Raw genomic sequence first — 123,381 nt, forward strand, 5'->3', positions numbered from 1 at the left:
CACATAATAATTAAATGACAGAAATTAAAAATAGAGAATCTTAAAAAGCATCAAAATAAAAGCAACTAGTTACACACAGGGAAAATCCCATAAGTCAACTGAATTTTCAGCAGAAACTTTATACGCCAAAGAGGGTGGCATGATATATTCCAAGTGCTAAAAGGGAAAAACCTAAAACCAAGAATACTCTACCTGGCAAGGTTATCATTCAGAATTGAAGGAGAAAAGAGTCTCCCAGACAAATAAAAGTGAAAAGAGTTTTTCACCACTAAACTAGCCTCACAACAAATTGTCAAGGAATTTCTTTAAGTGGAAAAGAAAAGGATATAACTAGAAGAAAATTATGAAATGAAATAAAAGCTCATTGGTAAAAGCAGACATATAGTAAAAGTAGATCAATCATTTACAAAACAATATGAAGATTAAAAAATAAAAATAGTAAAATCAATTTCAGTTGACCCTTGAACAATATAGGGGTTAGGGATAATAAATTACTGTGCAGCTGAAGATCTGCATACAACACTTCAGTCTCCAAAACTCAACTACTAATAGCTCATTGTGAACCAGAAACCTTACCAATAACACAAATAGTTGAGTAACACATTTGGTATATTGTATGTATATATATACTGTATTCTTACAATAAGGTAAGCTAGAGAAAAGAAATGTTATTAAGACCATAAGAAAGAGGGAGAGGAGTTAAGATGGTAGAGTAGGAGGACCTTGACACAGCATTAAATAGTTATCAAATTATTCTGCCCACCCAGAAGTCAATCAGAGGTCTGAGAGAACAAAAACCGAAGTCTACAAGTAGAAAAGCCACTAATTTTTTTAATTTTTCATTGTTATGTTAATCACCATATATTACATCATTTGTTTTGGTGTACTGCTCCATGATTCATTGTTTGTTCATAACACCCAGTGCTCCATGCAGAATGTGCCCTCTTTAATATCCATCACCAGGCTAACCCATCCCCCTACCCTCCTTCCCTCTAGAACCCTCAGTTTGTTTTTCAGAGTCCATCATCTCTCCTGGTTCGTCTTCCCCTCTGACTTACTCCCCTTCATTCTTCCTCTCCTGCTATCTTCTTTTCTTTTTTCTTAAAATACGTTGCATTATTTGTTTCAGAAGTACAGATCTGTGATTCAACAGTCTTGCACAATTCACAGCGCTCACCGTAGCACATACCCTCCCCAATGTCTATCACCCAGCCACCCCATCCCTCCCACCCCCAACCACTCCAGTAACACTCAGTTTGTTCCTGAGATTAAGAATTCCTCATATCAGTGAGGTCATATGATACATGTCTTCCTCTGATTGACTTATTTCACTAAGCATAACACCCTCCAGTTCCATCCACGTCATTGCAAATGGCAAGATCTCATTCCTTTTGATGGCTGCATAATATTCCATTGTGTATATATACCACCTCTTCTTTATCCATTCATCTGTCGATGGACATCTTGGCTCTTTCCACAGTTTGGCTATTGTGGACATTGCTGCTATAAACATTGGGGTGCACGTACCCCTTCGGGTCCCTACATTTGTATCTTTGGGGCAAATACCCAGTAGTGCAATTGCTGGATCGAATGGTAGCTCTAATTTCAACTGTTTGAGGAACCTCCATACTGTTTTCCAGAGTGGTTGCACCAGCTTGCATTTCCACCAACAGTGTAGGAGGGTTCCCCTTTCTCCACATCCCCGCCAACATCTGTCGTTCCCTGACTTGTTAATTTTAGCCATTCTGACGGGTGTGAGGTGGTATCTCATTGAGGTTTTGATTTGGATTTCCCTGATGCCGAGCGATGTTGAGCACTTTTTCATGTGCCTGTTGGCCATTTGGATGTCTTCTCTGGAAAAATGTCTGTTCATGTCTTCTGCCCATTTCTTGATTGGATTATATGTTCTTTGGGTGTTGAGTTTGATAAGTTCTTTATAGATTTTGGATACTAGCCCTTTATCTGATATGTCATTTGCAAATATTTTCTCCCATTCTGTCGGTTGTCTTTTGGTTTTGTGGACTGTTTCTTTTGCTGTGCAAAAGCTTTTTATCTTCATGAAATCCCAATAGTTCATTTTTGCCCTGGCTTCCCGTGCCTTTGGTGATGTTTCTAGGAAGAAGTTGCTGCGGCTGAGGTCGAGGAGGTTGCTACCTGTGTTCTCCTTTAGGATTTTGATGGACTCCTGTCTCACGTTTAGGTCTTTCAACCATTTGGAGTCTATTTTTGTGTGTGGTGTAAGGAAATGGTCCAGTTTCATTCTTCTGCATGTGGCTGTCCAATTTTCCCAATGCCATTTGTTGAAAAGACTGTCTTTTTTCCATTGGACATTCTTTCCTGCTTTGTCAAAGATAAGTTGACCATAGAGTTGAGGGTCCATTTCTGGGCTCTCGATTCTGTTCCATTGATCTATGTGTCTGTTTTTGTGCCAGTACCATACTGTCTTGATGATGACAGCTTTGTCATAGAGCTGGAAGTCCGGAATTGTGATGCCGCTAGCTTTGCTTTTCTTTTTCAATATTCCTCTGGCTATTCGGGGTCTCTTCTGGTTCCATACAAATTTTAGGATTATTTGTTCCATTTCTTTGAAAAAAGTGGATGGTATTTTGATGGGGATTGCATTGAATGTGTAGATTGCTCTAGGTAGCATTGACATCTTCACAATGTTGGTTCTCCCAATCCATGAGCATGGAACGTTTTTCCATTTCTTTGTGTCTTCTTCAATTTCTTTCCTGAGTATTTTATAGTTTTCTGAGTACAGATCCTTTGCCTCTTTGGTTAAATTTATTCCTAGGTATCTTATGGTTTTGGGTGCAATTGTGAATGGGATCGACTCCTTGATTTGTCTCTCTTCTGTCTTGTTGTTGGTGTATAGGAATGCCACTGATTTCTGTGCATTGATTTTATAGCCTGCCACTTGACTGAATTTCTGTATGAGTTCTAGCAGTTTTGGGGTGGAGTCTTTTGGGTTTTCCACATAAATTATCATATCATCTGCAAAGAGTGAGAGTTTGACTTCCTCTTTGCCGATTTGGATGCCTTTGATTTCTTTTTGTTGTCTGATTGCGGTGGCTAGGACTTCCAATACTATGTTGAATAGCAGTGGTGAGAGTGGACATCCCTGCCGCGTTCCTGACCTTAGGGGAAAAGCTCTCAGCTTTTCCCCATTGAGAATGATATTCGCTGTAGGTTTTTCGTAGATGGCTTTTATGATATTGAGGTATGTGCCCTCTATCCCTATACTCTGAAGAGTTTTGATCAAGAAAGGAGGCTGTACTTTGTCTAATGCTTTTTCTGCATCTATTGAGAGGATCATATGATTCTTGTTCTTTCTCTTGTTAATGTATTGTATCACGTTGATTGATTTGCAGATGTTGAACCAGCCTTGCAGCCCAGGGATAAATCCCACTTGGTCGTGGTGAATAATCCTTTTAATGTACTGTTGGATCCTACTGGCTAGTATTTTGGTGAGAATTTTTGCATCCATGTTCATCAAGGATATTGGTCTGTAATTCTCCTTTTTGATGGGGTCTTTGTCTGGTTTTGGGATCAAGGTAATGGTGGCCTCATAAAATGAATTTGGAAGTTTTCCTTCCATTTCTATTTTTTGGAACAGTTTCAGGAGAATAGGTATTAATTCTTCTTTAAATGTCTGATAGAATTCCCCTGGGAAGCCATCTGGCCCTGGGCTTTTGTTTCTTGGGAGGTTTTTGATGACTGCTTCAATTTCCTTAGTGGTTATAGGTCTGTTCAGGTTTTCTATTTCTTCCTGGTTCAGCTTTGGTAGTTGATACATCTCTAGGAATGCACCCATTTCTTCCAGGTTATCTAATTTGCTGGCATAGAGTTGCTCATAATATGTTCTTATAATTGTTTGTATTTCTTTGGTGTTGGTTGTGATCTCTCCTCTTTCATTCACGATTTTGTTGATTTGGGTCATTTCTCTTTTCTTTTTGATCAGTCTGGCCAGGGGTTTATCAATCTTGTTAATTCTTTCAAAGAACCAGCTCCTAGTTTCGTTGATCTGTTCTACTGCTCTTTTGGTTTCTAGTTCATTGATTTCTGCTCTGATCTTTATTATTTCTCTTCTCCTGCTGGGTTTAGGCTTTATTTGCTGTTCTTTCTCCAGCTCCTTTAGGTGTAGGGTTAGGTTGTGTATTTGAGAACTTTCTTGTTTCTTGAGAAAGGCTTGTATTGCTATATACTTTCCTCTCAGGACTGCCTTTGCTGTATCCCAAAGATTTTGGACAGTTGTGTTTTCATTTTCATTGGTTTCCATGAATTTTTTTAATTCTTCTTTAATTTCCTGGTTGACCCATTCATTCTTTAGTAGGATGCTCTTTAGCCTCCATGTATTTGAGTTCTTTCCGACTTTCCTCTTGTGATTGAGTTCTAGTTTCAAAGCATTGTGGTCTGAAAATATGCAGGGAATGACCCCAATCTTTTGGTACCGGTTGAGACCTGATTTGTGACCTAGGATGTGATCAATTCTGGAGAATGTTCCATGGGCACTAGAGAAGAATGTGTATTCCATTGCTTTGGGATGGAATGTTCTGAATATGTCTGTGAAGTCCATTTGGTCCAGTGTGTCATTTAAAGTCTTTATTTCCTTGTTGATCTTTTGCTTAGATGATCTGTCCATTTCAGTCAGGGGGGTGTTAAAGTCCCCCACTATTATTGTATTGTTGTCAATGTGTTTCTTTGCTTTTGTTATTAATTGCCTTATATAATTGGCTGCTCCCATGTTCGGGGCATAGATATTTACAATTGTTAGATCTTCTTGTTGGATAGACCCTTTAAGTAGGATATAGTGTCCTTCTTCATCTCTTATTACAGTCTTTGTTTTAAAATCTAGTTTGTCTGATATAAGGATTGCCACCCCAGCTTTCTTTTGGTGTCCATTAGCATGGTAAATGGTTTTCCACCCCCTCACTTTCAATCTGGGGGTGTCTTTGGGTCTAAAATGAGTCTCTTGCAGACAGCATATTGATGGGTCTTGTTTTTTAATCCAATCTGATAGCCTGTGTCTTTTGATTGGGGCGTTTAGCCCATTTACATTCAGGGTAACTATTGAAAGGTAGGAATTTAGTGCCATTGTATTGCCTGCAAGGTGACTGTTACTGTACGTTGTCTGTGTTCCTTTCTGATCTTTGCTGCTTTTAGGCTCTCTCTTTGCTTAGAGGACCCCTTTCAATATTTCTTGGAGGGCTGGTTTCGTGTTTGCCAATTCCTTTAGTTTTTGTTTGTTCTGGAAGCTTTTTATCTCTCCTATTTTCAATGACAGCCTAGCTGGATATAGTATTCTTGGCTGCATATTTTTCTCGTTTAGTGCTCTGAAGATATCTTGCCAGCCCTTTCTGGCCTGCCAGGTCTCTGTGGATAGGTCTGTTGCCAATCTAATATTTTTACCATTGTAGGTTACATATCTCTTCTCCCGAGCTGCTTTCAGGATTTTCTCTTTGTCTCTGAGACTCGTAAGTTTTACTATTAGATGTCAGGGTGTTGACCTATTATTATTGATTTTGAGAGGGGTTCTCTGTGCCTCCTGGATTTTGATGCCTGTTTCCTTCCTCACATTAGGGAAGTTCTCTGCTATTATTTGCTCCAATATACCTTCTGCCCCTCTCTCTCTTTCTTCTTCTTCTGGGATCCCAATTATTCTAATGTTGTTTCGTCTTATCGTATCACTTATCTCTCGAATTCTGCCCTCGTGATCCTGTAGTTGTTTCTCCCTCTTTTTCTCAGCCTCTTTATTTTCCATCATTTGGTCTTCTATATCGCTGATTCTCTCTTCTGCCTCATTTATCCTAGCAGTTAGTGCCCCTATTTTTGATTGCACCTCATCAATAGCCTTTTTGATTTCGACTTGGTTAGATTTTAGTTCTTTTATTTCTCCAGAAAGGGTTTCTCTAATAACTTCCACGCTTTTTTCAAGCCCAGCTAGTATCTTTAAAGTCATGATTCTGAACTCTAGGTCCAACATCGTACTAATGTCCGTATTGAGTAGGTCCCTGGCTGACGGTACTACCTCTTGTTCTTTTTGCTGAGGTGATTTTTTTCGTTTTGTCATTTTGTCCAGAGGAGAATAGATGAATGAGAGAACAAAATGCTAACAGGTTTACAACGTCCCCAGCAAATATACTGTATACAAATCAGAAAAGACCTGAAACCAGGGGAAAAGAAAGGGAAAGAAAGAAAAAAGAAAGAGAAAAAAAAAAATAATAAAAAAAAAAAAACAGAACAATACAAAAAAGCAGAATGTGATCAAATATGATCAGGCTAGTGCATAGATCAGTGCCACACACTAGATTTTGGGCGTATTTTGGTCTATTAGAAAAAAGTGCCTCCTAAAATTTTAAAGGAAGAAAGACATATATGTACAAAATAAGGGTTGATACAATGAAGGGATAGAAGATGACTGTAAAGATGAAAATTATAAAAGATTTTATAAAAGGACTTGATAAGTTGTTTGAAAAAAGAAAGAAGATTAAAAAAAAGAAAAAAGGGAGAGAATGTGATCACATTCTCACATTTAGGGTATATTTTGATCTGTTAGAAGAAACTGTATCTCAAAATTTTAAAGAGAGAACAACTTATATATATATATATATATATGCCAAAAATAAGGGTAACTACTATAAAGGGGTAAAATATGACTCTAAAAATGAAAAATAAAAAATGTTTTTTTTTTAAAAGAGATTGATAAGATGGTTGAAAAAGGGAAAAAGAAAAAAAAACAGTTAACAAAAATTAACTTTGATGAACTAATGAATCATGGTAAAAAAAAGCCATGAATTCTATGTGCAGTATTCCCCTAGCACTGGAGTTCTCCCGTTCTCCTTGATCGGTAAACTTGGTCTTGGCTTGCTGGCTGTTCGGGCTGATCTTCTGAGGGAGGGGCCTGTTGCTGTGGTTTCCAAATGTCTTTGCCGGAGGCTGAATTGCCCCGCCCTTGTCGGTCCGGGCTAAGCAAGCTGCTCCGGTTTGATCTCAGGAGCTTTTGTTCCCTGCAAGCTCTCCGTACAGCCTGGGAGGACCAGGGCAAAAATGGTGGCCTCCCAGTCTCCACCCGGAGGAGCTGAGAACTCGGGGCCCCGCTCCTCAGTGCGCCCCCAGAGAAAAGCAGTCACTCCCTTGTCCCCGGTCTCCGGCCGCACTCCGTGCTCACCCGGCCTGTGACCGAGCGTTGCTATCTGTGGCACCCGACCCCGTGTGGAGTCTCCAAACCCAGCAGATCCCTGCGGTGCGTTCCCGCGCCGCTCCTCCCCGGGAAGGAAGGGGAGTCTCCCCGGCTCTGCCGCTTGTTGGGTCCCTGCTGGAGGAGCCGTGCCCCGACTGGGCCGCGGATCACAGTTTATGGCAACCCGGAGCTGAGAGCCCTCGCCTCGGCTCCGTCTCTGCAGCCGGGTTCCCTGCTCTGATACCCGGGAGCTCTGCTGTACTCAGGCACCCCCGGTCTTTCTGTGACCCCAAGGGTCCTGATACCACACTGTCCGGCGAGGGTTCCACCCCCCGCTTAGCCACTGGAGCGACGTCCCTCAGCAGAGCCGACTTCTAAAAGGTCCGATTTTGTGCTCCGCGGCTCTAGCACTTGCCAGAAGCGGCCGGCGGAGGCCCCTCCCCCGCCGTCTATCCTCCCGAATATCGCCTCGGATTCACTTCTCCGCACGTCCTACCTTCCAGTAAGTGGTCGCTTCTCTGTTCAGAGAGTTGTTGCTACTCTTTGATCTCCTGTTGAGTCCGTAGGTGTTCAGAATGGTTTGATCCCTATTCAGCTGAATTCCTGAGACCAGACGAAATCTAGGTCTCCTACTCCTCCGCCATCTTGCCGAAAAGCCACTAACTTTTGAAAGGTAGAAAGTCTGGAAGTTCACTTGGGCGAGACCCAGCTGTGGAGGTGGTGTGGAGAGAGCCTGCTTACAAAGGCTACCACAAAGTATTAGAATTAGTGGACTGCAAAATTTCAACTTTTAAGTTCACTACTGTGGGGGACATGTTTGAATTAAAAGTACTCAGGTGGAGAAGAGGGGCAGAATCCCAGGAGTGACAGGGTACTCTGAGGATCCCCTGCTTGCAGGAAGAATGGATGGTGCCAACGTGCAGTGCTGCTCCCAGGCATAAGACAAGGAAGCCGGCCCAGAGCGGTGGGTCTTGGTACCAGCTTTCTGCTATAAACTGCAAAAGAACATGTGGTCGTGGGACCACATTTCTGGGATGGGACAGCAAGCATTGGGAGACCCTCCCCGGGAGGAACGGTGCAGGTCTGCACGGTTGGGCACCCCGGAAATTTGGAGTTTTGAAATTCGGTCATAGACCTGAAATAAAAAGGCTTAGACAAGGGCAGGGTGAATGCAGGGTCAGATGGAAACCAGGGAAAAAACAGGGTGATTGATTGCTTGCTCCACCTAATGGAGGCCAGGGGGCTGACCCCAAGCCCCACCCCCCTGAGCCCTGGAGAGCATTTCCACTGAAACAAGTCCACCTGAGAATCAGTGCAGCAGGCCCCTCCCCAAGAAGACCAGCACAAACAACTAGATCGCACCAAGTTTACTGATCATAGAGTTCTGCAAAGCTTCACCTCTAGGGGAAATAGGATTGAGCTTCCGTTTTTCTTTTATTCTTTATTTTTATTGTTTTTTTCACTTATTTTCTTGTATTTTTCAATTCCTTTTAAAATTTTTTATTATTTTAATTTTTATATGTATACTTTTCATATATTTTTTGTCTACTTTCATTTTATTTTATTTTTATTTTGGGATCTAAATTCTTTTAACAACAGACCAAAACACACTCAGAATCTATTTGTTGTTTTTGGTTTTTGGTTTTCTTGTCTTGTGTTTTTGTTTTTCTTGTTTTTTTTTCTTTTCTTTGTTTTTTTGCTTTGTGTATGTTTTTTGTTGGGTTTTGTTGTGTTGTTCTTTTTTCTCTTCCTTTTCTTTTATGGGTGAAACAATGAGATGGAGAAATTCACCCCAAAAGAAAGAACACATGTAGAACTCATGGCCAGGGATTTAATCAATAACACACAAAATGTCTGAACTAGAATTTTAAACAATGATTTTAAGGATACTAGCTGGGCTTGAAAAAAGCATGGAAGACCTTAGAGAATCCCTTACTACAGATATAAAAGAACTAAAATCTAGTCAGGTCAAAATTAAAAATGTTATAACTGAGATGCCAACACAAATGGAGACCATAAGAACGAAGATGGACAAAGGAGAGGAGCGAATCTGTGATATAGAAGATAAAATTATGGAAAATAATGAAGCCAAAAAAGAAGTAAAGATGGGGATGCCTGAGTGGCTCAGCTGGTTAAGCATCTGTCTTCAGCTCAGGTCATAATCCCAAGGTTCTGAGATCAAGTCCCATATCGGGCTCCTTGCTCAGCAGGAAACCTGCTTCTCCCTCTGCCTGCCCCTCCCCTGCTTGTGTGCGCATGCACTCTCTCTCTCTCTCAAATAAATAAAATCTTAAAAGATAAAAAAAAGGAGGTGGAAGAAGAGGGAAGGAAAGGTAATGGACCAGGAAGGTAGACTTAGAGAACTCAGCAACTTAGTAAAATGTAGTAACATTTGTATCTTAGGAGTCCCAGAAGATGAAGAGATAGATAAAGGGGCAGAAGGTTTATTCAAAAAAATTATAGCTGAGGGGGCGCCTGGGTGGCTCAGTTGGTTAAGCAACTGCCTTCGGCTCAGGTCATAATCCTGGAGTCCCAGGATCGAGTCCCAAATCGGGCTCCCTGCTCAGCAGGGAGTCTGCTTCTCCCTCTGACCCTCTTCCCTCTCGTGCTGTCTCTCGTTCTCTCTCTCAAATAAATAATCTTTAAAAAAAATTATAGCTGAAAACTTCCTAATTTGGGGATGGACACAGACATCAAAATCCAAGAAGCACAGAGAACTCCCATGAAATTCAACAAAAGCCAGCCTTCACAAAGGCATATCATAGCCAAATTCACAAAATACACAGACAAGGAAAGAATTCTGAAAGCAGCAAGGTAAAAAAATGTCCTAACGTACAAGGAAAGACGAATTAGTTTCACAGCAGATCTGTCCACAGAGACCTGGCAGGCCAGAAAGGACTAGAAGAAAATATTCAATGTACAGAATGAGAAAAATATGCAGCCAAGAAATCTTTATCCAGCAAGGCTGTCATTCAAAATAGAAGGACAGGAGCACCTGGGTGGCTCAGTCAGTTAAGCATCTGCCTTCAGCTCAGGTGATGATCCCAGGGTCCTGGTATTGAGCCCCACATCAGGCTCCCTGCTCAGGGGGAAGCCTGCTTCTCCCTCTCCCACTCCCCCTGCTTGGGTTCTCTCTCTTGCTGTGTCTCTCTCTGTCAAACAAATAAATAAAATCTTTAAAAATAATAATAATAATAATAATAAAATAAAAGGACAGATAAAGAGTTACCAAGACATGCAAAAACTAAAGGATTTCATGACCACTAAACGAGCCCTGCAGGAAATTTTAAGGAGGACTCTTTGAGGGGAGAAAAAAAGACCAAAAGCAACAAAGACTAGAAAGGACCAGAGAACATCACTGGAAACACCAAATTATAGGTAACACAATGACACTAAATTCATACCTTTCACTCTGAATGTAAATGGACTAAATGCACCAATCAAAAGATACAGGGTATCAGAATGAATTAAAAACAAGATCCATCTATGTGCTGCCTCCTAAAAACACCTGCAGATTGAAAGTGAGGGGATGAAGAACCATCTGTCATGCCAATCGACGTCAAAAGAAAGCCAGAGTAGCCATACTTATACCAGACAAACTAGATTTCAAACCAAAGTCTGTAACAACAGATGAAGAAAGGCATTATATCATAACTAAGGGGTCTATCCATCCAGAAGATCTAACAATTATAAATATTCATGCCCCCAACTTGAGAGCACCCTAATGTATAAATTAATAACAAACATAAACTCATTGATGATAATATAATAATAGTAGGCAATTTTAGCACCCCATTTATAAGAATGGACAGATCATCTAAGCAGAAAATCAACAAGAAAACAGTGGCTTTGAGTGACACACTGGACTGGATGGACTTAAGAGATATATTCAGAACATTTCATCCTAAAGTAGAATACACATTTTTCTCAAGTGTACATGGAACATTCTCCAGAATAGATCACATACTGGGTCACAAATCAGCCCTCAACAAGTAAAAAATGACTGAGATCATACCATGCATATTTTCAGACCACAATGCTATGAAACTTGAAGTCAACCACAAGAAAAAATTGGGAAAGACCTCAAATATCAGGAGGTTAAAGAACATCCCACTAAGGAATGAATGAGTTAACCAGGAAATTTAAGAAGAATTTAAAAAATACATGGAAGCAATGAAAATAAAAGCATGACAGCCCAAAATCTTTGGAAGGCAGTAAAAGCAGTCCTAAGAAGGAAGTATATTGCAATACAGGCCTACCTCAAGAAGCAAGAAAAGTCTCAAATACACAACCTAACCTTACACCTAAAGGAGCTAGAAAAAGAACAGCAAATAAAACCTAAAGCCAGCAGAAGAAGGGAAATAATAAAGATATGAGCATAAATAAATGATATAGAAACAAACAAACAAACAACAACAACAAAAAAAAACGGTGCACCTGGGTGGCTCAGTTCGTTAAGCATCTGCCTTCACCTCAGGTCATGATCCCGGAGTCCCAGAATTGAGCCCCACATCAGGCTCCCTCCTCAGCAGGGAGTCTGTTTCTCCCTCTGCCCCTCACCCTGTTCATGCTTTCGCTCTTTCTCTCTCTCTCTCACAGAAATAAATAAAATCTTTTTTAAAAAATGAAAAAAAAACAGAAGAGATTAATGAAACTAAGAGCTAGTTTCTCAAAAAAAATTAATAAAATTGATAAACCCCTAGCTAGACTTATCAAAAAGAAAAAAGACTCAAATAGATAAAATCATGAATGATAGAGGAGAGATCACAACCAATATCACAGAAACACAAACAATTATAAGAGAATACTATGAAAAAATGATATGCCAATGAACTGGGCAACCTAGAAGAAATGGACAAATTCCTACAAACTTACAAACTACCAAAATCGAAACAGGAAGAAATAGAAAACTTGAACAGACCCATAACCAGTAAAGAAAGTGGATCAGTAATCAAAAATCAAAAGTCTCCCAACAAACAAAAGTCCTGGGCCAGATGACTGGTGTCCCAGGGAAATTCTACCAGACATTTAGAATAAGAGTTAATACCTATTCTTCTCAAACTGTTCCCAAAAATAGAAATGGAAGGAAAACTTCCAAACTTATTCTACAAAGCCAACATTACCTTGACTCCAAAACCAGACTAAGACCCCACTAAAAAGGAGAAATACAGGCCAATAGGCCCTATGAACATGGATGCAACAATTCTCAGTAAAATACTAACAAATCTAATTCAACAGTACATTAAAAGAATTATTCACCATGATCAAGTGGTACTTATTCCTGGGCTGCAGAGGTGGTTCAATATCCACAAACAAAACATGACATACCACACTAATAAAAGGAAGGATAAGAACCATATGATCCTATCAATAGATACAGAAAAAGCATTTCACAAAATACAGCATTCTTTCCTGATAAAAACCCTCAACAAAGTAGGGATAGATGGAACATACCTCAACATCATAAAGGCTGTACACAAAAGACCCACAGCTAATATCATCCTCAATGGGGAAAACCAGAGCCTTTCCCCTACAGTGAAGAACAAGACAAGGATGTCCACTCTCATCATTATTATTTAACAGAGTACTGTAAGTCTGAGCCTCAGCAATTAGACAACAAAAAGATATAAAAGGCATCCAAATTGGCAAGAAGAAAACCAAACTTTCACTCCTTGCAGACAACATGATGCTCTATGTAGAAAACAAAGAATCTACCAAAAAATTACTAAAACTCACACATGAATTCAGCAAAGTCACAGTATATAAAATCATTGTGCAGAAATCTGTTGCATTTCTATACACTAATAACGAAGAAGCAGAAAAAGAAATCAAGGAATTAATCCCATTTGCAATTGTACCAAAAACCAATAAGATACTGGGATAAATCTAACTAAAGAAGTAAAAGATTTATACTCTGAAAACTATAGAACACTTATGAAAGAAATTGAAGAGGAAACAAAGAAAGGGAAACACATTCCATGCTCATGGATTGGAGGAACAAACATTGTTAAAATGTCTATAGTACCCAAAGCAATCTACACATTTAATGCAATCTACAATTTAATGCAAAATACCACCAGCATTTTTCAGAGTTAGAACAATCCTAAAATTTGTATGGAACCACGAAAGACCCCGAATAGCCAAAGCAATTCCGAAAAGAAAAAACAAAACTGGAGACATCACAATTCCAGATTTCAAGCTACATTACAAAGCTGTAGTCATCAAGACAGTATGGTACTGGCACAAAAACAGACACATAGATCAATGGAACAGAATAGAGAACCCAGAAATGGACCCACAACTATATGGTCAATTAATCTTTGACAAAGCAGCAAAGAATATCCAATGGAAAAAAGACAGTCTCTTCAACAAATGGTGTTGGGAAACCTGGATAGCAACATGCAGAAAAATAAAACTGGACCACTTTCTTACACCATTCACAAAAATAAATTCAAAATGGATGTAAGACCTTAATGTGAGACAGGAAATCATCAAAATCCTAGAGGAGAACACAGGCAGAAACCTCTTGCACCTCAGCTGTAGCAACTTCTTACTAGACACATCACCACAAGCAAGGAAAACATAAGCAAAAATTCCCTATTGGTATTTCATCAAGATAAAAGTCTTCTGCACAGCAAAGGAAACAATCAACAAAACTAAAAGGCAGCCTACAGAATAGAATGGGAGAAGATATTTACAAATGACATATCTGATAAAGGGTTAGTATCCAAAATCTACAAAGAACTAATCAAACTCAACACCCCCCAAAAAAAATAACCCAGTTAAAAAATGGGCAGAAGATATGAATAGACACTTTTCCAAAAAAAGACATTCAGATGGCTAACAGACACATGAAAAGATGTTCAACATCACTCATCCTCAGGGAAATAAGGAGCAAAACCACGATAACATCTCACACCTGTCACAATGGCTAAAATAAACAACACAAGAAACAACAGGTGTTGGTGAGGATGCAGAGAAAGGGGACACTGTTGGTTGCACTGTTGGTGGGAATGCAAACTGGTGCAGCCACTCTGGAGAACAGTATGGCAGTTTCTCAAAAATCTAAAAATAGAAATACCCTATGATCCAGCAATTGCACGACTAGGTATTTACCCAAAGGATACAAAAATACAGATTCTCAGGGATATGTGCACCCTGAAGTTTATAGCAACATTATCAACAATGGCCAAACTATGGAGAGAGCCCAAATGTCCACCAAGTGACCGATGAATGGATAAAGAAGATGTGGTGTGTATGTGTGTGTGTGTACACACATATACATATACATAATGGAATATTACTCAGCCATCAAAAAGAATGAAATCTTACCATTTTCAATGACATGGATGGAGCTAGAGTGTATTATGCTAAGTGTATTATGCTAAGTGAAATAAGTCAGTCAGAGAAAGACAAATACCAAATGATATCACTCATATGTGGAATTTAAGAAAGAAAACAGATGAACATATGGGAAGGGGGTAAAGAAAAAAAGGAAAGAGGGAAACAAGCCATAAGAGACTCTTAATGGTTTTTGGGGTGGAGCAAGATGGCGGAGGAGTAGGAGACCTAGATTTCGTCTGGTCTCAGGAATTCAGCTGAATAGGGATCAAACCATTCTGAACACCTACAAACTCAACAGGAGATCAAAGAGGAGAGTAGCAACAACTCTCTGAACAGAGAAGCGACCACTTACTGGAAGGTTGGACGTGCGGAGAAGTGAATCCGAGGCGATATTCGGGAGGATAGACGGTGGGGGAGGGGGCCTCCGTCGGCCGCTTCTGGCAAGTGCTAGAGCCGCGGAGCACAAAATCGGACCTTTTAGAAGTCGGCTCTGCTGAGGGACGTCGCTCCAGTGGCTAAGCGGGGGGTGGAACCCTCGCCGGACAGTGTGGTATCAGGACCCTTGGGGTCACAGAAAGACCGGGGGTGCCTGAGTACAGCAGAGCTCCCGGGTATCAGAGCAGGGAACCCGGCTGCAGAGACGGAGCCGAGGCGAGGGCTCTCAGCTCGGGGTTGCCATAAACTGTGATCCGCGGCCCAGTCGGGGCACGGCTCCTCCAGCAGGGACCCAACAAGCGGCAGAGCCGGGGAGACTCCCCTTCCTTCCCGGGGAGGAGCGGCGCGGGAGCGCACCGCAGGGATCTGCTGGGTTTGGAGACTCCACACGGGGTCGGGTGCCACAGATAGCAACGCTCGGTCACAGGCCGGGTGAGCACGGAGTGCGGCCGGAGACCGGGGACAAGGGAGTGACTGCTTTTCTCTGGGGGCGCACTGAGGAGCGGGGCCCCGAGTTCTCAGCTCCTCCGGGTGGAGACTGGGAGGCCACCATTTTTGCCCTGGTCCTCCCAGGCTGTACGGAGAGCTTGCAGGGAACAAAAGCTCCTGAGATCAAACCGGAGCAGCTTGCTTAGCCCGGACCGACAAGGGCGGGGCAATTCAGCCTCCGGCAAAGACATTTGGAAACCACAGCAACAGGCCCCTCCCTCAGAAGATCAGCCCGAACAGCCAGCAAGCCAAGACCAAGTTTACCGATCAAGGAGAACGGGAGAACTCCAGTGCTAGGGGAATACTGCACATAGAATTCATGGCTTTTTTTTACCATGATTCATTAGTTCATCAAAGTTAATTTTTGTTAACTGTTTTTTTTTCTTTTTCCCTTTTTCAACCATCTTATCAATCTCTTTTAAAAAAAAAACATTTTTTATTTTTCATTTTTAGAGTCATATTTTACCCCTTTATAGTAGTTACCCTTATTTTTGGCATATATATATATATATATATAAGTTGTTCTCTCTTTAAAATTTTGAGATACAGTTTCTTCTAACAGATCAAAATATACCCTAAATGTGAGAATGTGATCACATTCTCTCCCTTTTTTCTTTTTTTTAATCTTCTTTCTTTTTTCAAACAACTTATCAAGTCCTTTTATAAAATCTTTTATAATTTTCATCTTTACAGTCATCTTCTATCCCTTCATTGTATCAACCCTTATTTTGTACATATATGTCTTTCTTCCTTTAAAATTTTAGGAGGCACTTTTTTCTAATAGACCAAAATACGCCCAAAATCTAGTGTGTGGCACTGATCTATGCACTAGCCTGATCATATTTGATCACATTCTGCTTTTTTGTATTGTTCTGTTTTTTTTTTTTTTATTATTTTTTTTTTCTCTTTCTTTTTTCTTTCTTTCCCTTTCTTTTCCCCTGGTTTCAGGTCTTTTCTGATTTGTATACAGTATATTTGCTGGGGACGTTGTAAACCTGTTAGCATTTTGTTCTCTCATTCATCTATTCTCCTCTGGACAAAATGACAAAACGAAAAAAATCACCTCAGCAAAAAGAACAAGAGGTAGTACCGTCAGCCAGGGACCTACTCAATACGGACATTAGTACGATGTTGGACCTAGAGTTCAGAATCATGACTTTAAAGATACTAGCTGGGCTTGAAAAAAGCGTGGAAGTTATTAGAGAAACCCTTTCTGGAGAAATAAAAGAACTAAAATCTAACCAAGTCGAAATCAAAAAGGCTATTGATGAGGTGCAATCAAAAATAGGGGCACTAACTGCTAGGATAAATGAGGCAGAAGAGAGAATCAGCGATATAGAAGACCAAATGATGGAAAATAAAGAGGCTGAGAAAAAGAGGGAGAAACAACTACAGGATCACGAGGGCAGAATTCGAGAGATAAGTGATACGATAAGACGAAACAACATTAGAATAATTGGGATCCCAGAAGAAGAAGAAAGAGAGAGAGGGGCAGAAGGTATATTGGAGCAAATAATAGCAGAGAACTTCCCTAATGTGAGGAAGGAAACAGGCATCAAAATCCAGGAGGCACAGAGAACCCCTCTCAAAATCAATAATAATAGGTCAACACCCTGACATCTAATAGTAAAACTTACGAGTCTCAGAGACAAAGAGAAAATCCTGAAAGCAGCTCGGGAGAAGAGATATGTAACCTACAATGGTAAAAATATTAGATTGGCAACAGACCTATCCACAGAGACCTGGCAGGCCAGAAAGGGCTGGCAAGATATCTTCAGAGCACTAAACGAGAAAAATATGCAGCCAAGAATACTATATCCAGCTAGGCTGTCATTGAAAATAGGAGAGATAAAAAGCTTCCAGAACAAACAAAAACTAAAGGAATTGGCAAACACGAAACCAGCCCTCCAAGAAATATTGAAAGGGGTCCTCTAAGCAAAGAGAGAGCCTAAAAGCAGCAAAGATCAGAAAGGAACACAGACAACGTACAGTAACAGTCACCTTGCAGGCAATACAATGGCACTAAATTCCTACCTTTCAATAGTTACCCTGAATGTAAATGGGCTAAACGCCCCAATCAAAAGACACAGGCTATCAGATTGGATTAAAAAACAAGACCCATCAATATGCTGTCTGCAAGAGACTCATTTTAGACCCAAAGACACCCCCAGATTGAAAGTGAGGGGGTGGAAAACCATTTACCATGCTAATGGACACCAAAAGAAAGCTGGGGTGGCAATCCTTATATCAGACAAACTAGATTTTAAAACAAAGACTGTAATAAGAGATGAAGAAGGACACTATATCCTACTTAAAGGGTCTATCCAACAAGAAGATCTAACAATTGTAAATATCTATGCCCCGAACATGGGAGCAGCCAATTATATAAGGCAATTAATAACAAAAGCAAAGAAACACATTGACAACAATACAATAATAGTGGGGGACTTTAACACCCCCCTGACTGAAATGGACAGATCATCTAAGCAAAAGATCAACAAGGAAATAAAGACTTTAAATGACACACTGGACCAAATGGACTTCACAGACATATTCAGAACATTCCATCCCAAAGCAATGGAATACACATTCTTCTCTAGTGCCCATGGAACATTCTCCAGAATTGATCACATCCTAGGTCACAAATCAGGTCTCAACCGGTACCAAAAGATTGGGGTCATTCCCTGCATATTTTCAGACCACAATGCTTTGAAACTAGAACTCAATCACAAGAGGAAAGTCGGAAAGAACTCAAATACATGGAGGCTAAAGAGCATCCTACTAAAGAATGAATGGGTCAACCAGGAAATTAAAGAAGAATTAAAAAAATTCATGGAAACCAATGAAAATGAAAACACAACTGTCCAAAATCTTTGGGATACAGCAAAGGCAGTCCTGAGAGGAAAGTATATAGCAATACAAGCCTTTCTCAAGAAACAAGAAAGTTCTCAAATACACAACCTAACCCTACACCTAAAGGAGCTGGAGAAAGAACAGCAAATAAAGCCTAAACCCAGCAGGAGAAGAGAAATAATAAAGATCAGAGCAGAAATCAATGAACTAGAAACCAAAAGAGCAGTAGAACAGATCAACGAAACTAGGAGCTGGTTCTTTGAAAGAATTAACAAGATTGATAAACCCCTGGCCAGACTGATCAAAAAGAAAAGAGAAATGACCCAAATCAACAAAATCGTGAATGAAAGAGGAGAGATCACAACCAACACCAAAGAAATACAAACAATTATAAGAACATATTATGAGCAACTCTATGCCAGCAAATTAGATAACCTGGAAGAAATGGGTGCATTCCTAGAGATGTATCAACTACCAAAGCTGAACCAGGAAGAAATAGAAAACCTGAACAGACCTATAACCACTAAGGAAATTGAAGCAGTCATCAAAAACCTCCCAAGAAACAAAAGCCCAGGGCCAGATGGCTTCCCAGGGGAATTCTATCAGACATTTAAAGAAGAATTAATACCTATTCTCCTGAAACTGTTCCAAAAAATAGAAATGGAAGGAAAACTTCCAAATTCATTTTATGAGGCCACCATTACCTTGATCCCAAAACCAGACAAAGACCCCATCAAAAAGGAGAATTACAGACCAATATCCTTGATGAACATGGATGCAAAAATTCTCACCAAAATACTAGCCAGTAGGATCCAACAGTACATTAAAAGGATTATTCACCACGACCAAGTGGGATTTATCCCTGGGCTGCAAGGCTGGTTCAACATCTGCAAATCAATCAACGTGATACAATACATTAACAAGAGAAAGAACAAGAATCATATGATCCTCTCAATAGATGCAGAAAAAGCATTAGACAAAGTACAGCCTCCTTTCTTGATCAAAACTCTTCAGAGTATAGGGATAGAGGGCACATACCTCAATATCATAAAAGCCATCTACGAAAAACCTACAGCGAATATCATTCTCAATGGGGAAAAGCTGAGAGCTTTTCCCCTAAGGTCAGGAACGCGGCAGGGATGTCCACTCTCACCACTGCTATTCAACATAGTATTGGAAGTCCTAGCCACCGCAATCAGACAACAAAAAGAAATCAAAGGCATCCAAATCGGCAAAGAGGAAGTCAAACTCTCACTCTTTGCAGATGATATGATAATTTATGTGGAAAACCCAAAAGACTCCACCCCAAAACTGCTAGAACTCATACAGAAATTCAGTCAAGTGGCAGGCTATAAAATCAATGCACAGAAATCAGTGGCATTCCTATACACCAACAACAAGACAGAAGAGAGACAAATCAAGGAGTCGATCCCATTCACAATTGCACCCAAAACCATAAGATACCTAGGAATAAATTTAACCAAAGAGGCAAAGGATCTGTACTCAGAAAACTATAAAATACTCAGGAAAGAAATTGAAGAAGACACAAAGAAATGGAAAAACGTTCCATGCTCATGGATTGGGAGAACCAACATTGTGAAGATGTCAATGCTACCTAGAGCAATCTACACATTCAATGCAATCCCCATCAAAATACCATCCACTTTTTTCAAAGAAATGGAACAAATAATCCTAAAATTTGTATGGAACCAGAAGAGACCCCGAATAGCCAGAGGAATATTGAAAAAGAAAAGCAAAGCTAGCGGCATCACAATTCCGGACTTCCAGCTCTATGACAAAGCTGTCATCATCAAGACAGTATGGTACTGGCACAAAAACAGACACATAGATCAATGGAACAGAATCGAGAGCCCAGAAATGGACCCTCAACTCTATGGTCAACTTATCTTTGACAAAGCAGGAAAGAATGTCCAATGGAAAAAAGACAGTCTTTTCAACAAATGGCATTGGGAAAATTGGACAGCCACATGCAGAAGAATGAAACTGGACCATTTCCTTACACCACACACAAAAATAGACTCCAAATGGTTGAAAGACCTAAACGTGAGACAGGAGTCCATCAAAATCCTAAAGGAGAACACAGGTAGCAACCTCCTCGACCTCAGCCGCAGCAACTTCTTCCTAGAAACATCACCAAAGGCACGGGAAGCCAGGGCAAAAATGAACTATTGGGATTTCATGAAGATAAAAAGCTTTTGCACAGCAAAAGAAACAGTCCACAAAACCAAAAGACAACCGACAGAATGGGAGAAAATATTTGCAAATGACATATCAGATAAAGGGCTAGTATCCAAAATCTATAAAGAACTTATCAAACTCAACACCCAAAGAACATATAATCCAATCAAGAAATGGGCAGAAGACATGAACAGACATTTTTCCAGAGAAGACATCCAAATGGCCAACAGGCACATGAAAAAGTGCTCAACATCGCTCGGCATCAGGGAAATCCAAATCAAAACCTCAATGAGATACCACCTCACACCCGTCAGAATGGCTAAAATTAACAAGTCAGGGAACGACAGATGTTGGCGGGGATGTGGAGAAAGGGGAACCCTCCTACACTGTTGGTGGAAATGCAAGCTGGTGCAACCACTCTGGAAAACAGTATGGAGGTTCCTCAAACAGTTGAAATTAGAGCTACCATTCGATCCAGCAATTGCACTACTGGGTATTTGCCCCAAAGATACAAATGTAGGGACCCGAAGGGGTACGTGCACCCCAATGTTTATAGCAGCAATGTCCACAATAGCCAAACTGTGGAAAGAGCCAAGATGTCCATCGACAGATGAATGGATAAAGAAGAGGTGGTATATATACACAATGGAATATTATGCAGCCATCAAAAGGAATGAGATCTTGCCATTTGCAATGACGTGGATGGAACTGGAGGGTGTTATGCTTAGTGAAATAAGTCAATCAGAGGAAGACATGTATCATATGACCTCACTGATATGAGGAATTCTTAATCTCAGGAACAAACTGAGTGTTACTGGAGTGGTTGGGGGTGGGAGGGATGGGGTGGCTGGGTGATAGACATTGGGGAGGGTATGTGCTACGGTGAGCGCTGTGAATTGTGCAAGACTGTTGAATCACAGATCTGTACTTCTGAAACAAATAATGCAACGTATTTTAAGAAAAAAGAAAAGAAGATAGCAGGAGAGGAAGAATGAAGGGGAGTAAGTCAGAGGGGAAGACGAACCAGGAGAGATGATGGACTCTGAAAAACAAACTGAGGGTTCTAGAGGGAAGGAGGGTAGGGGAATGGGTTAGCCTGGTAATGGGTATTAAGGAGGGCACATTCTGCATGGAGCACTGGGTGTTATGAACAAACAATGAATCATGGAACACTACACCAAAACAAATGATGTAATATATGGTGATTAACATAACAATAATAAATTTTAAAAAGAGAGACTCTTAATGATAGAGAACAAACTGAGGGTTGATGGAAAGGGGTGGGTAGGGGATAGGCTAGATGGGTGATGTGCATTAAGGAGAGCACTTGTTATGATGAGCACTGGATGCTGTATGTAAGAGATAAATCACTGAATTCTACTATAGAAACCAATATTGTGCTGTATGTTAACTACCTAAAATTTAAATTTAAAAAAAATCATAAGGAAGAGAAAACATGCTTACAGTCCTGTACTCTAAAACTTCCATATATGAGGGGAGTCATGCATTTCAAACCCATGTTGTTCAAGGGTCAATGCATCTGTGAAAAATGATTTAAGGGATGCACAAAATAAACAGATGTAAAATGTGACATCACATACATAAAACATGAAGGGGGAGAAGTAAAAATGTAGTGATTCAAGAATTTGTTTGAACTTAAATGACCATTAATTTAATATAGATTACTATATAATTAAAATGTTATATATGAACCTCACGGTAACCACAAACCAGAAACCTATAACAGATATACAAAAAAATAAAGAGAAAGGGATCCAAGCATAACACTAAAGAAAGCCATAAAACCATAGAGGAAGAGAGCAAGATAAAAATAAACAGAAAAGAACTCCAAAAAACAACTAGAAAGCAATCAACAAAATGGCAATATGAATAATTACTTTAAATGTAAGTGGCCTAATGCTCCAAGAGACATAGGTGACTGAATAGATTAAATAAAATCCATCTGTATTCTGCCTACAAGAAACTCACTTCAGCTTGAGAGTGAAGGGATAGAAAAACATATACCATAGAAATGGTTGCGTGCACGCGCGCACACACACACACACACACACACACACACACACACACGCACACAGAGCCAGGGTAACAATACTTATATTAGACAAAATAGACTTTAAAACAAAGGCTGTAACAAGAGACAAAGAAGGGCAGTACATAATGATAAAGGTATCAATCTAACAAAAGGATGACAATTGTAAATATCTATGCACCCAACATTGGAGCATTAATTATATAAATCAAATATTAAAAAACATAAAGGAAAAATTTGATAGTAATAGAGTAATAGTTGAGGACTTTAACACCCCACTTGTATCAATGGATAGATCATCCAGAAAGAAAATCAACAAGAGTGGCTTTGACAACACAATAGACCAGATAGTTTTAACATACATACAAAACATTCTATCAAAAACAGAATACACATTTTTTTCAAGGGCAAATGGAACATTCTCCAAGATAGATTATATGTTAGGCCACAAAATAATTTTCAAAATCTTTTAGAGGACTAAAACCATATCAAGCACCTTCTGACTGCATCAGTATGAAACTAGAAATCAGTAAAACAAAAACAAAAGGAAAAAAATACAAACACATGGAGGCTAAACAACATGATAGTAAACAACCAATGGATAAATGAAGACATCAAATAGAAATAAAAAAAATAACTGGAGACAAATGAAAATGGAAATACTACAATTCAAAATCTTTGGGAGGCAGCAAAAAACCTTCCTTCCTTCTAGGAAGGAAGTTAATAGCAATACAGGCCTACATCAAGAAACAAAAAAATATGAAACAAACAATCTTACCTTACACCTAAAGGAACTAGAAAAAGAAAGACAAAGTCCAAAGTTAAAAGAAAGGAAATAATAAAGATCAGAGCATAAATGAAATAGAGACTAAATAAAAAGAGAATGAAAAATAGAAAAGATCAGTGAAGCCAAGAACTTGTTCTTTGAAATAATAAACAACAATGATAAATCATTAGCGAGGCTCATAAAGAAAAAAAAAAGAAAACTCAAAATTGGTATGTAAGAGAAATTACAACTTACACCACAGAAATACAAAAGATTATAAGAGATTGCTAGGAAAAATTATATGCCAACAAACTGGAAAACCTAGAACACAGAGATAAATTTCTAGAAATATACAATCTTCTAAGACTGAATGAGGAAGAAATAGAAAATGTGAATAGACCAATCACTAGTAACAAAATTGAATCAGTAATCAAAAAACTCCCAATACAACAGGACCAGATGGCTCACAGGTGAAATATACCTAACATTTAAATACGAGTTAATACCTATCCTCAAACTACTCCAAAAAATAGAAGAGAAAGAAAAGCTTCCAAATACAGTCCATAAGGCCAGCATTACCTTGATACCAAAATCAGACAAAGACACTACAAAAATAAAAAAAATTAGAGGTCAATATCCCTGATGAGCATAGATGCAAAAATCTCCAACAAAATATTAGAAAACCAAATCCATTACCAAATACATTAAAATTTTATTATTCACCGTGATCAAGTGTGATTTATTCCAGGGATGCAAGGATGGTTCAATCTGAACAATTCACACATCCATCAACATGACACACTACATTAACAAAATGAAGGATAAAAATTATGATCATCTCAATAGATGCAGAAAAGGCATTTGACAAAATTCAAGATCCATGGTAAAAAACTGACAAAGAGAGTGCTGAAAAAGTATATATCAACATAATAAAGGTTATCTATGACAAGCCCACAACTAAAATTATACTCAATGGTGAAAGGCTGAAAGTTTTTTCTCTAAGATCAGGAACGAAACAAGGATGTCCATTCTTGCCACTTTTATTCAACACAGTATTGTAAGTCCTAGACACAACAGTCAGATAAGAAACAAAAGGCATCCAAATTGATAAGGAAGAAATAAACTGCCCTTATTAGCAGATCACATGCTATTTTATACAGAAAACCCTAAACACTCTCCAAAAAAACTTAGAATGCATTCCATAAAGTTGTGAGAAATGAAATTAATGTATAGAAATCTATTGTGTTTCTATATGCTTACAGCAAAGTTGCAGAAAGAGAAATTAAGAAAACAATCCCATTAAAATGCATCAAAGGGGCGCCTCAGTGGCTCAGTCAGTTGGGTGTCTGCCTTCGGCTCGGGTCATGATCCCAAAGTCCTGGGATCTTGGGATCGAGCCCCACATTGGGCTCCCTGCTCAGTGGGAAACCTGCTTCTCCCTCTCATATTCCCTCTGTTTGTGTTCCTTCTCCCGCTGTCTCTCTGTTGAATAAACAAAATCTTAAAAAAAAAATGCATCAAAAATAATAATATACCTAGAATAAATTTAACCAAGGAAGTGACACACCAGTAGTATGAAAATTAGAAGACACTGATTAAAGAAATTGAAGATGACAAAAATAAATGGAAAGATACTATCTTTTCCCCATTGTATATTCTTGTTTCCTTTATTATAGATTAATTGACCATATAAGCATTAATTTAATTCTGGACTCTGTCCCATTGATCTTATATGTCTGTTTTTGTATTACTGCCATACTTTTTTGATTACTGTAGTTTTGTCCTATAGTTTGAAATCTGGGATTGTGATACCTCCAGCTGTTTTGTTTTTTCTCAAGGTTGCTTTGGCTCTTTGGGGTCCTTTTGTGGTTACATACAGTTTTTTAGGATTAATTGTTCTAGTTCTATGAAAAGTAGTATTGGTATTTTGATAAGGATTGCACTGAATCTGTAGATCACTGTGGGCAGCATGGACATTTTAACAATATTAATTCTTTCATTTCATGGTCAGAAATTACTTAACCCCCATGTAACAGAAGGTAAACAGATGACCAAAATGATTTAGTACTTTACTCAGAGTGACCCAGGCAGTAACAGGCCAAATTGGGATTCAAACCCAGGAAGTCTGGCTCCAAAGGTTACAGCTTTAACTACCACCCCATCTTGGCACTCCGTTAATTATATTGCCTCTGCAAACATGACACTTGTAAGTATCAGGTTATTAGGCTGGTTCCAGATCTGGAAAAAACCACACAGAGAAAAATTAAGAGAACTAGAGCTATTTAGCAAAGAAAGACAAAAAGGAGACATGATCATTGTATTCAGATACCTGTCTCCTTCCCAAATTCCTTCCCTAACTCCTTTTTTAATAAGAGGACATCATTCTACCAAAGACACCAGGAGCAGCTACAAGGATAAAAAGAGTCTGAGAATCTGAGAGACAGGGGCTGAGATGCGTGTAGCATGAGCAGAGGGCAACCTATAGCAGAGGACAGCCATAAATTAGAGGCTACCTGCCAACAGTCTTGGATCTTTATCTTCTAGCTTATTCATTTTATCGAACACTCACGGGGTACCTACCCTGTGCACACTGTCCTCAGCACTGGGAAATGCCAAAGAACAAACTGCACCCGCCTTCCTTCCTGATCTTACATCCTCTCTCCCTCTCCTGCTAAATCCACACTGGCCCTTCTGTACCACAAACCCTCCTGGATCTTTCCCTCCTCAGGACCTCTGCACCTGCAGTTTCCCATTCCTGGCATGTTCTGTTTCCTGTTCTTCAAATGGTTAGGGCATCCCTAACCACCCCATCTAAATAAATATCTGGTTGCTTGTCCCTACATCCCTTAATTTTCATCTTTGCACTTATGGGTATCTAATTTTTTTTCTAATTTTTGTTTACTTTCTTCCCCTACTGAATTTAGTTTAATGGCATTTGTTTTTTCTTTTTCATTTTAAATAGGCTCCATACCCAACACGGGGCTTGAATTCGTGACCCTGAGATTAAGAGTCGCATGTTCTACCGGATGAGCCAGCCAGGAGTCCCCAAATTTAGCTGAATGAAATCAGGAACTTCATCTGTTTTGCAGTCTTCTGTATTTGTGATGTTTTGAATAGTACCTAACACATAGAAGTAGTCTAAATATTTACTGAATATATTAATAAGCAAGAAATTATTCTTCCATTTTGGGGAATGTGTTAGCTTTGTTATTTTGAGAGCCGGTGGTTGCAAATTAGAGAAAATAAAATGTGAGCTATGTGGTTGAGATGGCTAAGTATACAGCAACATCCAAACTCCTCTTCTTAGTAATAGGACTCCAGGGGGAGTTTACTTCCCCTGGCATCCTTTACAGCAAGGATTTGTTGAATGTGGTGTGGGTGGAAAAATGAGGTGTGTCATTTCTAAGCCATGGCCTTAAAAAGAAAGCTAGATGGTACCACTGGCCCTCCCCCACAACCCCTTCCGCTACCCAGATGATGTCAGGATCTAAAGCAACCACTTTGGATCCAATGATGGAAATCTTGTGTGTTGAGAATGACAGAGCTCCTTTGTCAGCCTTAAATAGTTTACCTCTGGAGTACTATATGGAGAAAAATAAGCTTCCATCTTATTTCAGGCACTGTATTGGGGGGGGTTACTTAGTTACAACAGCTAGGTCAGTACTCTAATAACAAATCTTAAGTCTTTTTCAGCAATTAAGAGGGTCCTTTCTACACCTGGTCTGCCTCTCTCAGGAACTACTGCCCAAATAGTATCTCCATATATTTTCATTTTTCAAATTTTATCCTTACCATCTTTCAAGTTAGGTTCTGTGTCCCACAACACATTGCATTTGCAACCTTCCACATGCAGAAAAGGAAAGGAAACAGAGTATGAATGCCTAGTAGGAGCCATTTACTATGCTAAATGCCTTGCCTGTAATATCTTAATTCTCTCAATAGGTCTGTGAGTCCAATGTCATTTCACAATTTTAAGTAAGAAGCAGGCTCAAGGACATTAGGTGTTTTGACCAAGGTCACACAGCTAGTAAGTGGCAGAGTGAGACTTCAAATCAGGTAACAGCCAAGTCGGCTCTTTCCACTACTCTATGCTGATACCGTGGTATGCACAATGACTGAGGGCTTGCATTTGGGTTTTCAGATTTTTTTTTTTTTTTTTGCTCTAACTTATTTTCTTAACTGAATGACTTTTACTTGTTGATTTTTCCTTATGACATCTTTATCCAACCTTTACGGTCATGTTTGTTTGCTTTTTATAAATTGTGGTAAAATATAAAATTTACCATTCAGCTATTTTTTTTAAAGATTTTATTTATTTATTTGACAGAGAGAGACACAGCGAGAGCAGGAACACAAGCAGGGGGAGTGGGAGAGGGAGAAGCAGGCTTCCTATGGAGCAGGGAGCCCGATGCGGGGCTCCATCCCAGGACCCTGGGATCATGACCTGAGCTGAAGGCAGACGCTTAACGACTGAGCCACCCAGGCGCCCCTCAGCTATTTTTTAACTTTTTTAATTTAATTTTTTTATTTAAATTCAACCAGCCAACATATAGTACATCATTACTTTTTGGTGTAGCATTCAATGATTCATTAGTTGTGTATGACACCCAGTGCTCATCACATTCGGCTATTTTTAAGTATATAGATAGTTTAGTAATATCAAGTGCATTCATGTCGTTGTACAACCATCCATCACTATTCACCTCCAGAACTTTTCCATCATCCCTCAAAAAAATATGGGATGCTTCCTGAGTTTGTGTGTCATCAATTGCACAGGGGACATGCTAATCTCTGCATTGTTCCAATTTGAGTACACATGCTGGCCAAACGAGCACAGGGAGTTTTAAGTCATTGGTTTTCTAACTCTTTGCTCCTTTCCTCCTTTTCTTTCTTCCCTTCTATGACCTGCTGCCTGCTGCTTCTGAATGAACTGGAGAGTCCTAGTGATAGATGTGCCTGTTCAAAGTTAGGAGCATGAGCAAAGAGAAATGAACATAAAAGAGCCTGGCCTGGGTCCTATCTTCATCCTCTGCCCCAACCAATCCTCAGAGGTTTGAGCAAGGAAACAGGAGATTCACAAATAGCCTAATTTAAAACTGAATCATTTTGAAGTTTCTTAGCCCTTCAAACAGCAAGTAAGCAACTCTGACCTGCTCCACCCTGCATGACTCACTGTCCAGTTTCAAGTACTGTCTGTTCCTCAGAGTTTCAGCCTCATCTCAAGCTCCCAGGCCCTTTCTCCCTTTTCTCCTTTCCTTCTTCCTGCTCTCTCTCTTCTGGAGGTCTTCCTTATCTGCAGGAAAGCATGGCAGGGAGAAGGGTCCATGGTTTAAGGGGAGGAAACAAGTTTTGTGCAATTTTCTGTTTTCCGTGAAAGGCTTTTTCCATGAGAACACCAGCATTTGAGAGTTTCCTGTGTTCGCTGTCCTCTCACTCCCTCAGGACCATTCCCTAAATCTCTACAAACATGAGAGCTGCTCCACTTCTCCAAAAAATGCTTTATCCCCACAAATACTATTCATGGGAAGAGGCTCTGAGTTTAGTCTGTTCCTACCATTTGATTATTTGTTTATCACACTGATTCAACACATAAGCAAGCATTTGGGCTTCTAATTTATACTCTATGCAATTTTGAAAGCCTAATAATTGGGGTGGAGAACTGGAAGCTATTGCTCTGTGGAGTCCATTACATGCTTGTGTGAGCCTGAACCTACTGCCTTCCCTTCTCTTTCACCCCACAGAGGGGATCTGGGAGAGACCCTGGGGTGCAGGCCAGGAAGCTCTGCCTCTACCCAGGATGCCTTCCAGGACCCAGTGGGAGCATCCTGAGGCTGTGCTGAGCCCATCAGGAGAATAGCAGTGGTGTAGATCCCCAGGTCTAGTCCTTGAGAAACCAAAAATCTTATAGGCAGGAGCAATCAATATGCAAAGCTATACCTGCTATCAGTAAAAAGGTAAGCTCCTTTCAAAAATGAGTTTGCAAGAGTGATAGTAATGATTAATGGAAAGTGGGGCATCAAGAAGGTCTTCCTTAGCAGAAAAAGTCTGCTAAGGTAGTTTCAGTTGAAATAAGTATTCTTGTTAAATTTTATGGGGTATTCTCATATTAACAGCAAAACATATTCTTGGGAGGAATCTCCAGAAAATCATATATATTCAAATCATTCTAATCCCACAATACAGAGATAACTGTTATAAATATTTCTTTAAAAATTATTCTGTTTAATTTTACTTGGATTTAGCAGGGAAAAAAGGTGAAGTGAAACTAAAGGAGCTGAATTTTATGTACATATTTTTTCAAAACAAGCTATTAGTTACTAAGGAACTCTTCAAATAAATTACTAAAACATGAGGCTTATGCTTCTTAATGGCCACAAGTTTGTTTACAAATATTCAGGTTTAGATGACAATCTGGTCAAAATCCAAGGTCACCTTTGCTATGCTAAAAACAACAAAATCATATATATATATATTTTTTTGATAGGGAAACCAGAAGAGAAAATGAGAACAAAACTTTATATCTAAGTTTACTCCCTGGATGATTCTTCAAAAGAATTATTGGGAAAAATCTGATCTGTAAAGAATCATATGCTATAAAAATAGCAATCCAATTTCAAGAGTAAAAGAACCACACTTGACACCGGGAAATGTTTATACCCTCTACTCATTACAAATTCAAACGCATTTAATTCTGAGAGTCCATCACTTTGTTTTACATCAACTGCTCAAAATCCAACTTGCTCCATATTTAGACCATGACTTTCCTGTAGAGTGTTTTATTCTATTTCCCAGATGACCTAGTAGCCATTCTTTCTCTTGTTGAAAAAAAAAAAAGAGAGACTTACACTACTGTGTCATTGATAGCAAGCTATAGTGACACTTTTAGATCCTAATCACAAGATCCGTGTAGTGTTACCCACTTTCTTCCTGAAGACTGTTTCCATGGAGCCTTCTGATTTCCTGTTCTAATTTAGACTCACCACCGTCTAAGCATGTGAAGCAACTGTCATCGTCATAGGATATCCTGCTAGCTTGGTGTCTTGGATTCCGCATTTTCCTCTTTCTGGGGTTCTGTTTCTGCTTCGCTCTAGTACAGCTGTAAGTAACTCTCCTAGGAAAAGTATTTAAAAGACAATCTTTTTAGTCTTTCCCTGCATCTGAAAATATTTTTATGCTTAGTCTTGCTGGGATATATTTTGATGTTCAAATCATTTCCCTCAGAATGTGGAACTCCCCACTCCACTGTCTTTCAAAATCCAGCGTTGCTGATGGGAGTCTGGTCCAGTTTGACTTGAGTCCCTTCACAGGCAAGCTTGTGTTTGCTCTGAGAACTTTAAGGATATTCTTTTTATCCTTGCAGGGCAGAGATTTCACCAGTATGTATCTAGATGGATCCTTTCAATCCAAAAATCCAAATCATTTCTCTATTTTGAAAAAAGTTGTGTCCTCTCTCTGTGTTCTTCCATCCTGAGACTCCTACTGGAACACACAGAGGGTAAACTGCTTGGATCTCTTCTCAGCCTCTTTTTCCTCTTTCTCATCTCTTTTTACATCACATATCTAAGTTTTGGAAGATTTTTTTTTTCAACTTATTTTCCAGGTTACTAGTTCAGTCCTTGGCTGCTTCTATTTTTTAGACTTATGTGAAATTTCAAAGTTAATTTTGGTAATCATATTTTCAAGATTTCACTTTGAGGAATTCTGGTTTTCTGATGATTCCTTTCAACGGCAACAGGTTTTCAATGTACAGATATAAAGTCCTCTTCAATCTCTCCACAGCTTTGGTTTTTTGTTGTTGTTTTGTTTAAGATTTTAAGTATTCTGTCCACCCAGCGTGGGGCTTGAACTGACACCCCTGAGATCAAGAATCCCATGTTCTACTGGCTGAGCCAGCCAGGCACCCCTCTCAATGGGTAATGAGACCTTAAAAGTTCCTCTCCTCCCAGCCTTATCTCCATTTACCCTAGGGATAGGTTGTTCTGTTTGTTCAACTCCTTTGCGCTGATGGTTTTAATTCCCTGATTATCTTTGACCTTAGATCAGGACCAGTTTGCACTGGGCTTCCCCTGAGCTACATTTTGAGCAGTATTTTGAGAAGTGAGGACTAGAGATTGGCAAAGTCTGAGTGAGGCATCCCAGGTTGACTGTTTGGTGCTTATTGTGGGGGCAGAAGTAAGCAAATCACAGTCAAGGCAAAGAATTTTATAGGACTAGGAAAAAGTATTGTGCTGGGGGTAAAAGAGAGATAAAATTGGAAGGCTTAGGGTGAGTTTAAAATGGTGATTGACAAAGGATTTTTAATGGGGGGCAGATATGCCAGTATGATAGGAAATGGGAATACTTCCAATTTACTGATCACCAAAGACCCTACCACTACCACCACCTGCTGCTGTCCTCCCAGAAAGACATGTAAGCTGATTTCCATTTTTTCTACTTGCCTCCCCAAGAAACAGAAATATCTGCTCCTGCCTCTCCATGGGGTCTTATAGAACCAAGAAGCCATGAAGCAGTCTGAAAGAGGAGAGGCCCTGTTGTTCAGGGTCCAAGGGTACAGCACAGTCCTGGCAGGCTACACAGGCGCTGGCTCAGCCTGCCTTTTTGCTCAACACCACCATGATAAGGCCATGTCCCTTCCTAGTTAGCCTTCCAGGTCAATTTAACACGTAACATCTCTGCTACTTAACCAACTCTGATTAGTACAGCAATTTTGATGGGTTTTGCACGTTATCAGAACTTTTTCTTTTAAAGCTACTACTTATGAAAATTTTCAAACATATTCAAAAGTAAAGAGAACAGTATAATGGGTCCTCATGTGGCTGTCACCCAGTGTCTTAGTCCATCTGGGCTGCTATAACAGAACACCACAGACTGGGTGGCCTATAAACAACAGAAATTTGTTTTCTTACACCTCCGGAGGCCAAGCTCAGGGTGCAACCGTGGTCAGATTCTGGCAAAAGCCCTCTTCCTGATGCATAGCCAGCCATCTTCTCCTCGTGTCCTCACTCAGGGGAAGGTAAGGGGTGAAGGAACTCTCTTGGGTCCCTTTCATAAGGGCATGAATCCCACTCAGGAAGAAGCCACACTCACAACACAATCACTTCCCCAGGCCCAGTCTCCTAAAACCATCACACTGCAGGGGTCAGGATTTCAACATACCAGTTTGAGGCAGACACATTCCAGCTTCAACAACTACATCAGTGTTTGGACAATTTAAAAACCTACTTTTAAGCAGCACTCATTTTTCAAAATGAGACTCTCCTTTTTAATGGACATGTGGCTAAGCCTTGCCTCAGGAAATTCTGTGATCAAGCCCCCCAAAAAACATAGCTTTAAAAAGTTTCACAAGTAATTCTGATGCCCACAGAAAATTGAGAGCCACTGCTGTAACAAAATGGAAAAAAAAAAATGATTCTAGCACATACATAGCATTCAAAAGTGTTTAATAGCAGAACACCCAGAAGACATAAAGGAAAAACAGTTATATCAGTCTATATGAAAAATGGAAATGGCAGTATAGCAAAAGATCACAAAAGAAAAGGAATACAAATAATCAGAGAAATATTTTCAACTTATATCCTTAATTCATGGCAAGTTTTTATAAATTAGCAATATTTATTCAAAATAGCAATATCTGTAAAATCCCACAGACAAAAGCTATGAACAGACATAGCCTGTTTAGATTTAGAAGAAAATCTGAAAATTACCAAAAACCTATGTACAGATGCTAAGTCTCTTTATAGGTCAGTAAATTGCAAGTTTCAATGATAAAGAAACCATATCTAACCATCATATTAGCCAAAACTGAAATTATTTCTAATCTCCCATGCTGGTAAGATTTGGAAAGAAGGCCACTCCCATTCAGTAACAGTAGGACTGTAAACTTTTTAGATAGTAATTAGGCACCATGTATAAAAATTGCAACCCATACACTCTTAGACCCTACTTCAGGGCATCTACTTCAGGGGAAGTAGATCCTACTTCAGGGCATCTAGCCAGGTGAAAAGTCTAAATTTATTAAGGCATGTAATAGTAATTATATATATTTCATATTAATATAATATCATAATTCATAATGTCAGTAACTAACATTTACTGAGCGCTTACTATGTGCCAAGAGCTGTCCTAAATGTGCTACAAAGGACGTCTGAATTAATCCTTATAACAATTTTAGGAGGTAGTTACCAAAGATTTGTTTTGAAATGTGATAGTCAACGTTGGGGTTGGAACTTGAAACTGTCAATATGACTGCAGAGTTCATGCTCTTAGTCACTGCAATGTGCTGCCAAACTAAAGACAAACAACCAAAAAAGAAAACTAACCCAAATGCCCTTGATAGAGGAACAGTCTTTACAATGACATCAACTACGAGAAACACAAAATGCCCAGCTCGCACTTTGGTTTCACAATTACAATCCACCTTGGGAAAGGGAAGTTGGAATACATATGCTTTCCATAGAAACAGAAAGAGGAAGTCATGATGAGGAAGAGACAAGTATAAAAGTCTTTGTTGGATGGATTGCTTGGGAAGAGATTTCTCTCCTAAGCAACCTCAAGTTTTCTCTGTAAATTCCTGGTGAGAAGAGTTCTAACCAAGCCACGGACAAGATAAGGTTCCCCAAGTTTCCAGTCAGAAGCAGCTTTCTGGCCTCACCCCAACTGGCCCTCCCAAGGAAAAGCATTGATGTTGTGAGCAACTTTTTTTTTTAAGATTTTATTTATTTATTTGACACAGAGAGAGACACAGCAAGAGAGGGAACACAAGCAGGGGCTGTAGGAGAGGCAGAAACAGGCTCCCCGCTGAGCAGGGAGCCCAGACGCAGGGCTCCATCCCAGGACCCTGGGATCATAACCTGAGCTGAAGACAGACACTCAACGACTGAGCCACCCAGGCGCCCCGTGAGCAACTTTTTTAATTGGCAGAGGAGTGGTGCTTATGAGGATTCTAAGAGCGCTGGAAACATGGCCTCAATTTTCCTGAGAACTCATCACTTGTTTATCTCCTTAGAATTTGGAGAGGATGTCATGAATACTGTGTTCTCACCAAGCCTATGGCTGACTCTGCCCTGAAATCTTACTTATTAACTCCTGGTGGAAAGGAGAGAGGCTTCTTATCAATGACATGGTCATTTGCCACCACGTTCTGGGCTTCAGGGTAGACTCTCCAAAGCAATTTCACTCTAGGTTTTATGTGTGAAGTGTGAGAAAAGATTTCACAGATAAACCACATGCTAGAGCTGTAGTTCTGGGAGCATATACTAGAATAAGCTTCTCAATTTCCTTTAAAATAGATTTAAATCGATAGTCAATATGAACAAGTCACAAGGACCAGTATAGTCAGTGTGTAATAAAGACTATTAATCTAACTGTGTGTGCCTGAAATTAATACAAAATAAAGAAGGAGCCAGTATTACCCCAATAATCTATTTAAGAAACTGTGACAACCACAGTCTCAAAATTATTTTTTCTTCTCAACTGTTATTAATAGCTACTTAACCTAATCTTGTTCTCTTTTCAGACTCATGGGAGTAAACACACTTGTAACTTGTGCAAACCCTTGCCTTACAGTAAAATCTTTGAAGCATATTTACTGCTCAAGCATAAAAATGTGGTATTTCCAGATGATTCTTCATGCCAAGTCCTTATAGAAAGCTCCTATTACTTTTTTCTTGTAGAAAAAGACAGAAGAAGACAAGACGACAAAGTTGCTCCCTTGACATGCCCAAGAACCCCGAGCACCCTGAACAATCATATATCTTCCCAGCTTTTGACCAAAACAGAATGAGAAAAGACTGAGTTGAAGCATCAGATAGATGGGAAGTGCTCAGATTCTGGGCAGATCATTATTTGGATTCAGATCCAAAGTGCTATTTATGAGCAAGATACTTCACTTCCCTGTGTGCCTCTCCTGTACTGTCTGTAAAATGCAAGCAAGAACTGTTCTTCCTTCACAGGCCTGGTTTAAGAATCAAATGAGACACTGCATGTAAAACATATAGCACTAGGTCTACACAGAGGAAATAATAAACACGATCTATGTGTGTTTTGTGTGTCATGAAAAAAACATCTTTATGGAAACTCCTTGACAGTTGGAAGAGTGGTTAAGTCTTTAGCTCTGGCATCTAACACACTTGGGTTCAAATACAGTTCTGATACTCATTAGCCACGTGACCTTTGATTTTTTTTTTTCTTAACCTTTAGGAGCCCTTTCTTCAATCTATAAACATAGAACTATAGTACCCCACTTCTTAGGGTTGTCGGGAGGATTAAATGAGATAATGCATGGCCTCTCCAGTGCCTGGCACATTAGTAAATGTTCAATAAATTTTAGTGGCATATTTTTTTACTTTCATTTTATACTTATTTCAATTTCTGCTTAAATCAAGTACAGTTGACCCTTGAACAACACACGGTTGAACTATGCAGGCCCACTTACAGATTTTTTTTCAAAAAATACAGTATAGTACTCTTAATGTATTTTCTCTTCCTTATGATTTTTTGAAAGGAAGAGAGAGAGAGATGGGGGGAGCAGCAAAGGGAGAGGGAGAGAAAGAATCTTAAACAGGCTCCACACCAAGCGTAGAGCCCGACACAGGCCTTGATCTAACAAGCCTGAGATCATGATCTGAGGTGAAATCAAGAGTCGGACGCTTAACTGACTGAGACCCAGGTGCCCCCTTATGATTTTCTTAATAACATTTTCTTTTCTCTAGTTTACTTTATTGTAAGAATACAATATTTAATACATAAAACATACAAAATATGTGCTAAGTGACTATTTATGCTATCAGTAGGGCTTCCAGTCAACAGTAGGCTATTAGTGTTAAGTTTTGGGGGAGTCCAAAGTTAAACAGGAATTTTCAACTATATGGAAGTAAGCTCCCCTAACCCCTATATTATCCAAGGGTCAACTATACTTAGTAATTAGAACACAACTGATTTCCTTGTTTAAAAAATGCAGTAAACTTGCAAATCTTGTCAGTCCATTTTTGAGTGGAAATCCTGGCTTATGAGTCAGAATATAAAGACCCTGTCAAGTGCTAGCCAAGTGATCTCAAGAAATATCAGAAGCTTGGGTTTCTTAAACTATAAAATCAAATAAAAATGTCTTCTCTTATACAGTAGTAAGATTTTCATGGGGGTAATGGATGGGAAACATGCTTTGTAAACTCTAAAACACAAAAATATAAGACTTCATCATTTTCCTAGGATAAGTGAAGACTTAATAAATATAAATAGAGCATAATATAGACTTATAAAGTGATTTCTCCATTGGCTGAATTTTTTATTCCTGAATAAGTTTAAAATGGTTAATGATCTCTTGGGTTGAAGCTGGTTAGAAGGACAGAATTCCATCTACAACCATCAGTGAAGTAGTGTATGTGCTTTGGGAAAATGATGCCAAGAAAATGGAGAAATAGATCAGCCTTCAGCATATGGAGAAAGGAGCTAACCTTTATTTCTAAGTGCCAAACCAAGTTGTTTGGCCATGGCTTAAGCTTTGACACTTGGTAGATAATATTTGCTTCTTGCTAATTTTTATTCTATATCTCAATAAACTCTCTTGTGCAGACAAATAGCTAAATATCTGAAGGTCTCTCAGGCTCTATGTAAATAAATCTATAAACAGAATGTGGTAAGCAAGTGTTCACACTTCTACTAAAAATGAATAGCAGTTAAGTCAAGCAAAAAAAAAAAATACATCATTATTTCCATTCCTCAAAACTGCAATTGGTATTTTTGTTGTTTTGTTGTTGTTTCTTTTTTTAAAAGAATATACTTTTTCAATCAAAGTCATAGTATGCATCTTTTCTGACCACAATGCTATGAAACTAGAAATCAGCCACAAGAAAAAAATCTGGAAAGTCCACAAATACATGGAAGCTAAATAACATGCTACTAAACAATGAATGGGTCAACCAAGAAATCAAAGAATAAAAAATTACATGTAAACAATACCAAAGAAAACACAATTGTCCACAATCTTTGGGATGCAGCAAAAGTGGTTCTAAGAGGGAGGTTTATAGCAATACATGCCTACCTCAAGAAGCAAGAAAAATCTCAAATAAACAACCTAATCTCATATACCAAGGATCTAGAAAGAGAACAAACAAAACCCAAAACCAGCAGAAGGAAGGAAATAATAAAGATTAGAGCAGATATAAATGATAGAGAAACTAAAAAAATAATAACAGATTGATGAAACCAGGAGGTGGTTTTTTGAAAAAACGCAACAAAAGTGATAAAACTCCAGGCAGACTTATCAAGAGAAAAAGAGAAATGACTTGAATAAATAAAATCACAAATGAGAGAGGAGAAATAACCAACACCAGAGAAAGACAAAGAATTATGAGAATGTTATGAAAAACTATATGCCAACAAATTGGACAACCTAGAAGAAATGGATAAATTCCTAGAAACACATAAACTACCAAAACCGAAGCAGGAAGAAACAGAAAATTATAACAGACTGATTACTAGCAAAGAAATTGAATTAGTAACACAAAACTCCCAACAAACAAAAGTCCATGACCAGACAGCTTCCCAGGCAAATTCTACCTGATATTTAAAGAGGAGTTGTCATCTAGTCTTCTCAAAATATTCCAAAAAATAGAAGAGGAAGGAAAACTTCTGAAGTCATCCTATAAGGACATCACCCTGATACCAAAACCAGATAAAGACACCACTAAAAAGAGAACTATAGGCCAAGATCTCTGATAAACATAGACGAAAAAATCCTCAACAAAATACTAGTAAACCGAATCCAACAATACATTAACAAAATCATTCACCACGATTAAGTGGGATTAACTCCTGGGATGCAAGGGTGGTTCAATATTTGCAAATCAATCAATGTTATATGTCACATCAGTAAGTAAAAGGATAAAAACCATATGCTTATTTAAATAGATGCAGAAATTCACAGGGTGTAAGACTGATGAATCACAGACCTGTACCTCTGAAGCAAATAATGTATGTTAAAAAAAAAAAAAAAGAAGAAGATAGTAGGAAGGGAAAAATGAAGGGGGAGATGAACCATGAGAGACTATGGACTCTGAGAAGCAAACTGAGGGTTCTAGAGGGGAGGGGGTGGGGGGATGGGTTAGCCTGATGATGGGTATTAAAGAGGGCACGTTCTGCATGGAGCACTGGGTGTTACATGAAAACAATGAATCATGGAACACTACATCAAAATAAATAAATAAACAGATAGGGAAAAAAAGAAAAAAATAAATAGATGCAGAAAAAGCATTTGGCAAAGTACAATAACCATTCATGATAAAAACCCTCTGCATAGGAGGTCTAGAGGGAACATACCTCAATGTAATCAAGGCCTTATGTGAAAAACTCACAGCAAACCTCGTCCTCAGTGTGGACAAACTGAGAGCTTTTCCCCTAAGGTCAGGAACAAGATAAGGATATCCATTCCCACCACCCTTATTCAACATAGTAATAGAAGTCCATGCCACAGCAATCAGACAAAATAATAAAAGGCATCCAGATTGGTAAGGAAGAAGTAAAGCCTTCCCTATTTGCAGATGACATGATACTATATATAGAAAACACTAAAGACTCCACTAAAAAACTAACAGAATTGATAAATGAATTCAGTAAGATCACCGGATATAAAATCAATGTACAGAAATCTGTTGCAAAAAAAAAAAAAGAAAGAAAGAAATCTGTTGCATTTCTATATATGAATAGTGAAGCAGCAGAAAGTGAATTAAATTCCATTTCCAACTGCACCAAAAATAATAAAGTACCTAGGAATAAATTTAACCAAAGAAGTGAAAGGCCTGTACTCTGAAAACTATAAAACACTGATGAAAGAAACTGAAGATGACACAAAGAAATGGAAAGACATTCCATGCTCATGGATTGGAAGAACAAATATTGTTAAAATGTCTATACTACTCAATGCAATTTACACATCTAATGCAATCTCTATCAAAATACCAACAGCATTTTTCCCAGAAGCAGAACAATCAATCCTAAAATTTGTATGGAACAACAAAAGACCCCAAATAGCCAAAGCAATCTTGAATAAGAAAAGCAAAGCTGGAGGCATCACAACTGCAGACCTCAAGTTATATTACAAAGTTGTAGTAATCAAAACAGTATAGTACTGATACAAAAAAAGACACATAGATAGAACAGGACAGAAAATCTAAAAATAAACCCACAATTATATGGTCAATTAATCTTCAACAAAGCAGGAAGAAATATCCAATGGGAAAAAGATAATCTCTTCAACAAATGGTGTTGGGAAAATGGAACAGCTACATGCAAAAGAATAAAACTGGACCACTGTCTTACACCACACAAAAAGATGATTTCAAAATGGATTAAAGACCTAAATGTGAGACCTGAAACTATAAAAATCCCACAAGAGAGCACAGGCAGTAATTGCTCAGACACTGGCCAGAGCAACGTTTTTCTAGATCTGTCTCCTGAGACAAGAAAAAAAAAAGCAAAAATAAACTATTAGAATGACATCAAAATAAAAAGCTTCTGCACGGGGAAGGAAACAATCAACAAAACTAAAAGGCAGCCTACTAAATGTCATATTTGCAAATGACATATCCTATAAAGGGATAGTATCCAAAATATATAAAGAACTTATACAATACCCAAAAAACAAATAATCCAATTAAAAATGGGCAGAAGACATGAGTAGGCATTTCTCAAAGAAGACATACAGATGGTCAACAGACAGATGAAAAGATGCTCATCATCATTCATTGTTCCTGTTTTAAGCTAAGTGTTGGGATTTGTTATACAGCAATAAATAAATAATAAGAAGGAAGATTCTGAGTGTTCTCACAGCTTCACATATAGAAACTCATTAACACTCATACCAATCCTGTGAGTAAGCATGATTTAGTAGCTTCATGTATTCTTCTTTCCAATCCCCATGATTTAGTAGCCTTATGTATTCTTCTTTCCAATTCCAGTCTTTGCTCAATGCCCCAGCATGATGTAGTAAGACGCGTGCAGTCTATCAACAGCCTTGAGAATGTTAAGTAAACCTTCCTGAGCTTCCATTTATTTATCTGTAACACTTGAGCTGGGTGACAAGCAGCACTCCCTCCCACGTTCACATTCTATTATTATACATCTATTTAACTAAATATGATCTGCCTCCACTTTAAAGAGCAAAACAAAGAAATAAAAAATGAAGACTTAGCCAAATTTGGAAATTAGGGTGTTTAATGTTAGGACAGGAAGAGTGGGCTGCTGGTTAAACATTAGCTCAAGGGAGGTAAGAGAACAGACACAGATATTGACAGGGCAAAACAAATATTTAGTAAGTGGCTGTCCGTAATGACCAGCTGTAAAGGACCACAAGCTGACCCTCCCTCCCTTTAAAGCCTTGTGAACACTTCCCAGCTGTTGTGTGGTTGACCAACAGTAGACTCCAGATACTCCTTAGGACTTGAACTCAAGGAACTTCATTCTGCCCGCTACAGTTTTTGCTCATCCTTGCTTTCTGCTATTTTGCATGCATTAAAATATGAATGTATTTATTGAGCACCTGCCGTCCCTGGTACAGAAGTACCACTGAATTTCACCATCACCATACCCTATTAGTTGGGAATTATCAGCAGCATTCATCAGATAAGAAACCAAGATTCAGAGGTTATATCACTTGTCTGGGGCCACACAGTGGGTGAGGGGTGGAGGTGAGTTCAAACACAAGTTTTTTTTTTACACCTAAAGTCAGCATCTGCCTAACTTCCTTTTTCCATCTGGTAAAAATATCAGATTCATTACCTGTAATCTTCTATTCAGATAACCTTGCTGGATGAACAGGAATTTGATATATGCTTCATATTTGATTATTTCCCCGCCCTAACATCTGATTTTTTTCTAATATCTGATTTTTTAATTGAAGTATAACATTGACATACGATGCTACACTAGTTTCAGGTGTCAAACATAGTGATTCCACAGTCCTATACGTTATGCTACACTCACCATGAGCATAGCTGCCATCTGTCACCACACAACACTATTACAGCACCACTGACTATATTCCCTGTGCTGTGCCTTTCATCCCCATGATTTCTTCATTCCATAACTGGAAGCCTGTACCTCCCACTCCCTTTACACATTTTGCCCCAGCCCCTCACCCCCCCCCCCAGCAACCATCAGTTTGCTTTCTGTCTTTATGGGTCGATTTCTGTTTTTTTGTTCATTTGTTTTTTAGATTCTACATATAAGTAAAATCACATGGCATTTGCTTTTCTCTGACTTATTTCACTTAATACCCTCTAGGTCCATCCATGGTGTCTCAAATAGCAAGACCTCATCCCTTTTTATGGCTTAATAATATTCGTGTGTGTGTGTGTGTGTGTGTGTGTGTGTGTGTGTGTGTGTCTCTATTGATCGATACTTAGGTTTCTTCCATATCTTGGCTATTATAAATAAGACTGCAATAAACACAGGTATGCAGATATCTTTTCAAATTAGTGTTTTTGTTTTCTTTGGGTAAATACCCAGTAGTGGAATTATTGGATCATATGGTATTTCTATTTTTAATTTTTTGAGGAACCTCCATACTGTTTTCACAGTGGCTGCACCAGTTTGCATTCCCACCAACAGGGCATGAGGGTTCCTTTCTCTCTACATCCTCACCAACACTTGTTTTTTTGTCTTTTTAATTCTAGCCATTCTGACAAGTGTGATGTGATATCTCATTGTGGTTTTGATTTACATTTCCCTGATGGTTGTGATGCTGAGCATCTTTTTATGTGTCTGTTGACCATCTACATGCCTTCTTTGGAAAAATGTTTATTCAGGTCCTCTGCTCATTTTTTTATTTGGATTATTTGGTTTTTGCTATTGAGTTATATAAGTTCTTTATATATTTTGAATACTAACCCCTCATTAGATATATCATTTGCAAATATTTTTTCCCATTCAGTAGGCTGCCTTTTTGTTTTGTTGATTGCTCCCATTGCTGTGCAGAGCTTTTTATTTTGGTGTAGGCCCAAAAGTTTATTTTGCTTTTGTTTCCCTTGCCTGAGGAGACATATCTGGAAAAATGTTACAAAGGCCAATGTCAAAGGGATCACTGCCAGTATTTTCTTTTAATAGCCCCATATTTAAAACAAAAGAAAACAAGGCACTGAGAAATGAAGTACTTAGCCATGGCCACTCACTCACTAAGTGCAAGAGCAAGGATGGAAACAGGGCAATCTGGCTCCAATGTCTGTGCTCTCAGCCACCACGCTGCCCTGCCTTGGTTGTGGGAGTTACCTTGAGAAGAAAGTATTTGTATTTCTCAACTTACTCAGAATAATACTTTGTACCCTAAAAAATTTCCTCTCCTCTTTGGCATTGAAGCATAGGTCTTTTTTAGAAGTTGACTCCAGTTCAGGACATGATTTCTGACGTGGAGTAAACATTGCTTTCTTCCAGGAAACACACTTCTAACATTATAAAATATCATTGGGAAAAAGTTTTCAGTGATCAAAACGTCAATGCCATGCTCTTTGGAGGCCCACAGACTCTTCACAACAAGGCACTTCTTTCAGCCCATCGACAATGTTTATTTGTCCTCAGTAGATGTATGGAATTTTGTGGAGGCAATATGCAAACAGCTAGTGGTTAATCTTACTTAAATCCCCACCACTGTAGTTCATCTGCATAATTTGGCATTTGTTGATATTATCTTGTGTTTTTGACCTTTTCTGTTAACCATCACCTTCGTTCAATGATCATCTCTTTGAGTGAAAAACTAATGGCTTACATCTCTTCTACCCTCTGTAGTGCCTTGCACATAATAGGCTCTCCGATGTTTGCTTTTTTAAGACATTTCAAACCTTCAAAAATAAAAATAGTTCTATTTGTTCTCTGAACTGTTCCAAATTCCACAAGCTTCTCTTGCCTGTGGAACCCACCATTTCTGTGCTCAGAGTTGATTAGCCCACCCTGTCAGGTTGGAAATAGACAGAATGATAGTGTTCCAAGGGTTCTAACTGTGCCCAGTGGAACCAAACCAAAAACCACTGTAGGACTACTATACTCAGTGCTAAAACCCACACTTTAGGAGGAGCTTCAGCAAACTGGAGCTACCCAGAGAAAGGTGACCAGAGAGAGAAAGTCTGAAAACCTAACCAGGCAGCAGGCTGAAAGATGCAGTGATGTTCAGTTTGGAGAAGACTATACTTGGAGCACATGCTCAGGATTTGAAAAGCTGTCCCGGGAGAGGAGGATCATGCCCATCCTAACTGAGGGACACCAGAGCCTTACTCCTCCAAGCCATTTTCAATGGTTATTGACTGGTTCTTAATATGTGGCTATCAAGAAAAGAGTTGGGTGGGTGAATATATTTGGGAAATGCTACAAAGGCAGTCCACCTCTGAGATTCACAAGGCACGTTAGCATACAAAAGATTCTGAGAAAATCCTCTCATAAGAAAATCTTTGTTAAGAGTTTATTTACCATACTTACTGTACACTACAATCCTCTCTTTCATTTCCCCATATAATGCCTACTAGCATCTCATACACAGAACATTGGGAAAAGCTGCCTTAAGAAACCAAACTGGGGCTGGTTTTCAGAAATTACCAGGAGGTAGATTTGGATACACTATATAACATCTCCTACCATTCAGGCCAGCGAAAGACCATGAGCTGTCTTGTGAGGTCAGGAGTGCTGTGCCACTGAACTTGTTCAAAACAGGCCAGATGCTGTGAAAAGTCATGTATCAGGCCTGAAATTCTGGATTCTGTGATAATTGGCAGGAAAAAGAAGGAATTTCCATATTGAAGTTTCCATGCTCATTTGGTCTTCCATCTGGAATCAGGGATCTCCACTTCCTCACTATTCTTGTGTTCCAATTACACTTATAGCATTATAATTATTTATAAACATGTCTGTCCCTCTAGACAATGACTCAGTCCGCAGAACACAGTCCACCTGCTCCTCAGTTAGGCAATGGAAACAATAATAGTACTTACACCATAAAGGTACTGTGACTATTAAAAAGTTCTTTCATATAAGTCACTTTGAACTGTGTCTGGCACTGCTCAAAAGATCTAGCAAAGGTTTTTGTAATTCTATATGTTGGGGCAAGAGCAACTTTGAGGACTCTTACACTAGACATTAAATTCTTTGAGATCACCGTCTATTTATTTTTGTCCTCATCACTTATTACTATCCTAGATATATAGGAGGCATTTAATAAAGCCATTGATAGATGGAGGAAGGGAAGGAGGGAGGTCTTGTCTCCATTTCAGTAGCGCTTGGTGTCTCTGTGGGCTTGGCCCAGCAACCTCTCTCTCCAAGCCCACTGCACAATTTTAAGTCTTCCATAAGGGGCACCTCTCCCCTTCCCTTTTCTAAGGGGCTCCGTAATTTTAGACCAAGACTTCTCAGTTTTTTCCATTGAAGCACCCCTTTCCATGCAGGAGAATGGTCAGAATTTCCCTTGCCTTCCAGAGTCTGAGGGCATGGCCTAAAGTAATCCAAGCTCAGTATTTTTCCTAAGTCTGATTTTTATCTTAAAATTGAAGAAAATTTACAGTTTATACCATAATATGTCTGTGTGCTTTTAAACAATGTTTTAAAATTTCACCAACAGGTAAAATAGATGTTCTACAATATGTTGCGTTCATCCTGTAGCTTCCAGCCCCTCTGACGCTCTGCGGTGTCCCTTCAAGAGATACACAGCCCTCCAGTTCCAGAAATCTAAAACTTCTCTTTACCCAAATCCATTCGCTTTATTTTGTTTGTTCTGTATGTAGACTTATACTCTGGAATTTGAAGTTTCAGACCTATTTTTGTTTCTGCCAATAATAAATCTCTAGCAACATTCTGGAAGGCATGGAGTTTGTCACATTTATTGACGTATTTGCTTTGAGGCATAAATGGAGAAGGCACAGACATGAAGTCTGAGGATATTCTGTCTGACAAAGAAAAATGACCATTTAAACAACTTTTAAAGTAGCAGTTTTCAGCTTAAATACCACTACCCCTGAAGACCAATTAGCATAAAAAGTGTTCAGAGGCTTTTAAAGAACATATTACGGAGAAGAGAAACGCTGGAAATCTAATTGGCTCAAAAGAATTTTTTTAATTCACAAAACTGTTATAATTTCAAAATATAGGCCATGACTTCATCCTGCTAAGTGCTTTCTGTTTCCAAGATTATCTGAAAAGTTTCTAATTAGCTGTACTGCTTCGCTTACCAACCCCTCAGGCCCAATCCTCTCATCTACCCAGAGTTCCTTCTGCGTCGGACGTCCTACTTGAGAAGCAGGATTTCATTTGCAAGTACTGAACTAGAAAGCCAGGGCCTAAAGAAATGTTAGACTTACTAAGAGAATATAGAATGTAATATTTTAGGGGCACCTGGGTGGCACAGTCTGTTAAGCATCCATTCTTGATTTCAGCTCAGGTCATGATCTCAGGGTTGTGGGATCAAGCCCCACATCGGGCTCTGTGCTCAGCGTGGAGTCTGCTTGAGATTCTGTCTCTCCCTCTTCCTCTGCCCATCTCCCCACTCGTGCGTGCTCTTTCTCAAATAAGTAAATAAAACTTTTAAAAAAAATTTTAAAGAAAAAAATTGTACCTAGACTCTCTGACCCTCTCTCATCTGGAATATAAATAGCATTGCCCCCTTCTCACCCCACAGGAAGGGTTGGGCTCTCCAAATCCTCACCCCAAGCCCAGTCCCAAGACCCCAGCTAAGTCAAAGCCTAAGGCCCCCCTTCAGCCAGAAGGGAAGACGGTAGGAAGACCCTCCATCTGAAGTTGAATACAAGGAGTAATTTTCCCCAGTATTTCATCAAGGCCTTGACTTTACTGACAGAATCTGGGAACTTCTACTTCTCACCAAGATGGAGTACAGGGAATGTATTTATTCTCACTCTAGAAACAACTTAAAAATATATATATATAAAAATAAATGTATATTCATATATCCATATATATATATATATATATATATATATATATATATATGAAACTCTGGTTTACAAGACACTGGATACCAGGCAACAAAGAAACTCCTTTAATGAGGAAATGAACAAGAAATGAACCCAGGCAAGCCTGATGGATTCTGAGTCAAAGAAACATAGCTGAAAGGCCAAGAAGACCACAGCAGCTGGGATGCCTGTAATCTGCACGCAGGGTAGAGCACCATTAAGGGACAGAACTGCACAGAGAAAGACGGAAAGAGCGAGCGCATGCTCCAGAGATCTGCAGAGGGTGTTCCCCCCGGAGTACTCAGCAGAGTACTGGTCAGAGTATGCTTGTAAGAACTGCCTGTAGGGTCAGAGGGAGCAATGCCTGGCACACGCACAGACCCAGGATTAGTGCCTGTTCCTGCCAACCAGACCAGAAAATATGATAATTCACGGGCTGCGTGGCAGATACTCAAAAGTAGTGAGGAATAATTAACCCTAAACTAAAGACAGTTCTAGCTCTGCCTAACAATCTTAAAGGCAAGTCCTGAAAGGATCCAACTGTTCCAAGTAAATTAACTGCATCCCAGAACAAAGTTCAGGAATATTTATAAGAATATATAAATATCCAGTATCCAACAAGGTAAAGCTTATAATAAGTCACTAGACACGCAAAGAAGCAGAAAACTACAATCCATTACAAGGAGAGAAAACAATCAGTTGAAGCATACCCAGAACGGATACACTTGCTATAACTGCAGAGAAGCAGTTTACAACAGTTACCATACCTATATTGCAATGTTCGGAAAGCTGGAGGACATACTGAATATGCTAAAGGAGAGACATGAGGATATTTTTTTTTAAAGATTCTATCTATTTATTTGAGAGAGAGAGAATGAGAGATAGAGAGCACGAGAGGGAAGAGGGTCAGAGGGAGAAGCAGGCTCCCCGCTGAGCAGGGAGCCCGATACGGGACTCGATCCCAGGACCCCGGGATCACGACCCGAGCCGAAGGCAGTCGCCCAAGATATTTTTTAAAGACTCAACCTCCAGAGATTAAAATTACAACATCTGTGATTAAAAAAAAATACATTAGATGTGATTTAAAGCAGATTAAACATTACATAAAAAAAGATTAATGAATATAAAACCATACCAGAAGAAGCTATTCAAAATAAAACAGAGAGAGAATAAAGACTCAAACATAAATGAACAGAGCATCATTAAACTGTGGGAAAACATCAAGGAGCCTAATATACATATAATTAAAGTCTCCAAAGGAGACCAAGGAGAGGGAGAAACAGAAAAATGTGTGAATAAATCATACCTGCAATTTTTCAAATTTTCGAAATTTCTTAATTTTTCAAAACTCCAAGTTCAACAAACTTCTGCACAAACATGAGACACATAAATAAAACTATACCAAGACACATTGTATATCAAATTTCTGAAAGCCAGTGTTAAAGGAAAAATCTTAAAACCAGATCGAGAAAAAAGACAACTTACATTCAGAGGAACAAAGATAAGCATGAATTTTTTTTATAAGAAACAATAAAGGAGGTTAACAACAAAGCAAAGTCTTTAAAGTCCTGAAAGAAGAAAACAATCTATACCCCATAAGAATCTCTTTTAGAATATAAGTGAAATAGACATTGAGACATAGAAAAGGGATAAAGGAAGTCCTTCAGGAAGGTAAGAATGAGGAAGGGAAGAAATGGAAAGGAAATGATGCCACTTGGAAATGTAAATCCACAGTAAAGAGTGAACACCATGGGAAATGGTAAATATGTTGGTAAGATTTTGTTGTTGTTGTCGTTGTTGTTGTTGTTGTTGTTGCTGGCCCAGTAAGGAGTTTACGTGGTGGGCTCAGGAGTTTGGATTCCTTTTACGTTCCTACGCAGACCCTGAAGGTCTTTGGCCAAGTAAATTATTTGCGTTTTAGAGGATCCGAGTTGTATAGAGTGGAGTGAGGGAGGGCAAGACTGGAACAGGCCAGTGAGGCAGCTGCAGAGAAGAGATGGAAGGTTGGACCTGAGGCCGTAGCATTGACAGTGGAGATGGAGAGAAGTCAGAGGGGAGCCTGCTCACCGAGACCACGTGCTTCATCTTGATTCTGCAGCATTCCAAACTGTGGCATACTTGGGGTTCTCTTAACATTGCTATGCTGCAAAAGAGTTAAGATCAGCTGATATTCACAAGGAATAGAGTCACGTGATGTATGAAGGGAAACATATACACTTCTCTGAGGTTGACAATAAGCCCTTGTGTTCATATAGCCCCAAACTGTGCAAGCAGCGGCGATTCAACAGGTATGCTTTCTGTATCAGACATGTTCTGGAGGACAAGACTGCCCCCTTCAAGCAATGTTAATATGTGGCCAGGTATAACAGCCAACACTGCACCAACCGCATCCCGAAATCAGAGGCTCGTAAGTACTGCAACAGCCACTTGCAGGTACTTGGCTTTATCCCGAAAAAAGAGATGAAAAAAAAGAATGACCCTATAGATGAGGTAAAGGTCATGCACCAGATGGACATGGCCTTTAGTCTGACGGTGCCCCCGTTGGCCTTGAAGATGCCCAAAGGACTGCATGGAATGTCCCTCTCTCCACCCAGGGCTAGGGTCCCTCTCCACTACCTGGAAACCAAGTTGGAAGACCCATTCACTTTCAACAAGGAAGATGATGACCTAAAGAAAGGGGCAACTGTGAGAAAGAAGTTGCAGAGCAAGTTGGCCCAGAATGGGCAGCGCCAGAGAGAGATGGAGATTTTAGAAGTCCAACGAGAGCACTTTAGTCCCCCTCCTGTGCCTTCACATCAGCAGCCCCCGCCACAGCTCTCCCACCTGTCACCTTTAGCCACGTTCTTGAAACCTCCAACGCCACTGCCACCGCAGGGTGTAGTCTGCAAGTCCCTTCCACCTCTGAGCACCAGCCTACCAATGCAGGGAGTGGCCCCCACCACACACACTATAGCACAAGCAAGGCAGTTGCCCCACAAGAGGCTGCTGCCCCTCCTGCCATCCGGTAGGGCTCCTGCCGTGGAGCCACCCAGGACTGACTGCATCCTCATGAAAGCCACAGCCTTCTCTCCACACTTCTCCTGTATAAGTCGCCTGCACAGACTGGTGAAACTGTGCACCCAGGAACATCAGTTGGACACGGATCTGTTTCCCCATTTAGGTGAGTTCTCTCATTTCCCAGACTGTAACACAGCGTGCGCTTGCAGGGGAGCCTCTGTGTTCAGACCTGCCACATCTGTGATGCGGGTGGCGGGACCCTGGGACCTGGTGGTCCAGTGTGTTTAGGGAGGCCGTCATCAAGGAAATAGGCTAGTACAGGGGATAATCCTTGGTGGACAGGGTACAAAAGTAGGAGTCGCAAACTTGGAATGCCAGTCCCAGTTTCTAGTTAGTGGTAGCAGCGGTACTGAAAGGCAGTTGTGTTGGGTTCTCTGCCCCCGAGAGCTCAGCACCTGTGTCTGATGAAGTTTTCAACATGTCTCATCGTAGGACTTAGGAATAATGATAGCATTGTTAATATCTGCTGACAGTTAAAAAAAAAAAAAACCTTATAAAAAAATTCCCAAAGCGATATCTATTCATGATTTAAAAGTGAAAAAATACAAGTAAAACTTTAATGTAGTGAAATGTCTTTCCTTTATTGCTTCTGAATTTTCTTGCTCAAGAAAATCTCTCTGATCCCAAGTTCATACAGGTATTTTATATTTTCTTATTGATAACTTGATTGTTCTGTGTTTCATTATTTAAACCTTTATTTCATTTGGACTATATTCTTAAATAGGGTGTGAGCTGTGATTCTAACTTCAGGAAAAATCATTTGCATGATGTGATAGTAATAGAAAAACAGAAAAAGGATAGAAACAGAGGAAGAAGAAATCTAAATGGTCAGTAAACCAATGAAAACCTCAGTCCCCATAGCACGTGTGGAAATGCAAATTAAAATAACAATTACTATCAGATTGGTAAAAATTATATCCAGTGTTGATGAGGCTTCTACATTGCTGGTGAGTAATGTGACAGTATTTACTAATTAAGAGTGTATATATAGCCAGCAAACTCACTTTTGGGACTCTATTCCTATGGGTGAAAAAAATATCAGAATGTAAGGATATGTGTTCAAGGATGTTTACTGCAGCATTGCTTGCAGTATTAAAACTCCTCAACCTTTATAACTAGATGTGCCCATGTTATATTAGCAAGTAGAAAAATACCCAAAGGTATTAACCCACTTATGTAAAAATAAATAAACAAGGGGGAAAATATATTTTTTTTTGCTTACTGTGTAACTCTTTAAAAGACAACTCCCTGTTTAAAATGGATAATATTTCATGACCAGAGGGAGTGGAATTTAACCCCAAAAATGCAAGGTTAATTTAACATTGAAGAATCAATCAACATTTTTAAATATAATTCACCATATTAGCAAATTAAAATGAAAAACCACATCATCATCTCAATAGATGCAGAAGAAACACTTAACAAAATCCAACATTACTTCTGATAACTCTAGGCAAAGTAGAAAGAGAAGGGAACTTTCTTAATCAGATAGAGAGCACCTACGAAAAACCTATCATTAACATCAGATGAGGGGAAAGACTGAATTCACACAGAAATGCAAGGGACATAGAATAGACAAACAGCTTTGAAAAAGAAAAAGAAAATTGAAGGATTAATATCACCTGATTTCAATGTTTATTATAAAGCTACAGATATCAAGGCAGTGTGATCTTAGTGTAAAGATAGACAAATAAATCAATGGAAGACCATAGAGAGTCCAGAAATAGAATCACACATGTGTGGACAGCTGATTTTCGATGAAGGTAAAACAACAATTCAGAGGAGAAAGGAGGGTCTTCTCAGTAAATTATGCTGAAACAACCACACACACACACACACACACACACACACACACACACACACACACAAAGACTTTGATCCATACATCACACATATTCAAGAATTAACCTGAACCTGGGGTGCCTGGGAAGCTCAATCGGTTAAGAATTCCAACTCTTGATTTCAGCTCAGGTCATGAGATCAAGCATGTGTCAGGCTCCTTGCTGGGCATGGAGCCTGCTTAATATTCTCGCTCTCCCTCTCAGGAAAAAAAAAAGAAAGCATAAAAAATTAATCATATCTAAATATAAACCTAAAACTATAAAACTTCTAGAAGGAAACCTAGGAGAACATTTTTGTGACACTGTGTTAGGTGAAGATTTCTTAGTTATAATACTAAGTGCACAATCTATAAATGAAAAAATTAATAAACCAGACTAAAAACAAAAACTTCTCTTTGAAAGATTTTTTTTTAAAAAAAGGTTTTATTTACTTATCTGAGAGAGACAGAGAGAGCATGGGGGAGCAGGGGGAAGGGAGCAGAGGGGGAGGGAGAAGCTGACTCCCCGTTGAGCCGGTCAGATGCTTAACCGACTGAGCCACCCAGGCACCCCTCTTTGAAAGATACTCTTAAGAATGAAAAGACAGAGGGGTGGAGCAAGATGGTGGAGGAGTAGGAGACCTGGATTTCATCTGGTCTCAGGAATTCAGCTGGATAGGGATCAAACTGTTCTGAACACCTACGAACTCAACAGGAGATCGAAGAAAAGAATAGCAACAACTCTCTGAACAGAAAAGCGACCACTTTCTGGAAAGTAGGATGAGCGGAGAAGTGAATCCGAGGCGATATTCGGGAGGATAGATGGCGGGGGAGGGGGCCTCCGTCGGCCACTTCTGACAAGTGATAGAGCCGTGGAGCACAAAATCGGAACTTTTAGAAGTCGGCTCCGCTGAGGGACGTCACTCCAGTGGCTAAGCAGGGGGGTGGAACCCTCACAGGACAGTGTGGTCTCAGGACCCTCGGGGTCACAGAAAGACCAGGGGTGCCTGAGTGCAGCAGAGCTCCCAGGTATTGGAGCGGGGAAGCCGGCTGCAGAGATGGAGCCGAGGCGAGGGCTCTCAGCTCGGGGTTGCCATAAACTGTGATTGGTGACAGTCAGGCCACTGCTCCTCCAGCAGGGACCCAACAAGCAGCAGATCCGGGGAGACTCACCCTCCTCCCCCGGGAGGAGCGGCGCAGGAGCACACCGCAGGGATCTGCTGGGTTTGGAGACTCCACATGGGGTTGGGTGCCAGAGATAGCAACGCTCGGTCACAGGCCGGGGGAGCACGGAGTGCGGCCGGAGACCGGAGAGACGGGAGTGACTGGCTGCTTTTCTCTGGGGGCGCACTGAGGAGCGGGGCTGCAGGTTCTCAGCTCCTACGGGGCGATTGGGAGGCCTCCATTTTCGCTGTCATCCTCCAATGCTGTACGGAAAGCTTGCAGGGAACAAAAGCTCCCGAGAACAAACCCAAGCAGATTGCTTAGCCCGACCGACAAGGGCGGGGTAATTCCGCCTCCCCAAAGACATTTGGGAACCACGGCAATAGGCCCCTCCCCCAGAAGATCAGCACGAACAGCCAGCAAGCCAAGACCAAGTTTACTGATCAATGAGAACAACAGAACTCCAGCACTAGGGGAATACTGCACGTAGAATTCATGGCTTATTTACCATGATTCATTACTCTTTCAAAGTTAATTTTCTTTTAACTGCTTTTTTTTTAATTTTGCTTTTTCCCTTTTTCAACCAACATCTTATCAATCCCTTTTTTAAAAAAAAATTTTCATTTTTCATTTTTAGAGTCATATTCTATCCCTTCATAGTAGTTACCCTTATTTTTGACATATATATATAAGTTGTTCTCTCTTTAAAATTTTGAGAAACAGTTTCTTCTAACATATCAAAATATACCCTAAATCTCTAGTGTATGGCTTTGTTCTAATCTCCTGCCTGATCACATTCTCTCCCTTTTTTTTTCTTTCTTTCCTTTTTTTTAATCCTCTTCTTTCTTTTTTCAAACATCTTATTACTTTTTTAAAATTTTTTATACTTTACATCTTTACAGTCATATTCAATCCCTTCATCGTATCAATCCTCATTTTGTACATATATGTCTTTCTTTCTTTAAAATTTTAGGAGGCACTTTCTTCTAACAGACCAAAATACACCCAAAATCTAGTGTGTGGCACTGATCTATGCACCAGCCTGATCATATTTGATCATATTCTGTTTTTTTTTTGTTTTGTTCTGTTTTTGTTTGTTTTTATCTTTATCTTTTTCTTTTTTTCTCTTTCTTTTTTCTTTCTTTCCCTTTCTTTTCCCCTGGTTTCAGGTCTTTTCTGATTTGATTAGAGTACATTTGCTGGGGACATTGTTAACCTGTTAGCACTTTGTTCTCTCATTCATCTATTCTCCTCTGGACAAAATGACAAGACGAAAAAAATCACTTCAACAAAAAGAACAAGAGGTACTACCGTCTGCCAGGGACCTACTCAACGGACATTAGTGTGATGTCGGACCTAGAGTTCAGAATCATGACTTTAAAGATACTAGCTGGGCTTGAAAAAAGCATGGAAGGTATTAGAGAAATCCTTTCTGGAGAAATAAAAGAAATAAAAGAACTAAAATCTAACCAAGTCGAAATCAAAAAGGCTATTAATGAGGTGCAATCAAAAATGGGGGCACTAACTACTAGGATAAATGAGGCAGAAGAGAGAATCAGTGATATAGAAGAACAAATGATGGAAAATAAAGAAGCTGAAAAAAAGAGAGAGAAACAACTACTGGATGACGAGGGCAGAATTCGAGAGATAAGCAATACGATAAGACGAAACAACATTAGAATAATTGGAATCCCAGAAGAAGAAGAGAGAGAGAGAGGGGCAGAAGGTATATTGGAGCAAATTATAGCAGAGAACTTCCCTAATGTGGGGAAGGAAACAGGCATCAAAATCCAGGAGACACAGAGAACCCCTCTCAAAATCAATAAAAATAGGTCAACACCCCGACATCTAATAGTAAAACTTACGAGTCTCAGAGACAAAGAGAAAAATCCTGAAAGCAGCTCAGGAGAAGAGATATGTAACCTACAATGGCAGAAACATTAGATTGGCAACAGACCTATCCACAGAGACCTGGCAGGCCAGAAAGGACTGGCAAGATATATTCAGAGCACTAAACGAGAAAAATATGCAGCCAAGAATACTATATCCAGCTAGGCTGTCATTGAAAATAGAAGGAGAGAGAAAAATCTGGACCATTTCCTTACACCACACACAGAAATAGACTCCAAATGGTTGAAAGACCTAAATGTGAGACAGGAGTCCATCAAAATCCTAAAGGAGAATACAGGCAGCAACCTCTTCGACCTCAGCCGCAGCAACTTCTCCCTAGAAACATCGCCAAAGGCAAGGGAAGCAAGGGCAAAAATGAGCTATTGGGATTTCATCAAGATAAAAAGCTTTTGCAAAGCAAAAGAAACAGTCCACAAAACCAAAAGACAACCGACAGAATGGGAGAAAATATTTGCAAATGACATATCAGATAAAGGGCTGGTGTCCAAAATCTATAAAGAACTTATCAAACTCAACACCCAAAGAACAAATAATCCAGTCAAGAAATGGGCAGAAGGCATGAACAGACATTTTTCCAAAGAAGACATCCAAATGGCCAACAGACACAGGAAAAAGTGCTCAACATCGCTTGGCATCCAAATCAAAACCTCAATGAGATACCACCTCACACCAGTCAGAATGGCTAAAATTAACAAGTCAGGAAATGACGGATGTTGGCGGGGATGCGGAGAAAGGGGAACCTTCTTACACTGTTGGTGGGAATGTAAGCTGGTGCAACCAGTCTGGAAAACAGTATGGAGGTTTCTCAAACAGTTGAAAATAGAGCTACCATACGATCCAGCAATTGCACTACTGGGTATTTACCACAAAGATACAAATGTAGGCATCCGAAGGGGTACGTGCACCCCAATGTTTATAGCACCAATGTCCACAATAGCCAAACTGTGGAAAGAGCCAAGATGTCCATCGACAGATGAATGGATAAAGAAGAGGTGGTATATGTACACAATGGAATATTATGCAGCCATCAAAAGGAATGAGATCTTGCCATTTGCAATGACGTGGATAGAACTGGAGGGTGTTATGCTGAGTGAAATAAGTCAATCAGAGAAAGACATGTATCATATGACCTCACTGATATGAGGAATTCTTAATCTCAGGAAACAAACTGAGGGTTGCTGGTGTGGTGGGGGGTGGGAGGGAGGGGGTGGCTGGGTGATAGACATTGGAGAGGGTATGTGCTATGGTGAGCGCTGTGAATGGTGCAATACTGTTGAATCACAAATCTGTACCTCTGAAACAAATAATGCAATATATGTTAAGTAAAAAAAAAGAAGAAGATAGCAGGAGGGGAAGAACGAAGGGGGGGAAATCGGAGGGGGAGATGAATTATGAGATGATGGACTCTGAAAAACAAACTGAGGGTTCTAGAGGGGCGGGGGGTGGGGGGATGGGTTAGCCTGGTGATGGGTATTAAAGAGGGCACGTTCTGCGTGGAGCACTGGGTATTATGTACAAACAATGAATCATGGAACACTACATCAAAAGCTAATGATGTAATGTATGGTGATTAACATAACAATAAAAAATTTAAAAAGAAAAAGAAAAAAATGCACAGAGAATGAAGAAAAAAAAAGAATGAAAAGACAAACCACAGATTTGGATAATTATTTACAAATCACATATCTGATAAAGGACTTATAACCAGGATATATGACGAACTCCAAAAACTCAGTAACAACACAACAAACCATAAAAAAATGGGCAAAAGATTTGAATGGATACTTCACCTAAGAAGATACAAAGATGGCAAAAAAAACACATTGTTTTAAAAAAATGCTTGACATCATTAGGCATGAAACTCAAATTCAAGGCACAATGAGATACCGTTATACACTGACTAGAATTGCTAAAATGTTAAAAAGTAAACTTACTAAGCTTGGTGAGGTGTAAATGAACTACTACTCTCATACACTGAATGCAAAATGGAGCAACTGCTTTAGAAAACAATATGTTAGTTTCTTAAAATGGCAAACATAGTCTGCCATATGACCCAACCATTCTACTCCTAATATTTAGCCAAGAAATGAGAGCAGACATCCACGGTGCATAAGCGTTCACAGCAACTCAATGTGTAAGAACCACCACTGTTCATCAGCAATAAAAAGAAATGAGCTATTGATATGCACAACACTGATGAATCTCAAAATAATAATGCTGACTGAAAGAAGTAAAAAAAAACATATAAACTGTATGATTCCATTTCTATAAAATTCTTTAAAGTGCAGATGGTCGGTGATAGTTTCATGGACATACACATATGACAAAACATCAAATTGTAGGCCCTAAAATGTGTAGTTTATTCTATGTCCTTTATATCTCAGTGGAGCTGGTAAAAAAACAAAAAATTAACAAAGACAAAAAGAAAATAAATGCTAACTTGACTAAGCCAGTAAAAGAAAAGGGATAAAGAGGAACCAGCAAAATAAAATAAACAACAAACATAATGTAAGTTGGCAGAAGATGAGCATTATCAACTGTCATTAAATGTAAATAAACTGAATTAACCTGTTAAAAGACAGAGATTGTCAAACTGCCTTAAAAACAAAGAATTTGAGTTTCATGCCTAATGATGTCAAGCATTTTTTTAAAACAATGTGTTTTTTTTGCCATCTTTGTATCTTCTTTGGTGAAGTGTCCATTCAAATCTTTTGCCCATTTTTTATGGTTTGTTGTTGTCTTGTTATTGAGTTTTTGGAGTTCATCATATATCCTGGTTATAAGTCCTTTATCAGATATGTGATTTATAAATAATTTTCCAAATCTGTGGTTTGTCTTTTCATTCTTAAGAGTATCTTTCAAAGAGGGGTGCCGGGGTGGCTCAGTCGGTTAAGCATCTGACTGCCTCAACAGGGAGTCAGCTTCTCCCTCCCCCCAAGTGGCTTAGTCAGTTAAGCATCCAACTCTTGGTTTTGGCTCAGGTCATGATCTCATGAAATTGAGCCCTATATTGGGCTCCCCAGTCAGCGTGGAGTCAGATTGAGTTTCTCTCTCCCTTTGCCTCTGCCCCCTCCCACTCTCTAAAACAAATACATAAATCTTTAAAAAAAAAAAAAAAAGATGCAAAACAATAAAGTTGCAAATAAAGGAGTGGGCAAGGGATACCAGGCATATGCAAATAAATGGAAAGTAGAAGAACCATGCTAATTAAAACAAACAAAAAGAGGCCTTCTACTGGGGGCAAACTTCCCTGATCTGGAAAAATTATAATGTTAGTAAATCAATTATCTGCCTTTAATAGATACAAGTTAAAACTTGGGACACTTACTGATGTAATTTTACATCAACGATGATCCAAGAGAGGATCCAGTATTGATTTTTAAATTAATAATCTATCTAAATTAAGAGTTCTTTAAATAAGCATCTTGTCCTACTTGGAGGTTATTGGAATGAAACTACTTGCTTGGAGGTACTCGTTGAATGCTACATTGTGCTAGCCTATAATCTTTTATACCCAAGGGTTCTAAATTGTTGCTTTTAAATAACTATATGTATTGAGATTCGAGGGGAAGGGGCAATTTGTAATTTAACCCATGAGTTACTAGCATTTTATCATTTGGAAAAAGACTGGAGGACACAGGTTTAATGTATTCTTCCTTTGCTAAACAGTGGCAGCCAACAGATGTGACTCGTCTTGGATAAGAAACCTCTCTTGTGATTCCCCTTTTTTTTTTTTAAGATTTTATTTTTTACTTATTCATGAGAGACAGAGAAAGAGAGAGAGAGGCAGAGCGAGAAGCAGGCTCCCAAGGAGCAGGGAACCTGATGCGGGGCTCGATCCCAGAAGCCTGGGATCATGATTCCCCTTTCTTTGGGCCATGTAATGACTGGCTCTGTATTTTGTCCTTCATTAATGCTCTCATCCTCCGTCCAGAGAGTCCATCAGGGTCTGGAAGAGGGAAACGAGGATTGTGTCCAATCGATGGCATGCCTGATTGGCTCTCTACGAAGGACCAGAACTCGGTAAATACTCACTGAAGTCCTTAGTCGGTCCTGCCAATGAGAGAGTCTCGAACGGTGGTTCTCACGCTTTCACCTGCATCAGAATCACCTGAGGGTTGTTAAAACGGATTTCTGGGTCCCGGACCCAGAGTGGCTGACTCAGGAGGTCTGGAGTGGGGCTGAGGACGTGGGTTTCGAAAAAGCTCCCAGGCACCGCTGCTACAATGAGGGGACCACCCCTTGAGCACCATTTGTTTCACCCATTTTAGCTTCTCAGACACAGCTTCAGGCTTTAGTCACTTCTCTTGCCATTTGGGGGTGAAACATATCTGATGGCACGTGTGGCGGTGCCTCCCTCAGATCCCTCTGTAAGACCTAGCACCTCACTCCCCAGCTGTGGGGAATGTTGGCCGTGCACGCACCCGCCCGCACGCGCACTGGCAGCCTCGCAACGCTGGACGCTCAGCGACCTCCTGCCTGGCACTTGGGCTTCAAGAACGAAGCGAACACACAGAAGTAATTTTCCGAGGCACTGGTGAGGTAGGGAAGAAGGGAGCCTTTACTGCCTTCCCTGCCTCTGGCTCATCACGAGGAGGCTGCTGCCACCACTGCCAGGGGTTGTCAGCTGGATGCCCAGCGTGCTTGTCAGCCTGCAAGCAGTCTCCAAAACAGTCTGTGGGTTTGCTCTGCAGCAGGAAACATACAGCGCTCAGGTATACACAACCACACAGGCAGGTGGAGTGAGGAGGTGGCAGCTGGGGAGGAGAGAGGGCTGGAACCTGGAGGGTTCCTAGCCCAGTAAGGGTTGCTGGGATCTCCCAGCCAGTCCCCCCAGAGGCTAGAGTTTCCCCACCCTGTACTCGCAAACCCCTCAGAGACATGAGGTCTTCGAAATGCAGGGCAAGAAACAGTGGTTTAAATGGCACTTTTGTTCTTTCATTCATTCAACAAATATTTGTTTGAGCTTCTATTGTGCTGGGCTCTGGGTTAGATCTTGGGATCAAAAGAGATTAAAACACAATCTCTTTCATCAAGGTGTTCACAGTCTGGGGTAGGAGATGGACAAGAAACAGGCAGTCCCAATGAAGCATGATGCGAGGCAGTGTACACTGCAGGTAAAAGCTCTGGGGCCAGAACACACCTCTTCAAATCCTGTGTGACTGTGGGCAAGTCACTTAACTTCTCTGGGTCTCCATGTCCTTATCTATAAAAGGGGAACAACAGCAGTGCCTGCCTCATGGCTCGGTCTGATGGAAGGTCTAAATGAGTTAATATATGGGAAGTGTTTCAAACTTGCCTGGTGCAGAGTCCTGATTGCTAGTTCTTGTTCATACTGGCATGGCAAAGAGAAAGGTGCAGAGGACATCAGGGAGAGGTCAGGAAGCCAGACAGAAAATTAACCACCCCTGAGAACTGCAGCTTGCCTTCTGTAACCTGAGCAGATCAAAACAGAGGATCCCAGGGCCCCTTCCCGGAGGAGAGCCGTGGGCTAGAGGTGCCTTCTAGTGGACACCTACTACGTACCCTGAGTGCCAGGCTCCGGACACAAGAAGTAGTCAGACTTCTCCTGCCTTGGACATGTGTGAGTTAGAGAGAGGGAGGATACGGTTTCACTTGGATTCACAGGAGGTTTGACATCTTACAGCCAAGGGCACCTGAGAACAGCCAGGGTGGTTCCCAGGATCTGGCAGGCCTCTCCCAGCAAGGGAGCACAAAGGGGCTGCATGCTCTGTTTCCGTGCATCTCTCCTCCCCACACCCTCAATGCCACCAGCTCCATCTCTGGGCCCATTTTCCTCTGCCACTAAAAGCCTGTGATTTTGCACATACATCTGTTCTCTTGGCCAGAAGGACTACCAACCCCACAGCACACGCTGGCTGGGAACTTCCAGAAGGCCATGGGCCAAGGCTTTTGGGAACGTACCCTCTGTCCAACAACACCCAGGTCAGGAAAGGACACTGGATGACACATGAAGGACGCTGGAGCAAGGCTGGCGATTCCTTGGACAGTGACTCAGGAGTAGCAGGCAGGGTAAAAACAGGCCAGCAGGAAGTCCGTCATTGTGCAATGCAGACCACACCCTCCTCTTGGCCACTGATCAGGGGTGGCTCTGGCCACGTCCATCAGCTTCCCTGGGCTCAGCTGAAAAGGACGGTGTCCAGCTCACAACCTCCCAGCACTCACATGTCCTAACAGTGATGGCTGTGAAGAACAGAGAAATGACCAAGCAATTTCGGAGGGTCCCCAGGGTCTGTCTTGTATTGTCTTACTCTCTACCACGTCTTGCCTTCTCCTTTCTTCTCAACTCCATTTAAGACAAAAAAAAGGAGTGGGGGTGGACACCAAGCCCTTGGAACAACCCAGATGCTAATTTCAATCCAAAACAGTGGGTTCATTGAGCCCTGGCCAGCAGCCCTCAGCACCTTCCAGCTCAGCCACCCTGTGTTCCTGGAGCTGAAAATACCAGAGCATCTGATGGAGCTGCTGCAGTTAAATTTAGCCCTGGCAAACCCAGGCAGTCTGAGAGCTGGACACAGCAGAGCGGACCCACGAATGCACCCATAACAGGTGTGAGAACCTCCAGCTACATGCAACAGCCAGTATGAAGGAGAGCAAGGGAAGGGAGATAGAGTGGGGGGAGGTTCGAGGCCCAAAGGCAGCGGATCTCTCTCAGTAGTCCTGCCGGGACCCATCAGCCTGGGGCTGCCATCAACACGTACCGGGCAGGTACAGGTGAGCGAGGCATAAAAACGGAAAGAAAAGAAGATGGTGGGGACTGTGATGATTTGCAGGGTGACGTTCCCTCCAAATCCACCAAAATTTAGCCAAATAAAATTCCATGTTAGGTCTGCAGACTTTCAGTGTGACTCCGGCGTCTACCTGTGCGGAGTAGGCAACCCCATGGCCATTCATTTTTTCTTTCTTCAGTCTCACATTAAAATGCCAACAGACCATGGGCTTTAAGATTCCTTAGCTAACTCAGTTATTCGGACTGATCCCTTTGCTTCAAAAAGAAAGGAAGAAGAAATGATCAGCAAATATGAAAAAATTAATTGGTAAGTAAGCATTTATTAATATGTTCAGAATGAATTAAATGTTAGCTGTATAAAGTAGCAATTGTTGACTGCAAAGAACACTTGGCTTAGAGTCCAGACAGGCTTCAGTCTAAACCCTGGCTTTGACACCCACTAGGAAATTAATTAACTTCCTTCCCTAAGCTGCAGGTTCCTCTTTGGTAGAATAGAAATAATATGCCTACCTTGGACTGCTATGCAGATTAACCCCAGATGTGTTGAACATGAGATAATTTATACAAAGTAAATGTTATATGAACTTTAATAATCTGAGAGCCAGGTTTTGTAGGACAGGGACAAAGAGTGGGAGGGGAGGAAGGTGGTGGGACAGCCTTTCACCCACCAGAGCTTTCCTGGAAGCTGGGGACTGCCCCAATTTTGAGTTAGAAGGCTTTTGAGCCATATGGGCCACACTGCCCCCCAGCGTCCATTTGCCACACTGCAGCCACACTTAAGCTGAATGGCCCCTTGCCTTTTTCTCCCTTCTGCCATTTGAGATTCTGGAATAGGAGGCCAGTAGACCTACTTCGTTTCTACTCCATGTGAGCCCCTCATGCATTCTTGTGCTGAGCTATGTGGTTGTAGAGGGTAATCTGAGACTGCAATGCCCTAGTTTGTCCCATCACCCAAGCAAGCTGCCTGCACTGGGGAGGCATGTGTTTAGCCTCTCTGACCAGCGTTTACACAGATGTCTAGCCCTGACAGTGTACTGGATTACCCTTCAAGGGTTTTAAAATAAATAGCCATTTGTACATCACACCTTACTCCAAACCTACAGTCAGAATCTCAAGAGGATAGCCTGGAAAAATCCATATTAAAAAAAAAAAAAATCTCAAGGGATCCCAAATTCAGCCAATTTTGAAAATACATTGCTTTATCCCTTATTGTGCTGCCTCCAGTCACCTCCTGGGTCTATCTTGGCTTTGTAAGCAGCACAAGCAAGAGAAAGTACTCCCTGCACTGAAAATCAGTGTTCACATGGAGCTGAAAAAATGAGGGGTAAACAGTTAGGTGAAGGGAGTAGATGGAGAACAAGAGAAAAAGACTAAGAAACATGCAGAAAGGCAGGAAGAGGGGAAGGGAAACAGAGGCATGAGCATGCTCATGCACACACACAGAGAAAGATGGGGAGACACACAGAGAAAGATGGGGAAGGAAGGCACATTCCCATGACTGGGCCAACATCTTGGTATGGCAAGAGATAACCTAACCCAAATCAATGGATGAGTCCCAGGTAAAAAAAAAAAACAAAAAACAAAAAAACTTCAGTCTAGGTATGGGGTTATTATCTACAATATGCAAAAGCTCTTACATATTGGCAAAGATGTGGCAAAAACCACAATAGAGAAATGAGCAAAGATAGGAAGAGAGAACCCAAACAGCCAACACATGAAAAGGTAGTGGCTTGGGAAATGCATATTCCTTTATACCCATGAGGTTGGCAAAAATCAGAAAACCATGTACTTACTGCTTGGTAGGATGTAGGGAAAATGATTTCTTCAAATCTTGATGGTAAAAATGTAAATTGTCATAGAACTCTGAAAAGCTGTTACCATCTAACAAAATTTCATTCAATCCACCTGTTCCACTCCTGGGCCTTGGTGCGCTAGAGATTAAAAACACCGGTACATAATGATGTGTGTTCAGGAATGTTAACTACAGCATGGTTCATGGTAACAAAAACATTGGTAACAAAGGGAAAGTCTGTTAACACAGTTCTATTGAATTAATGTTGATATATCTAGCCCACTTAATATGATTTTATACAGCAATTAGAACGAATAAAAGCCGTATCACAGTTGGAATTTTAGGGATTAGATGTTGTTGTATAAAAAACAATAAAGCAAAAAATGTTTGTAATATTGTCATTTTTGTAAAAAACATAAAAACAGTGACAGAAACTTCTGTCATGAGTGCGTGCGCGCGCGCGCGCAGGCGGAGCTAACATTCGGCCAGTATGCCCTGATAGAGCCACGCTGAATGTTGATTCGTATTCTGCCATACTGGTTGCTACATATTTTGGGTTTGTTTTTTTTTTTTTAAGATTTTTATTTATTTATTTGACAGAGACAGACACAGCGAGAGAGGGAACACAAGCAGGGGGGAGTGGGAGAGGGAGAAGCAGGCTTCCCGTGGAGCAGTGAGCCCGATATGGGGCTCGATCCCAGGACCCTGGGATCATGACCTGAGCCGAAGGCAGACGCTTAGCGACTGAGCCACCCAGGCGCCCTGGCTGCTACATATTTTGAATGGCATTCCTGCATGTATGTATTCATGTTTTGTGTACGAGTACCTAAGACACATGGAGAAAGATCCAAATAGGTACAAACTAGGCTGTTAACATGGATTACCTGGGAAGGAAAAGGGGGCTTCTTTGGGTAGAGTTGGGGGAGAAAAAGAGGGGTAGCCAACCTATTAAGGACGAGAAAAAAATGCGAAACAATCATAATTATGCTATGCACTTATGTAAAATTATATATGTGTTTCTATGTATGCAGAATTTCATAAAATATAACAGTTAAGGGATGCCTGGGTGGCTCAGTCAGTTGACCCTCTGACTTTTGGTTTCCGTTCAGGTTGTGGTCTCAAGGTCGTGAGATCGGGAGCACCACATTGGGCACCGTGTTCAGCATGGAGTTGGCTTTTCCCCTCCCTCTGCTCCTCCCCCACTTGTGCTCTCTCTCTCTAAAATAGATAAACAAATAGAATCTTTAAAAAATATATAACAGTTAAGAGCTTATTAGTCAAATGTTGTTGTAATAATGCTGTGTAACAAACCAAACCGAAAATCTCAATGACATACAAAAAGGCATCTTTTCCTCACTCATAGATCTATGGACAGGCAGGTATGATTTCTTCAGGCTGTAGGTCAGCTCCCTGTGACTCTCATTCTGAAACCAGAACTATCTGGGGCATATTGCTCTCATGGATAAGGACAGCGACACAAGAGGTCAAGCTAACCTATGCAAGCACATTTAAATCTGTTCATGGACTGATGTCATCATCATGATGGCATAAGATGTCCTCTTTTTTTGTCCCACTTTTTAATAACTCATTAGGCATCTATCCGTGAAGAAAAGTGCCTCTGTGGGAACTGTGGAATCTAGCATCTTATGTTCAAAGGACACAGAAGAAGTCTCACCACCTGTGCAGCCAGTAATAGGCAGACAGACACTGGCATAGACTGCAAAACCAGCAGGAGCCAGGATTCTGCCCCAACCCTTCCAGGCTGTGGTCTGGAAAACCTTGAATGTGCTGACTTGGACAGAAACCCACAACAAAAGAGACTTTGTATAAGTCCAGCCTTCCCAAGGGGATTTCAGCATGCTTTTGGAGGTAAAAACACAAGCTTTGCCACACTGGAGAGGTCAGAGGAATTGCACCAGCACTACCCCTCCTCCCAGGCAACACTGTGTCGGGCTGACCTAGAGAGCCCTTACCACCTCTCCTACAGGATAAGGAAAGAACAGTGAGTAAGGATTCAGCTTCCCCAGGTATGCTGGATGCTATCGGAGAAACCCCTTTGTAGCAGCACCCAGAGTGCTGAAATGGGACCTCCATGACTGGCAGGAGGGAGGAGTTCAGAAAAGAGGCAGGTAAGAATGCCAAAGGGCCTTAAAGGGATGTGATTCCTGCTGATAGTGCTCAGGACTTGAGCAGGAAGCCCGCCCATGGCCTGTGGGAGAACCTGACCTGAGTACCTGCCCAGCGGCCCAGGGGCACCCCCAACCCCCTGAGTGCTACACCCACACTCTCCCTAACTCTGAAGCCGGCTCCTTGTGTGTTCTCTAGAGTGCAGTGGCAAGAATCCAGTAAAAGGTGTGCTCTCAGGAAAACAGACCTGGTGAGCAAGGAAGAAACCACAAACTTGACCTACAGCACCACCTTCTGGAAAACTAGAGAGGTTTCCAGCTGCCAGTCTGGTGAGTTGTAAGAACCAGGGAAGATATACATGCTTAAGAATTCTGTTACAAGCAAGAAGTATGGGGCAGGTGTATTGATACAAGGTTGAGGAAAAGCCCAGATTTAACAGAACCCATGAATAATATATCCCACCTGAAAGCTGCTAGTAAAGATTTGAGAAGATACTGGGTACCTCAAATGCAAAAGAAGCAACACAAAACGATAAGGAACATGAAGAGTCAAGGAAGCATGTCATCACCAAAGATAATAATCCTCCAATAAGCAAATTCAAAGGCACAGAATTTTCTGATCTAGCTATTAAAGAATTGTTTGAGGAAATTCAATGAGCTGTAAGAAAACAGAGAATTCAACATCAGGAAAACAATACATGAACAAAATAAGAAATTTAACAAAGAGATAGAAATCATTAAAAAAGAACCAAATTCTGGAGCTGAGGAATTCAATGAATGAAATGAGAAGTGCAATGCAATAGAGAGCATCTACATCAGAGCTAGACCAAGTGGAAGACAGAATAAAGCAAGCTAGAGGATAGGAAGTGTTAAACAGCCTCATCAGGGGCGCCTGCATGGCTCAGTCAGTTGGGTGGCTGCCTTTGGCTCAGGTCATGATCCCAGGGTCCTGGGATTGAGTCCCACATTGGGCTCCTTGCTCAGTGGAGAGCCTCCTTCTTCCTCTCCTTCTGCCCCTCCCCCCACCTGTGCTCTCGCACGCACACTTCCTCTGACAAATAAATAAAATTTCTAAAAAATTAAAAAAATAAACAGCCCCATCAGAGAAGAAAAATGAAAACAAAGACTATATGATGTATGAGACTTCATCAAACACAGATATTAGAATAATTGTGGTTCTAGAAGGAGAAAAGAGAAAAGCGACAGAATGTTTATTTTAAAAATAAGAGCTAAGAAACTCAAAAACCTGAGGAAAGACATGGACATCCAAGTTCACGAAGCTAATAGATCACCCTAGTATCTCAATGCAAAAAGACCTTCTCCAAGACACATTATAATGAGAATGTTAAAACTCAAAGGTAAAGAGGGCGCCTGGGTGGCTCAGTTGGTTGGGCGACTGCCTTCGGCTCGGGTCATGATCCTGGCGTCCCGGGATCGGGTCCCCAATCGGGCTCCCTGCTCGGCGGGGAGTCTGCTTCTCCCTCTGACCCTCTCCCCTCTCATGCTCTCTCTCTATCTCATTCTCTCTCTCAAATAAATAAATAAATAAATAAATAAAATCTTTTAAAAATCAAAGGTAAAGAAAATCCTAAAGGCAGCGGGGGGGGGGGGGGGGGCGGAGATTGTAACTTACAAAACAAAAAAAAAAAAGAAAAACCATTAGCCTGTCAGTGGATTTCTCAGCAAAAACTCCTATAGGCCAGGAGAGTGGAATGACATATTCGAAGTGTTGAAAGAAAAATTGCCAGCCAACAATAATCTATCCAAAGTTATCCTTTATATATTTTATACATGACACACAAAAATATAAATGTAAATATTACATTATACATATATACACATATATATTTATGTATTTAAAATACTTTCCCAAACAACAAAAGTTGAAGGAGTTCTTCACCACTAGACCTGCAAAAAATACAGAAAGGAGTTCTACAAACTTAGAGAAAGATGCTAAGTAGTAATATGAAAACATATGAAAGTATACAACACATTGGCAAAACAGTCAGATTTAGAAAACTAATTCTATGATAGGATAATATGTTAACCACTTAACTACAGTATAAAGGTTAAAGAATATTAAAAATAACTACAGCTACTATAATTTGAAAACACACAACATAAAAATTATGACATCAAATACATAAAAGGGGAGAGTAAAAGGGTGATGTTTTTGTATGCAAAGTTGCTATCAGCTTAAAATGGACTTTTATCTCTCAAATGTTTTATGTAAGCCTCATGGTAACTACAAAGCAAAAACCCAGACTACATTCATAAAAGATAAAGAAAGGGGAAATAGAGCATACCATCACAAAAACACCACCACCAATTTACAAAGGAAGACACAAACAGAAAAATGGAACAGAACTACAAAATAGCAATAAGATGGTAAAAGTTCATATATATCAAAACTTACTCTAAATATAAATGGATTGAATTCACCAAGCAAAATATACAGAACGGCTAGATGGATTAAAAAACAAGCCCCAACTATAAGCTGCTTACAAGAGACTTGCTTCTGATTTAAAGATAAAGATAGGCTCAAAGTGAAGTGATAGAAAAATTTAGCCCATCAAGTGGAAACCAAAATAAAGCACAGTTAGATTTATATGAGACAAAATATACCTTAAGCCAAAAAACATAGTAACGAGAGACAAAGAAGGTCATCATATAATGATAAAGGGGTCAATTCATCAAGAGGATGTAACAGTCATAAATATATACACACCCAACATCACAGCACCTATATATATTAAGCAAATGCTAGCAGATCTGAAGGGAGAAATATAATGCAATATATCAGGGGATTTTAATACCTCACTTTCATCAATGGATAGATCATCCAGACAGAAAATCAAGAAACACTGGACTAGAACCATACATTAAACCAGATGGACCTAACAGACATTTACAGAACACTCCATCCAGCAACAACAGAATACATACTCTTCTCAAGTGCACACTGAACACTCTCCAGGATAGATCATACAATAGGTAATAAGGTCTTAACAAATTTAAGAAGACTGAAATCATACCAAGTATCTTTTCTGACCACAATGCTATAAACTACAAATCGACAAGAGAAAAACTAGAAATTGTATAAGCACGTGGAAATTAAACAACACACTCCTAAACCACCAATGGATCAAAGAAGAAATCAAAAAAGAAATTAAAATTACCTCAAGGGGGCACCTGGGTGGCTCAGTCGGTTAAGTATCTTTGGCTCAAGTCATGATCCCAGGATCTCGGGATGGAGCCCGCATCAGGCTCCCTGCTCAGCGGGGAGCCTGCTTCTCCCTCTCTGTCTGCCTCTCCCCCAACCCCCTGCTTGTGCATGCTCTATCTCAAATAAATAAAATTTTTTAAAAAAATTAAAATTACCTCAAAACAAATGAAAATGAAAATACACACACCAAAACCTATGGAATGCCACAAAAGCAGTTCTAAGGGGAAAGCTGATACCAACAAATGTATTAGGAAAACAGAAAAATCTCAAAACAACCTAACTTTACACCTCAAGGAACTAGAAAAAGAAGAAACAGAGCCCGAAGTTAGGAGAAGGAAGGAAATGAAGATCAGAGCAGAAATAGAGGCCAGAAAAATAACAGAAAAGATCAACAAAACTAAGAGCTAGTTTTTTGATGAATAAAGTTGGCAAACTTTTAGCCAGACTAACAAAACAAAGAGGGAGAGAAGACTCAAATCAGAAATGAAAAGAGATATGACAACTATAGAAATACATAGGATTATAAAAAATTATGAACAATTATATGCTAATAAATTGGACAACCTAGAAGAAACGGATAAAATCCTAAAAACAATACAACCTACCAAGACTGAATCAAGAAGAAATAAAAAATATGAACCAACCAATAATGAAAATGAGATTGAATCAGTAATCAAAAAACCTCCAACACAAAAAAAGTCTAGGACCAGATGGCTTCACTGGCAAATTCTGCCAAACATTTACTGAAGAATTAATGCCAATCCTTCTGAAACTCTTCCAAAAAATTTTTTTGAAAAAGAGAGAACACTCTCAAATTCAGTTTACAGGGCCAGTACTACCCTGATACCAAAGCCAGATAAGGACACTACAAGAAGAGCAACTATAGACCAATATTCCTGATGAACCTAAGATGCAAAAATTCTCAACAAAATATTTGCAAACAAAATTCAACAGCACATTACAAAGGACATACACCATGACCAAGTGGAATTTACCTCTGGGATGCAAGGTTCAATATATACAAATCAATAAATGTGACAGACCACATTAATAGAATGAAAGATAAAAACCATATGATTATCTATATAGATGCAGAAAAAGCATTTGACAAAATACAAAATCCTTTTCATTATAAAACCCTCAACAGGGTGCCTGGGTAGCTTAGTTGGTTCACATTAAAACATCTGCCTTTGGCTCAGGTCATGACCCTCCCCCCACCCCCGCCTCAGGCTCCCTGCCTCCCCGCTCAACGGGCAGCGCGCTTATCCCTCTCCCTCTGCTCCTCCCCCTGCCCCCGGCCGTACTCACACTCACTCCCTCAGATAAATAAATAAAATCTTAAAGAAAATAAATAAAAAATAAAAAAAATAAAACCCTCAACAAATTGGGTATGGAAGAAACTGTACCTCAACATAATAAAGACCATATACAACAAACCTACAGCTAACATCATAATGGTGAAAGATTGAAAACATTTTTCTCTAAGATCAGGCACAAGACAAGGGTGCCCACTCTCACCACTTACTCATCATAGTACTGGAAGACCTAGCCAGAGCAAATAGACAAGAAAAATAAAAGGCATCCAAATTGGAAAGGAAGATATAAAATTGTCATTATTTGCAGTTGATATGATCTTATATAGAGAAAATCCTAGAGACTCAACCAAAACACTGTTGCAACTAATCAAATTCAGTAAAGTTGGATATAACAACCAGCATACAGAAATCAGTTGCATTTCTATACACTAATAATGAAAAACATTTTTTAAAACTATCCCATTCACAATTGCATCATGAACAATGAAATATTTAGGAATAAATTTAACCAGAGAGGTAAAAAAGATCAGTCTAATGAAAATTACAAGACTGATGAAACTGAAGATGACACAAATAAATGGAAAGATATTGTGTGTTCATGTTTGGTATGAATACTGTTCAAATGTCCATACTACCCAAAGCCATCTATAAATTCAATATAATCCCTATCAAAATTTCAATGGCATTTTTCACAGAAATGGAAAACAATCCTAAAATATGTATGGAATCACAAAAGACCCCCAACAGCCAAAGAATCCTGACAAAGAACAAAGCCAAAGGCACCATTCTTCCTGACTTCAAACTATACTACAAACCTAGAGTAATTAAAACAGCATGGTACTGGCATAAAAATAGACACTTAGACCAAAGGAACAGAATAGCCCAGAAATAAACCCACATACATGAAATAGTAGAATGGTGTTTTAGTCTTGCACTTTAAATTCACCAATAAAAAGTGAGCCCATATAACCCTAGGCCCCCACCCTCTACCTCTAATAAAAGCAGAATCCTATGCCTGTGTGCTTTCACTGTGTGTGTGTGTGTGTGTGTGTGTGTGTGTGTGTGTGTGTCTGTCTGTGTAGCCCCAGGTGTGCTGTGCAGTGTTCAGGTCCTGTAAGTAATAAACCTCTTTTTCCTAAGTTTCCTGAGTGGTTATTGCTGGAGGCCATCTTGCAATTATAAGAACCATAAGAGCTAATCCAGCTACCACATTGGTATTGACAGGCTGACAGCAACACAAAATAATTGCCTTAGTCAGCATGAATGCATAACTGCCCTTTCAATTCACCAAGGGGAATGCCCTTTAGCTGCAACTTGCTTACTAAGCACCTAACTCAGGTGGGTAAGACCATCAGGGAAATGAGCACCATTTGCTGGGGGGTCTACGGCACTGCTATGTGCTTTGGCCTATTGCCTCTGTCACATGATGCCTGCGGCATCCGGCCCAAAATGTCATAGCTGCCATAATAGTCCAGCAATCTCCCCTGAGAAGCACGATCAAGGGTATATAGTCTAACAAGGTGATTAGGCCACTAATTCTAGAGGCCTTAACTGGCTATTAATGTGCTCAAGGCCAGGTAGAGCTAGGGAGGGTGGGCTGGATTGCAAGGCTACTGTCATAGTGCAAGGTGAGGCTCTGGGGTAAAGGCACAAGGAAAAGATTCCCGTAGGTGAGGCGGATGGGTGACCTCTGCTTCCAATCACTGAGTCAGTGGGTCATGCCCAGGCTACATGTCCTAACGCAGAAGAGTGGAATAGCCACCGGAGAGAAAATACAACAGAAGCCTATGGTCCGTGTCACCACTTCACTCACTGCTGTCACTCTTCGTCCCCTGACCCAATGGGATATTATGGGTCCAATCCCTGGTGTGATGTTGCTAAAAAAAAATTAATGGACAAATATAAATGTCCTGAACATCTGGTGCCAGCACCTCCTAAGAACCCTGAAGAGGTACCCCAGCTTCTTGATAAATGCAAACCCCATGAAGCTCCTTGGGCATTGCTCAGTGCCATGCATACCATGCTAAGACTAGTTTATGCTCCAGAGGCCTAAGAGCTTTTCCCCAAGACCCTGTGCATAGCATACTGGTGGAGGTGGACCCCAATCCCAGAGAGGTCTCTTGGGACACCCTGAAAAGGAAAGTGACCACCTAATGAAGAGGGTTCACAGTGACATCACCCCAAATTTTCCAGTAACAACACATAAGATAACAGGAGAAAAATCAAGAAGTTGAAAGGGAGATCAAAAACTATCTGAAATTCAAAGTTTTCTTAAAGATTTCATGCCCCAAGAAGGACAGAGGAGAGCTAACTGGCTATTTCAGGGTTTTTTGCTTGTTTGAAATGGGCTCTGAACTGTCCACCACGGCAGGCAAAATCCATCAGCTGGCTGGTATCTCTAAAGACCCTAAAACCCATAACTTTCTTAAAGTTGTACACTCATTTCTTCTGAGATACCATAGATCCTGAGGCCCCTAGGCTTTCCCATGAATGGGGCAGAATGAAAAAATATGCCTCACAAGATGTCCCTGGCACCAAAGGAAAAGCTGACAGGGTAATCAAGACCTCTAGAGAGGATGAAGCGGGGGAAAGGCAAAGGCCCCTAGAGCCACCAATATTTGGACCAGGAAGGGCCCTCCCTCTCCTAACCTGAATATTTATTGCCTGGGGCTGTGCCCATCCTTCCATCATAATGATCACTACTAAGGCTCACTGTAAGTGGAAAACATTAGATGAGGCCCATCTCCTGCTGCATAAAACTGGCATACTTCAATAGGTTGATCATTTCCATGACCATGGTGACCCAAATGACCCCCTCTTCATTTCCAACCCTGAAGAGACCCCATTTGACCCTGAGTCTAGAGAATTATTCTTTACCAGGTGCTCCCCCTAATCACTGGCTGACACTACTACATTTTAATTGGGACGGCCAGAATCATCCAAAAAGCCCTAAAACGCCTAGGAAAAAACTTTCTCTGTCCCTTGAAGGTGTAAATCTTGCCATGTCTTTGAAATGTAAACACCCAGGCAGTAATTAAAACTGTGCACAATCCCCTGAGACTAAAGAACAATGGATGGAGAAGTCTTTTAAAATACAAAGTGCTATAAAAGATCTCTTGCCCAAGATCTAGCCCACCTTAATCTAGCCTCCAAAGGTTACTTATCAAGGACAAATACAGATATTAAAAATCTTCTCCGCAAGTATTAGTAAAAAGTTTTAGCCACTGGATTGGGTAATCTTAATTTGTTCTGTCTGCCAGACACAATCTTTGGATTAAAATGTTATTTATAAACTACTGAGTTTTATATTGTTGTACCTGATTCATGGCTAAAACTTTAAAATGAAAGCTACAGGGTCTATGTGTCTGTCTACATGTTTATGTATAAACTTACACTGTGTGTAGGTGATCTTTTTCCTCTCTACCTATGGATGGTACTGCCAAATTTAATTTGTAGAACAGCTCTAACTGGCTTAAAGAAATAAACACTTACCAAATTAAATATTTCTAAACTCTCAGAAATGTATTGGAAACTAACTCAAATGTTTTTCAAATTCACATGACCTAGGAGAATCTTTGGTAAATAAAAGCTAAAGTTTGTTGGTTTAATTAAAATAGGCATGTCTTCAGAGTTATCAGCATTAAATACAATGGGGACTTACAATTTTTATTCTACCTGGGTTTATTTTTTTTTTTAATTTTTTATTGTTATGTTAATCACCATATATTACATCATTAGTTTTTGGTGCAGTGTTCCATGATTCATTGTTTGTTCATAACACCCAGTGCTCCATGCAGAACGTGCCCTCCTTAATACCCATCACCAGGCTAACCCATCCCCCCACCCCCCTCCCCTCCAGAACCCTCAGTTTGTTTTTCAGAGTCCATCATCTCTCATGGTTCGTCTCCCCCTCTGACATACTCCCCTTTTCTTCCTCTCCTGTTATCTTCTTCTTTTTCTTTTTTCTTAAAATATGTTGCGTTATTTGTTTCAGAAGTACAGATCTGTGATTCAACAGTCTACCTCGGTTTATAAACCAAATAAGCTCATGTTATCTCTGTTGCAAAAAAAATTTTGTCTGCAAGAAAAATAAGCTGATGGATAGCTCTTTTAATGTCTCACAGATTTTCATGAGTAATCTAAATATAATTGTTAAGAACAAGTACACTAAATAAAGGTAAGTGAAATAAAAGCTCTTAAATAAACTTTTCAACAATTATGTGTTATGATATGTCTATTTAAATAGGTTCCCAAATCTCTTTGGTAATTTATACCCTCAGTGTTTTACTAAGTTAAATGGTGGAAATTCATGAAATGTCTAGATCATTTCCAAATAAGATAAAATACTGAAACATTAATTGCTAAACAAGCTTATCTACTCTCAGTCTCTTATTCAGAGGAACTAAATATATTTGGGTCTACTAGTAAACATGTTTGTGCCACACTGAAAAATTGTACCATGAGGAAATTTTGAAATGTACTCATAAATTTGCCAATCTAAAAAATGCTGGCCTGACAGTTCAAAATTGCTTGCACTTCTTGGTTTTCATTAGAAATTAAGGTATTAAGGGTTAAGAATTCTAATATACATAATTAAAGCTGCTAGAAATAAGGGGGAAAAACTCTGTATGCAAGGAAAATAGGATGTAATTTTGGCTAAGAAAAGGTATGAGGTATGCAGATGCATGTTTGTTAAGGGACAAGAAAGTAAATTTGTCCTAAAGTAAAACTGGTTACTTCAGAATGGGATAGAGGAAAATAAAGTACAAAATGGTATAGGAAGTTGGGGAAAGAGAGAAGGGGGAAAAAAGAATTTTATCATGTATAAATCAAGCTGACTAAAACTGAATTGTTATTATAAGGATTTTAAAAAATGACTCTTATTATCAACAGTGTACTTAGATAAACAAAAATCTAATTTTCTTTCCTATGCTATAAGAACAGTGTTTTCTTGGACTACTGGTTTACTTAAAAGAATGTAAAAAGTTTTTCTTTACCTTTTAAGTAATCTGCCTAGAAAACAAAGATCCTATGTTTAATCAAAGTAATTCCCTGTGCTTCATGCTGTCTTTATCAGGTCTTTGATTACTTAAGAAAACTAAGGCTTCTCAGTTAAGAGCTGAAGTTGTTGGTTTTGTTTACACCTATGTAACTGAGAAGTCTGTCACTTTGGTTAAAAGGATAAGTATCATTTCACAGTGACTTATGATCCTATTTAATCAAGTGTATTAAATCATTTTGACATTTTTGACAAACTTACCAAAAATCAACTTCTAAATGAAATCTTTCTGACCTCAAATTAACTTTGGGATTTTTCAGAGGTTCCCAGATATATCTAAAAATATTTGTTCTCATAAAAAGAGAAATGATAAATTCGGCTTATTTGACATGTTAAATTACATGGAAAGCACTGTCAAGTAAGAAGTGATGCTATAACCTTACACCTAAGGGAGACAGGAGAAGAACAAACAAAACCCAAAACCAAGCAGAAGGAAGAACATAATAAAGATCAGAGCAGAAATAAACGATATAGAAACTGAAAAAAAAAAAAATAGAACAAATCAATGAAACCAGGAGCTGGGTCTTTGAAAAGATTAACAAAATTGGGGCACCTGGGTGGCTCCATCAGTAGAACATGAAACTCTTGATTTCAGGGTTGTAAGTTTGAGCCCCATGTTGGCTGTAGAGATTTCTTAAAAATAAAAATCTTTAAAAATATTTTTTAAAAAGAAATATATTTTTATTTTCCAATTTGTATTTATTTTATTTAAATTCAATTAACTAACATATAGTGTATTATTAGTTTCAGGGGCAGAGTTCAGTGATTTAAAAAAAGAAATTCTTAAAAAAAATCAACAAAATTGATAAACCTCTAGCCAGACTCATCAAAAAAAAAAAAAAGAGAGAGAGAGAGAGAGAGAGAGAAGAGGGGGTCTCAAATAAAATCACAAATTAAAGAGGAGAAATAACAACTGATACCGCAGAAATACAAACTATTTTGAGAGAATATTATAAAAATTATATGCCGACAAATTGGACAAACTAGAAGAAATGGATAAATTCCTAGAAACATATGTACGACCAAACTGAGGCAGGAATAAAAAATTAGAGCAGACCAATCATCAGCAATGAAATTAAATCAGTAATCAAACTCCCAACAAACAAGAGTCCAGGTAAAGTCTACCAAACATTTAAAGAAGAGTTAATACCTATTCTCAAACTTCCAAAAAAATAGAAGAGGAAGGAAAAACTTCCAAATTCATTGTATGAGGCCAGCCTGATATCAAAACCAGATAGAGACACCACAAAAAAAGAAAACTACAGGCCAAAATATCTGATGAACATAGATGTAAAAATCCTCAACAAAATATTAGCAAACTAAATCCAACAATACATTAAAAAAAATTATTCACCACAATTAAGTGGGATTTATTCCTGGGATACAAGTGTGGTTCAATATTTGCAAATCATCAGTAAGGATAAGAACTACATGATCATTTAAATAGATGCAGAAAAAGCATTTTGACAATATCCATTCATGATGTAAGTTTAGAGGGAACCTACATCTCTGTTGACCTACCTCAAAAAAGTAGGTTTAGAGGGCACATTTCTCAACATAATAAAGACCTTATGTGAAAAACCCATAGCAAACATCATACGCAATGGGGAAAAATTTAGAGCTTTTTCCCTAAGGTCAAGAACAAGACAAGGATGTCCTCTCTCAACATAGTACTGGAAGCCCTAGCCACAGCAATCAGATGACAAAAAGCAATAAAAGGCATTCACGTTAGTAAGGAAGAAGTAAAACTTGCACTATTTGCAGATAACATGAAATTACATATAGAAAACCCTAAAGACTCCAGGAAAAAACTACCAGAACAGATAAATGAATTCAGTAAGATCACCAGTTACAAAATCAATGTACAGAAATCTGTTGCATTTCTATACACCAATAATGAAGTAGCAAAAACAGAAATTAAGAAAACAATCACATTGGGACGCCTGGGTGGCTCAGTCGTTAAGCGTCTGCCTTCGGCTCAGGTCATGATCCTGGAGTTCCAGGATCGAGTCCTGCATCGGGCTCCCTGCTCAGCAGGGAGTCTGCTTCTCCCTCTGACTCTCCCCCCTCTCATGTGCTCTCTCTCATTCTCTCTCTCAAATAAATAAATAAAATCTTTAAAAAAAAAAAAGAAAACAATCACATTTACAATTGCGCCAAAAATAATAAAGTACCTAGGAATAAACTTAACCGAAGAGGTGAAAGACCCATACTCTGAAAACAATAAAACATTGATGAAAGAAATTGAAGACAACACAAAGAAATGGGAAGACATTCTATGCTCATGGACTAGAAGAAGAAATATTGTTAAAATGTCTATACTACCCAAAGCAACCTACACATTTAATGCAATCCCAATCAAAACACTACCAGCATTTTTCACAGAACTAGAATAAACAATCCCAAAACTTGTATGGAACCAAAAAAGACCCTGAATAGCCAAAGCAATCTTGAAAAAGAAAAACAAAACTTGAGGTATCACAATTCCAGACTTCAAGTTACATTACAAAGTTCTAGTAATCAAACTTTTAAAAGTTCAATCTGAGATTTCATATTAAAAGTTCCAGCAAAGCAGACCTAAAGGAGCCTATATGGTCAAGACAGGACCTATGTAAATAATCAGGCCAAGTTTAATAAGACTAGACTTACTTTGGTAACAAATTAGTCTTACTTTGATTATCTCTGATAGAAACAGGACTAACTGTAGAGAGAAAAAAACTATGTTTCAGTGGAAAACTACAGTACACCCTTGTGGATATCAGATTTTGGTCCCGTTAATTGTGTTCGAGGTTTTGTTTCTACCTGTAAACTGGACTGGCTGCTAAATTCTTCTCATTTTCTCCAATATCTGGCTACAACTCTCCAAACTAATGTCTCCAGTTTTTCTCCCACCTTCTGACTTGGAATCATTGAGCACTAAAACTGCCCTTTTCCCAAAGCCATGCAAGCTAACACTGGACAATTTGATGTAAACTTCAGAGAAATCACAACAGCACATGTATGGACAATTTTCACACCTGTTGCTGTGCAGGCCACTGAGAAAGATCACCACAGACATTCAAACTGCAGACCAGGAAAATCTATCAGACTGTCACTATCTGCCTTCCCTCCATCTGAAGATGCTGCCAGCCCAATATCTAAAAATCTTCTTGAGTGGTTGCCTTCAGAACACAGAAACTGGGATTATAACTTGCTCTGATCATTAACCTTTGTGTTTTGTTTGGTTTTTTTTTCCATAGAAATGCCTCTTACTAGATACCTAATGCAAATACTTCTACCAAATTGGCCTAACTTTGGGAGCCCACCTGCATCACCACCTCCTGAAAGGAGACACAACCTTTAACTGACCTATCCTCAGGACTAAGAGACCAGTTCAAAGAGATATGGAACAATCTACCAACACAGGACAGGTTCAAACTTACACCAAATGGCCCAAGATATTAAAATATTTCCCAGTACTGGGGTGGCTCAGTCAGTTAAGCATCCAACTCTTGATTTCGGCTCAGGGTTGTGAGATCAAACCCCATATTGGGCTCTGCACTGGGCATGGAGCCTGTTTAATATTCTTTCACTCCCTCTCCCTCTGTTCCCTCCCTCCCATCTCTCATAATTAATTAATTAATTAATTTTAAAAATATTTCCCAATACTACCCAAATCTTTGAAGAAATTCCTAGGGTCCCTGAGATCACAGACTTAGGTTTTCCTGCAGGACCTTTCAAGTTTGGGACAATAGCTCTAGATTGGATTTCAAACTATTGCCTATATAATTATTATAAGATTTGTTACTATAATCCTATTTAGATATATACTTTCTGGCTTACAAAGTGCCCTCTTCCTGATATTTAGCATATCAGCTACCCAGGAGATTAACATCCTCACTGTTGACTCTTAAGCCTTGGAATCAGAGTGGACTGTAGTGTAGACCCTGACAGGTTTTTTTTTTCTTTTTTAATTTCAAGTGTCTGTCTAAAGATTTTATTGCCAAGGCATCCACTTCAGAGAGGAGTTCACTTAAAAGATGGCTATCTCGAATAAACACACTGCCAGCTACGTCAACAGATCAAGAGCCAGGCCACCTGTCCCCATTGAGGCTCCTTTGTTTTAGATCTTGGTTGATTTCTATATGATCATTTGGGCAACTTGTTTCTTCTCTTCCTGAGTTTTAAATTACTGCTCTTATGTTTGTTTCAAATTCACTAATAAAGAGTGAGCATGCAAAACCCAAGCCCCCCACCTTCCATCCCAATAAAAACACCCCAAGGCTCATGCACACTCTCTCCACCGGCAACCCCACTGTGTGGCCCCAGGTATGCTGTGCAATTTCCAGATCCTTTAAGTAATAAAGTTTCCTGATGGTTATTACTAAAAAACATCTTGAAATCGTTAGGATCACAAGGGCTGATCCAGCCACAATACTGGTTATTGACAGGCTGAGACTAGCACAAAACAGGTGGTTACCAAGGGTTGGAGGGTAGAAAAATGAGGGAGATGTTGTTTAAGGGTACAAACTTGCAACTAGTAGATAAATAAGTTCTGGAGACCTAATGCACAGCATAAGTGATTACAGTCAACAATACTGTGTTTTGAACTTCAAATTTCTAAGAGATGAGATCTTAATTGTTCTCACCCCCAAAAAAAGAAATGAAAATTAGGTCTGTGATTGAGGTGTTACCTAATGCCACAGTGGTAATCATAAATCAATACACTGTATACCTCAAAGTTATGCAAAGTTATATATCAGTTATATCTCAATAAAAAATAATCTCACTTAAAAAAAAACAAACAGGAGAAAAAAACCTCTGCACCTCTCACACATGCACACTCCACTATTGTAAGCAAGTCACATGGCCAATCCAAAATTAGTGGGATAAGCAAATATACTCTTCCCATGAGGGTGTGAGGGGTGCGGGGAGAAAGAGTAGGAATGAAGGAAGAATAAATACTTGCTAAATAAAAAGGTCATCTGCCCTGGAGTCATGGGGGAAGCTAGGCACAAGAGAATGATCTCACCTTGGAGGGTACTCAGGTAATGATAAAGGAAGAGACAGAAGTGATAATGATGTTAAGGTTTGTTATACAAACGACCCAGTCCGCTGAAGAGCACAGAGAGCATGTTCCTGATCCCAGTGGAAGAGAGTCTTGTTGAAGGAAGAGTATAAACTGGTGCAACATTTTTGGAAGGTTGTTCTGCAATATTCATTGAAATACAAAATGCAGGGGCACCTGGATGGCACAGTGGGTTAAGCAGCCGACTCTTGGTTTCAGCTCAAGTCATGATCTCAGGGTCATGAGACTGGGCCCCATGTCGGGCTCCACAGTCAAGACAGAGTCTGCTTAAGACTCTCTCTCCCTCTCCCTCTGCCCCTCCCCCTTGCACTCTCTCTCTGTCAAATAAATCTTTTTTTAAAAAAATACAAAATGCACATACTCTTTGATCGACAATTTATCTCCTAGAATTGTATTTGTGAATATTCTAAGCAAATCACAAGTAAAACAGTGTTTGTAATAGGAAATAAAAATGGGTAAATAACCAGGGTGGCTCACTCAGTTAAGATTCTGACTGTTGATGTCAGCTCAGGTCATGATCTCATGGTCATGGGATCAAGCCCCACATCGGGCTCCATGCTCAGTATGGATTCTTTCTCCTTCCCCTTCTTTCTCCCTCCCTCCTTTGCCCCTTCCCACTGGCGTGCTCTCTCTCAAATAAAAATCTTCTTTCAAAAAAATGGGTAATAACCTAAAATTTAAAAATTTTAAAAAATGGATAATAACCTAAATATTAGGATATTGTTAAATAAATCATGCTCTATCCATGAAATGAGATATTCTACAATTGTTAAAAAACAAAATATACTCTACACATACACACATATAGAAAGATCTCCAAGATACAGTACTAAATTTAAAGACTCAAAGTTCAGAAAAATGACCAAAAAATATGAACAGGCAAAAAAACCATAGGAAGGAAAACCCAAACTCTCAATATGAAAACGTGCTCAATCTTAGCAGTAATTAAGGACTTCTAATGATAATAATAAGAAACCATTTCACCCTCAGAAAACTGACAAAAATGACTTCTGATAATACTATGTGTTGGCATAAAAAGGGAATAGCAGGAGCTCTTACATCTCAGCAATAGTATTATTCACAAGTAAAATAGGGACCTGCCTCTCAGGACAAATGCCTGACCAAGAGACAGCTGATGATATAAAAGTAAGGAGACCTTTCATTTTCTTTTTTGATAAAGTAGATCACACATAGGCTATGATTTTTAACAAAGTATTTGAAAAAACTTTCATTGGTTGACAATTAGAAAAATCAGGAGCATTCACAGCTGGCTAAATAAACAAAGAGTTCAGATAGATTAATCAGCCAATACCAGCCAAAAGGAGTGTAAACTGGGTTTTTTCAATGTCCTGAGTACAAAACAGACAGCCTGCTCACCCAGTGGGCAAATCCATCATGTAACAACACAGTGCACATCCAACTGATCTACTGGATGAAGGAAAAGAGTCAAATAGACTGGGCAGGTAAAAGAACAACAAAACTATATTATAGGCATCAGTGTGAAGCCAAATGTTTAAGTACAAATTTTCAGTGGGACGAGTACAGAATAGGAGGGATGTGGTTTATTAGCAGTTCACGTGAAAAAGAACTGGGAGGATTTTTTTCATTAGAAGATCAATTCAAGCGAACAGTATGATGTGGCTACTCTGCCCCCACCCCCAAGAAAAAAGATGTATTACATACTAAGATATATTACCACAAGAGTTCCGAAGATGATGAGATCATTAGGTTATCTGAAGGGCCATGTTCAGATCTGAAAGGACATCGTAACATTAGTTCTTATGAGGCAGGTACTAAAAGCTCAACTTTATAAGAAACTACAATTCAGAGAAGACACGGCAGCACAGCTTGTAAACAGCCTAGCCAGGACTCAAACCGAGGTCTCTAAATGTAAAGCCCTGGCTCTTGATTATGACATTCTACCACTCCCAACTGGAGGGCAGCCAAAGAAAGACCAAGCTGGAGAAGAATGTTCCAACAGTGAGAACCACTGGGAACAGAACTCCTGCAGCCAACAACACATGGTACATTCCTATGATCTCAGGAGTTGAACTGGGCCCAGAAGGCTGATATAAACAAGTCAACAACTGGTCATGAAGATAAAAAATAAAAATGAGAAACTGAGGGTTACAGAAGGGAGGGGAGCGGGGAGATGGGGTAACTGGGTGATGGGCATTAAGGAGGGCACATGTGGTGAGCACTGGGTGTTATACACAACTAATGAATCACTGAACGCTACATCAAAAACTAACGACGTACCATATGTTGGCTAATAGAATTTAAATAAATTTTAAAAAGAAAAGAAAAATGAGAACTATGAACACTTTAACAGTCATATGATGGCTATTAGTAGATACAGACAATAAACAAACTGACATCTTGTGGACACACCTACCACTGCCTCATCTGTGCTCTGTGCTCTGTTCCACCACCTAGATTCTACTGGAAGTTTGCCTATGGCAAAAAAACAAGCAGACTCTGGGGTCACCTTTGGCCTAAGGTAGAACTCAAACTCAGAGAGGCTCAAAGTGGGGCAGGTAGGTAGACCAACCTTGAACTCTCCAGTTACAATTACTCAGCTGTTTCCAAATCACCAGAGGGAGCAGCATGAGGAAAAAGTAATACTAAATGCTCCAGCAGGAAGTGATCCAAGTCAGTTTCATGAGGCTGAATCCCAGGAATTTTCCTTTATCCCCTGCAAAGGAGAAAGACACTTACTCTTTGAGGGAGCCAGGCTATGAGCCTGAAGCTACCAGCACCATTCTACCACCACATAAAGAAGGTCTAGCTGGTAATAAAGGCCACACAGAGGAAAGTGTGGCTGGGAGCCAGACATCGAATCCTAGGGTGAATGATACCTGTACTTGTTATTTATTGCTATGTAATGAATCACCCCAAAACATAGCAACAGAAAGCAACCCACTGATTATCTTGCAGCAGCTGACGGGCAGGAATGCAGTGGGGCCTAGTTGAGTGATTCTAGTTCAGCAGTTAGGATAATGACCAGGCCTACAGTCTTCTCAAGGCTCCACTGGGGGAAGAGCTGCACTCACATGGCCGTCCATAGGTCACAGAGAACCCACTTCCAAGCTCACTCATGTGGCCTTTAGCAGGTCTCAGGTTCTTGTTGGCTGTTGGCTAGAAACATTCATTTCTTGCCACCTGGGCCTCTCCACAGGGCTACTCACAACATGGCAGCTTGCTTCTCCCAGATCAAGAGCTCTAGGACAGTGCAAGCAAGCAATGGCAAGCCAGACAGAAATCACGGTCCTTTTACAACCTAATCTTGGAAATGACATCCCACTCCTGTAGCCATATTCCATCTGTTGGAAGCAGGTCTCTAGATCCAACCTACACTCAAGGTAAGGGGATTACACCGGGCATGAATAGCAGGAGGAAAGGATCATTACGAACTATTTTAGAGACTGCCTAATACAACATTATTTGAGACCCAGGATTGGAGCCAAGCCATGCCTGAAGACAGATACTTCTGGTCTTTTCAGTTATGAGCGTTACTTCTCTTTGCTGCAATCAGTTTGAGTAGGGTTTCAGTCAACTCACGTGTAGCCCAAGAAGTCCTTCACTAATATGTTAATATACACACTGAAAACAAACACCACCATCAATAAAACCAAAGTGGCAATGGTGAGGTCATCAAAACAAGTTTTCCCTGGAGTAGATGTGTGAGCCAACCAGTATTCTTAAATGTCCTGTGTGATCTTTGATGTTATTTTTGGATTTATTCTGCCTGGATTTATTCTGGCATTCTGATATTCTTCTCAGCTAATTTAGCATGCCTTGTCATTGTGAGAGCATGCCAAAGTCAGAATTTCACTGCCAAAAAATGATGGTGAATAGAACTGGACCATCAGGAGTGCTACTAGTTTGACCTGCTATTAATACTCAAACCATGAACACAGAAAAGCTTGAAAAAATGGAAAGTTAAAATAAAAAGAAGTTTAGTTCAGTTAAAGGCAAACAATAAACTCAAATTTGATGTTTTTTTGTTTGCAGTGCCTAAGAAAATAGTATCTATACACAAATGATGTGAAAATCTGACAAGCACTTGCATAATTTTAGCAGAAAGACAAGCTATCATGGGTCTATGGCTGAGAAACTATAACGTAGACAATATTGAGACTTAGGAATCTTTCCTTCTAAACCCATCCTTAAAATGGATGGTAGCCCCCCCCCCCCTTATCCACAGTGTCACTTTCTTGGTTTCAGTTTCACAGTTCAAAAACAAATGACCCTCTGACATACTGTCAGAAGGTCAATAGTAGCCTAACGCTACATCACAGCGCCGGCATCGTTCTCCTCACCTCCTCTTACCACACAGGCATTTTATCTCATCACACGTGTGAGAACAGGATAATATCTTGAGAAAGACCACACTGACATAACTTTTATTACAGAAGAGTATTATAGCTGTTCTATTTTATTCTTGTTGTTAATCTCATAATGTGCCTAATTTATAAATTAAAACTGTATTGCAGGTGTATGTATAGAAAAAAACGTGGTACACATAGGGTTCAGTCCTTTGCATGGTTTCAGGCATCCACTGGGGGGTCTTGAACATATCCCCTGTGGATAAGGTGGGGAGGTCTTCTGTATTCTATTTAGCAACCAGTCATGGTAGGAATGTCACTCACCCGTGAGAAAAACTGAGATAAATGTTTGTTTTAGAAAATATAATGTGTGTAGTACTGCCTATTATTTTTAACAAAAAATTTCATTAATTATCTTTTTTTTTTAAGATTTTATTTATTTATTTGAGAGAGAGAGAGAATGAGAGATAGAAAGCACGAGAAGGAAGAGGGTCAGAGGGAGAAGCAGACTCCCTGCTGAGCAGGGAGCCCGATGCGGGACTCGATCCCGGGACTCCAGGATCATGACCTGAGCCGAAGGCAGTCGCTCAACCAACTGAGCCACCCAGGCGCCCTCATTAATTATCTTCTTAACAGTACATTTTCACATGCACAGTGGCATTCCACTTCCTTCCAAATAAGGTATTGTCAAACTTGAGCATGCTTCCAAATCATCTAGGGGCTTGTTACAACACAAATAGTTGGGCCTCACCCACAGAATTTCTGACAAAGATAGTCTGGGGTGATGGCCTAGAATCTGCATTTCTAGCAAGTTCCCAGATGATGCTGCTGGTGGTGATTGGGGACCACCCCTGAGAACCAGGCTCCTGCCACAGCTACTTGCAGGCATAGTGCTGATCCCCACAGCCTCCAAGGCTCCCACCTTCTGGGCATTACGAATGCCTAGTTCTTATCCAATACCCTTCTTTTACCACTCCTGACACTTCTCCTAGCCTCCGAGAGGCAACCTGTGCATGCTGCTACCTTCCTCAAAGAATTTTAGATTTCTCAGTCACTGAAGGATTTTTACAGTTTCACTTTAAAAAGTGGGAGTGCACAAAGATACAAATGTATTGATCCAAAGTGGCACCTGCACCCCAATGTTTATAGCAGCAATGTCCACAATAGCCAAACTGTGGAAAGGGCCCAGAGGTTCATCAACAGATGGATAAAGAATGTGTGGTATAGGGACAGCTGGGTGGCTGAGTCGGCTGGGCATCTGCCTTGGGCTCAGGTCACGATCCCAGGGTCTTGGGATCGAGTCCCGCATCAGGCTCTTTGCTCAGCAGGGAGCCTGCTTCTCCCTCTGCCTGCCGCTCCCCCTGGTTGTGCTCTCTCTCTCTCTCTCTCTCTGGCAAATAGATAAAATCTTTAAAAAAAAGAAGAAGATGTGGTATATATATACAACGGACTGTTACTCAGCCATCATAAAAATAAAATCTTGCCATTTGTAAGACATGGATGGAACTAGAGGGTATTATGCTAAGCAAAATAAGTAAACCAGAGAAGGACAATTATATGATTTCACTCATATGTGGAATTTAAGAAACAAAACAGAGAAGCACAGAGGAAGAGAGGGAAAAATAAAACAAGACATAATCAGAGAGGGAGACAAACCACAAGAGACTCTTAACCATAGGAAACAACTGAGGGTTGCTGGAGGGGAGGGGGTAGGGGATGGGGTAACTGGGTGCTGGGCATTGGGGAAGGCATGTGATGTGATGAGCACTGGGTGTTATATACAACTGATGAATCACTGAACTCTCCCTCTGATACTAATATTATGCTATATGTTAATTAATTGAATTTAATTTTTTTAAAAAGTGGGGGTATCTGACTTCTTGTTGAAGGAGTAATAAAAATGGAGCTAGGTCTTTAACGAGCTTAAAATACTAGCAAGAGAGGAGAATTTTGATTATATAGCCTACGAGAATTTTATTACCTAAAAGATATTATATTAATTCAATTAAGTTCCCAATTTTTTTATTGTAGTAAACAATTGCTTGGAAAAAGTTAAAAAAAATTAAGCAAACTAGATTTTAGCACTATTCAGGGACAAGGATTTCTTAAGCATATTTTTTCTTTTTGCAGTTTGTGTTTAGACAGAGCCTAGGCATATAATCAGACTTCAAGGAGAAAATATATTCAAAACAGATGAAATAATTTAGTTTATTAGTTGCACAAAGAAATACTATCCAATTTTCTATGTTAGGCGAAGAAAATTTGAAGTTGTTGTCAACTGTAAATGAACCGGAAAAAAAAAAAAAAGTGTTTAAAGAAACTCTACATTTCTTTGCCTTCATTCACCAGACTCCTAAAATGAATTTTTCAGAATCTCTCAGAATGGAAGACTGTAGAGGGTGGTTTCCATGGGTTTCTAATGAAAATACTGCAGTCTTTATTTTGATCTCTGTTTGAAATAGAATTGATCTGCTGTTGGGTTCTTTTATTTTCATTTCTTCCTGTGTTAGGGGTTTCCTCCTCTGATAAAGAGTTAAATGGGATGACTAAAAGTTGCTGGGTGGGACGGCTGTGTTCTCCGCTCTGTAGATAGTACTTCATCTGTGGTTGAGCATCCCAACTTAACACGTAACCAAAGTTACATGTAACTAGCTAGCACTAGCTAGCACTCCCTAATTTAGTCATTCATGCAGACGTTTATTAAGTACCTGCTAGGTACTGGGGATGCAAACTTAAATAATATACGGTCCCTGCCTCAAGTCCACAGTCTAAGGGAAAGAGACAGGCACAAATGGGTGGTTAGAGAGGCCGAGGCTGAGACCTAGCCTCAGGAGCCAGAGCACAGGAGTCTCAGCTGCCATCGTGGGAGTGGATGCCATCACCCTGGGACTCTATGTAGACTGACAAGCTGGGAAAGGATGGAACCTGCAGGAACACCAGCAGGAAGGAACAGAACCAGCAGAGTGATGGGAGAGGAGATCAGAGCAGGTGTGGGGCAAGGGTTACACCACAGAAGCCAAAGGAGGTATTTCCAGAAGGGAAACACTCATCAGTGTAATATACAGTGGGGAGGGCCAGTGAAACAGTCCAGAAAGAGTTGTTATGACTCAGAATTTGCTGACAGCCTCACAGAGGTGGTGTCAGTGGAGAGATGAGGAAGCTTGAGGTCGGAACTGGAGAGTACGTGTAAGAGGATTTCAAGTACAGGGGGAGAGCGGAATTCTTTCCAGACTAAACAGATGATGAAAAGCATTGCTGACTGGAAAGAATGCTCCTCATTAGGGCACGTAAGGGCAAAGGAGTTATTTGCCATGAATCAAATCTTAGTCTTCAGCCCTCTCACCTGCATGGACCCTGCCAGGCCCTGAGAGAGGCTCCAATGATGGGTTTACATGGGCATGTTTTTGTAAAATTTGCAAAAGAAAGATATTTGAGCTGCAATTGGTTAAGACAAATGTCGCTTCCACTCTGGCTTCCCCTCCTAGTTCTCCTGCCAGTTATGTTGGTGTGAACACTGGCTCTGGGGAATCCAACCAAAGAGTAGTTGAGGATATATCTGGTTTGAGTTTAGTGGGATATACTTGGGTGGTTTACAGTTACTTCCATATAGAGCTAAGCTGTTGTTAACTGTACCCTTATAAGAATGTCTTGCTGGAACATTCCTACCATCTACCCTGACTACTTAACCAGGGTCATGACCTGGGAGCCCAAAGGTCACTTGTTTGACCATATGATCATGCCTTATGGTGCCCAGCTCTGGAAGTATGTGGATAGTGAGGGAGAAACTAAGTTTGAAATGTAGAGAACCAGAAGCTAGACTATGGAAAATTCTTCCAACTTCCATAACTCATACATGAAGAAACTTGTTCGAGGATTTCCCAAAATTTACAAGTTAATTCTAAAGTTCTAAATAACATTACCAATAATGAATTATGAAGCTGTAAATAACTTTTCTAAATTTAAAAAAAAAAGGAATTTTGATCAAACCATGCTAAAAGGAACGATGTATGTATGTATCTGTCTTAGCCTATACAGGCTACTGCAAAAAAAATAAATAAAAATTAAAAAACAAACAGACACAGAGATGGTGTGGCTTAAAGAACAAACATTTCTCTCTCACAGTCCTAGAAGCTGAGAAGTCTAAGATTAAGATGCTGGCAGATTCATGTCCAGTGAGAGCCTGACTCCTGGTTCATAGATGGCTGTCTTTTCTTTGTGTCCTCACTGGGCAGAAGGGACAAGGGAACTCTCTGGGGCCTCTTTCATAAGGGCACTCATCCCATTCATGAGGGCTCTGCCCTCAGACCTAATCACCTCCTCACACCATCACATTGGGGATTAGTCTTCAACACCTGAATCTAAGGGGGACAAAAACATTCAATCCTTAGCACCATCCTTCTGTCATCTCTTAGAAATCATAAAATCTTTTACATATGAAGATGTGCTCAAAGAGTAAGCAGTCATGAACATAGGAAAAAAGTACTGTGGAGGGATGTTGGGCAGGTAATAAGTGTCTTTGTTATTTTGCTAGATTTATGTGACATTTGTTATTGGCTAGCCTCAAAAAAGGTTTAATTTGTTATGACCTCTGTCTCATTCTAAATACTTTCATATGTACTATCTATTCTATTTTGTGGTGTTTTCCTCAAATTGCACCCCAGACACACACACAATTTATCTAAGGCTCCGGGTCCACAACACTTAGATCTGCCCCCATAGTATTAGCCTTCATGGGAAAGGCCTTGAGAGAAAGCAATACAAGGGTGGGGGTCCGGCATGTCCTGAGACTGACTCCCCCCTCCTACCTCTCCCAAATGGGCAGAGAAAAACTCACTGAAAGGTTCTGACCTTCTAGAAAGTGTTCAAAGCACCGAGTTCCTAGGGGAAGGCTGATGGCATGAGGAAGTGGCCTTCTCACAAGCCCTGCTCACCAGGAGACTTCTACTCCTTCCAGAACTCAGAGCTGGATGAAGCCAGGCAGGGTCAGTAGATACTTGTAAGAAACAACAGCTGTTGCCTGTACCACAGCAGGTGTTAAATCAAGTCGTATTTTGAATATTCTCCTTGGAAGCAAAAGGACCTGGGATGGAGACAGAGAAAACCAGTGGGGTCTAATCAGCTCTGACAAGAGGCAAAAGATTTTCACCCAGGCACAGCTTCCCGGGACTTATGTATTTATTTACATGTTCATCAGCTCTCTCCCCTAACAGGATGCAAGCTCCTTAAGGTCAATAACTTTGGCCATCGGTGTTAACATCTGTGTAAAAACAGAAAATTACAAACCTCGGAAACCTGATTCAATGTTGGTTAAGATTATAGTTGGAATCAGAGGTTACATATTCCAAAATGGTTAAGGAACTTTAAGAAAATGAAAATACTATTATCACAAATGCTTTGAGAATACCAAGCCCAGAGAGAGTCTTGAAGACACCAAAAATATAAATCTTAGCCAAGGTGGAATGAAGGACCTTTCAAGCCAAATCATTAAACTGGGTGGTTTGCTACAAGTGTTCTTGTGAAATTCTATTTTACCTGCAATGATTTACTGTTACATAACCCTTAACCTGGACACTTCACCTACGACATTTGTTTCAGTTTTTGCTGGACAAAACTGAATTTACTCATTGTATATTTGTTGTGGAAAATTTGGTTTGCAATAAACCTTGTATTTTTTATACTATTATCTATGACTTCTGATCTTATTGCAATTAACCAAACCAGCACTATGGAAAGTGGCAGGACGCCTGGGTGGCTAGTCGGTTAAGCGTCTGCCTTCCGCTCAGGTCATGATCCCAGGATCCTGGGATCGAGCCCCACGTTGGGCTCCCTGCTCAGCGGAGAGTCTCCTTCTCCCTCTCCCTCTGCCCCTCGACCCCACTTGTGCTCTCCCTAATAAATAAATAAAATCTTTAAAAAAAAAAAAAGTGGCACAGATTCACCTGGGATTGGAAGGGCAAGATGAATTTCTCCTCTTCACATAAGTCGTGTAAGTTGTTTGTGGGGGGTTTTGTTGTTTTAATGAGGATAACAGTGGAATTGTTTTTGAAATACAATGGAGGACGTTTTCTTCCAGCTGGATCTTAGTATCCAAAAGAGTGTGAAGTACTTGGTAAATGTTCAGTACATGTTTGTTCACTGACTTGTTGACTTATTAATACTGAGAGGAAAATGTTTGTTAGAATAGGGATCAAATGGAAGTCAAAACATTAGAGTAGACTTTTCCTTGGGTTCTCAGCAGTAATTTTCATTAATTTTCTTCAAATCTTGAATATAAATGATTGTACATTCTCTAACCACATAACAGCACTATGAAGGAGGCAGAATCTGGTCAAAGATGAAATGACAGTCATTAACCACATGCTTTATTTATTATGTTATGTTTTAAAGCTGTTGGTCCCAACAACTGCTTTCAGCTTAGAAAGGATTTTAAGCATGTCATAAAATAAAGCAGTAAATCAAGAAGCCACTAGAGGGCCACAAAGGGCCAGGAATCTATTGAAGAGCCAACAAAGTCTCTTGAGGGGGTAGGAGTGACCTAACTTCTATTTAGGCCCAAAAGGCAGAGGTGAAAACCTTAATCCAAAGAACTGTAAAGATAGAGCTGGAGAATTAAAAAACTTCAATCCAGAGCAGCAGAGAATAGATAAGGTAGGAAACACTTAAAAGGCATGGATACAGGGATCAGAGAATATGTTCCTAGAAATGTTAAATGCAGGATTGGAAACATCAAGGACCATAAAGAATATGGAGAAACCGAAGTCATAATTCACTAGAAATCCTCGATTCTGAATACAGAAAGCAGAGGGCACATAATCCAGTAACCCTGGGCTGCCCCACTCGACATGAGCAAAGAACAGACTCAAACCACCAGTAATGACTATACATTCCTGAACAGAGTCCTGCAGCAAAGAAAACACATTTTAGGCAATTGGGATTGCTCTTTCTTCATTGCCCATCATCCTAGAAGGCAGTAGCCATTTACCATGTGATCTCAACCTGTGCACATCTTAGTTTCCTCATCTGAAGATAATGACAGCACTCCAAAGTAGTTGCATTTTATGTGATGGATTCTACAATGGCCTCACATTATGACAGACTCAATACTTGAAGGTTGATCCAGACAAATATCAAGCATTTCTGTTGCTCAAGCTGGCATAGTTCACAACGCATTCAACCAACCAACCTTGAAGTTACAGGATTCTTGACAAAATTTGGTTGGAGTGGAGGGGAGGAGTGGTGATACAGATATTTGCTTCATTTCAAATTTTTCCACACAAACTGAGACTTTAATATTTTTATTACACTATATCAAAATTCCATTAAATATTAAGTATTATTTAAATTAGTCAAATGAGTCTCGGGCACAAAGGACCTAGAGTAGACTGGTCCTTTTATCTGTCAGCTACTGCTGTGTAACAAAACACCCAAAACTCAGAGGCTTAAAACCACCACCATTTGCTAATTCTCCTTATCTGCCAGTTAAGCTGGGGAGATGGCAAATCTCAGACAGGCTTGGCTGGGCAGCTCTGCTAGTCTCAGCTGGGCTTACTCCTGCGTCGATAACCAGATAAGAACTGCACAGTCTAGCTGAATTTAGCTCTGCTTCATTTCATCCTTCTCCTGGGATTAGTAAGCCAGTCGAGCATATCCCTCTCATGGAAATAGCAGGAGTACAAGAAAGCAAGTGGCAACACACAAAAACTCTTGAACCTTAGAACTGGAGCACTATTACTTCTGCCTTGTTCCATTGTCCAAACCAAATCACACACTCAAGTCCAGATTCCAAGACAGGGCAATAGAGTCTGCTATCTGACATACACTATGTGTCTTTTTAAATTGTCTCCCACAACTAAAATGTGAATACTCTAAAAGGAGGGATCCTGTCTGTCTTACCATTTTACTGGCAGGGAAATTAAGGTATGGAAAGGTTCAATACTAAATAGGTATGAAGTGGTAGAGCCAGGAGTTGAACTAAAAGTCTGGCTCTAAAGCTATTAATCACTACATTAGATTACCTCTGCTAATAAAAGAAATGAAAGTAAGTAGATGGGCTAGAAGATTCTGGGCTCTAAATTAGACCTAAATAATAATGGCTTTTTTCCTGAAGCCTAAGTGTCTACAATAAGCATGAAATCACTATGTTTATTATTGGATCAGATGGAGATACCAGATGAGAAGCATTAAGAAAACTGCATTAGAAAAGCTAAAAGCATCTATGAAACAACCCTAAAAGGTCATCTTGTCCATCCCTCTGCCTCCAAGCAGCGGTGCACATCAGCCTTATTAGGAACACCATAGTCAGCTGTGATTTTTAGTCTTCAGAGACTATTTCCACAACGACCTCTGGAAATGCATGTGAGCGTCTCATGATTCTGTCAGTGAGTTTTCTTTGTTAAACCTAAACTGTCCAATTTAATTGCACTGTGACTTGGATCAGTTCTTCTCTGTAAAATTTAGATCAAGGGTTGCGAAGTGGCAGACTATGGGCCAAAACCAGCTTACAGACATATTTTGTTTTGCCTGTACCAACAAAAATGTTTCAATAGTTGCCAACATTTAAAAATAGGGATAGTTACATTTTAAAAACCCAGCTCTGCTGAAAGAAATTGAAGTAAGTGAAAGGGTTTACTTAGAATTATCTCTAGTCTTTGAAAGTTTGAAGAAAGTCACCTATAAAACCTTCTGAACTTGATGTTTTCTTTAAAGGATCATGTTAACAACTGATTTCAACTTATTTAAGGAATATAAAACTTTTTTCTATTTATTCTTGGGTCAATTTAAGTAAGTTATATTTTTCTACGAATGTAATCATTTAAACTAAGTCTTCAAATATATTAATGGAAAGTTTTTTTATAATATCCTTTTACTATCATAATGTTTACAGCATCCATATTTTTCCCTTTTCATTCCTATTATTTATTTGTATCTCCTTTTTTTCCCTTTATATAGGAAAATTTTGCCTGAACTCTATTTTATTGTTGTGAACCATTCTTGGTTTTATTTATCTTCTCTATTGTAGTTTTATTTGCTTTGTCAATAATTCTGCTATTATTTCTAAATTGCTATATTCTTTGGGTAGGATATGCTAGTTTATTAAATTTTTCAAGTTGGAATCTTAGATCATTAATGTTGATTTTTTTTTAAAGATTTTATTTTTTATTTCAAAGAGAAAGCACAAGTAGGCAGAGCAGTAGGCAGAGGGGGAGGGAGAAGCAGGCTCCCCGCTGAGCAGCAGCGGGCTCTTTCCAGGGACCCTGGAATCATGACCTGAGCCCAAGGCAGACACTTAACGGACTGAGCCACCCAGGTGCCCCAATGTTGATCTTTTCTGACAAACAGTGAAGCTGTCAATTTCTGAGTGCCTTTTTAACTGCACCTCACAAGTTTTGATATATAGTATCTTATTGTTCAATACTAAATAATTTTAAATTTACAGCATGAATTTTTTCTTCGACCATGAGGTGTGGAGGATTTGGGAAACTGGCATTTCTCATCCATGCCAAACCTCTTTCTAGTTGCCTTCTAATCCAGCAAAGCCTGAAAAGATAAGAGCTTCATAGGTCAGATCCCCTTGCAGCTGAAAGTGAATTAAGTTCTTCCACTGGATGCACCACACATGATATGAATGGTGGAACAGAAGTAAACCTCATCGAAGGCAGGTATCAAAGATGGCAAACACAGGCGGCTCCTGAGCTCCCCTCCTCCCATGGACTTACTGAATGAACAACTACACATGGAGCAATTCCCTCTGAAAGAAACCCAGAAACTACCTGAGCAACTCCTACACATTGGGCCAATGAAGAAAACATCACATCAAATGGGTGGGAAAGGCTGAGACACACTCTGGCCACAAACGCCACTGCAGCACAGTGCCATGCGATCCCAGCTTCTCTCTGACGAGTAAAGTGTTTGGACTCTACATTTACAGCCCCAACTTTAAGAGTTCCCTGTGAAGGACAGATTCCCAAAACACCTCCTTCCACAAGCCAAGAGGCCTTGCATCCACGAGACCCCCAAGACCAGTGTAAGCCAAGCAGAAGATAATAACAGGCATTAGCCCTTGCCATGGCTAACCCCCAGGGGCTCAGAGCAGAAGGCGCATGCAGAAATGCCTATCTCCCTGCCTTTTCCTGAAACAGGCCTATCTGCATACTTCAATAGCTGCTGCTGAAGTTTAACCTACATCTAGGGACTGTGGTTCTCTGCTGAGACCAGGGAGGTCTGTGGACAGCTCCCCTACTCTTTCACTCTAGCCCACTCTTTCACCAGTAGCTCCCTAGAAGGAGTTTGTATACACGCGTGGTGCCCCAGTTTTTGCTGCTGCCACCTGAAAAGCAGCTTCCTGGGTCACCTGGCTCTGAGAGCCAATGGGGCTTGCATTCAGGAGTCCCAAAGGACTACAGCAAGCAAGAAGTTCTTAACAGGTTCAGGAGCACCTTCTCACAGTGGTATGCCCAGGCCCAGTTTAAAGGGAGCAAGCAAAAATGACTAACTCACAATTCTTCCCTGGAAGGGGCCTACCTACATATTCTCCCAGCTGCTGCCTAAAGGTCAGTCAGGATTCCAAGTGGTTTGAATCTAGATGCTGACTGTGATCCTCCCTTCTTTAGGACCCTGGTGGGTCTTGGCACATCCTCAACTACTGGGAGCCACTAAGAACAAGGAAAGTGGCTTGGACAAGCACAAAGATTTGAGAGACACCCAGGAGCCAAGCTCCTTGATGAGGTTTATCTCCTACACAAGACCATTTCATCAAGACTAGAAGAGGTGGCTGTTTTATCTAATGCACAGGAACCAACACTTAGGAGTCCAAGGAAATGAAGGAAAAGAAGAATATATTCCAAACAAAAGAATAAGATAAAACTCCTGAAACAGATCTTAATAAAATGGAGAGAAGTGATTTACCTGACAAAGAGCTCAAAGTAATGGTCATAAAGATGCTCACCAAAATCTATGCATGAACAAGGCAAAAATTTCAACAAAGAAAACAGTTTAAATTTACCAAACAGAAATCTAGGAGCTGAAGAATGCATTAACTGAACTGAAAAGATCAATAGTGGGTTTAAACAGCAGAACAGATCAAACAAAAGAATGGATCAGTGAACTCAAGGACATAGCAGCAAAATTCATCCAAGCAGAGGAACAAAAAAAAAAAAAAAAAGAAAGAAAAGAAAAAGAGGGAAGAGCACTTAAGGGTCTTCCGGGATACCATGAAGAAGACCAGATCTGCATTACGGAAATCCCAGGAAGAGAGTTGAGAAAGTAAGATGCAGACAGATTATTAAAAGAAATAATGGCTGAAATCTTCCCTTTCCTAGGGAAAAAAAAGAGACATCCAGATCCAAGCCCAAAGAGTATCTATAGATACTTTGATTCATCTCAAAAGACCCAACCTAAGGGGCGCCTGGCTGGCCCAGTCAGTGGAGCGTGCAGCTCTCGATCTCGGAGTTGTTCCAAGCCCCACGTTGGGTGTAGAGATTAAATAAAAATAAAAGATAAGTAAATTAAATAAATAAACAAGCAAACCCAACCCAAGATACATTAAATGGTCAAAAGTTAGACAGGAGGGAATCTTAAAAGCAGTAAAAAAACAAAACAAAACAGATTGTACCATACAAGAGTAACTCCATTAGCATATTTTTCATCAAAAATTTTACAGGCCAGAAGGGAGTGGGATGATACATTCAAAGTGCTAAAAGAAAAAAACTGCCAACCAAGAATATTCTGCTTAGCAAAGTTGTCCTTCAGAATGGAGGGAGACACATAGAATTTTAGAGACAAGCGAAAGCCGAGGAAGTTCATCAGCACTAGACAGGCTTTATGAGAAATGTTAAAGGGAATACTCTAAACTGAAACCAAAGGATGCTAATCAATAACAGGAAAACATATGAAAGTATAAAAATCACTGGTAAATGTAAATGTATAGTTAAATGCAGAATATGCTAATGTTGTAAAGGTGGTGGGTAAATTGCTTATAACTCCAGTATAAACATTAACAAAAGTATTTAAAATAACTAATTAAATAATTTACCAATGGATACACAAAGTAAAAAGATGTAGTTTGTGACTTCAAAAACATAAAATGTAGGGGTAGGTAGAGAGTAAAAATGTAGAGCTTTTGTATGACTACTAACTTAAGTTGTTAACAGATTAAAATAGACTATTGTAAATATAAGATGTTTTTATGTAAACATCATGTTAAATACAAAGCAAAAACCTATAGTAGATACACAAGAAAAAGAGAAAGGAATCTAAGCACACCACTACAGAAATGATCACATCACAAAGAAGCAAGAAAGAAAGAAAAGAAAGACCAAAACAAGAACTCAATTAATAAAATGGCAATAGTAAATCCATACCTACTGATAATTAGTTGAAATGTAAATGGACTGAAATCTCTAATGAAAAGATAGAGTAGCTGAATGGATTAAAAAAAATAAAAAACAAGACTCAATTATATGCTGCCTAGAAAGAACTCACTTCACAGAAAGGGGGGGAAGATGAGGGAGTAGGAAAATCTTGAGCTCACCTCCTCCCACAGACACACCAAGTCTCCAACTACTTATAGTGCAATTCGCTGAGAATGACCTGAAGACTACCAGAGCAGCTTTTCCACAGCAAAAGATTTAAAAAAAAAAAAAAAGCCACATGAAGAAGGGTAGGAGAGGCAAAGATGTAGGTGGTGCAGCAACCCACAAGCAGAGGAATATCACAAGCCTGAAGTCCTCCCTGAGGAGCAAGGGATTTAAGCCACACATAGGATACTCCTGATTGGGGGATCTGCACCAAGAAGATGAGCCCCCATAATGTCTAGTTTTGGAAATCAGCAGGGCTTGACTCCGGGAGAGCCAGGGGACTGAAGAAACCCAAGACTCTACTCTTAAAGGTCCAGCATACACTACCGCTTGCTCAGGGACCCAGCACAAAGGCAGCAGTTTGAAAAGCACCTGGGCTATATGTGAAGGAGATTTATTGAATTTATTTAATTTTAGGGCACGTGCCAGAGAGGCAGGGATCTGTAGGAACTTTTTCCAGGAAGAGAAGTGTTATCAGGCATCATCTTTCTTGCCTTCAGTTTAGCTGGCCCAATGCTGAGATTGGGCCAATGGGATGGCCCAGTCCATCATGTCAGCAGTGACACCAGCTGACACTCTTTGAGGCAGGCGGACTCAGCCAGGACTGGTGCCCTTCCCAGGTGACTTGCAGTTCCACCAACCAGCATGCTTGAAATAGTCACAGCCAAGCCTCATAGTCAGCCACACTGGGGACTAATCCCACCCACAGTGTACCCACAGCAGCCACAGCCCAGTCACAATAGGAGGCTGCATGTTCCCCACACAGGGGACACCCTGGAGCACCTGGTTCTGATGAGGAGAAAGGATTTTACCGGTGGGCCCCACAGGATGCCTCCTCCATTAGGCCCCTACCTTCTAGAACAGAAGAGGCAGGTGAACTATCTATTACATAGAAACAGAGACAAAATAAGGAGACAGAGGAATAGGTTCAAAATGAAAGAACAAGACAAAACCTCAGAAAAAAAACTAAGTGAAAGAGAGGTAATCTACCAAAAAAAGAGTTCAAAATAATGGTCATAAAGATGCTCACTGAACTTGGGAGAAGAAAGGATAAACTCAATGAGAGCCTCAGCAAAGATAGAAAATACAAGAACCAACCAATCACTGCTGAAAAATAACTGAAATGAAATCAACAGCACATGAGAAGATGTAGAATGGATCAGCTATCTGAAAGACAAGGCAGTAGAAATCATCCAAACTGAACAGCAAAAAGAAAAAAAAAGATTTTTAAAAATGAGGGTAAGTTAAGGGACCTCTGTGACAACATTAAGCATACTAACATTCACACTATGGGGATCCCAGAAGGAAAAGAGAGAGAGAACAAGGCAGGAAACTTACTGGAAAAAGTTACAGCTGAAAACTTCCCCAACCTGGGGAAGAAAACAGACATCTGGGTCTAGGAATCATAGAGAACTCTGGCAGGGTTATCATTCAGAATTGAAGAAGAAATAGTTTCCCAGACAAACAAAAGTTCAAGGAGTTCACCACCACTAAGCTAGCCTTACAAGAAATGTTAAAGGGATTCTTTAAGCAAAAAAGAAGAAATCATGACTAGAAGAAGATTAAGCAAGAAAAAGTTTCCTTATTAAAAGCAATCATACAGTAAAAGTAATAGAGTGGTCACTAATAACAGTAGTATGAGGGTTAAAAGACAAGAATAGTAAAATAAATTATATCTATGTTAGTTAAGGGATACACAATATTGAAAATTTTAAATAAGACATCAAATATATAAAATGTGGGTGGGGAGGTAAAAAATGTGGTACTTCGGGGCACCTGGGTGGCTCAGTCGTTAAGTGTCTGCCTTCAGCTCAGGTCATGATCCCAGGGTCCTGGGATCGAGCCCCACATCGGGCTCCCTACTCGGTGGGGAGCCTGCATCTCCCTCTCCCACTCCCCCTGCTTGTGTTCCCTCTCTCGCTGTGTCTGTGTCAAATGAATAAATCTTAAAAAAAAAAATGTGGTACTTTTAGAATGTGTTTGAACTTAACTCTCAACTTAAAACATACCGCTATATACATAAGGTGTTACATATGAACCTCAGGCTGGCCACAAACCAAAAACCTATAATAATTACAAAAAATAAACAAAGAGAAAGGAGTCCAAGCATAACACTAAAGGAAGTCAAGACACAAGACATAAAAGCAAAAAAAAAAAAAAAAAAGAATAGAAAAACAACCAGAAAACAATTAACAAATTGGGAATGTGTACATAACTATCAATAATTACTTTAAATGTAAATGGACTAAATGCTCCAATCAAAATATAGAGTGACTGGATTTAAAAAAAAAAATCTGTATCCTGCCTATAAGAGGGTCACATCAGACATGAAGACACATAGGGACTGAGAGCAAAGCAATGGAAAAATATATTCCATGCAAATGGAAGTGGGGGGAAAAAAAAGCCAGGATAGCAATACTTATCAGGCAAAACAGACATTAAAACAGACATTAGTGAAAGATAAAGAAGGGCGTTACATAATGATAAAGGGATCAATCCAACAAAAGAATATAACAATTATAAACATCTATGCACGCAACATAGGAGCACCTAAGTGTACAAAGCAAATATTCACAAAGGGAGAGCTGGACAGTAATACAATAATAGTAGAGGACTTTAACACCCTATTTCCATCAGTGAATAGATCATCCAGTCAGAAAAATCAATATGGAAACAGTGGCTCTGAATGACACATTAGACCAGATGGACCTAACAGATATATATAGAACATTCAATCCAAAACCAACAGAAAACATATTCTCTACAAGTGCACGTAGGATAGATCACATAATAGGTCACACAAGTCTCAATAAATTTAAGAAGACTGAAATCTTATCGAGCATCTTTTCCCCAAAATTACAAGAAAAAAATTGGAAAAAAACACAAATATGTGGAGATTAAACAACATGCTGCTAAATATCCAATGGGCCAATGGACAAATCAAATAGAAAATCAAAAAAATACCTGGAGATAAATGAAAATAAAAACATTCCAAAATCTTTGGCATGAAGCAAAAGCAGTTCTAAGAGTTTACCTCAAGAAAAAGAGAAATCTCAAACAAGCCAACCTTATACCTAATGGAACTAGAAAAATAACAAAGCCCAAATATAGGAGGAAATAAAGATCAGAACAGAAATAAATGAAAGACTAAAAAAAAACACACAATAGAAAATATCAGTGAGCCAAGAGCTGATTCTTTGAAACAAAATTGATAAACCTTTAGCCACACTCCTCAAGTTAACAAGAGAGAACTCAAAATCAGACGGAAAAAGAGAAGTTACAACTGACACCACAGAAATACAAAGGATTATCAAAGACTACTACAAACACTTAGACACCAACAAAAATCTAGAAGAAATTGATAAATTCTTAGGAGCATACAATCTTCCAGGACTGAATCAGGAATAGGAAATATAAACAGACCAATTACTACTAATGAAATTGAATCAGTAAGCAAAGACTCCCAACATGCATTAGTCCAGGACCAAAGAGCTTCACAGGGGAATTCTACCAAACATTTAAAGAAGAATTAATATCTATCCTTTTTTAAAAAAAGATTTTATTTATTTATTTGACAGAGAGAGAGACAGCAAGAAAGGGAACATAAGCAGGGGGAGGGGGAGAGCGAGAAGCAGGCCTCCACACAGGGCCAATCGCAGGACCCTGGGATCATGACCTGAGCTGAAGGCAGACGCTTAACAACTGAGCCACCCAGGCGTCCCAATATCTATCCTTCTAAAACTATTCCCCAAAAGCTGAAGATAAGGAATGGTTCCAAATTCCTTCTATGAGGCCAACATTACCCTGATACCAAATCCATACACAGACCCTGAAAAAACAAAAGAAAGAAAATTACAGGCCAGTATCCCTGACGAACATAGATGCAAAAATCCTCAACAAAATATTAGCAAACTGAATTCAACAATACAGTCACCACAATAAAATGACATTTATTCCAGGGAAGCAAGGATGGTTCAGTATCCAAGAAATCAATCATGATATACCACATTAACAAAATCAAAGCTAAAAACCCTCAGTTCATCTCAATAGATGCAGAAAAAGTACTTGACAATATTAAACACCCATTCATGAAAAGAACTCTCTGAACAAAGTGGGCACAGAAATAATACATCTCACGATGTCAAAGGGCTCATATGACAAGCTCACAGCTAATATATTTAACAACGGAGAGGTGACAGCTTTTTCTCTAAGATTAAGAACAAAACAAGGATGTCTATTCTCACGGTTATTCAACGTAGTACTGGAGGAGGCCTTATACATAGCAATCAGACAAGAAATAAAAGGCATTCAAAAAAAAAAAAAGGCATCCAAATTGGTCACAAGTATTTTAAAAGAAGTAACACATGACATACCATATATAGAAAACCCTAAAGACGCTACCAAAAAAAAATTAGAATGAATTCAGTAAACTTGCAGGACACAAAAATCAATATACAAAATCAGTTGCATTTTATACAGTAATAACTACCAGAGAGAGAAGGACACAATCCCATTTACAATAAGAATAAAATACCTAGGAATATATTTAACCAAAGAGGTGAAAGACCTGTACTCTGAAAACTGTAAGACAATGATGAAATACACTGAAGACACAAATAAATGGAAAGATATTCCATGTTCATGGGCTGGAAGAATGAATATTGTTAGAATGTCCATACTACCCAAAGCCATTTATAGATACAATACAATGCAATCCCTATCAAAAGGAGAGGAAGAAGAGAATCTCAAGCAGACTCCCCACTGAGCAGGGAGCCCAACGTGGGGTTCAGTCTCACAACCCTGAGATTATGACCTGAGCTGAAACCAAGGGTGGGATGCTTCATCAACTGAGCCACCCAGGCTCCCCTTCAGAAATATTGAGTATAGAATTCTAGTTTGAATTTTCTATTAATAAATTGAAGCTACTATGCCATTGTCTTCAGGCTTCCATTTTTGCTGTTAAGAATCCAGCTTCTCTAATTGCTGTTCCTTTTTAATATAGCTATTTTTTCTTTGTATTGGTGTTCTATGGTTTGCCTCTGATGTATCTTGGTAAGTTTCTGTTTATCTGTGCTAATGGAGATTTCTTGGGCTTCCTGAACATGAGGATGGGTTGCTTCCATCAGATTTGGATAATTCTCAGCCAATACCTCTTTGAATGTTGCCCTCATTGACACGTCTCCCTTCTAGAATTCTGGCTAGGTCTTACCTCTCTCATTTCTTTTGTCTTTGTCCCTTTGATCTGCATTATGGATAATTTCTTTGAATTTATTTTCCAGTTCACTATTTCTCTCTTCAGCTTCACTTAAAATCTGATATTTAAACCATCCTTGGGATTTTTATGTTCAACTAATACTTTTTTATTGCTAGAAATCCCATTTCTTCAAATTTACTTGGACATTCCCTAACAGTCTTTTCCAATCATATTTTTAAGCTTTTCTTTGAGCACATTAAATATGTCCCTTTTTATCATTAGGCTCTGATAATTCCAATATCTAATGTCTTTAGGGTCTGTTTCTGTTCTTTTTTTCAACTGGGTCTCACCCATGTGCCTCATCCCCCACCCCCAACTTTAAATTTATCTGAAACTGTTCAGATAAGTGGAAGTGAAGAAATTCTCTATAGAAAGTCTCTGAAGCCATTGCTGAGGTTGCATTCCTCCAGAAAAGGTTGATGTTTGATTCTGCCATTTCCCTGGAGGTACTATGAACTGAGAACCATTCTAAATTTAATTATCTGTTTGAGGTTTTCTTTTAACCACACAGGTTACATAAGTTTGAACCACAACTAAGAGAGCCAGCTTGTCACTGCAAATTCTCAGGGGAGATTTTTTTATTCCCTTCCATCTGGTGTCAAGGTTGCAATAGTGAAGTCCCCTTGCTGTCCTCTGCAGCACACCAGGTTTATTTCTTGCTCATGTTTACCCTCAGACTGCAGCCTGTTGGGCCCCATCCCAACGCAGGATGGTCTAATAGACCCCCCTGCGCATGGCCTCGCCTTGTCTCCCACTCCCCAAGCTCCCTGCAACGATCAAAGAGGAAGTTCACGGTCTCCACACTTCAGCAGAAACCCTCTGTGCAGAAGCCAGCTTTGTCATTATAAGGTTCCTGCTTTCCTTTTTTCTTTTTTGACCTCTGCATTCCTTAGAGAAGCTTAACAACACATCTTTAAAATATTTACCTAGCATTTTGGTGTTTTTCAACTGGAAGATCACTCAGACTACCTAGTCTGCCACATGAACAGAAAGAGCCATGCCACTCCATGGAGAGGGCGTCACCAGGAAGGGTAAGGGCCCTCTGATTCTGGGTCTACCAGTGTCCAATGCCAGAACAAGTGGGCCAATGTCCCCGGGGCCAGGTTGGGTTTTGTAAAGTCCTGAGACAGTGGACTCCTAAGGGGTCAGGCTTAGGAAGGTTTGAGTATCCCAGGATTGCAAAGGATGTTAGCATAACCTTTCTCTAAAGAACTCCTGCCATGGGAAGACATCTCCTTACATACGTAGTCTAACTAATAAATGAAATGAAAAAGAAATGATAGTTTTAGAATGTCACCATTTCTCAAAGCCCAGTGAATTAGTGCATCTAAACATTGAGAATCAATGGCTGCAAACATCACAGTCAGAGGTTATGAGATAAAAGAAGCCTCATCACCTAGCATCTTGCCAAAAGGCTCAAACCAAGTGTGATTCAGCTTTCAGTCTGCAGGAAACACAGAAGAACACAAGAGATGACACACATGCACAATCATAAGATCCAAATCACAAGTCAAGTTGCCTTGGGCTACCAATAAATTTTAAGGAAAATAACAGAATGGAGGGGGCACCTGTAGAGTGACTTGAAGGAAATATCAATCATTTTTAAGAGGCTGTGGGTGGGGGACACTGCCAAATTACAGTGTCTAAAATAACACACTTAGATGTTCATTTTTGTGTAATTTTCATATCTGGTATTATTCAATTAAAATATGAAAAAGGTAGGGGAAAAAATGATTCCTCTCTCAAATTATTATTGTACCACAGTCTTTACTGATCCAATTCCATGTGAAGCGTTTGATAGATCTCAGTATCAGTCTCCAAGAAGCCCCAAGGAAACTGCATACCACTCTCTTTACAAACCCGAGTACAGATAGATATCTTTTAGACTTGTGTGTATATACATACATACACACACACACACACACACACACACACACACACACACACACAGTATTAGTAAGTGACTTCCAACAGTACCAGAATATAGAATAAAGGGGGAAAAGAACTAAATTCCTACCTACCTTCCCCAAGCTCCCTGTGCTAATCTCTGCATACACTTGACCATTCCCCCATCCCAAATGCCATCTCTCTTCTTCCCTCCATTCTAGACCTTGTTCCTGCTGTTCCTTTGACAGAATACTCAGACTTCTTCACAGCCAGCTGCATTCTCTGCGTTTCTGAGACCTCCCCTGATTGCTAACTGAATCAGAGCTCGCTCTCATCAGAGCCCCATTACTATCTGCTACTCTCTTTGTGGGATTTACCTTAATCCGTCTTATTTTATAATTACTTTCCTTCCTCCTGGATGATATGATTATAAACTCACTACAGAGAAAAACTGTCTAACTCGTTCTATGCATAAAGGAGGAGCACAATATCTTAGTATAGTCATCCAAAGCCCCCCCACACACACACCCTCTAAGTACAAGAAATGTCTTTTCTTTCTTGGTTAATAATTAAGTCGACTTAACTACCTTCATTGGTTGCTTTTTACTACAGGCATGTTGCTCATTCTGTGATAATACAGCATTGATTGCAACTTAGCAGTTACAAGTCACTAAAGTCTGCAACTTGCTTGTCAGCTTCTCTTCAAGTACCAAGAACTGGCCAAAATAAATGCCCAGTAGTGGAACTGCTGGGTCATAGGGTAGCTCTATTTTTAACTTTTTGAGGAAACTCCACACTGTTTTCCAAAGTGGCTGTACCAACTTGTATTCCCACCAACAGTGTAAGAGGGTTCCCCTTTCTCCACAACCTCCCCAACATTTGTTTCTTACCATGCCAATTTTTGCCATTCTAACTGGTGTAACGTGGTATCTCAATGTGGTTTTGATTTGAATTTCCCTGATGGCTAGTGATGATGAACATTTTTTCATGTGTCTGTTAGCCATTCGTATATCTTCTTTGAAGAAGTGTTTTATTCATGTTTTCTGCCCATTTTCTGACTTATTTGTTTTTTGGGTATTGAGTTTGAGAAGTTCTTTATAGATCTTGGATATCAGCCCTTTATCTGTAGTGTCATTTGCAAATATCTTCCATTCCATGGGTTGCCTCTTTTTTTTGTTGTTGACTGTTTCTTTGCTGTGCAGAAGCTTTTTATCCTGAAGTCCCAAAAGTTCATTTTTGCTTTTGTTTCCCTTGCCTTTGGAGATGTGTCTTGAAAGAAGTTGCTGTGGCCAATGTCGAAGAGGTTACTGCCTATGTTCTCCTCTAGGATTTTGATGGATTCCTGTCTCACATTGAGGTCTTTCATCCATTTAGAGTCATCTTTGTGTATGGTGTAAGAGAATGGTCGAATTTCATTCTTCTGTATACAGCTGTCCAATTTTCCCAGTACCATTTTTTGAAGAGACTGTCTTTTTTCCATTGGATATTTTGTCCCAAAGATACAGATGTAGTGAAAAGAAGGGCCATATGCACCCCAATGTTCATAGCAGCAATGTCCGCAATAGCCAAACTGTGGAAAGAGCCGAGATGCCCTTCAACAGACGAATGGATAAAGAAGATGTGGTCCATCTCTACAAGGGAATATTATTCAGCCATCAGAAAGGATGAATACCCAACTTTTGCATCAACATGGATGGAACTGGAGGAGATTATGCTAAGTGAAATAAGTCAAGCAGAGAAAGTCAATTATCATATGGTTTCACTTATTTGTGGAACATAAGGAACAGCATGGAGGACATTAGGAGAAGGAAGGGAAAAATGAAGGGGGGGAATCGGAGGGGGAGACGAACCATGAGAGACTACTGACTCTGGGAAACTGAGGGTTTTAGAGGGGGGGTAGGGGGATGGGTTAGCCTGGTGATGGGTATTAAGGACGGCACGTATTGCATGGAGCACTGGGTGTTATACACAATGAATCATGGAACACTACAACAAAAACTAATGATGTACTGTATGATGACTAACATAACATAACTAACCTAACTAACTAACTAAATAAATAGATTGGCCGAGAGCCCTAGAAAGCTTCAGTGATAAATTCTAGTGGTGCTGGCAGTACCATTCCATCAGAGGGTAGCAGAGAGCCAAGGGAAGGGCGGCAACCTGCAGCAGGGCTCCAGGATGCATTTCTGGGCTGAGTCAGGGCAGGTGGGCCTGGGAAAATTTCCCATTTCAAAACAGGTTTCCAGAGTTAGAGACTAAGCAAAGCTAGTATGCTCCACAAGCCTCTTAGATCCCAGAGAGACCATAGCCCTGGTGGGATCTGCACTTGTCTAAAGTTTAGACTGCAGGGGATGGGGGTAGGGAGTCAGAGGGCTCCATTTCCTTTTATGAAATATGCAGAAGCAACCTTTCTCCTGACATAAAAATCAGCCTCCTGGAAAACCATCTTATTGCTGAATACTGCTTCTCTCCAGGAATTCCTCCCAGAGGCAACTTCCCCTTTGTTCTCTGAGAACAGGGCCAGTGTTTGAGACAGCTGTGGGTTCTCTTCTGTGAACTGCCCCCATCTTAACTAATTCTAGTCAGCAGGTCCCTTCTAGTGAAAGGCTGACCCACTTAGGTTTTGAAAGAGACCATCCTTGTTTCAGGCCCAGCTAACATATTAGCATAAATTTTATTTCAAACTTGAAAGAGTATATGTTTAAAAAGGAAATTCCATGATACTTTTACTCTAAGCATTTGTCTTACAAAAAGCCCATCTCTGGCCACTGGGGGTCTCTGGGTCTCACTGCTCATGGACCACCTCATCCTCAGAAAGGTACAGGGTTGCCTCCGAAAAATCTAATGCCAAGCATGTCTGTGACTTTAGTGACTATCAAAAGAACCCCAGGGCGCCCAGCCATACAGGGACAGAGGAAAATACGGGGTTCCAGGGGTCAGCTGTGTTGAGACAGTGCACTGCCTCTGAGCTGCGGATCTGCTATGCTGAACCCTCTGGGTGAACTGGAGAAGAGCCTGGCCGACCAACTGCAGCAAAAGAACCATCTCGGTAAGCAGATCTCCCCATGGAAGTCTTTACGGCACCTTTGGTTTTCCAATTTTCCAAAAATCCAGTCTGATTCTGAAATCTTTGAAGCACGTATAAATTACCAACTTCACAGCAAAAAATAAAAGCAGAGCTTTTAGACAGATTGTTTGTTGCCTGCCCAGGGTCCTTTCTCTCTCTGTCTTTTTTTTTAATAACAGAACTCTTAGGCAATGCACCAGATTCGGAATAGATTACACACATATATGAGTAAATACATAAACATATAAATATATAAATAAAGAGAATAAAAATAAACTATATTCAGAACCTCTTGTGCAGATTGGGTGCCACCAAACAGGAGGGCAAGCCTTCTCCACCTTTCCTCCAGTTGCAGCTGAAACAAGGACATGACTGCTGAAGGTCCAGCCCATGGTCTTGTGAGCTCAGTGCCAAGAGTCACCCACCAGGAGTGGCAGGGAAGAGACAGGAGGACCCTGGGTACTAACAACCTTCAGGAGCCACCATACCAGCCCCGGACTCCTCCCTCCTCTGGTACCTAAGAGAAGAAATCCTTCATTTTCTTAAGGCACTGACATTGACCCCCACAACAGCTTGCAGGAGCCAACCCTGACCAAGGCTATGTCACTGCCAGACACTGACGAAACCCAGAAAGAAAAATGCCCTCTTGCCTCTCTCCAAACCAAACAGACCTCTTCTGACTTTTTTCCCATGTTGCTATGGAAATAATCTCAGCCAGAACCTTTGAGTGGGGGACCAAGGGGGTCTTTTGGTCCTGTCCCCAAACTAGAGGGAACCACACATTTTAGCAACTGATCAGTGACCAACATGTGGAGGGTTACATGTTACCGGTGTATTAGTATATGATACGTATTGTGTATATGAGTGGGAATTGATCATAAGTGCTGACTCTAATGGTAATTCACAAATTCACTCCCCTCCCCCTACCCCCAGCTAGTTAGCTTAAAGGAGACAATCACAGTAATGTTCCCTTTTTTATTCTAATTACAAAATACAAAAACTCCTTTAACCAAGAAAATCTGCAGATAAACACAGAAAATAGACATATTTCTTAAAAACAGTAATTCTACCCCAAGACAATTTTTTTAATCCCATGGAGGTAACTGCCCAGGTCCTTTTCGACAGTTACCTACACAGACATGCATTTATTATTAGATGGGATCACACTATAGGTACAGTTATGCAACTGTAATTGCAACCTCTTTACTGCACATCACAGACATCTTCCCATTTCAATATAACAAGGGTGGCAGGTCCCCTGTCCAGCTCCACGCAGGTACTAGACCTAAGACTGTCCCTCCCATATCCCCACTTCCCTGTCTCTAGAAGGCTTTTGAGGTGGTGGTGCCCTTCAGAGGATGGCCCTGGGGCCAGGACAGTAGAAGCCCCTTCTCTACACTATCATCAGCTGGCATGGCTTGAGACAGTGGCAAGTTGGCCGGCTGCCCCTGGGGGTGCAGACTAGTCTGACACCAACTATCTCCTGAGGTTCCCCCACCCCAAGCCCTCAACCTTCCCAAGACCACATCGCTCTACTCTTCCCCAGGCCCTCACCCCATCCAGTGTACTCTGAAGGTACCCCCCTCTCTGGGCGCTTCCCAGTCTGTTAGAGGCATCAACTCCTGGCTCCAATACACTGGGCTCTTTCATTTTGGTTCCTCAACTAACAAACCATAGGTTTCTCCCTGCGATGTATAGCAGCCCTAAGAACCCAACTCTCTTTGGGGCCATGCGAACACACCCCTGCCCTGAGAGAGGTCCACAGGATGGTAAAAAAAAAAACCTTCTCCACCAGTGAGTAGGCAAAGGCGGATTTAAAACTGCTGTTGCATAGATCTAGAACAGGACCCTGAGCGTGACTCTGACTCTCTCCAGTCGTAATATCAAAATTGTTAGGTTCAAAGAACTAAAGGAGTTGAGTATAAGTGATTTTCAGCCAAGGACACAAATCAATTGTTTTCCCTTCACACTGCTGAGGGGCAGGTAACAATATTAGGAACATCCTGTAGAGTTTGCAAGGAATAAAGCCTCCTGCATCTCAGAAATGCAAAAGGAATGTTGTTTTTTTCATTCTCCGTGGTGAGCCTCAAAGCCCTTGGAGGCAAGAGGAATTCCTCTCAAGAATAATAATGGCTAACATTTACCAAGCACTTATTCGATGCCAGGCCCTTTTCACATATGATCTTGTTTAATCCCCATCAACACCCATGATGTAGCTACTAAGAGCCCATTTTACTGATAAGGAAACTGAGGCCAGGGAGGTTCACTAACTTGCCCAGGGTCCCATGGCTGGTAAGTGATATAGGCTAGTAAATGGTTTACCCCAAACCTGAACCCAAAAATCAGACTCCAGAGCTCATTCTCTCTCCAGGGTGCAGTCACCAAAGGAGGGGTCAAAACAGCCTCTCTGTCACCCATTTCCAAATATCAGGTGATTTCTCTTAGAAAAGTCATAAGCTATTTCAGATTCAATTGCTACATTTCAGGCTGTTCCAAGAAACAGAATGTAACAAATATAGGGATTCCAAATATCAGACTTCCATGGGCCCAAATCAGACGAAAGCCATGGATGCGAAAGCCCCTGGGAAGGAGCAACTGGGAAGCTGGCAAGTCAATTCCAAGAAGGTAGCCCGGAAAAGAATTATAACCCCATGATACTCATTTCAAAAGGAAAGCTCCAGGTTTGAGTCAGTCCTTACACAAAATGTCAAAATCTCAGGCAAGTCATCCTTGCAGTAATACAGAGGAAAACTTGCACAGTTGGATGTCCACACTCAGTACAAAGCTACAGTGACTAAGAAAATGTGTTGGTCTGATGATAGCAAAATAAACCAATGGAAAGAATGGAGATCTTCCAAACAGACTCACACACAGGGGCCCTTGGCTTATGGTGCAGGTAGCACTGTGGACACTAGGGAAAGGACACTCTTTTTAATAGTTTTGTGGGGAGGAAATGAAACCCGGACTGGGCTTCACACCATACACAGAAACTCTTCCAGGAGGATTTTATCCCCTTCAGTTGCCTTTCATAATTGGATCTCATCTAGAAGAATATCTTTCACCCCAGCTCAAGAAAGTTTCCTATAACAAGTCACAGAAACATTGATAAATCAGACATTAAATTTAAGAACTTCTACTCAAAGCATCTTCACAAAGGTAAAAAGGCAAACCACAGAGTGGGAGAACACATTTCCACACATATCTAGAATAAAAAATAAAACTCCTACAAATCAATAAGAAAAATAGACAAGAGTAGAAAAATAGGCAAGCAACTTGAATAGGCACGACAGAGAAGAAATCCAAATGGCAAGTATATGAAAAAGGGTTCAATCTCATTAGAAATCCAACAGACAAGAGTTAAAACCACAACAAGACTAACCTAATGAAGCCGTTAGCCCTAACTTCCAGTTTACAGGAAATACCAGAGAGCAGGCGAAACACCAAGAAGACACAGCAGACAAATGCAGAATGAGAGGCTTCGAGACAACTAGCCTAGCCTTTTTAAGGGTCAGGGTCATGAAAACAAGAGACAAGGGATACAACCAAATGTGATGTATAAACTTTGAGTGGGTCCAGATTTCAAAAAACTAGCCATAGAAGACATTTTTGGGTCAACTGGGGAAATCTGACTATGGATTAAATATATTAATTTTCTAGATCAGTGTGATTAAAGAGTAAAATATCCATCTCCTTAGCAGAGTTATGTCGAAGTATTTAAAAGTAAGTGTTCTCACAACTGCTGTTTTCATACAATTCACACCCACAAAACAGATGATAGATATGGATAAAAGAGCAAATATGCCAAAATGTTAATAATTATTGATTTAGTAGTAGGTATGTGGGTGTTCTTTTATTCTTTATGTTTGAAAATTTTTTAAGATTTTATTTGAGAGAGAGAAATCACAAGTGGGGGCAGGGTGGGCAGAAGGAGAGGGAGAAGCAGACTCCTGGCTGAGCAGGGAGCCCGATGCAGGGCTCAATCCCAGGCTTATTTTATATTTTAAAAAGTTAAAGTATACATTATAGTTAATATATTTTTCTATATGGGCGTTAGAATTCACAAGAGTTAAAATAAATGTCAAAAACAATCTGCAGGGAGGGAGAGGAGCAAGATGGCGGAGGAGTAGGAGACCTAACTTTCATCTGGTCCCAGGAACTCAGCTGGATAGGGATCAAACCATTCTGAACACCTACGAACTCAACAGGAGACCGAAGAAAAGAATAGCAGCAACTCTCTGAACAGAAAAGCAACCACTTTCTGGAAGGTAGGACATGCGGAGAAGTGAATCTGAGGCGATATTCGGGAGGATAGACGGCGGGGGAGGGGGCCTCTGTCGGCCGCTTCTGGCAAGTGATAGAGCCGCGGAGCACAAAATCGGAACGTTTAGAAGTCGGCTCCACTGAGGGATGTCGCTCCAGTGGCTAAGCGGGAGGTGGAACCCTCGCAGGACACTGTGGTCTCAGGACCCTCAGGGTCACAGGAAGACCGGGGGTACCTGAGTGTGGCAGAGCTCCCAGGTATTGGAGCGGGGAAGCCGGCTGCAGAGACGGAGCCGAGGCGCGGGCTCTCAGCTCGGGGTGGCCATAAACTGTGATCCCCGGCCCAGTCGGGCCACTGCTCCTCCAGCAGGGACCCAACAAGCAGCAGATCTGGGGAGACTCCCCATCCTCCCCCAGGAGGAGCGGCGCGGGAGCGCACCACAGGGATCTGCTGGGTTTGGAGACTCTACACAGAGATAGAAATGTTCGGTCACAGGCCGGGTGAGCATGGAGTGCAGCTGGAGACCAGGGAGACGGGAGTGACTGACTGCTTTTCTCTGGGGGCGCACTGAGGAGTGGAGCCCCAAGTTCTCAGCTCCTCAGGGGCAGAGATTGGGAGGCTGCCATTTTCACTCTCATCCTCCAAAGCTGTAGGGAAAGCTTTCAGGGAACAAAAGCTCCCAAGGGCAAACCTGAGCAGATTACTTAGCCCGGTCGCAAGGGTGGGGCAATTCTGCCTCCGGCAAAGACATCTGGGAACCACAGCAACAGGCCCCTCCCCCAGAAGATCAGCAAGAACAGCCAGCCAAGACCAAGTGTACTGATCAATAAGAATGGCAGAACTCCAGAGCTAGGGGAATACTGCACATAGAATTCATGGTTTTTTTACCATGATTCTTTAGTCTTTCAAAGTTAATTTTTTAATTTTCTTTTTTTTCTTTTTCTTTTTTTTTTTTTGAATTTTTCCTTTTCTCTTTTTCAACCAACATATCAATCCCTTTTTTAAAAATCTTTTTTACTTTTCATTTTTAGAGTCATATTCTATCCCTTCGTAGTAGTTAACCTTATTTTTGGTATATATATAAGTTATTCTCTCTTTAAAATTTTCGGATACAGTTTCTTCTAACAGACAAAAATATACCCTAGATCTCTAGTGTATGGCTTTGTTCTAGTCTCCTGCCAGATCACATTCTCTCCCTTTTATTTTAATTCCTCTTCTTTCTTTTTTCAACCAACTTTTATCAATTCCTGTTATAAAATCTTTTATAATTTTCATCTTTACAGTCATATTCCCTCCCTTCACTGTATTTACCCTTATTTTTGTACATATATAAGCTTTTCTTTCTTTAAAATTTTGGGAGGCACTTTCTTCTAACAAACCAAAATACACCCAAAATCTAGTGTGTGGCACTGATCTATTCACCAGCGTGATTGTATTTGATAATATTTTTTTTTAACTTTTTCTTTTTTTTTCTTTTTTTCTTTCTTTCCCTTTCTTTTCCCCTGGTTTCAGGTCTCCTCTGATTTGTTTAGTGTATATTTTTCTGGGGTCGTTGTTACCCTGTTAGCATTTTGTTCTCTCATTCATCTATTCTCCTCTGGATAAAATGACAAGACAGAAAAAAAATCACCTCAAAAAAAAGAACAAGAGGCAGTACCAACTGCCAGGGACCTAATCAATACGGACATTAGTAAGATGTCGGAACTAGAGTTCAGAATGACAATTTTAAAGATACTAGCTGGGCTTGAAAAAAGCATCGAAGATATTAGAGAAACCTTTTCTGGAGAAATAAAAGAACTAAAATCTAACTAAGTCGAAATCAAAAAGGCTGTTAATGAGGTGCAATCAAAAATGGAGGCTCTAACTGCTAGGGTAAATGAGGCAGAAGAGAGAATTAGTGATATAGAAGACCAAATGATGGAAAATAAGCTGAGAAAAAGATAAACAACTACTGGATCAGGAGGGCAGAATTTGAGAGATAAGTGATACCATAAGACAAAACAATATTAGAAAAACTGGGATCCCAGAAGAAGAGAGAGAGAGAGGAGTAGAACTTATATTGGAGCAAATTATAGCAGAGAACTTCCCTAACGTGGGGAAGGAAACAGGCATCAAAATCCAGGAGGCACAGAGAAAACCCCTCAAATCCAATAAAAATAGGTCAACACCCCGACATCTAATAGTAAAACCTATGAGTCTCAGAGACAAAGAGAAAATCCTGAAAGCAGCTTGGGACAAGAGGTCTGTAACCTACAATAGTAGAAACATTAGATTGGCAACAGACCTATCCACAGAGACCTGGCAGGCCAGAAAGGACTGGCTTGATATAGTCAGAACACTAAATGAGAAAAATATGCAGCCAAGAATACTATATCCAGCTAGGCTGTCACTGAAAATAGAAGGAGAGAGAAAAATCTTCCAGGACAAACAAAAACTAAAGGAATTTGCAAACACAAAACCAGCCCTACAAGATATACTGAAAGGGGTCCTCTAAGCAAAGAGAGAGCCTAAAAGCAACATAGACCTGAAAAGGAACACGGACAATATACAGTAACAGTCACCTCACAGGCAATACAATGGCACTAAATTCATATCTTTCAACAGTTACCCTGAATGTAAATGGGCTCAATGCCCCAATCAAAAGACACAGGCTATCAGATTGGATAAAAAAACAAGACCCATCGATATGCTGTCTGCAAGAAACTCATTTTAGACCCAAAGACACCCCCACATTGAAAGTGAGGGGGTGGAAAACCATTTACCATGCTAATGGACACCAAAAGAAAGCTGGGGTGGCAATCCTTATATCAGACAAACTAGATTTTAAAACAAAGACTGTAATAAGAGATGAGGAAGGACACTATATCCTACATAAGGGTCTATCCAACAAGAAGATCTAACAATTGTAAATATCTATGCCCCGAACATGGGAGCAGCCAATTATATAAGGCAATTAATAAAAAGCAAAGAAACACATTGACAACAATACAGTAATAGTGGGGGACTTTAACACCCCCCTGACTGAAATGGACAGATCGTCTAAGCAAAAGATCAACAAGGAAATAAAGACTTTAAATGACACACTGGACCAAATGGACTTAACAGATAAATTCAGAACATTCCATCCCAAAGCAACAGAATACACATTCTTCTCTAGTGCCCATGGAACATTCTCCAGACTAGATCACATCCTCGGTCACAAATCAGGTCTCAACCGGTACCAAAAGACTGGGATCATTCCCTGCATATTTTCAGAGCACAATGCTTTGAAACTAGAACTCAATCACAAAAGGAAAGTCAAAAAGAACTCAAATACATGGAGGCTAAAGAGCTTCCTACTAAAGAATAAATGGGTCAACTAGGAAGTTAAAGAAGAATTAAAAAAATTCATGGAAAACAATGAAAATGAAAACACAACTGTTCAAAATCTTTGGGATGCAGCAAAGGCAGTCCTAAGAGGAAAGTATATAGCAATACAAGTCTTTCCCAAGAAACAAGAAAGGTCTCAAATACACAACCTAACCCTACACCTAAAGGAGCTGGAGAAAGAACAGCAAATAAAGCCTAAACCTGGCAGGAGAAGAGAAATAATAAAGATCAGAGCAGAAATCAATGAAATAGAAACCAAAAGAACAGAAGAGATCGACAAAACTGGGAGCTGGTTCTTTGAAAGATGAATAAGATTGATAAACCCCTGGCCAGACTTATCAAAAAGAAAAGAGAAAGGACCCAAATAAATAAAATCATGAATGAAAGAGGAGAGATCACAACCAACACCAAAGAAATACAAACAATTATAAGAACATATTATGAGCAACTCTATGCCAGCAAATTAGATAACCTGGAAGAAATGGATGCATTCCTAGAGATGTATCAACTACCAAAACTGAACCAGGAAGAAATAGAAAACCTGAGCAGACCTATAACCACTAAGGAAATTGAAGCAGTCATCAAAAATCTCCCAACAAAAAGCCCGGGGCCAGATGGCTTCCCAGGGGAATTCTACCAAACATTTAAAGAAGAATTAATACCTATTCTTCTGAAACTGTTCCAAAAAATAGAAATGGAAGGAAGTCTTCCAAACTTGTTTTATGAGGCCACCATTACCTTGATCCCAAAACCAAAGACCCCATCAAAAAGGAGAATTACAGACCAATATCCCTGATGAACATGGATGCAAAAATTCTCACCAAAATACTATGCAATAGGATCCAACAGTACATTAAAAGGATTATTCACCACGACCAAGTGGGATTTTTCCCTGGGCTGCAAGGTTGGTTCAACATCCACAAATCAATCAACGTGATACAATACATTAACAAAAGAAAGAACAAGAATCATATGATCCTCTCAATGGATGCAGAAAAAGCATTTGACAAAGTACAGCATCCTTTCTTGATCAAAACCCTTCAGAGTATAGGGATAGAGGGCACATACCTCAATATCATAAAAGCCATCTATGAAAAGCCCACAGCGAATATCATTCTCAATGCGGAAAAACTGAGAGCTTCCCCCTAAGGTCAGGAACATGGCAGGGATGGCCCCTATCACCACTGCTATTCAACATAGTATTAAAAGTCCTAAGCACAGCAATCAGACAACAAAAAGAAATAAAAGTCATCCGAATCGGCAAAGAAGTAGTCAAACTCTCACTATTTGCAGATGATATGACACTTTATGTGGAAAACCCAAAAGACTCCATCCCAAAACTGCTAGAACTCATACAGGAATTCAGTCAAATGGCAGGATATAAAATCAATGCACAGAAATCAGTGGCATTCCTATACACCAACAAGAAGACAGAAGAAAGAGAAATTAAAGAGTTGATCCCTTTTACAATTGTACCCAAAACCATAATATACCTAGGAATAAATCTAACCAAAGGGGCAAAGAATCTGTCCTCAGAAAACTATAAAATACTCATGAAAGAAATTGAGGAAGACACAAAGAAATGGAAAAATGTTCCATGCTCAAGGATTGGAAGAACAAATATTATGAAGATGTCAATGCTACCTAGAGCAATCTACACATTTAATGCAATCCCTATCAAAAAACCATCCACTTTTTTCAAAGAAATGGAACAAATAATCCTAAAATTTGTATAGAACCAGAAAAGACCCTGAACAGTCAGAGGAATGTTGAAAAAGCAAAGTAAAGCTGGTGGCATCACAATTCCGACTTCAAGCTCTATTACAAAGCTGTCATCATCAAGACAGTATGATACTGGCACAAAAACAGACACATAGATCAATGGAACAGAACAGAGAGCCCAGAATGGACCCTCAACTCTATAGTCAACAAGTCTTTGACAAAGCAGGAAACAATGTCCAATGGAAAAAAGTCTCTTCAACAAATGGTGTTGGGAAAACTGGACAGCCACATGCAGAAGAATGAAACTGGACCATTTCCTTACACCACACACAAAAATAGACTCAAAATGGTTGAAAGACCTCAGTGTGAGACAGGAGTCCATCAAAATCCTAAAGGCAAACACAGGCAGCAACCTCTTCGACCTCAGCCGCAGCAAACTTCTCCCTAGAAACATCGCCAAAGGCAAGGGAAGCAAGGGCAAAAATGAACTATTGGGACTCCATAAAGATAAAAACCTTCTGCACAGCAAAAGAAACAGTCAACAAAACCAAAAGACACCCGACAGAATGGGAAAAGATATTTGCAAATGACATATCAGATAAAGGGCTAGTATCCAAAATCTATAAAGAACTTCTCAAACTCAACACCCAAAGAACAAATGATCCAATCAAGAAATGGGCAGAAGACATGAACAGACATTTTTCCAAAGAAGACATCCAAATGGCCAACAGACTCATGAAAAAGTGTTCAACATCGTTCGGCATCAGGGAAATCCAAATCAAAACCTCAATAAGATACCACTTCACACCAGTCAGAATGGCTAAAATTAGCAAGTCAGGAAACGACAGATGTTGGCGGGGATGCGGAGAAAGGGGAACCCTCCTACACTGTTGGTGGGAATGCAAGCTGGTGCAGCCACTCTGGAAAACAGTATGGAGGTTCCTCAAACAGTTGAAAATAGAGCTACCATACGATCCAGCAATTGCACTACTGGGTATTTACCCCAAAGATACAAATGTAGGGATCCGAAGGGGTACGTGCACCCCGATGTTTATAGCAGCAATGTCCACAATAGCAAACTGTGGAAAGAGCCAAGATGTCCATCGACAGATGAATGGATAAAGATGATGTTGTATATATATACAAGGGAATATTATGCAGCCATCAAAAGGAATGAAATCTTGCCATTTGCAATGACGGGGATGGAACTGGAGGGTATTATGCTGAGCTAAATAAGTCAATCAGAGAAAGACATGTATCATATGATCTCACTGATATGAGGAATTCTTAATCTCAGGAAACAAACTGAGGGTTGCTGGAGTGGTGGGGGTAGGAGGGATGGGGTGGCTGGGTGATAGACATTGGGTAGGGTATGTGTTATAGTGAACACTGTGAATTGTGTAAGACTGTTGAATCACAGACCTGTACCTCTGAAACAAATAATACATTATATGTTAAAAAAAAAAAAGAAGAAGAAGAAGATAGTAGGAAGGGAAAAATGAAGGGGGGAAATCGGAGGGGGAGATGAACTTTGAGAGACTATGGACTCAGAAACAAACTGAGGGTTCCGGGGTGGGGTGGGAGTATGGGTTAGCCTGGTGATGGGTGTTAAAGAGGGCATGTACTGAAATGAGCAATGGGTGTTATACACAAACAATGAATCATGGAACACTACATCAGAAACTAATGATGTAATGTATGGTGATTAACATAATAAAAAAAACAATCTGCAGGAAAAAATAAAATATCTGGCCTGAATCCCTCATTGTTATCAGGGAGGACTCCTTTCGCCCATGTTTGCCTGGAGAGAAGATGTCCTTTGAAATGAAACAGTAGGTTTAAGCCTCTGTGAATTTCCATTGGCCTCGCTGCAAAGGGAGTGGTGAGTTGTCATCAGACCCTGAGCTCTAGCGTCCATGAAATAAGCTAATGAGCTCTTTCTGGAAATGTGGCCATCCTACCAGAGAGGTAATTCTCATTCCCCCAGCCTGTAAACTCCGTGAAGGATGGTGAAAAATCTCGTGTCCTTATTATACCCAGGGCCTAGAATCCAAGGCAGAACATACAAAGAGGACATCACAATGTGGGGTGGGGTAGGAGGATTCAGAGCACAGTCGTCCTGCCTTGACATTGAGCCTTGGGGGTAGAGTGACTGGCTCAGGGGCACAGAATAGGACAACGGGTCTGGACCTCAAGCCAGGACAGAAGTTTCTCCTGATTCCCTTCACTTAGAGCTTTCCCTTAACTTTTTCATTCATCAGTAAGGCATTTCATTCAGCTGTGAGCAGCAGAACCCAGGAAGCAAGGTGAGGTTTTCATTTTCTCTAACAATGAATCTCAAGGTGAGTGGTTGCTGGTGTTGATTCAGTGATTGGAAGGGGGTGGGGAGGTGGCAGGGGAGAAGCATGAGACTTCTGTGATTCTCTTGGACTTTTCCTGGTGGCCCCAAACGAGACCCAGCATTAGGACATGTGGTACTCTTGGCCAAAGTACAAAAAGACACTCTCCTGAGCAAGTTAAGTGCAACAGGACTCACTCCACTCCTGGGTGAACAATTTACTAAAAGACACCCTCACCAACAAAATCTAGATTTTTATAGTTGTCTCTACATACAAATGTGAGTCAGGACATCTCAAATGAACCCCTGGAGTTTTCCCACACAGTACTGAAATCTCAATTAGAGAAAGCCTAGGACCCAAGTTCTGAAGTAAAAACCATCACCCCAAACCCATACTGCTGGAAATTAAATAGTTAGAGACCCATCTAGTGGCACTACCCAGGCAATGCATCCAATGGGCTTACAGAGTTCACCTGCCTTGGGTACACGGCTCTAAGGGGTGCATAGCAAGTGTCCTGGCAGAGGCAGGTACTGAGCCATTCAGACACAAGTTCAATGCCACAGCAGTTTCAGTGCCTGGGGACATATACCCTAGGCTATCCAGGCCCCAGGCTACAAAAATGTTAGCTCTACTGTGGCATCCACTTTTATGCTTTGGTCAGCTTGCTCTCAGAACTGAGGGAGAGAAATTCACTTGCACCCAAACACACTTCTCCAGCTGACAGGAAAAAGTGAGAAGGGGAGTGGTTTTCATCACCAGCAGGTGGAGATGAGAGCTAAATTGGGAGAGGGAGAGCGCACAGCAGATTAGTATTTGAATCCAGGTTAACATTTATAATTGACACCAGGCCAAAGCCCCAAAGGGAAGGGTTCTGGGTAACTGGTGCAGCAACTACATTTATAAAGTATGAATCAAACCCCTACATTTATAGCTGCCAGATCACTGTCTACACAATTGGCAAACTTGGGGAAATGCACACTATTTTCTGAGATTCACATCAATCCCTAAAAAGGGCTTTACAGAAGCCCTGTTTGGGTCCATTTATGGAAACCAAATGTCCACCCTGTTTGTATTTACATTTTACCCTACTTTCAAGCTAGTAAGTTGGCCCATGGCTGTTTCTTGCAAGCTGCCAAAGAGAAGGGATGGGTCAGAGACGAGAGATTTTTACTCCCTACAGCACAGCACCCGGCAGGAACATCAGACGTCTTTCCCTGGGTCCTCCTCACCCCGAGTCTCGTGGGAGCAGCCAGACAGCGTAACCCAGAAGGATACCCCACACACAGCGTGTGCGCACCTCAGTGCAAGTACACGGAGCTTGGGGGGATCCACTGTTTTTATAGCAAGCAAGCCTGCTCTTTGTCCGGGGCAGACAGCACCTTGTCTCACGAGGTTACCGGCCGCATCAACAACCCTGACGCATAGTCACCAGCACAGAGCCATGAGGATTTTGCCTTTTTGACACACACGCAGGGCATCTAAGAGCTCTCTCTCCCAACAGGGACCATCTCTGTGGCTAGAAAGCCAAAGCCCCATGATTAACAGCTCCACAGAACCTTCTGGAACGGGAAAGCACCAGTTCCCACCAAAGGGGTGCAGAGATAAACAAAAACGAAGACAGACGAAGAAAAGCGCGGGTGGGCAGCCTTGAACTCGCCGGAGCCGGGCGTCCCCCCCAGCCCGCGACCGCGGTACTCACGTGCGCGCACGCCGGCGGCGCCCTGGGGAAGCGCAGCGCCCCCGGGGTTCCCTCGGCCTGCTCCGGCTCTCCTCACGTCTTCCCCGCGAAGCTGGGGGGACGCCTTGCCGCTGCCGCCGGCGGCGCCTCGGGGTGCCCGCCACGCGCCGGGCCTTCTGAGCAGGCCCGCGAGCGGAGCCACAGGGCCGCGAGAGAGGGCCGCCGCCTGCCTCCTTCCTGCTGCAGCCCGCTCGACGGGACCAGACCGCGTCCTCGTGGCCCGGAGCCGGTGGCGGCCGTTTTCCTCTCCCCTGCCGGCCCTGCGCGCAGCTGGGGGTGGGGGGCACACTCGACGCTGGCGCGAGGGGGGCGGGCCCGGGCGAGCCGAGGGCGGGGGTCCAACTGCCGGCTCTTCCCTGACCCCGCGCTCAGCCGTCCAGGAAGGGCTCGGGCTGCTGGCTCACCGTTTGTGACAGTTGGCCTGAACCTGATGGGAGAGGGGGGCACTTGATTAAGCTTCGAATTCAACCACCTCGGTGTATTTAAACACTTGCAGAATTTCAGAACATAATTCCCCCCTCATTCTGCCCGCCTTTCTCTTCCCCTCCTTTCGCAGCTCGGACTCCTTTTCTTCCCTTCCTACTTACAAGGGCCGAAGCCAAAGAGGAAGGATAAGGGAGTGTCGTTAGAGTCGGGAATTGCCGGGACCAGCAGAAACAAGCCATTTTAGTTCCTGCTCCATCTGCCACTTCAAACCTGAAATTTAAAAAAAAAAAAAAATCCTCTTGAGAAATTCAAACATTTCGACCCAGATTCCCATGCCCCTTTGGTGATGTGCACCGCCTTTGCAGCCCTCTAGTGGGGCTGTTGGTGTTAAGGGTGCGCAGAAGCGCACACATCCACCTGGAGGCAAGTCCCAGAGGCACTGACGGGGGAGTGGACGCTGCTGACCATACCGTGCAGGACGTGGGCTTTAGGTGACCCGTTTCATCCACACTTGCTTCTCTGCGCCCTTGTGGCCGATGGATTAGATTTCTAACGAAGCTAGCAAAGATTAGATACCCAGGAAAGAAAGCAAGTCCTAACTTGGCCTCCCTAGCACAGTGAACTATTCTCCAAACACTAGCCTAAATCCAGAGCAGGGATGGCAAACCAGTTTTACCTTTCATTTCCAACAGGAAAGAATCAAGACTGACCTCCCAGAGCCTGGGTTGGATTTCATATTCGTAAAAGGTCGGATAAGTATTTTAGACTTTGCAGACAGAATGCTCTCTGTGGCAGTTACTCAGGTCTGCCATTGGATTATGAAAGCAGCCATGGACAATACATAAACAAGTGAGTTGTGGCTGTGTCCCAATAAAACTTTATTTATAAAAATGGGCAGCAGGCCTGAATATGGCCTGAGGGCCAAAGCTTACCAACCCCCACCCTAGAGACCACTGTGTTGTAAGTATAATTGTGACTTCAGGCTCACGGGCACTGTTTTAAATCAGCGTTGTCAGCACAGGTGCTGTAAGGGGGGGGGGGTAACATGTTCTAGATCAGTGCTCCATAAAGTGGGCTATGCCTATCTCAGGTATATGTATAATATCCTTTAAGATATAGAGGGTAGAACCACATTAGAATTTCTTTCATTTTTATCTTACGTGTTTTCATTTTGGACTATTGATCTTGTCTACCCCACCATGAATCCATGGAATTTGCAATGAGTCAGTCCATTCATGCTAATCAGAAGTCAGGTTTACAAACCTCTGAAAAGGTTATCACAGAGGATGTGCCCTTGAGTGGCAATAGCTGTCCATTGACTCTCCCTGCTGGTCTGGTCTGAGCTATGTATGTCTCCCAGGAACCCTCCTGGGAGGAGAGCAGAAGGTCCTAATTCCTTGCAGGCAGTTTTTGGGGGGAGTATGGTGTCCTTGCCATGCTAGAGGAGTCTTAGACTCATAATTCTATCTTGTATCTGATCAGCAGCTCAGTTATTGGTCGAAACCCAAGGAAAAGGAATATCCCACCCCCGTATGCACACACACACACAAACACACAGCTTTCACAAGAGCACTGAACAAATTGTGCTTTCCTGGCCTCTGGTGGTCTACCTCTCCCTTGATTATTCAGGCCTGCCATGTATGGGTGGACATGTACACTGCACAAGAGTGCCATACCTAGGGAGGCATCATTGACATTGTATGCATGTTAGACTTATTATGACAATATTCTGGTATATAGCAGCATCATGTTATAACAAAATCAGTCCATTTTGACAATTTCTGACCAGTGGATATAAAGCATCGAGGAACGGGTGCCTTTTTAATTCCACAAAGGTACTGCATGGGTTAGCAGCAGCCACAGCTACATGACACCTGTATTAGGAAAAAAATGGAAAAGAAGGAAAATACCCAGAATACAATAGATTCAAACTCTTCTGGGGCAGAGCTGTCTTGTGAGCACCCTTTACAGTGTGGGGAGCCTTTTCAGTGACCCAGCGTTTGAACACTGAAGCATTAGAACAAACCTTTAAGAGCAGGGGTCTGGAGCTGATGGTCTACCCTCAAATAGTTGAATCTTCTCATGACTGGAGGTAAAGGAGCAAAGGGTCAGAAATTATTTCTTTCCCCATCCCAGCTGCTCTCCCTTTCACACAGAGAAGAGGAGCTGAAAGAGGCAAAGCAGAGAGATGTGTTTTGCTGTTAACCCACACAGAAGCAAGTGATGAAGTAAGACTCCTTAAAGAAGAGCCAGCTGTTTGTCTTGTGGCTTCCCAGTATCCACCCCCCTTTCTCCTGGTAATAGCTCCCCACCTTCCCTTTGGGAAATAAGTTCTGCTCCATTGTGCAAAGTCTCTGGAATTGCCCAGCAAAACAACCTGCCTTCTACTGGCCAAAGGGATGGTCCTATGAATCAAACTAGGCCAGATGTGCTCTCCCTCACTTCCACCTCCTCTTTGTGATGGTTAATTTAATGCATCTCCTGGGCTATGGGATGCCCAGCCATTTGGTCAAACATTATTCTGGGAGTTTCTGCAAAGGTGTTTTTGGATAGGATTAACATTTTAATCATAGGTGGATGGTGCCAACCATCCAACCTAAAAGACCAACCCTCCCCTGAGTAGGGGAGAATTAACCAGCAGAGTGCCTTTGGGCTTCATCTACAACGACAGTTCTTTCTGCCTGATGGCCCTTGAAGCGAAACATCAGCTCTTCCTGGGTCTCCAACTCCAACCCACCCTGCAGATTGCACTTGCTAGCCTCCATAATTGTGTGAGCCAATGCCTTATCACAATTTCCCCATCCCTCTCTCTCCCTCTCCCCTTTCTGTGTATATTCTATTTGTCCTGTTTTTCTCTGGAAAACTCTAATACA

General features: G+C 40.5%; 1 non-coding gene and 1 pseudogene across 1 annotated transcript; one reads left to right on the forward strand and one right to left on the reverse strand.

Annotated features, from left to right (window-relative positions):
• Positions 1 to 28,046: 28,046 nt before the first annotated feature.
• On the reverse strand, positions 28,047 to 28,151 carry LOC114222446 (U6 spliceosomal RNA). The gene has a single exon (XR_003611952.2). It is a non-coding gene; the product is annotated as a U6 spliceosomal RNA (small nuclear RNA).
• A 20,292-nt stretch (positions 28,152 to 48,443) lies between these two features.
• Positions 48,444 to 120,533, forward strand: LOC114220479 (INO80 complex subunit D pseudogene; annotated as a pseudogene).
• The last annotated feature ends 2,848 nt before the right edge of the window (positions 120,534 to 123,381 follow it).

Source organism: Eumetopias jubatus, unplaced genomic scaffold (genome assembly GCF_037043125.1).
Source record: "Eumetopias jubatus isolate StellerSeaLion01/CBP00866 unplaced genomic scaffold, mEumJub1_p1.0 scaffold_14, whole genome shotgun sequence".
NCBI classification, from domain to species: Eukaryota; Metazoa; Chordata; class Mammalia; order Carnivora; family Otariidae; genus Eumetopias; species Eumetopias jubatus.